The following is a 121,896-nucleotide window of genomic DNA, read 5'->3' as shown; positions in this document are numbered from 1 at the left end:
ACGGTTGGGCTGGGTTACCAAATATATGAATCCACTTTTCATCGGGAAGATAAGTTGTCATCTTCAAACCGATTTAGCATCGATTGGTGGGGTGGGGCTCTACGTTATGATGGATGTTTCCAATTTGAGTTTACTCACGAATTGGTGAGCATCGTTTTAATAAACGATGTACCACGAAGTGGTGAGCTCGTTCCATGCTATTTATTTACATTAATGAAGACACAATACTAATGAAACGGATATGTCATGAATTAATAAAAAAATGTTTTTTTGAACATCTCTTGCTATACATATAGTTTATTATTTTATTGCTTTCATTTATTATTATTTTTAAAACATCATTCCCCGTCAATGGTAACTAAATCGATAGGAGAAATCTTTGAATTTCCTTCAACGACCTAGAATGCCGTTGACTGCAACACAATACCTCAGAAACCATCCCAGCCTACTCAGTTTCCGTGATTATAAGCTGACGACCCGGATGCGAAGTATGAGCCACGGTCCGTGTCGTCACCTCCATCTCCCAGCGTAGACTGTCCACCCTGGCAACTTGGCGAGGAGGAACTACCTTGCTGCTGTTGCTGGTGATGATGATGATGGTGAGCGTGTAGATTGGCAGAATCCAGGGTTGTGCCACAGCCAGCGCCACTAGCTCCGGTTGTTCCGTACGCCATGTTGAACAATGCCTCTGGATCGCACACGAATTTGTAGACGTACCGTTCGCCGGCGACCTTCTGCATGATTCCTTTCTCGTAGTAATACCGCAGACTTCGGGACAGCTTGTCGTAGTTCATGGCAGGGCGGTTCTTCTGGATTCCCCAACGCCGGGCAACTTCTTCCGGTTCTACCAGCTTGAACTCCATGCCTCGTCCGGTCCAGGCTATGCATCCCGCACTGGACGCCGGTTCATCTAGGAGCGCTACCAGGAATTGCCACAACTGAAGAGATCCCCGTCGTTGATGGAGGGGACCGTTGGGTCCCGGAAGAGCGTTCAGAGGTGATGGATTAGTCGTGGTTATACTCGTGAGAGCTGACGATCCACCGGCCGTCGAGCAGTAGTCGGGTTCAGATGAGGTAACAATGTCAGACGATTGGCGATAGGTGTAGCCTTGGTGCAGGAAGCTCTCGGCAGCGTCGTTCGGATGAGCGGCGGTGAGACAGGGCGTATGTTCCAACGCCGAAGCCAGATGGGAGGTCGAATCCGGAAAGATCGAGTGCTGCGCTAGTTGAGGTGAGGAGGATTGCTGACTTTGAAGTTTCAGAGAGGTATACAGCGGATCGGAGAACATCCGCTCGGAGTAGGTGTGCCATGCCGTTACTGAAAAAGAAGAAGTTCTATAATTAGGAAGACTTGCAGTTTGTGTTGGTGTGTTCACAATTAGTATTAAAGCCTTCAAAAAAATCATATTCCATTGCTTACTACCTGAAGTGAAGTATGAGTATGATGTATCAACCGCACAGAGCTATGGAAAATATAGGGAGAGAACGGCGTCCCCAACCAGCTCATAACAGCCTCTTCACAAGGGCGTAGCCAGCTTTTCGGTCAGGGGGGCAAGCACCCTTAGTTAAATGTACCTACTAGCTTTTATAACTAAACGCAACACGATGAAATTGAATATAATAACATTATATTCTAAAAGCTTTATTTAACCCTTAACCCTGTTGTATTTTGTACAATGCGTTAACAAAAACTCGCCTGATCTACACAAATCAACGTGGTACTGATAGCGATGGCCAATTTCTGGAAGAATAAGGATTTTCATTCACTCGTGCAATATTTTGCTCTGATTTTTTTTTGTCAATGTCTACAAAACATTCATCAGAAATTATAGCTGAACTCTTTTGGAAATTACGAACTCTTTTGAGGATAAACCTAGAATATCCTGGTTGCTGTATGCTTCCATTTATCTTCCAATACTATTTGCTGGAGAAATTCCTCCAGAATTTTTCGAATTTTTGAATTCCAGAAGGAATTCCTGTAAGAATTTCAAAAAAAAATAAACCTGTACGAATTCCTGGATAAATTATGGGAGGGATACATAGTGAAATTTCTGAAGATATCTCATGAGGAAATCCTAGATAAATTTCTGGAGGATTCCTTGGAGGAAATTCTGGAGAAATTCCTGGAGGAATTCTGGACGGAATCCCTAGTAAAATTTCATAAGAAATGTCTTTAAAAATTTCTAAATGAAATCTTAGAGAAATTTGGGAAGGAAACCTTGGAGGAATGCCTGCAGAAACTTCTGAGCAAATTCCTGGCGTAATTCCTGGAAGAATTCCTGGAGAATTTCCTTGAGCAATTTTTTTTGTGAATTTTTGGAATCCCTAGGAGAATTCTGGGAGAAATTCCTGAAGAAATCTCCAGAGGAACTCTGGGAGGAATGCTGGAGAAATTTCTGAAAAAAAATCCCTTGAGAAATTCCAGGAGGATTTCCAGAAAGAACCCTTGGAGGAATTTCTGGAGGATTCTCTGGTGGAATCTCTGGAAATATCCCTCGAAAAATTCGTGGAGAAATCCCTGAAGTAATTGCTGGAGGAATCTCTGGAGGAATATCTGGAGGAATCCCTGAAAATTTCCTCAAAGTATTCCTGGAGAATTTCCTGAAAGAATCTCTGAAGAAATCCCAAAAAGATTTCCAGGAGAAATTCCTGGACGAATTGCTGGCATCATTCCTGAAGGATGCCAGGAATATTCCGGAAGAAATTCCTGGGGTATTTCCTGGAGGTATTCCGAAAGAAATTTCCTGGGGAAATTCTTAGATAACATCCCGGAGGAATAAATGGAGGAGTTCCTAGTGGTATTCCTGTGGAAATTTCTGGAGGAATCTCTAGAGGAATTCTTGAAAGAATTACTGGATGAATATCTAGAGGAATCTCCAGAAGAATTTTGAGAGATTTCTGTTTCTATTTCTGTTATTTTTCTATTTCTGAAAGAACCCCTTGAGAGATTCCTGGAGGAATTTCTAGTGGAGTTGCAAGTGGAGTTCCTGGAGAAATTCTCGAAGGAATTCCTGAAGGAATCCCAGGGGGGTTTCCTTGAAGAAATTTGTGAAGAAATCCCTGGAGGAATATCTGGAGGAATCCCTGGTGGAATACCTGGAGGAATCCCTGAAAAATTCCTGAAGGAATTCCTGGAGAATATTCTTGTAGAATTTCTGAAGAAATCTCTAGAGGATTTCCTGGAAGAATCTTTGGAGAAACTTCTGGAGGATTTCCTGAAGGAATCTTCAAAGAATTTCCTGAAAAGATTTTTCATGGAGAAATCTCTGGAGTAGCCGGGGCCCGTGGCGTAGTTGGTCACACGTTCGCTTCATATGCGGATGGTCATGGGTTTGATTCCCAGCCCCGGCACTTGCAACACTTGCAATTTTACGTCAGTTGCTTTTCCCCCGAGAGCAACTGACACTGACCCTCTTCTGAGCCTCATGGCTCAAACGGACCCGGAAACCTGGACATCGGCGAACTGCTACTCATAATGGACCTCCAATCGGACTGGAAAGGAACAACGGCCATCCATCATCATCCTTGTGCTCATCATTCTACTAGGTATAAAGTAGAAAAAGTGAAAGCAGCAGAAAGGCAACCAGTTCGATAAAGTAGAATAGAATCTAGGCGCTGTACAAAATGTAAGTGCAGCTGTCAATTGAAATTGCTCACGTAGTGCCCCAGTGGACAATAGAGCTGTAAATTAGGTTAAGTGATTAAGAATAAAAAAAAATCTCTGGAGGAATCCCTTCAGGAGGGAAATCCCCTGGAGGAATTCTTTGATAAACCCTTGAAAGAATGCCTGGAGAAATCCTAGAAGGAGTTTGTAAAGAAGTCCCTGGGGGAATCCCTGAAAAATTACTGATGGTATTCCTCCAGGAATTTTCTGGAAGAATTTATGAAGAAATCCCTAGAGGATTTCCAGGCAGAATCCTCTGGAGGATTTCTTGGAGGAAACCCTGAAATATTCCTGAGGGTGTTCCTGGAGAATTTCCTGGAAGAATTTCTGAGAAAATCTCCAGAAGAATGTCTGGAGAAATTCCTGGAGAAATTGTTGACAAAATTTCTGAAGGATGTCCAGGAGCAATTCCTGGGTCAATTCCTAGAGAAATTTCTGGAGGAATTCCTGATGAAATTCTTGGGGTAATTCCAGAAGAATTTCCTAGAATAGTTCTTGGAGATATTCCTGGATAACATCTTGGAGGAATTGCTGGAGGTTCTCCTTTGGTAATTGCTGGCGGAATCCGTGAGGGAATCTCTGGACGAATTCCTTTAACAACTTCTGGATGAATTTCTGGGGGAATCTATGGAGAAGCTCTGGGAGAAATTTCTGAAAAAAATCCCCTGAGAAATTCACGGAGGGATTTCAAGAGAAATCTCTGAAGGAGTTCCTGGAGAAATCTCTGGAAAAATCCCTGAAAAAGTTCCTGGACGAGTTTTAGCGGAATTCTTAGAGAAATATCTGTAGCGATTCCTGGAGGGTAAACTGGAAGATTTCTTGGTGGAATTTCTGGGAAAATTCCAGAAGGTATTCCTAGAAAAAAACCCTGGAAAAATTTCTGAAGCATCCCCTAATTTTTGATGGTGTTCCTTGATTAATTCCTGGTGTAATTCCTGGAAGAATCCTTGAAAAATTCTTGAGGGTATTCCTGGAGAATATTCTTGAAGAATTTCTGAAGAAATCCCTAGGGGATTTCCTGGAAGAATCCTTGGAGAAACTTCTGCAGGATTTCCTGGAGGAATCTTCAAAGAATTTCCTGAAGAGATTCCATGGAAAATCTATGGAGGAATCCCTTAAGCAATTCCTGATGGAATCTCATGAGAAATTCCCGGTTAAATACCTAGAGGAATTGTTGACATAATTTCTGCAAGATGTCCAGGAGAAATTCCTAGAGAAATTCCTGGAGAAATTCCTGGGGGAATTCATGTAGAAATTCCTGGGGTAATTCCTAGATAAGTTTCTGGAGAAATTGCTGGATAAAATCCTGGAGAAATTCCTAGAGGTATTCCTTTGGGAATTTCTGAAGGAATCTCAAGAAGAATTTTTGGAAGAATTACTGGATGAAATTTCTATTTTTATTCTATTATTTTTATATTTCTTAAAAAACCCTTGAGAAAACCCCGGAGGAATTTCTAGCGGAATTTCTGGAGGAATTCTAGGATAAATCCTCGAAGGAATTGCTGAAGAAATCCTTGGAGGAATCCTAGAAGCAGTTTGTAAAGAAATTCCTGGGGGAGTCCCTGAAAAAATGCTGATGGTATTCCTCCAGGAATTTCCTGGAAGAATTTATGAAGAAATCTCTAGAGGATTTCCAAAAATAATCTTCAGAGGAACTTCTGGGGGATTTCTGGAGGAATCCCTGAAAAATTCCTGAGGATATTCTTGGAGAATTTACTGGAAGAATGTCTGAAAAAATCTCCAGAAGAATTTCTGGAATAAAATCCTGGAGAAATTGTTGACATAACTTCTGAAGGATGTCCAGGAGCAATTCCTGGATCAATTCCTAGAGAAATTGCTGGAGGTATTCCTGAAGAAATTTTTGGGGTAATTCCTGGAGAATTTCCTGGAATAGTTCTTGGAGAAATTCCTGGAGGAATTGCTGGCGGAATCCTTGAAGGAATTCTAGGAGGAATCTCTGTTGTTATTCCTTCAACAATTTGTGGATGAATTTCTGGGGGTATCTCTAGAGGAGCTCTGGGAGAAATTTCTGAAAAAAATCGCCTGAGAAATTCCCGGAGGAATTTCTGAAGAAATCCCTGGAACAATCACTAGAAAAGTTCCTGGAGGAATTTTAGTGCAAATCCTGGAGGAATGCCTGTAGCAATTCCTGGAGGGAATACTGGAAGATTTCTTGGCGGAATTTCTGGAAAAATCCAGAAGGTATTCCTTGAAAAAATCCTGGAAGAATTTCTGAAGGAATCCCTGAAGGATTTCCTGGAGTAATTCCTGAAGAAATTCGTGGATGAATCACTTAGGGATCTCGTATAGGAATACCAGAAATAATTCCTCAAGAAATCGCAGATGAAGTTCTTGAACAAATTCGGGAGGAATCCTTAGAAGAGTTTCTGAAGAAACTCCAGAAGGAAACCCGGAGGAAATTTCAAGAGGAATTACTAAGGGAATCCCTAAGCAGTTCCTGGAGGAAGTACTGAATCAATTCCTAGAAAAGTTCCTTAAAAATACAATGAGGAATTGCTGGAGGAACCCTAAAAAGAGTTCGTGGGAGAATCTTTGGAGGATGTTTTAAATAAGTTGTTTCAGAAAGAATTACAGAAGGAAGTCCCGAGTTAAGTCCTGCAGAAATTCTTGGAGGAATCCCTGGGGGATATCCTAGAAGAATGCCCGTAGAGATTAACGGAGGAATCTCTAGAAATACTCCTGGAGGAATCTCTATAAGAATTCCTGGAGAGATTTCTGGGGAAATATCTATACACATTTCAATTCCCAGAGGATCCCTGGAATAATTCTTAGAGGAATCTCGGAAGAAATTCATGGAGAATTCCCAGTAAAAATTTCTGAAGAAATTGCAGATGGTTGGAGAAATCCTGAAGGAATACTAATAAGAGTTCGTGGAAGAACGCCCTGTAGCAGTTCCTGAAGAAACCCCAGGAGAAATCCTGGGGAATTCCTAAATAGTTCCTGGAGGAAGTATTGGATTATTTTTTGGAGAACTTCTGAAGGGATTCTAAAAAGTGTTCCTGGGGGAACCCTTGGAGGATTTTTTTTTAATAATTCATGGAGTTGTTTCTCAAATAAACACAGAAGATATTCCCGGTCGAATCCTTGGAGGAATGCTTGAAGGAAAATCTGGAGGAATTTCGGAAGCAATCCCATGATGAATTCCTTAGGAAATCCCAGGAAAGCTTTCTTAACAAATTCCTGGAAGAATTTCTGTAGGAAAAAAAAATGAAGGCATATATTCTGCAATATTTTTTGGACGAATTATTGTTGGAATTTTTGGATGGAGAATGTTTTGTACAATGATTCAAGGAACTCCTGGAAATTTCTGGAGGAATTATCGAAAAAAGCACTGGAACAATCACTGAAGGAACTTCTACAGATATCCTAGGAGAAATTCCCGGAGGAATGCCTGGTGAAACCCATACAGGATTTCTTGGAAAACTCTCTGGAGCAATCCATGCTAGAATCACTGCCATGGAAAATTCCTGAAGGAATTCATCGATGTATCCTTGCAGAAGTATTTGTAAAAAACTGAAGGAATCGTGGGGGAATCCTTAAAGCATTTCTTAGAACAAACCCTAAAAAAAACTATTTGAACTCTTCAAGATGTCCATGGAAGAATTCACGAAAGAGAAACTCCTGGATATGTTCCTTGAGGAATTTCAGAAAGAATCCTTGGAAAAGTTCCTGAATAACTGCCTAAAGGAATTTCTGGAGATGTCCTTGAAAGAATTTGTAAAGAAATCCTAGGTATTATTATCTTAGCATGACGTTTGTTTGAGTTGAATACAAGTGAAAATTCGTGTAGCAATAGCATATAACTGCACTCTGTAGCAGCATATAATTCTACAAAGTCCTTGTTTTTCCCTACCGGAAACTTGCCATGCTGTTTTTGTGTTCCATGAATAAACATCACAAAATTTAACCATCCATCCAAGCTTGTTATTTGGTTAAATTTTATGATAAGATTGAAGTAGATCTCTTGGAGAAATACTTGGCGAAATTTCCTGTGATTCTCAAGAAAAAAAAGGTTGGTTAATTGTGGATAAAAACCTCAATTATTAGAATAGTCTAGAGAATAGTTTTTTATATATTTTTTCTGGAACACTTGAATTATTGACAATCTTTGAGTCGGCTTGAATTTTAAAAAATCTGTCGGCCGGGGGGGAGGGGGGCATGCCCCCCCCCCCTGCCCCCCTCTGGCTACGCCCTTGCCTCTTCAGTTACTGATATGACATATGACGAGAAGGATGAGATAATGCTTGCACGAGAAATGTCTAAAAGTATGCTCTTTGATTGCATAATTAATGTCGCTAATTTACAGGTGTATTATTTATTCGCATGCCAAAACCTGTACCGAAATCACAGTCTCTGAATCCTCCCACGGCTCTGTAATATGTAGGCACGTAATCGGATTTTGCGTTTCCCCTGAATTCCAAGAGTAGGCGCAGAAAGCAGACGTTCAAGCCCATTATTGTTTGGCATTTACTGTGAGTGGTGGTGAAGAATGGCTAAGTTGGCCATGAACAGAACAGCAAGCGGGGAAGAGGAGGAGACAGAGAGCAAGCGGGGATTCCTCAGGGAATTTTCCGCGAAAAGACCAAAGCAGCGGAACAACACGTACCTATGAAAATTTAATCAACCATTTCACCACCCGGATTTGTAAGCAAACCCTTCGATGATGACGGAATCCCATCGTACCGGCATGGTTTTAAAAGCTACACTTTTTAGGTTCTACACACACATTTTGCATAATTGCATTTGAAAGCCTGTGTAGGAAATAGGGTGCAAACTACCTGCAAAGTCATAATTAAAAGCATCATTTCATTTATATCAATTATTAAATGCGAATAATTAGTTTCTCATTTCACGGTCGAATTGGACGACCGCCAACCCGGCACCCTCCCAGCAGGCCATGCATTGTTTTTCTAATCTATGTAGGTGAGGATTGAAATACCCTTAATCCGTCACTCCGTTCGGTGTTTCTTCAGTCGCGAGAACGCAGTAGGCGGGGGTGATATTTAACCCCTTCTGATCTGACTGATACGCTGACCTGCTAATGCTCTGCTCTGTGTGTTTACGTAGTTCATCATTTATGATGTGGCGATTATCATTAGGGCGATGAAGGGGATTCTTTGAGAATCGCGGTTATGCTCTTCATTTGTTTGCTTGCCATATAAACGAGGGAAGAAGGGTGCTAATGCTAATGATAATCGTATTGCTTGGGTTTTGGAGTTTTAGTCTGTTTTGTGAAAAAGGGTTAACCATTTCGTTACATGTTGGCAAATTTAAATTGTGATGGTTCACTTGTAAAATCAATTAAAAATTTCGACATTATACATTCTTATTCTCCTTCGTATTTAATGTTTATTACTGTAGCTCATCTTTAAGCACTGCACTATGGCCGGTTTCTGCACACTTTCGGCGGAAAAATTATTTTTGGGTTTCTTCGTATTATTTATGCTTGATGTTTTCACTTAAAACAAGTTTTCAAGACAAATTTCTGAAAATGGCGTATAGTCCATTACTGTGACTTTTATGAAAATGTGTATTTAAGCCACATTTACGATTACCGTTATGTTTATCATATTAAAAGCCGAAGTTCGAATATTTACAGCAATATAAAGCAGTTTGACGTTTGGAACTCTCCAAAAGGATGATTAGTAGCCAATAAATGGCCAAAATTTATAGAAAAACCACTGAAAAAATAGAATATGCCCTATATAAAAAAACGTGCAAATATGTGGAGCTAAACTCTTCACGAACTATTAGCAGACCTATGTAAGAATGCTTCAATACCAACTTTTGCCTAGGATAACTTGGGAAAAACAGTTTCCTTGCAAATCACAACTTGAACAAAATATACCTCCAAAACCATTGCATATAATGCACCGATGTTTTGGAATAATCTAAGTAGGAGTGTTTGCTGTCGAATGACTTGAGCTTGAGCTTGATTGACCACCCGTAGATGCTACTCCAGTATCGCCAGACCCCAAGCAACCAAAAGTTCGGATTTCACTTGAAGCGCGGGCTCAGAAGTAGAGCTGCATAATATCAGTCATGTCAGTTGACTACTGATGTTGCACTACGGTCACTATCACTGCAGGCCGATCAATATCAGGACGACAATGACAGGCAACGACTTGATACTGACCCGCACTCCAGATCACTATCATTGCAACTGAACTGTTTTTTAGCGATTCTAGCCAAATCTCAAAATTTTCAATGACCAACATGTAAACCTTGTTATTCTATACTATATAATAAAGCAGCATCACTGTAGGTGTTCATTTTAATTTTGAAACAAATTTTAAAGATGACCTATCAGTGATATCTACACGCCATCACAGTCAGTTCAGTTGTGATGGATGAAGCAAAATGACAGTGACTCAACAGAGTAAGTCTGACTTCCCAAGTAACATTTTAAGTTTTGTTCGGCTCTACAAGAGATCTTCATGACCAATTTTATAAAACTCGAAATAAAACTGATTTATACATCAAAACCTCTTGATAACTTCTTTAAGAGCATCTTCCGGCTAAGTGGACCACTCTCGGAGAGGTTTTGCAAACCGCATTAAGAGTAACAATAAAACCGTTTTAAAACCTAGTAGAAAAATTTCTCATTCTCGATTGTTTTTGTTTTTTTTTCAACAAAAACTATGACAGCTCAAGATGCAGAGAAGCTTCTTCGATGGCACGTAAAGTTCAGGACGATACATCATTCGTAAGTAGAAGCGGTCATTTCAAAGTAATATTTTAGTTGTTATTGTGTTGGTAGGCTTATGCGCATTCAATTTCACCGTGAATATTGGGGTGGCAGAATCATAAAATTAATGCGCTTCAAAAATAGTGAATATTATCATCTTGGAATGAAATAAATCAATTTGTTTATTTAGTAAAACTATCTCGAATCACAAGAAAACTCAGCAGAGAGAGTTTATTTATGTGAGCACGTTATGGAAATGGTGGCAAACTATCAATTCATTGCTAATTTGAGTAAAATTAACTATTTTCCATTCACGTTAGCTAATTCTTCAATATGGCGACAACCATAATCAGCGAAAATAAAACGAAAGCAAGTTTATTTTTATGATGACCGCAATAAACCCAGAAATGTCGTACAGTCATGACCCGCTGGTTGGGGGCTTAATAGTTGGGTGGCTTTTTAGTTGGGGCTCCGTTAGTTGAGCTGTCAGCCAACTAAAAAGCACCTGGATGTCATAATTCAATGTCAAACTGAAAATGACAACCAATCTGTAATTCCGAGGGGCGAGCTAATGAGTTTTTGGTTTCTTAAACTTTACTGATAATCGAGAAGAATTTCTATTTAATATTTCTTAAAAAAAAAAAACAAAATGTACAGTTACTTCGGAACAAATGCAAAACATCGGCAATCTTTATTTTGTCGATCATTAAAAGCGTTTTGTGCTTGCATTTTGGTCCGGGTGGTTTCATAAACATCTATATTTTCACTTCACCGACTAAAATGGGTAAAAATTATAATTTCTCGTATTGGTCATATATGTATCTTGCAAAACGTATCAGTTTTGCTCTAAATGTAAAACAAATTGAAATTTTTTACTTTTTACTTCCAGCCTAAACATGATTTAAAAAAAAACAATGCGCACGCCCCTTGTGCTGCTATCATTTCACCCAACTAGCGAATCGAATTCGTTGGTTGGGTGGAGGTTGTGGCTCAACGAGCGGGTTCCGACTGTAGTTCTGCTTTTCCACCAACAGATGTCGTTACTAATCGAACGGATCGCCATCTGTTGAGAGTTTTAACAGTTTTATTGTGGTAATAATGATTACCACAAGGTTTACAAATCGGAAAGTTTTGTTTACTCCTAAAATCTGTCTTTATGGATATCTTCAAGTATACTATAAAACATTTTATCAATGGTTTTCATAAAAGCAGTCATAAAACTGCGAGTTTTAATTATTGCTGTAATAAAACCCTAATAAAAATCAAACAAAACTTATCAGCAATGAAATTGTTACTTGGGTTGGATCGCAGTTTGCCTATCAATATCAGCAATATGCCTACTTCTTGGCCTACCTTAGATAGTGACAGAAAGCAACTCTCTCAGAAGTTTGAATTTGGTTCAATTCTGGCTTCGTCGAACTTGATTCTCCAAAAAATTACTCATGTATTGTTTATAAACTTGAAAGTACATGTACAAGCACTACAATGATGGTGCAATATATGATCATGGTGCAAAATAGAATTATGGTGTTACACGCAATATGAATTCCCAAGAAGGGGATTCAACATGCTGTGGTGCTTTGGAAGGTGATGATTTCATGGCAATGTGAAACTTTGAAAAAGTAATAATCTCGACTCTTTAAACATTTTATACAATGGAAAATATTGAGAAAATTATCATTTATAAAAAAAAATGTCGCTGTGAAAGAATATCAATCTTGGACAATAAGTGATGCTAGAATTGGAGAAGACTAGATTAAGTTAGAATTCCCAGATAGAAAATTTCGATCGGAATCCTTGTTGCTATCTTCAAAGATTCCTCCAAGGATTCGTGCATGAATTCCTCCAGGAATTCCTCCAAAATGTTTTCCAGGAATTCCTCCAGAAATTCCTCTAAGATGCCTCCAGGGATTTCTGCCAGGAATTCCTCAACGAATTCTTCCACAAAATCCAGAGGGAATTTCTCCCGGAACTCTTCCTGGAATTCCTCCAGAAATTCGTCGAGGAATTTAGCGCGGAATTCCTTCAAGAAATCCTCCACGGATTCCTCCAGGAATTTCTCCAGGAATTCTTTTCAGGAATTTCTACAGGAATTCTTCTAGGGATTCATCAATAAAATTCTTCAGAAATTTTTTGAGGAATTTTATGAGGAAATTCCTCAAAAAATTCCCCCAGAAATAGCTTTAGAAATTCTTCGGGAAGTTCCTCCAGAAATTTCTCCAGGAAGCCTCACATATTTCTCCAGAAATTCCTCAAATAATTCCTCCGGTAAATAATCCAGGAATTGCCCCAGAATTACCTCCAAGAAATTTCTTTTCGGAAAAATCCTCTAGGAATGTCCGCCAGAATTCCCCCAATATTTCCTCTAGGAATTTCTATACGGATTCCTTCAGAAAATATTAAAGCTATTTCTCACGGTTGTCTCCTGAAAAATATCCAGAAAATTCTCAAGGAATTTCTTCAGGAATTCGTCTAGAAATTCGTCCATGAATTTCTTCAGAAAATCCTTCTAAAAGTCCTCCACAAATTCTTTCAGAAATTTCTCGAGGAAGTACGCCAGAAATTCTATCAGGAATTCCTCCAGAAAAACTTAAAGCAATGTCTCCCGGAACTCTTCCAGGAATTCCGCGAGGAATCCGTGGAGAATTCGCAGGAGTTTTTTCCAGGAATATCCAGGAATTCCTCCAGGGATTCATATATGAATTTCTTCAGAAATTCCTCAAAAAAAATCCTACAGAAATTCCTTGAGTAGTTCCTTCAGACATTCCTCCAAAAGTTTCTCCAGAAGGCCTCACATATTTCTCCAGAAGTTCCTCAAATAATTGCTCCAATATTTCCTCCAGGGATTCCTCCATGGATTCCTCCAGGAAATTCTCAAGAATTTTTTTCCAGAAATTCCTCCTGTGATTTATCCATGAACTTCTTCAGAAATTCCTCGAAAATTCCCCCAGAAATTCCTCCAGGATTTTTTTTCAGAAATTTGTCGCAAAAGAACTCCAGAAATTCCTTCAGATACTCCTTCAGCAATACCTCCAGGGATTCCTCCAGAAAATCCTCTAGGTATTTCTGCCAGAATTTCTCGGGAATGTCTCCCGGAACTCATCCAGGAATTCCTCGAAGCATTTCGTGAGAAATTCCTTAGGGTAATTCTCCAAGGATTTCTCCAGGAATTTCTTCAGGTTTTTTTTCAGAAATTTCTTCAAGAATTCTTCCAGGGATTTAATAATGAATTTCTGCAGAAATTCGTCAAAGAATTCCTCCAGAAATTCTTCCAAAATTTTTTCCAGGAAGCCTCATATATTTCTCCAGAAGTTCCATGAGATTCCACCAATAAATATTTCTAGAATTCCTCCAGAGATTCCTCCTGAAATTTATTCTAGGAAAAATCTTTTTGGAATTTCGGCCAGATCTCCTCCAAAATTTCCTCTAGGGATTTCTCCAGGAATTGCTCCACGGATTCCTACATATAATCCTAAAGGAATTTTTCACGAAACTTTTCCAGGAACTCCTCCTAGAATTCCTCGGGAAATTCCTCCATGAATTTCTTCAGAAATTCCTCAAAAATTCCACCAGAAGCTCCTCCAGGAATTCTTTCCGAAATTTGTCGAGGAACAACTCCAGAAATTGCTCCAGGGATTCCTCTAAGAATTTCTTCCAGAAAATCTTCTGGGAATTTCTGGCAGAATTTCTCCAGAGAGTCCTAAAGGAATGTCTCCCGGAATTCTTCCAAGAATTCCTCCAGGAATTCCTCGAGAAATTTCTCCAGGGAATCCTCCACGGATTCCTCAAGGAATTTCTCCAGATTTTTTTCCAAGAATTTATTAAGAAATTCCTCCAGGAATTCTTTCATAAATACATTTCTTCCGAAATTCATTGAACAAATCCTCTAGAAATTCCTCCAGGAAACCTCATATATTTCTCCAGAACTTCCTCAAATAATTCCTCCAGAGATTTCTCCTGAAATTTCGACTAGGAAAAATCCTCTAGGAATGTCTGCTAGATTTTTTTCCAATATTTACTCCAGAGATTCCTTCAGGAATCACTCCATAGATTCCTTCAGAAAATTCTAACGGAATTTCTCTCGGAAGTCTTCCAGGAAATCCTCTTGAAATTTCTCGAGAAATTCCTCCAGGGAATCCCCCACGGATTTCTTAAGGAATTTCTCCAGATTTTTTCCCTGGAATTTATTTACAGGAATTCCTTTAGAAATAAATTTCTTCAGAAATTCTTCAAAAAGTACCCCCAGAATCACCTCCAGGAATTCCTCCAGGGATTCCTCCAGAAAATCCTCTAGGAAATTCTTCGACGGATTCCTCCAGAAAATCTTAGAGGAATTTCTCCCGGAATACTTCCGGGAATTCCTCTAGAAAATCCTGCAGGGATTCCTCCATGCATTCCTCCAGGAATTTCTTGGGGAATTCTTCCAGGGACTCATTCATGGGTTTCTTCAGAAGTTTCTAAAAAAAATCCTTCACATATTCCTCGGGCAGTTCCTCCAGACATTTCTCCAGGAATTCCTCCAGGAAGCCTTAAATATTTGTTCAGAAATTCTCTCAAGAATTCCTCCAGGAATTTCTGTAGTTGTTCTCCCAAGAATTCATCAATGAATTTCTTCATGAATGCCTCCAAAAATTTCTTCAGGAATTTCGCTGGAAATACCTCCCGGAATGCAAACAGGGATTCCTCAAGGAATTCTTCAGGTGTTCCTACATAAAATCCCCAGGGAATTTCTCCAGGAAGCTTAAAATATTTCTCAAAAAATAACTCAAAGAATTCCTACGAGAATTCCTCCAAAAATTCCTTCCGAAATTCCTTCTTGAAGGTATTCTACTGGGAATCCTCTAAAAATTTCTGCAGGGTATTTCTCCTGATTCTCCAGATAATCCTAAAGAAATTTCTTCCGGAACTCTTCCAGGAATTCCCAGAGAAAATTCTCTAGGGATTCCTCCATAGATTTCTACAGGATTTTTTGCAGGATTATTTTTCTGGAATTTCTGCATGAATTTCTCCAGAAATTTCTCTAGTTATTCCTCTAGAAAATCCTCTAATAATTTCTCCAGGTATTCCTTCAGGAATTCCGATGGTTATTCGTCCAAGAATTCCTCCACGGTTTCTCCAGAAAAAAAAAGAATTCTTCCAGAACTTTCTCCAGAGCTTCCTCCATGGATTTCGCCAGGAATTTCTCCAAGAACATCTTTAGTAATTCTTCCAGAGATTCGTCAATTAATTTCTTCAGATATTTCTCAAACATCACTCTAGGAATTCTTTCAGAAATTCCTCGAGGAGTTCCTTCAACCTTCCCTCCAGGAAGCCGCTAATATTTTTTCCAGAAATGTTCCGCCCAGGAATTCCTCCAGAAAAACCTCTAGGAAATTCAAGTCAAAAGGGATTCTTCTAGGGATTTCTCCTGAAATTCCTCCAGGAATTCCTCCATGGACTTATTCTGGGGATATTCCAGAGATTGCTCCAGCCATTAATTCTGGTCTGCAAAACGGTTAGCCGATAAGGAGAGTGTTCCTCCAGGGATTTCTCCAGGGATTCTTCCAGAAATTTCTCCAGGAATTCATGCTGGAATTCCTCTTAAAATAACAGCAGGGACTTCTCCGGGAATTTTCCAAAGCTATCTTCCAAGGATTCCTTTACGAATGCCTCCAGGGATTCCTTCAAGTATTCCTACTGAAAACCCTCCAGGAATTCCTTCTGGAATGCATTCGCGGGTTTTTCAAAAATTTTCCAAGAAGTAGTTCAGAAATTTATCCAGAAATTCGTCCCGGAATTATTCCACAAACTCTTCCAGGAATTTCTCCAGAAATTTTTCCAGGAATTTCTCCACGGACTACCCTAGAAATTCTTCCAATGATTCTTTCAAGAATTCCTCCAGAAATTATTTTATGGATTCCTCCATGGATTCCTTCTGTTATTTCTCCTGGGATTCATCTTGTAATTCCTTCACGGATTCCTTCGGGAATTCCTCATTAGGGATTTCTCCAGGAATTTTCCAGACCTTCAGCATTTCTTTCAAGAATTTCTTTATGAAAACCTCCGGGGATTTCTCCAGGAATTTCTCCTGAAATTTCTCCACGAATTCTACCAGGAGTTCTTATACGAAATTTCTGCAAGATTTTTCCTTATAATTCCACCAAGGATTCCTCCAGAGATTTCTCCAGGAATTCTTGCAGGGATTCGTCAATGAACTCCTCCAGGAATTCTTGTAGAAACTTCTCCAAATGTTCCTCCAGAAAATTTCTGCAGAGATTCCTCAAGGCATTCTTCCAGAAGTTCCTCCAGGAATTCCTGCACGGAAACCCCCAGGCATTCTTCCAAGGATTCCTGCAGGAATGCCTTCAGGGATTCCTCCAGAAATTCTTCCAGGGATTCCGCCAGTGATTCTTCCAGGAATTTCTCGAGGGTTTATTCCAGGCATACCTCGAGAGTTTACTCTAGAAATTCCTCCAGGGGTTCATCAATGAATTTCTGCTGGAATTTTTCCAAAAAGTTGTCGAAATATTTCTCCAGAAATTCCTCCATGAATTCTTCCAGGAATTCCTCTACGGATGCCTCCAAGAATCCCTCACACTTATGAAAGAATGCCGGGATCAGCTGTGCAAATCTTGGTTAAAGTTCATTCGCTGAAATCTCGGCTAAACGCTTGACGTTTAATGTTTATTGCCAGCGGTACCTATGGGTGCTGCTATGAATAAATTTGACTTTTTTGCTGATATCTCAGTTAAATTGCGATTGCTGAGCACTCGGCTGTGCGAATCTCGGCAAAAGAATGGAATGTAGACTGGCTTCCGCCGTCTACAAGGGGCAGACAACCGTTCATCCATTGGAGGATTTGGCGTTAGCCTTAAGCATAGGCGGAGCCAGCATTTTCTTTTTTCTTACTCACTCACCTAAATATGCAAAAGAAATAGCGAGATGAAAGAGGAGGTAAGCTGTGTCCTCTTCCATCTTTATCTATCTCATGTATGTTTAAGAGGGGTCTCCAGGGTTCTCCAATCCGGAGACGGCGGGTTCGTCCCCAGGCCAAGTCCCAAAGGGGACGAAGAGCCATAAAGAAGAAGAAGAAGTATGTTTAGGAGAATGAGTAAGAAAATAGAAAATGCTGGCTGCGCCAATGGCCCTAAGGAATGACAGCTTCTATGTACATTGGTGAGATCGTTTCAGAATACGTTTACTCTTTTTCCAGGTCTGTTTCCCTAGCTGGCTATAAAACTGCGAGGGGTGATTTGAATCTGACATTTCTTGCTTTCTGATTTTGTAGTTTGGTATTGATAGGCAAGAATTTGTGTTTGTCGATCGAATTGTCACAAATTTTCACTTCACTTGTTTGAAACGTTCTGAAGCTAAGTATTATTTGTAGTCATATTTAACATTTTTTATGTCCTAAACTCCATTTGTTTGTTATTCTACGGACTCGAAGAAGGCAGTAATCCAATGTGGAAGAATAACAAAACTAATTTCATAAGAAAAATCCTTAAATTCTAAGAAATTACTAGGTGAAAACCATTTTTGGTCCGTATTTTCAAACTACAGCGACCAGTGACGATTGAATTCAATAAAAGTCAAGCAAATTATATTTTACAAATGTATTTTTTAAAAATTTTGTATAATAAGCACTCTAAAAGAGAAGAGGACTCAAGATTTGGTGTGTTGTGCCTGGAAATGGCTGTATGTTTTTTCGTATTTATCACTGTAAATATCTTCAATGGTATTGCGTTTCGATTATCTTTTTTTCGTTTACACTGTATAATGATGTTTTCTGAATGTTCGATTTTTTTTTTGGAAAAGGGGTCATCCAATGTTAACGGTTGAAAAATATAAAAGGGGATTCATTACAGTATGAACCTGTATGAATAGCTAATTAAATATTATCCTGATCGAATGGTATTATATTCAGCTTTTAATTTATGGAAAAAGATTTCAAATTGATTGAACAAAACGCAGGATGTTTGAATTATATTAAATTCCATATTTTGAAAGGTTGTAAAACTTGATATTGAGCTAATACTCAAAAACTGCTCTACTTTAAATTTTTTGAAGCACGGTTTCGAAATCAGTGCTAAATTGTGCTTGAAAAAATTTGGTCGTTGACAGAATTTCACGACTTTCGTTTTATTTTGTTAACTAGTGTTATTTCATTCGTAATTTCATGAAATATTTCAAATAGCAGAAAATCATGGCTTACGCAACAATTTAATGGGTAGTACGCAGATCTCGAAAATTTCTTGGCCTATCTCGATGCGTGGAAAATTCAGGCAAGGAATCGCTCAAGAAATGATAAAGCGTCGCTTTATTCCGGATCCTATAGTACGGAGCTAAAACGAAACGTCAAATCAAAAGGGGCTTGCTGTGTTAAATTTCTTGACCATTCCGGTCACGGAAAAATAATGCACTGAACGAAAATTACTTGAGCGATTCCGTTTGAAGTGCATACCTCGCAAAGCTGTTTAGTTAATCTCTTGAATATTTAACGATCGCAAAATTCTACAAGGGATAATATAACATATTAAAAGTTCTATCACACGAGTACTACATACAAAGATAAACGTAGGTTATGTAAACAACGGTCGCCATATGATAAATAGGTGACCGACATATGTTAGATTATTTAGAAGTTATTTGAATCAATATTATCAATTCAATACATTTTAGGTTATTCCTTAAGTTTTTTTTAAATGTTGAATGAAGCGTTTTTTTGCCATAACTCTGAACCATCTATCTATCCGAATAAGTATCAATGCATCTTATCAGATTCCTCCACTGAACTGAACAATATAGCCAAGTGCTAGAAAAATTCAACTCCCTAAATATTCAATTGTTGTCTTTCAATACCCGCTAATCCACTGGCAATCAGATCAAGTTATTGATATTGTAAAAAAAACCGCGACTTTCGCGGATGGAATATGTAAAACTGCTCAAATGTACGGTAGATGAATATTAAATCGTCCACCACAAAATCCACTCCTGAAAGGTGACGCAGCGAACCGTGTGACAAGATCATGACTTTCCACAGCGAAGCGGATACCGCACTCCAAGAATGAGGACGATGTCGATGACGATGACGACAACAGTGGCAATTTTATTTTCATTAATCGAAATTGAATTTGTCATTTTCGGGTGGGCTTCTGCTTGGGTCGGGTGGTGGGGGTAAACATTTTTCCTCGCAACAACGCAAAAAATAAACAAGGGGACGAGTGTATTGGATTTCACCACAAAAGACGACAAATGCGGGAGTGACAAGTATATCGTGTGGTAGTAGGCTTTGAGAGCTCCGTACGGAGGAAGGTACAACAAGTGGTAGGAGGCTATGCTTCGATTGTGCAAACGAAGAAAAGAATCATATTTTCAACATATTTCTTTGGCAAGGACGGATCCGACGGATGGCAGGTACCGTCGGTCGAAGCAGGATGTTTCTTGAGTTGCCACATTTTCCCAGAGGGTGTAAAATTAAATTATGCGGCAATTTTGATTTGAGATTATTCAATAGCTGCAGCGTGAGTGGCGAGTGTGGGAATTTCTGACTTCACAATTTGGCAGTCAATTTTGTGGCACGTTTCCGCAGGAAGAGCGATAAAAAAGAGGGAAAATCGCGCTATGTTTACTTTTCTTATGAAGCACTTACCGTCGCTTGGCTCGCGTTTCACCAGCTGGGGTGGCGTCGACAGGCGATAGCAGTAGGCGGCGGCGGCGGCTGCCGGGTGCGTCGAAGGGGTTGTCGCGAAATCGAAGAATGCCGAGCGTTCGTTTCGGAGGGTTTTACCTGGAAATGAGAAATTGTTGTGAAAAGATGATAGTGATGGAATCAAATGTTCGAATGATGGCTAGATTAAACTTCCTTCTTTGGATTGGGGTGCCGTTGGTACTTCATCAGATGAGAGATACGTTTTGCGCAATTTCTTTCGAGGAATAAAACAGAAGAACACCACCCACAGTGTTTGCTCACCGTGCATAAGCACATGTATTGGAAAATCTGATTGAAATTTACTCTTCCAACATAGGAATCCCATAACGTTGAAACCAGAATTCCAACTTGTGGCGTTTAAAATCAGTTCAATTTATCATTATTAAGCCCGCAGGGCACCAACAACATGCTGAAAATGTTTTATATCAATATTGGTCTTTTGTATTAGCGGTACTATAACATAGCAGTCGCTCGTTCGTAATATGTACAGATAGTCTGCCTCGTTTGGTTTCTCAGCATTACAGGGTATCTACATCCAGTACATCAGGAGTGTGATCAAATATTGGCTTTTTCCGGGAATGCTAGTAGAATAAATGGCTTTGGTAAATATTTTACCTCTGTGTTGATAACCATTTTATTAACTTTTTTTGTTGGTGTTTTCTTGTGCAGTTCAATCAAATACAATAGATATTCCCTAAGCTAAATTGTTGTACATTTTTAATCCAGCGAGTCCCTTAGGATCACAATGCGCAGGATTGCTTCTACTATTGTTCATTTCAAAGTCTATACTCAGAGCCGTAGCGTGGTCCCATGGCGCCCTTGGCAAGCATCCAGATTGGCGCCCCACGACAATTGAACATTGTTAATTTGCAAAAAAAAGAACGTGGTCATTTATTTTCTTTTTTCAAAGTTTCTTTAGTCGATTATTGTGTTTCGTTTATTCTCTTAGAGTATTTTCCACTTAATGAAAACTCCAACATCCACAAACAATCTTTTTTTCAGAAATTTGCTACGATTAATTCAATTGGTTTTACCAGAATTTACCATTAACTTTAGGAATGGTTTCTTTTAAAGTTTAATCAAAATGTTTCCCAGAAAATCTGTAAAAAAAAAAAATGTACAGCAAATATAATACAAATCATGGACGTTAAGAAATACCAGGAGGAAATCCTGAAGAAATTTCTGTATGAGTTTTTGCTGAAATCTCTGGAAAACATCCTGCTGGAATCACTAAAGGAATTCCTGCAGGAATATCCGGAGGAATACCTGATGAAAACCCAGCAGACATTTCAGCAAAAAATTCCAATGATATTCATGGATAAAATTATGCAGAATTCCTGGAGCAGTTCCATGCCTGTAAAAAATGTGGAGAACCATTGGAAGAGTGTCTGAATTCTCGAAGGAATCACTGAAAAAGTTTCCCTAAAAGATTTTATGAAAAAATCCTGGTGGAATCCATGGAAGGATGGCAAAAGAAACTTTTGGAGAAGTTTTGAATAAAATCAATAGCAGATTTTCTTACGGAATACCTGGGAAAAATTCTGAAAGAAATCCAAATTTATGATTTTTTGGAAAAATCTATGGGGATGAAAAGTTTTCTAGAGGAATTCTAGCAGAAATTTATGGAGCAATCTCTAATGAACAATGAACAATTTTGGAAGGATCAAATGGCAGATTTTCTAAGTGATGTGAGGGATTTCTTCTTTTCAAAGGAATCTGTAGAAGATTTTCTGAAGGAAACTGGTTGAATTTCTAAAATTATCTATGGATGACTTTCTTAAAAAAACCTGGAAGAATTCCTGGAGGAATTCTCATAGGAATTTATGAAGGAATAGCTGGAGGAGTTTCCATGGCAGATAAATAATCATAATCCGTAACCCTTACGAATATTTTTGCAGGAATCTTAAAAAAACTGAGGGAAATTTTGGAAAGTTTCTAAAGAAATTCGTTGATGATTTTCCAGGATTAACCCTGGAAAAAAATAGCGAAATAAATATTGAGAAATAGAAATCGAGAATCCAGGAGAAATTCTTTGCGTTGAGGAAATATAAAAAAAATCGCGCTGATAGTTTTTTGAGCGAATACGACTTGCAAGGTTTGTGCTAGATTTACAAGAGTTTTAAGCCCAAAGAAACATAAACAATTGTATGAAGTGAAAGAGCATCATCTAAAAATTTTACATTTAAAATACTTTTTGTCAACGCTGTAAAATGTTTGAATGAATGCGACGAATGACCCGAAGTAACCTCAAAACCATTAGAAGGAAACTTTCACTAGAATTTCAAAAACATATTGATTTTGCTTTGTCATTGAAAAAAAAAAATAAAAAAAATAGTTTCTTAACATCGGAGTATTCCAAATAATTTAGAAAAATCTAAATTGTTGAGAAATCGGAAGAACGTAAGAAAATGATCAGTCTTAGGGTTCGTATCTCACTGTAGCCCAACAATAAGGTTATTAGGTATAAAACTGACTTAGTAATCACGGAAAGTGCCCAAAATAGATACATCTGCCCAAATGGTACAAGATCATACGCCTTAACTTATTTCAGGTTAACTTCCATTACTTTGATTGTGGATTTCAGTTTTTTGAATGTTTACCATTCAGCTAAATAGTCGTGTGCGTGTCAGACAAAATACCCATGTTTCAATGCCGTTGGAAACAAAATTAGGTAAAATCGAGTTTCTTCTCTACCAATATAAGTGATTTCAAAGAAGATTATAGAAGGAAGAGGATAACTGACTCTAATTTTTACCCCGGCGACACACTGCTCATGCAACACTACCTCCATCTGTTAAGCGAGAGGCGCGAAAAACACCCTTACGGCTTGACGTACGATAAAATGGCAGACTTTTGTAGTATTGATACTTTTCGAATAAGTGTAATCAGTTTTGTACCTTCTATTTCCACCCTGTTATGCTTATCCTTTCACGCGTATTTCGACTATTACTGGTACCTCAGTGTCAGTTTATAGAGTGAGTGGATAGCTGAGTTTGAGGATGATTACAAGTGGTAGCCGAAATACGGTGTCTGTCAAGGGATAAGCATAACAGGGCGGCATTAAAAGGTACAGAACTGATTACACTCATTCGAAGAGGGTATTCTGCTTAGAGGGTTCGAAAAGTCGGTACAATGATGTTGATACTTTGTTATCATCGCCGACGTTTTGAACCTCGGATCGGATCTTCTTCAGGGCTCGGTTACGAAATTTTTAAACATTGTATGATTTTTTACCAATTGTACATAATTATATCAATACCATGAGAACAATTTATGAAAAATAATGTTCATAATGTGTTCTTACGACATGCCTTAAGAATAACTTATGGATATGCATTTTTATAAGGTATTTTTATGACATTTACAGGGTTGCTGTCATCGAGATTTACGGCGATTTTTTTAAATTTTTATTCGAAGTCGGAGGTGGTTCAAATAACTGAGGGGTATAGCATAATGATTTTTTTTGAAAATTGAAAAAGGTGGGTGACCTTAGTTGAATGTTCTTTTTCCCAAAAGATGAAGAGTAAAGAATAACGTACAGTGATTCTATTATCCATGAACTTAAACTTTGCTGAACAAAGTTATTACAAATGTCTTTTCAATTGTTAGTTATATCACTTTTTGCAGGTGTGCGACAAATTCAATCTCTTCAACTCTAGGGTTTGCTCAATTTCCCAAATTGTATTTTAATATTTTAATACTTATGTGTTCGAAATTCTTGGAACCAGCAGACATTTGAGGGTTCCAGATGCAAAGGGGTGGAAAACACTTTAAAGTTTGATCTCGATTTTGCCCAATTTAGAACCATAAGCATAAAGTTAATTTAGTAGTTTTTCGCAATATTCAGGTAAAACATTTATAATATTTAGCGATAATATGTACATTTTGAACAGTTTCAGGTTTTTACCTGAAGTTGTTACATGGCTCGAACTCTTGCTCCACTATGTGTAAAATATAATTTCTAAATCTATTTTGCATATTCTAGCAAATAGTGTGCAGAATTTGATGGACATTTAGCCGATGCATGAAAATGGATGTGGGCACCTACAGTTGCGTTGTGGTCGGTTCCGGTAGAAACTAGCAGAGGACACGTGAATTTCCTGGTAAATTCTTGATGATGCAGTTTTAACGGGTGTTATTGAGTGTTCTTAGCTAAACCCTGGCTTTTTTTGGAAGTCTTATAAAAAAAATCTTGGTAATACTGCTTGTTGCGGGTGTAGTGTAGGACACCTAGTTAAAGTGTAATACTGCCTTAACATAAAATGTAACAATACGGTCTGGCAACACGGGACGGGAAAAAGGGGAAGAGAACGAAAGCGTGTAGCGAACGGGTGTGTCAGGAGCGGGTTACAAAACGGAAAATATAAACCTGTATGTAAAGCCGATAATTTGTGATTTTAATACTGTTCCGAACTCTACAATTGGCGACGAGTTTGAGGATTCAAGGTAAGAAGTGCGTTTTTTGTGAAATCATATGAAAAACTGCGAGAAAGTTTGGTAAAAATTCGTACTAGCTTTCCTAAAAAAACGAAGAAGAAGAAGTGGCCGATGGCATAAAAGTTACTGCTTCAATGGAATCCCAGCAAGCGTGGTGGTGTTGTATGATCGTGTGTGTGAACTGTTTTTTTTTGCAGTCATTGATGATGGTGATGATTATAAACAAATCGGGAATGTTTACGCACTGTGTTGGGGAAATGAAAAGAAAAAGTGAAACAGGCAAGAAGTGTTGGAATGGTGAATGAGCATTAGCATAGAGTTTGTTCGTTTTCGGGCGGTAGGATCACAAACGAAGATAAATCCGTATGTGGTAGGATGACGATGCCGGATGTATGTACCTGTTGGGGTAACAGGAGGGAAGAAAGCAGGGGTTTCTTCCGGGTGCTGATTTAGTGCGTACCTGTCGGTAGACAGGAGGGGTGAAAGTTTTTTTTTCACCCGGGTGCTTAGGACATCGTTCGTACCTGTGGGAACAGGAGGTGAATAATGATTGATTCACGGGCACGGGTTCACAGTTAGAATTTGTCGAATTAAAACGTACGTACCTGTTAATTCAACAGGAGGGGAGCTAGTCTAGCTCCCGGGCGCTTGGACTTGTACTTGTTAATTGACAGGTGGTGAATCCTATTTCACGGGCTAGGCAGTGGGACAATGAAATTGTATATTGCTTATATGGAGAAATCAAAAATAAAGATTTTTAAGAAAAAAAATATGGTTGGATGTTTTTTTCTGTTAGTTTGCAATTGCGTTTACTATTGATTTCAGATGGAAGACTCTCGTCCACTACCGCAGTTTCGCTGCGACGAGATAGAAAAGCAGAGGCTGTTCAAAGAATGGAAGACGTGGAAGTGTGCCTTGGAGTGTTACTTCGACGCATACGGGATTTACGATCAACAACAAAGAAGAGCAAAGCTTCTGCACTTGGGTGGCCCACAGCTGCAGCGTGTCTTCCAAAATCTACCGGACCGTGAGAACTTCCCGTTAGTGTCGCTCGAAAAACAGTGGTACGATGTGGCGATCAATGCTCTGGATGCATTCTTTCAGCCGTATCGCCAAGATTGCCTCGAGCGGTACAAACTGCGCCAAATCAAACAAAAGGAAGAAGAGCGTTTTGCAGACTTCATTCTTCGATTGCGCCAACAGGTATCGGACTGCGGTTTCGATAAATATCCCGAAGATGTTAAAGAGGTTCTGACGGAAGTCTTCTTGATCGATGCAATCATTGAAGGGTGCCAATCCCAGGAGCTTCGCCGCCGAATACTGCAGCAGGATAGGACGTTGGCTGAAATCGAGGCTTTGGGTGTCACACTGGAAGGGATTGACAATCAGGTTAAAGGGTTTGGTGGAAGATGTAAGCAAACTGATGCAGATCAGAGGGTATTCAGGATCGGCGCTACACAGAATACGATTCATAAGAGGAGTTATCCGCAACCGGGTGGATCGAAGCGCAAATTCGCCACAAGGGATGGAATCAAATGCTTCAACTGTGCGCGACGTGATCATATTTCGACGTCTGAAACATGCCCAGCCAGAGGTAAAGTATGCCAAACTTGCAAGATTGTCGGACATTTCGAATCATGTTGTCGGTCGCGCAAGTTTGGTAAGGCTCCCGCGGAAGCTAAGAAGGTACGAGCCGTACAAGAGTCAGATGCTGTGGCTGCTCCGGGAGATGTTCCAACTGAGTCTGTTTCCAAAACTTATTACACCTTCCATGCCGGAAACGAGAGCAACGTGATTGCCTGTAACGTCGGTGGTGTCCGGTTGGATTTGCTTGTGGACTCTGGTTCAGATGTCAATTTGATTCCTGATAATGTGTGGGAGCACCTTAAACAGGAAAAGGTAATTGTTCACCAGTGCGTAAAGGGAAGCGATAAGGTACTGAAAGGGTACGCCAACGACAAGCCGCTGTCGATTCTAGGATCATTCAAGGCAAATGTGGAGGTGGGTCAGAAAACCGTGCAGGCTGAATTCTTCGTGATTGCTGGCGGCCAACGAAGCATCCTAGGCGATAAGACTGCAAAAGAATTGGGAATCCTTTATGTGGGTCTGCATATCAACCAAGTCGGATCAGCAGGTGTACCGTTCCCGAAGATCAAGGATGTACAAGTGCAAATCCACACCGATCCGGATATCAAACCCGTCTTCCAACCGGTCAGGCGTATACCTATTCCGCTTGAGGCAGCTGTGGATAGAAAATTGGACGCACTTCTGGCGACGGACATAATTGAAGTGAAAAACGGCCCTGCCACGTGGGTCTCACCCTTGGTCGTTGTTGGGAAGAAAAATGGTGAGCCAAGAATTTGCCTCGACCTTCGGCGAGTAAACCAAGCCGTACTACGTGAACGGCACCCTATGCCTGTCGTAGAAGAATACCTTGCAAGGCTGGGAAACGGCAAGATCTGGAGCAAGCTCGATATTAAGGATGCGTTTTTGCAGGTGAGTCGTTGAGCCACATGATTATTAATAAATAATACAACAGTTTTAAAACAATGTGTTTTGTTAGGTTGAATTAGCTCCAGAATCGAGAGATGTCACCACGTTCATTACGAACAAAGGCCTTTTTCGTTTTAAACGACTTCCATTTGGCTTGGTGGTTGCGCCGGAGCTATTTCAGAAGGTCATGGACCAGATTCTAGCAGGGTGCGAAGGTACTCATTGGTACCTTGACGATGTTATAGTAGAAGGGAAAGATAAGCAGGAACATGATGAGCGATTGAATGAAGTATTGAAGCGTTTTAGGGATAGGTCTGTTCTACTAAACTGGGATAAATGTGTATTTCGAGCTGGGGAAGTTGACTTTATTGGTCACCATATTTCTGCAGAAGGCATTCTTCCATCGAATTCGAAGATCGAAGCTATTCTTTCTTTTCGTCGTCCGGAAAATGCATCAGAGGTTCAAAGTTTTTTGGGTCTTGCGAACTATTTAAATAGGTTTATTCCCAACTTGGCAACTCTTGACGAACCGTTGCGGAAACTTATTCGATTTGACTCTAACTTTAGTTGGGATGATGAGCACGAACAAGCATTCGAACAAATTAAAGCGGCAATGGCAAACGCGCAATCATTGGGATTTTTCAAAACGGAAGACCGTACTGCAGTTATGGCTGACGCAAGCCCAACAGGACTGGGGGCTTTGCTTCTTCAAACAGATGTGTCTGGCAGCAGTAGAATCGTTAGTTGTGCTTCTAAATCTCTAACAGAAACTGAGAAGAAGTATTGTCAGACTGAGAAAGAAGCGTTGGCAATTGTCTGGAGTGTTGAACGATTTTACACTTATTTATACGGAAGAGAATTTGACATCCTTACAGACTGCAAGGCTCTTCAGTATCTGTTCACTGCTCGTTCAAGACCTTGTGCCAGAATTGAGCGGTGGGTTTTAAGACTGCAAGCGTTCGATTATAAGGTAATCTACATACCAGGCGAGAAGAATACTGCCGATGTTTTGTCGCGACTCGGAACACTTACTGCAGCTCCATTTGATCCTTCTGAGGAACTCGCTATTCGTCAAATTGCTCTGCATTCGGCAACAACAGCTGCTTTGGACTGGAGAGAGATTGTAAAAGCTTCGCAAGAGGATCCAGAAATTCGTGACGTTCTTGAGCACCTCGAACATGACAGACCAGACGAATTACCGCTATCTTTCCGCATAGTGGCAAACGAGCTTTGCAGGTGCGAAGATGTGCTTTTGCGATGCGATAGGATAGTCATACCATCAGCCCTACGTGATCGTGTACTATGTGTTGCTCATGAGGGTCACATAGGAATGCGGATGATGAAATCTCATCTCCGTAGCGCGGTGTGGTGGCCTAAAATGGACATTGCAGTGGAAAATTTTGTTAAGAACTGTCGTTCATGCACTCTGGTGTCAGCACCCGATCCTCCAGTACCGATGATTCGAAAAGATTTGCCGTATGGACCCTGGGAGGATATAGCTGTAGACTTTCTAGGTCCCCTGCCAGAAGGCCAAACGCTCTTCGTCGTTGTGGATTACTACAGCCGTTTCATAGAGGTATGCGAAATGATACAGACCACCGCTAAGGATACCATTTTGCAACTTTCCAAGATGTTCTGTCGGTACGGTGTGCCCATAACACTGCGCGCTGACAATGGACCGCAATTGAACTGTGAAGAGCTCCGAAATTTCTGTGATGAAATAGGTGTACGCTTGGTGAACACAATACCGTATTGGCCACAGCAGAATGGGGAAATCGAGCGACAGAACCGATCAATCTTGAAAAGATTGAAAATAGCACAGGAGCTTGGCCAAGAGTGGAGGAGAGTTCTTGATCAATACATTCTGTCGTATCATTCCACCCCACATCCCACAACAGGACGATCTCCTTTTGATTTGATGTTTGGAAGGCGAATGCGTAGCAAACTTCCACAAGTACCTCGGGAGGTGCATCTTGATGAAGAAACGAGCGATCATGATCGTTTACAAAAGGAGAAAGGTAGGGTATATGCAGACAAGAAGCGACGAGCCAAAGAAAGCGACATTCAAGTAGGAGCAAAGGTAGTGATTAAAAGGTTCCGGAAAGAAAACAAGCTAAGCACAGACTATTCGGCGGAGGAACACACAGTCATTCGACTAAACGGTGCTGATGTTACGCTTCGATCATTGGAAACCGGAAAGGAATGCCGCCGTAATATTGTGCATCTGAAGAAACTGCCAGAGAATTCTCCAGCCAACTACAATGAGCCACGGCCAGAAACATCAACGGAATAAGAGTCTCCCAAAGGCCAAGAAACAGAAAATCCCTCAGGACAAGATTCGGGTGCGGCCGAACCCGCTGCGGAAGACCAAGATGATACAAACCATCCGAGACAGCTGCTGCGTCGCGAACGTAGGGAACCTTTGAAATTCCAGGATTATCTGTCATACTAAAATAAAGTTAAAGGGGGATTGTAGTGTAGGACACCTAGTTAAAGTGTAATACTGCCTTAACATAAAATGTAACAATACGGTCTGGCAACACGGGACGGGAAAAAGGGGAAGAGAACGAAAGCGTGTAGCGAACGGATGTGTCAGGAGCGGGTTACAAAACGGAAAATATAAACCTGTATGTAAAGCCGATAATTTGTGATTTTAATACTGTTCCGAACTCTACAGCGGGAGCATTTTTTTCCTTATCTGTAGAGCTTTTTAACCAGTGCGTCCATTGAATATTTAGAAATATTATGGTATAACTCATATTTAATCTGGTGCTAGTCAAATATCCTATCACAATTGCGCTGTGATGGACAATGATTGATGTAACACCTGATCCCAACAAGCCACAACTCATTTTATTAAGCCTTAGCGTCTTAGAGTCTTAGCGCATTAAGAGCTGCTTAACAGTCCGAAAAAAATACAGATCTTGGCAAACCTACCTATAATTTCTTTTCAGACAAATGTTGGCATACTCTAGAATGGCTCGAACTTTCGCTTGAAATACAGTGGGACTGCATCCCATTGGTATAGCCTTACTGATACCAGGACCAAAAACACCAGCTCCAGTATTTTCTCCTATCTTGGACCCATCAGTATAAAATACAATAGAACCTGGACGTAAACTTGGCCCACCAGCATTCCAAACATAACGACATGGTTTCACCACTTTGAAGGGAACATCATAGTTGGTCTTCGTTATCATTCAATCTTCTACTGTTTTTATGTCCATGTTTAATTGAAATCTTTGGCGATCCTCAAATGCCCAACAAGATCCCTGTCTTGGACTTTATTGAAACGTATAAACTGCAGGGCACTTTTTGCCGCTTGTAGTTTAACAAGCGGAGGAGTGCTTTTTATTGCTCCTGTCATAGATATACAAGCAAGTCTTTGTAGCTCACTTACTTGGCTTCTATTGAGAACTTACCCCAATTTTTTTTGGGCCGGACTATTGCAGCATAGATCCAGTGAATCTAAGATTCCAGGTTTTTCCTAAGGCTTTGCTGCAGACCAAAAGGGCATTCGTACCCTTGGTTAAGTCCAAAGTTACTCCAAGATGTTTAACTTCTTCCGAGAACTAAATTTGAACTCCATCTAAAGAAGGTTCAGTAAGATTTATTTGTAACCTTCTAGTAAAAGGTACAATTACAATTTTTGAAGGGTTTACGTTTATCCCTCCTCTCGGCACCATTTGAGGGTAACATTCAACGTAGATTATAGCCGGCTGAATATCGTGTCGTCATATTTTCCACGTATCAGAATAGCTACATCATCTGGGTATCCAATAACCTCAAAGCCTTGATTGATGAGCTTTTTAATGAGTTCGTCCATTACCAAAGATTGCAATAAGAGCGATAGTAGTCCTCCTTGAGGACACACAATGGTCCAATTTTGAGAAAAGCTGGCAGAAACTCAATTTTTGAACATCTCTTAAATGGGTTTCAGTATATCGATCATTCATCTACAATATCAGAAGCGTTGACTGTCTTTTAAATAAATTGGAAATAATGATTTTGTATCTTTTTACAGCGCTAAATAGCTGCTGATTCAAAAATTACTGATTTTTTGATAAAGAATACAAGCAAGTGCAACCACAATAAAAGTCCAATAATATAAGTAATTCAATGGCTTTCAGAGGTTTATTCGTAAGTTCTTGTGTATATTATGCACCTGCAATGGAAAAAGAGATCAAAATAACGCTTTTGGCTTCAAAATTAACATAACATATTATAAGTACGAAAAAATCTTATTCTTGAACTTCAAAGTGTCTTACAAATCGCTCTCAGCTACTCCCCGCGCAGACATTCGGTTCAAACGCTCGTCTAAGTATGCAGAATTGATTAAGGAAAATTGCAGCTGCCAAGAGCTGCCAAAACATTAGCGCCATAATGATATGTGTATAGCCAAATTGTATGAAAAACAGCAATTTTTTTCGGAATTCGTTCGAAGAAAATGACAAATAATGAAAATGCCATTAATATGAAATTCAATTCATTAGAATCAATAATGTTTCAGTATATTCATTCAGGCAAAAACTAGCAGCCTACTATGATTTGACAATTTTTGCCACGTATTTTTCAATCTGGACCACTGTGGAACTTTTTGCCCTTCATTGATTTTACTGATAGTTGCGCACCTTCAAGTACGGAAGAGATGATCCCCCTTTTTATGGTGTGTACTAAAATAATAATTATGTAACGCATTTTATCATTGAATATGATATAATTCCAAGCAAATAGAGGCTTCCGAATGTAATTTTATTTTTCATGCATGTAATGTGTGTATAATCCTTGTGGAATCAAGTCTCCCCATGTCCCAGTTGAGTATACTTAGCTACATTATTCAAAATATGTTAATAACAACCTTGGAATAAAATGTTTAATAGTATTTTGTTTAAACTATGTGCTGTGAAATTTTGACACGATTTGATTCAATTTTCACAAAGTTATTAAGATTTTCCGAAATCGCTTAAAAGAATTCTGAAGGACTAAAAACCGACCATCAGCCATTATAAAAAAATGCAATGCACAAACGAAATTACTTGCAGCTTAAACATAGCCTTTTTCCTGAAGTAGTTTTGAAAAAATATGCTAGAAGAAATCTGGTTTTGATTCCGAGATAACATGGCGGGAATAAGTCTCCCCAGGGATCAAGTCTCCTCAGTCTCCCCTATAGATCATCGGATCTACAAGCGCAACCAGTTGGAACGTGTTGAATCCCTTCTAAAACTGCCTTTTACTTTTATGTAACGCTTTAAAACGTCCCCGAAATCTCCCTGAAGCTGACCAAAAAGCAGCTTTCCAAAATGTATTAAAAAAAAACTCAGATTAATCCACCTAGTGGTGATAGTGCCTTTCTCGCCGAATAATTACTCAAGATTTTTCCGTCGACGTAAGCCAAAGTGTTCCTGAATCCTGAGGATACTCTAGAACGGACCAATTTCTTTCTCTTTCTCTTGTCACAGTGCTCGTTGGCTCTCCAATGGGGACGTGATAAATAATAAATGTAGTAATAAAATAGTAAATGTATTTGATGAAAAAATAACCCAATCAGTTAAGCAAAATCTGCAATTTAATGAGAAATTTTCTGGAGGACTCTTATTTCACCTTGAAATTTGAAAATTTCTTGATTTATTTATTTGTGCCCTTCCTCAAAATGTTGAATTCTGACCGAAATGTTTCAAGAGGGGGAAGGGGTTGACATAGGAGAAAATTGAAATTTGTGTCAGCCTTATTCAGAAAAGCAAGATTTTCATCAAAGCCATAATCAAATTTGAAAACTTATTCTGGCTGATATTCCGACGTTATGTTAAACGATAGACAGAGCTGAAAAATATCGAAACTCTCAGTTGACTGCTTGACCGCCTTCACTAGCACTGGATGCCGATCATTATCAAGACAATTCAATATTTTTTTTTTCTGCACACTTCAGTCTATATTATCATTGGGTACTTATAAGATTAATATAAAATTTGTTAAAAAAATTCAAACAAGTGAAGTGAGTTTTTTGTACACATACACACACATAGACATCACCTCAATTCTCCAAGCTGAGTTGATTGGTATATAAGCACCAGGGTGCGATGACGTCACGATTTCGATTCCCGCATCTTGTACCAATGTTTAGGGAACCCAAATGCATTGTCAATGGGGGAACTCAATTGATGTTGGCTGCAAACAATCCTATTGGGTGGGAATAGGGATGTCATATACGTGTATATAAGACTTGACCCCTCCGGAGGCTCTATCAAATTTTCATATTTGGAGTGAACATATAGCTTTTCGGTACACCTTGGTGTACGAGAAAGGCAAAAACTGTTGGCTACCTCAACTTCCGAAAAGACAATTTCGACATTATTCTTTATTACACCAACGAACCTAAGGGCTGATACACAAATTATGTCACGCAAAAATCGACCTTTTTCAACCCCCCTCCCCCCTATGTCACACTTTTTGTATGGGACCTCAGTAATTTTTGTAAGGGTCGTCACGCTCTACAAAATCTCCCCTCCCCCTAAAAGCGTGACGTAATTTGTGTACGACCCCTAACCTCAAACTGACTGACAATTCTCAGGTCATTTTGACAAGTGTAACACGAGCATGAAAAGGATGACAACAAGGTCGATAAGGCAGTAGATGTTTTTTGTCATCTTCGAGCATCTGTGTTATCTGCCAAAATGACCTGAGGATTGTCAATCATTTTGAGGTTAGGTTTGATGGCGTAATAAAGAATTAGGACAATTAAGGGGTATAGTTTGAGCATTTTTGATTTTTTTTTTCTGTTCAATCAAAGCTTTTATATTTTTTTGTTCATAGGCCGCGAGAGTGCGGGAGATTGGCAACTAAGAGCCGAAAGAGAGATAAAGTTGTAAAAGACTGACCCGGTTAGGGTGGTGCTTCGAATCCAGTTTGACTTTCTATTCTGCAGAATCGTAACTTGTTCTGTAGCTTAGATGGTTAAAGCGCCGGACTAGCGATAACGGAGTCGTGGGTTCGAATCCCACCAATACAAGTGGTTATTTTTTCACAAATTTATCTCTCAATTTGCCAGTTAAACGTAGTTTGTCTAAAAATACTTCAAGTTTTTACGTCTCTTAGCAAAAATAGCAAAAGGCAGCCTATTTGTTGCACCCATAAAAATCTAGTACCACTCCATAAAAAATGCGCATATGTTCCATGAAAATGGTCAATGTTACCCATAAATAACTGAAAATGTTCCATACTTTTTAGAAAATGCAACATACAATTGTCTCTTTAAAATTGAAACTTTGCACCAATAAATAATACTGAAATGATCCATAATGAAATACAAATGTTTCATAATAAAACGCAAATGATCCATAAAAAAATAAATATTAATAGAAAAATTAAAGTGCAGCCATAAAAAAAAATAAAATGGCACCATAGAAAAACGACGAGTGCATCATAACTGTGAAACTGCACCATATAAAATAAAAATGAAACTCCTCCATAGATTAGCATATTATTATAATTTAAATTCGGTTATTAAGCACTGTTTTACATTGCAATACTGCAGATGTTGAAAGTTATGGAGAATTTTATATGGAGCAATTCATATTTTATATGGTGCAATTGGGTAAAACCTATGGGGCATTTATCTATTTTCTATGGTGCAATTTCAATTTTTTATGGTGCTATTTATTTTTCTACGGAGTAATATTCAATTTGATATGGGTAAAATTTAAGGAGTATTTACATTTTATTATGGAGCATTTTAGTATTATTAATTGGTACAAAATTTCACTGTTAATGAGAAAATTTTATGTTTTACCGGTACATTTTCTATAATGTATAGAACGCATGATGGAACGTTTTCAATTATTAATGGATAACATTGCACATTTTAATGGAAAATGTGTTTATTCGGTAGGTAGCGCTTTTTGATTTTCTATGGACCATTTGCAATTTGTTATGGCCGCCATAACCTTTTGCATTGCAAAATGGTAACACTAATGACAAAGTTTATTATCTATGTGATAATATTTTGTTTTCCGCCTTTTCTGGGGAATTGACCTTCAATTTTTCTAGTAAGAGCTTGAAAGTAGTGTTATTGTTTGATTATATCCTGAAATCTCATATTTCTAAAATGTTCTAAAAACTTAGCCCAACACTTGAACACAAATGCGCACATGTGAAACCTTAGAAATCCTAAATACTTTCACAATTATTTTAACTCACCTGAATGCCTCAAGCCGTAACTGTCACAGGTCTCATCTAGGATGCTTTCATGTGTGGCAACAGCTGCTGCAGCCGTCCACAAGTCCCGCGGGTGGGGATGCGGGTGGTGCGAGTTCAGCCGGTATTCGGTCCCCAGACGGTACTCGGAATAGTAATCTGCGAAGAGAAGCCGAATCCAATTCAATTCAATTCGATTAGTGATAATGGGCGAAGCCGTTGCGTTGGTTGTTGCTGTTACTGACCATTGTGCAGTGCCGAGGAAGCACTGTGGTGAAACGGATTCACGTGGGACAGCGTAGTGACCGACGCCGACGTCGACGAGGACGAGGTCGAAGACGACGTGGTGATGCTAGTTCCGGATACCGACGGAGGCGGGGATGCTATACTTCGTTTACTATTGGTGGTAGTGCCGGCCGTGCTGTTGCCGCTGGTATTTCCGTTCCCATGGTGATGAGGATGACCATTGGTACTGAGATGATTGTGGACGAGGTCCTGCTGCTGCTGTTGTTGCAATTGCTGTTGGTGCTGTTGTATTAGCTGTTGCTGGTGCTGACCGTGATGAGGATGGTGATGGTGGTGGAGGTGGTGGTGGTGATGCTGCAAGAGATAGGCCGCCGATGCCGGGGACGACAGTGAGGTGGAGAGAAAGTCATTTGCTTGGGCCTCGTCGGCACTACCGTTCCCTGTGACTATCAGCGTGCTGCCGTTTGTTCGATTGTCACCCCCGCTGGCTGACGACAGTACAACAGTCGTGGGGGATGATTTCGACGAGCTCGGGGAGTCTAGGACTAAAGATGATGCGGTTGTGCTGTCCTGCTGCGAGACAGATTTTTACAGGGGATGAAGAAGAAAGAAAATGCCTGTGAGTTCAATCAAGTTCATCATTTATCAAAATCTGATTTCTTTTGCTTAACATGAATAACGCGGCTTCTAAGGAGCAGGTATGTAGGCTGCACGCTTTTCTTTGACTTAGTTGAAGGGGAGCGTTCATGATAGCAAGAAATTGGTTTTGATATTTACTGGTTAATGCAGCAACAAGTCTATTAATCATGGTTTGTTCATCTTAAACGGTGCATTAGTTTAGCTATTGATCTAGCACGGTAATTATGAGTTTGTTATGGATATTCTAATTAACGCTGCATGGTGTCTTTCTGTAGCGGAGCAATGGAGAAATTTTTGAACTGCGTAAAACTTTCACAGTTACATACATTTAATGAGATAGGGTGTGGGTTGGAACATTCAAATAAGGGATTCTATATTTTGAGCATTTCTTCCGTTGAGTTATGTCAACTGAGCCCCCCCCCCATACCTCCTTCGTTAGTGCACGGGCCTGCGTGTTTCTATTTTTTTTTAATTGGAACATTTAGCTTCCTTTGAGGTTTCTATATCGTGGAACAGGTTGTTTTTATAAAAAAAAACTTTAATTCTGTGGTTTATGAAATACTTATGATTCACTTTTTTATACTTATTCGATTATTTAGAAGGCTCGGTCGCCACATGGGCATAACTGAGCCGAAATCATTTGTTCATTTTATTACATTGATTATACATTCAACATTTTTACCATTTTTTACTGCCTTAAATACTATGTTAGTTTAAGAAGTCGAATTACTCATTTCGAGGCTGTTTCGAGGTTAGGGATTAAAAAAAAAATGGGAGGGAGGGAGTTAGGGTACTTAACTAAATTATTTGTTAACTTATACTAAAACATTGATGGGACAAATGTCCTGATCTGTGACGGAATCAAAAAGAAAGGGACTAAATCGATAGACAACGACAAAAAGAGAGCAAATGGAAGGAGACGGTGACAAACAGGGGCGAACAACAAAAGCAAATGGCTGAGAACGAGAACAAGCAACGTATTACATCATACTCTGAGATCAACTCGTTTTAAGCTTGGGCTACACTCACACAAGGAATCAATGAAAGTTTCTCCCGGGGGCTAGCAGGCATCTTCAGTATGTGAGCGTTGGTGGTCTTGTATATTTAGGCGACAATGGCGCCTGCTATGTCAGGTTGCAGGTCAGTGTGGGGAAGGGGAAGGAAGTGATGATTGCAATCGTTTGTATCCACATAAGACCGAATATACCTCTGCGTCTGCACAAACTCATGTGGATGTTGGAGTGTTGGTGGGATATGGTTGGCAGAGGGTTCACACATTGGTGTGTGGATGCCAGGCGTTAGGTGATAGAATTTTGTGTTTATTTTTCTGAATTTAAGCAGCACAGTTCGCTTGATTGCATAATTCGTAGGCATTATCTTATGATTTGACACTGTGTTGTGAAAGTTGGAAGGAAGGGAAACGGTTTTTCAACCGTTTCTGGTTCTAGCGATGGATATGAATATATGAATATACATGAGTTGTATGTATAGAGAGGAGAGTATAGAGAAAGTGGATAGAAAGACACAAAGTAGAAAGAAAGGGACAGGCCAGGGATTGAACCCAGGACCTTCTGCATATCAATCAGAAGCGGTAGCCACTAGACCACCAAGCCCATCTACTTACATCAAACTCTGAGTTGATCTAAGAAAAAAAGCTTTGAAAACTGATAAATCAGATTCATGTATTCCAAATCAAGTCCTGCCAACACTTCTCTAACGTTGTTTCTGTTGTTTTCCTCGGACCCGGAGAATTTCATGAAGCTCGGATCTGACCTCACGATACTCATCGCATCCCCATACGACATGTTAGATATCCTGGTAAGCCACGCCGTAGACACAGAGATTGCTTTTCAAGAGCCCAATACGGAAGGTATGTGCGTTCAGAAAATAGTTGTTAGACAACGGCCCAATGCAAAAAACTCGTCGAAGGCGATTTGACGCTCGTAAATATCGCCTTCGCTAGCGCCCATTTAAGTTAGAGAGTCCACTTTCTCATTGCCCGAAATCGAGCAATGTGAAGGGACCCAAGCTATGGTAATGATGTATGAGCGTTTGGACAAAATGCTCCAGACTTGGCGTATTCCATTCAGGAAGTACGCTGAGTGCTTCATCAGTTTCATTGACCGAAGGAATTCTTAGAAAATTTTGTTGAGCATTTCCTAGAGAAATCCCGGAAGGGAACTCTGAGAGAATTCCGAAGGAGTTTTCCCTGGACGAATTCCTTAAGGATTCCCTGGAGAAATAGCTGAAAGTACTTCTAGCGTGTAAGTATTTGTTTGTTTGAAATAGGTCACAGTGACTTCTGCGCAATCAAAACCTGCACTACCATGACTCTTTTTTGATATGTGTGTTTCTTGGAAGAATCCCAGGTGGACTTCTCGATGGAATACATGAGAAAACTCCAGAAGAAGCTACTGAAAGGATCCCTGAAAGAATCACGGGGAAATTTTTGGGCAACTTCTTGGAGAAATTCTAAAAACAATTTCTGGAAAAATATCTTCACAAAATTCAGGGACACTCCAACGTCATGTATGGACGGTGATTTGACAATGTTTTGTAAGAATTCCTGCAGAACTTTCTTAAGGAACACACTCAAAACATCCTGGAAAACCCCTACAATAATATTTGAAGGAGTTTCTAAAAAAAAAATCAATGGGAATTCCTCGAGAAATGCCTGGAGCTATACCTAGAGGAATGTTCAAATCTGTAGTGCAAACCCTTGAGGGATTCCTGAAGAAATGTTTGGGGAAACCTCTGCAGGAACACCTGGAGAAATTTCTGGAGGAATCTTTAGAGGAATCCCTGCATAAATCCCCGAAGAAATCCCAGGAGGAATTCTTGGAGAAATTTTTAGAGGAGTTTCTTGAAGAATCACTGGGACAATTCCAGAATGAATCTCTGGAGGAATTCCTAAGTGATTTTCTTGGAGGAATCCCTACAGGAATTCCTGAGGAATCTGTGGAGATATTTGTAGAGGAATTCCTGCAAAAATTCTCAGAGGAGTCCCTGGAAGAATCTCCGGAGGCATCCCTGGAGGAATTTTTGGAAGAATCCTTTGAGGAATTCCTGGAGAAATCCCTGGAAGCATCCCAGGAAGAAATACCAGGAGGAATTCCGGAGCGAATCCCAGGAGGAGTTTCTGAAGAAATCTCAGAAGGAAGTGCTGAAGAAAGCGCAGAAGGAACTCTTCGAGAAATCCTGGAAGAACACTAAGAAGAGTTCGTGTAGGAACTCCTGGAGAATTCCTATTGCAGTTTCTGAAGGATTCCCTGGAGGAATTCCTGAAGAAACCCCAGGAGAAATCCCGGAAGCAATCCCAAGAGAAATTAGAAATTCCTTGAGGAAGTTCTTGATTAATAGGAGACAGTCGGTGAAATACTAGATTTGAAGTAATAATAAGCCTTGCCTAATTTAATGCTGTTTGAGAAAAACTTTGCTCAATGTTGGTATTGTGCTTAGCATGCCGATAACGCTTCCAAATTATCCAGTGATTCATTTATTGAATTCGTACCACAAATGCAAGCTCGACATCGAGGTCAAGATCATGTTGTCATCGGACTCAAATGGAAAGCCGCTGCTGGATTATTCACAGTGATATAAAATAAACAACTGATGTTAAACTGGGCAAAGTAGTGGAGTTTCTCTATCCCCTGAAGCGTTACGTAATTAGGGAACGGTGCATAATGAAAGTATACACCAAAATTGAAGATAGCTTTCATGCGCAATGTTGGGAAATTTCAACATTTATACAACGGGTTGCACAAGGCATTCCGAAGAACTAAAAAAGCACTAATTTTGAAATCATATCACGATGAGATATTGACCAGATATTTGGCAACTATTCAATATCTCACTTATATCATATTAAGATATAACATCAAAATTTGATCGTTTTGAGATATGATTATGATATTCACGTCTACCCCGGGTTGGCTTATTTGTGATTCATCGGAAGGCTGGTTCAAGGCTTGATATGCGCTTATTCAGTTATCAGTAAAATTAATTAATTTCATAAAAACTAAGAAAAAAAAAACACTCTCGTATGCCTAGTTTTACCATTTGCTTTCTATTCTAAGAAGAGCATTACTTTCTTTGTCTAAATAATCAAGAATGTAAGTTGAACAAAGCCTGTGTTGAGGCTGAAGAAGCGATTAGGACTCTACGAAAACTTGTTAAAAATTATCTGATTGAAGGTTGAACAACAGATGATTAGTTCTTCATGTTGGTGTATATTTAAGAGCTGACTACACAAATGATCAATAATCTATACAACTTGATATTCAGCCATCTATGTATTATTGAATAAAGGAGATTGATCAAGCCATACATTCAGCTGTCATTTTGTTCAGCTTCTGACACCAATAACCAGCCAATGTACAGCTAATACTTTCACTGTGCAGCATTCATTGTTACTTGGGAAGTTCCTTGGTAAATTCATGAAAGAATTCCCGGAGAAGTTTCTGAAGAAATACCTGAGAAATTCGTAAAGCAATCCCTTTTTTTGCTCTCACAGTATGGCGTTTGTTTGAGTTAAAGAAAAATTATGGCGGCCAGATTTTTTTCTTCTTATGCAGGTTGTACGAAATTGAAAGCTTCACGTAATTTTCTCCGAGTTATAGTTAGTTGTCGTTAAGTCAGAGTGAACTAGGCGATTTTTTTTGACAAGTAAAGATAAGCAAAGTAATTCGAAAACCCTGAACTTTTCAACGTTATGTTGATGCAGGTGCTTCATGTTATAGTAGAATTCTAGTATTCCAGAAAGCAACACGCGTGATTTCATATCTCTGATGCAAGGCATTTTCACAAAATCATTCAAAATGACAGCTGAAAAGTTATAAATCTATATTTATTTTTTTCATGTTTATCTCACTTACTGCTCAGGATCAACAGCGAATATCCAAGTAACCAGCAGTTCGGATTCCACTTGAAGAACGAACTCAGAAGTTCAAGTTTGGTTCAATTCCGGTTTCGTTGAACTTATTTCTCCAAAAAGTTACACATGTATTGTTTATGAACTTGGAAGTCATGTACAAGCTTTTGACTTCTCTTCAAAACGACATTAAAGTCGAAAATATGTTCAGAAAAAACTTACTTTGAACTTTAGTGCAAAGTTCAATCAAAATTTAACCGAACTTATGTTGAACTTTTGCGTGCCTCTAAAGCTCAAATAAAGTCCAGTTGGACATATTCCAATAACTTGAAAAGTTCCGTTTCGAACTTGTTCCGTACTTGTTTTGAACTTACTTCTCAAAGTGCAGATAAATATTAACCGTACCAAAACTGAACTTTACTTGAACTTCGGCGACAGCGGAGCCCGGGAGAAGTTCTCATTCATTTAAATCACTTGGAAATCGAGTTCAGGTGACTTGGTGCATCACAGAATTTTCATAGGAATCATTTACTTTTCAATTTTCAATGATTGTTTGCCTCGCGTTTTTGAAGTGATAAAAAACGGGCAATTCTGCAGCCACGCAGCAGAAAAAGTATCATCACACCAACCACGAGTGAGCATATGGGATGATACATTTTCATACAAATATGCGCTTTGGTGACTGAGTTTTATCACTTTGAAATTTCGAGCGAGATTTCAATGATGCTGATGACGCACTACGCGTCCTTCAGCAGCCACAGCTTGTGTTAATTTCACAAGTACACTTTGTTTCACTATAATATTTCAACGTACTTACTTGTAATCAACGCAAAACATCCGTATTGTTTGGCTCAAAGGCTGCCCCCGCAGCGGACAACTGTTCCACCCAGGATTCCGCCGGAGTTTTTTTCGGCTGCACACAAAAATTTTCCAGCTTTGCTGTATGTTTTCAGCCCCGTCTCACTTGTCGCACCAATGCGCCGGTAATCGACGCGATCGTAGCCACTACAAACCGAGCTGGAAACTTATACAGTAGACGTTCGCTCGGTGCAAACGCTTTAACTGCAATGCTTTTTAAGTGCAAGTCCGCTAAGTGCAACAATTTTGCAGTTATCGCACCGCTATCCGTCTAAACGAAATGTCAACAGCGATGCGATGTTTTTCGCATGCACTTTTGTTGCAATGCGATGTTTTCCGTATGCACATTGGCTGCATTCTGCAGCAACTGACAGTTCTTTGACGTCTGTCAGTTGTTGCAGTTATCGAATTTCATTCGCTAAGTGAAACGTAAACATCTTGCACTTATCGAACGTCTACTGTAATCTTTTCTAAAAGTTGATACACTGGCACTAATTTATTGCTTTGCACTACGAATCACAACAAATTGAAAAATGTCAAACTGTGTAAGTTCACAAGAAGTTCCTCGTAAACCTCTTTCGAACTTTCGACTTCAAAAAGTAGTCCAAGTTCAGATAAAGTTCACACGCGAACCTGCTTGAGTTCTAATGATATCAGCACATTGAGTAAAATCCCTCAGTGCTTAACAAAGCAAACATGAAGTACAGTAGACGTTCGATAAGTGCAAGATGTTTACGTTTCACTTAGCGAATGAAATTCGATAACTGCAACAACTGACAGACGTCAAAGAACTGTCAGTTGCTGCAGAATGCAGCCAATGTGCATACGGAAAACATCGCATTGCAACAAAAGTGCATGCGAAAAACATCGCATCGCTGTTGACATTTCGTTTAGACGGACAGCGGTGCGATAACTGCAAAATTGTTGCACTTAGCGGACTTGCACTTAAAAAGCATTGCAGTTAAAGCGTTTGCACCGAGCGAACGTCTACTGTAGTAGTTAGGTGCCGGCTTTCAACGAAGAGAACCCGAGTTCAAGTCTCAGTAAGTAAAAAACATCAAAAATGTATTTCAAGACATTAGACAATTTGGATTCCATGTCTCTTAAAAATAAATTACTTTTGAGGACTAAGCGCCTTTTTACCCTTCTTACACCCATAAGAAGGGTATAAATATCGCTCGAAAAACCGACTTTCGATACGAGGCCCGGAGGGCCGAGTCGCATATACCAATGAACTCAGCTCGACGAACTGAGCAAGTGTCTGTATGTGTGTGTGTGTGTGTGTATGTGTGTATATGTGTGTGTGTATGTGCGTTACAAAAAAAAGTCACGCACGTTTCTCAGCCGTCTGTCAACCGATTTGAGTTCTCTTGGAAGCAAATGAAAGCTACTACATCCTAGTAGAACGCTATTGAATTTTTTTTCGATTGGACGTTTGGTTACCGAGATATCTCTCGAAGAGTACTTATGAGTCATACTTCTAAAATTTTTAAGATTTTTGACCAAGTGTATCACAATAAATATTTCAACCGTTTGTCAATCGATTTGGGTTCTCTTGGCACCAAATGAAAGCTACAGCATCCTAGTAGATCGCCCAGAATTTTTATTTCGATTGGACATTTGGTTACAGAGATATCTTTCGAAGAGTACTTCGGATTTATACAACTAAACATTTTGAGATTTTTGACTAAAAGTATCATAATAAATATCTTAGCCGTCTGACAATCGATTTCGGTTATCCTGGCACCAAATGATAGCTACAACATTCTAGTAGAACCCTATACAATTTCATTAGGAATGGACATTTGGTTACCGAGATATCTTTCAAAGACTACTTGGGAGTAATACAGGTTAACTTTTTTAGAGATTTTTGACCAAGGGTACCATAATAAATATCTCAGCCGTTTGTCAACCGATTTGGGTTCTCTAAGCACCAAATGAAAGCTACAATATCCTTGTATAAGGCCCTGAAATTTTATTTCGATTCGACATTTGATTACTTAGATATCTTACGAAGAGTATTTCAATAAATTCTTTTTTTATTATTATATTCACTTGTTATCTTGCATTTGTTTTTGACCAGTCTATGGGAAATTATTGTTCAATAAGTAATGCTGACCTCATACAAAGTGTATACTAGCAGGTTATTGTTTTCAACAAAATTGTAAATAACAAATTACAAATACACAGGAGTTTTATGAAAACTAACAATATGGTAAATGAAAGCTTTGAATTTATATATTGTGGGAAAAATGCAAGAACCAGACAGCCAAAATAACTAGCTAATGCCAAAATTGATTAACTTTGTCGTTTTTACACCATAACCATGAATACCAAGTACTTCGGAGCTAATTTATTCGATTGATTAAGAGATATTAGACAAAGTGTATCTCGCTGATTTTCTTATCCATTTGTTAATCGATTCAAGATCTTTTGGCAGTTAACAAAAGATACAATATTCCAGAATATGTAAGCTATTTTTTAAAAATTTCACACAAGATTCTAGAAGGTGTCTGACATTTCTGGTAGTTAAGTCCATGGTACATGATGCTATTTTGGAAACCAATCCACTAGATGCCAAATCCACAATATTTTCTAGAACTTTTGGTCAATTACACAAAGTAAATATGTTAAATAAAAATAATACAACAATAATTTTAATAAGTGTAAGAAGGGCTCTGTTCACCATAGGTGGATTAAATCGGGGTTTTTTCATTTTATGGAAGCTTAATTTTAAGCTGAATAGCGTTCTTTTCAGCGGCACAAGTAACTTTTTGTGAACTTAAGTTCGGTTAATTACTTAAAAAGTGAGCTGTATAAATAGAACGCTATTTATCTTCCTTCGAATAGCCGATTAAGCCCAAACATGCTGTTTTATCCGAACTTTTGGTTGCTTGGGTATGCAACGACAACAACTACAAGATGAACTAGCGCTTCACATGGCCACAACAGTCATGAAGTTCCGTGGGACAGACCCCATGCCCCGACGACCAAAGCTGCAGAATTCCTAACGGTTCACGAGTGCAGTAGGTAGCCTACACCAGGATATTTTTCCACTGTACTTGGAAGAAGTACAGACCCTAGAAGATCTAAAATTTGCTGCGGAATCAGTTGCAGTGACTGTTGTAAAGACACCGGGATTTCAAACGCGCCGGAAAGGAGACAGAAACGGTTGGAGAAGCGGATCGCCACATTCCGTATCAAGGCTGGTCAAGTATAAGTAGGGGAATCGATTTACGAGGCTAGTTCGTTATGTTGCTGAAATTGTGAAGCTCGCACAACTTTGAGATCTCACAGAAGTGAACATTACTGAGATCCTCGACACCCATGTGCAGCGGTTGAGTGCTCTTGCGAAACGATTGCGGCGTTATGGTGAATGTTCGAAGCAGAAGGAACAAAACCGGTTGCTCAATATTAATGAAAGGGTGTTCTACATCTGCATCCAAAACGACAAGTCTGATTTTGGAGAAGGCCTGCCGGAGATTGGTGATGTCACATATTTCTGGGCGATTGAATCCTTGGGTGAACCCATAGACGAAGAGACATGTCCGCAGTCGTAGAAACCGCTCAGGATATACGTAAAGCTACCTGATGCACCAGAAGTGCCTCAGGGGCTGTTCACTAGTATGGGACAAACATCAAATTCTCGCTCCAGTTGACTTTTTCGATCCCATTTAGGTCCCATATGAACAGTACAAAATTTCAGCGCAATCGGTGAAACTATAATTCAGCGCAAGCGGTTCAAAGTTTACATAGGATTTACTATGGGAAAAGTTACACTTTCTAACAAAAAATCCCCTAGGTCGCCTCTTGTCTCCTTAATTCAAATCGATCAATGTTTCTTGTAGAAAAATCATTTATGAAACTTTCCTTCGAAGACCGCAAAACAATTGGATGCTTGTGGAAAAAGTTATTGATTTATTACCGATTAGTGATCGAACGAACGGCTTTTCGTTTTGTTTTATCAGCAGCAGGCCTTGGCTGCTGCCGTTTCTGGGGGTGGTGATGCCTCCCGCCACCCCATGCAGCAACGGCAGCAGCAGTGCTGCTGATAAAACAAAACAAAAAGCCGTTCGTTCGATCACTAATCGGTAGTAAATCAATAACTTTTTCCACAAGCATTCAATTGTTTTGCGGTCTTTGAAGAAAAGTTTCATAAATGATTTTTCTACAAGAAACGTTGATCGATTTGAATTAAGGAGACAAGGGGTGACCTCTGGGATTTTTTGTTTGAAAGTGTAACTTTTCCCATAGTAAATCCTATGTGAACTTTGAACCGCTTGCGCTAAATTATAGTTTGACTAATTGCGCTGAAATTTTGTACAGTTCATATGGGACCTAAATGGGATCTAAAAAGTCGACTGGAGCGAGGATCTATTTTTTTCCATACAAGCGTGTCCCATATTACTGTTCACAAACCATGAAGACCAAATTTTGGCCATCTCCGGTCAAACCAAGCCCCCCATCCCCTCGCGAAATTTCGTCCATACAACAATTTTGAATTTTGTATGGAGCGTAGACTTTTACCAGACCCCCCCTACCATTAAAAAGTCTACGTGGTTTATGAATGGTCCCTAATATTTATAAGTCAAAAATTGTTAGACAAACTATTACATTATATTGAAATTGATGAGGCCATGTTTTAAAGCTGTTCAGCAGCAATAGAGAAAAATCTCGCCGCAGCATTGCTCGAGCTTCAGAATCAATCCCACGGAGGAAATCACCGTGCTACCACCTCCGGCGGAAATTATATTTAAGTTTCGTTACACTTCCATTTTGATACCGACTACAGTCTATCCATTGGGCAAAGTGTGATCGATAACTACTGCCGATATAGTTTCCTATCCACTACATGAAAGCAACAGCCTTTTTCGTCCCTCGGCGGTTCAATATTAAAGGTGACAAAAATTAAGACATCACATTTCCCCAATGGCTTTGACACTCCAAATGGCGAGGAGCATCAGCAGGTCAATTATCTAATGAATTTGTGTCAACACCAATATGAGAAGGGACAGAGGATACAAAGCATGCCTCACCATCACCACATATTGTTTTACACATTGTCATGTTTGTCATTCCGCCACAGACTGGCGACGAGGGCAGGACAAAACATACAAGGATACCTGTTGGCGCTAGTAGCTCATCAGCTTGCCTACCGTGGCCAATTTTGTTTATCGGAACAATTACGAAATTCTGGGCGGGAATGTAGGAGAGACGATGAAACTTGCCGGAGGTAATGTGTATTGTGCGTAGGTGTGAACATGATTTCCTTTGTCCTTCCTTCTGGGGTTCACACTTGAAGTTAGTGTGTCTTCTAACAATGACCCCCTACTGATTTTGCGGTATATGTAGTCTGAAGGTTTGCTCATAAGAAGTCGATACAATTGAATGTGTGCATGACCCAGAGGAATACTTGACTTGCGGTTGATGGTCGAGGTTTTTTGTGGTATATGATTCATTATTCATATTCATTAGTTTAAATAGTGAAGCAGGCATCTTTCATAACTGATGTTTTCATAACTTTGTATACCGTCGATGGGGGTGACAATGGGTCTGGGGGGTGAGATTGGGTCAAAACGGAGAAACATAAAATTTGAAATAGCTCATCAACTATGGCTAATTTATATTGAAAACTTTACATTATTTTAAAGAGGAGATGGTTTTACACGTCGTGATGCAGGAAAAGATGTTTAGCAATAATCGTTTTTTGTTCAAATTGTGGCTAAACTTATATGATGAAACTACTAGTAAATCACTCTGTAAAAATTTCTCCTTCTCAATGTTTCACACAAGCACCTAACCATAAATTTTCTAATAAGTAATTAGCTGTAGGTATTACCTGGTTGATGCAACGAAAAAAGTGGGCTGTCAATGAACTTTTTATATAAAAATTCAATATTCTCGACCCTAAGTCTAAATATTAAAAATGGGGGTGAGATTGGGTCAAGCAAATTATCGAGTGCACATAACTTTAACTAAAAATTCAACTTGTTATCCAGTCCTCATTTGATGTTAGAGTGGTGCCATGTTTACCGTATCTTCATAAAAGTACTTTTTTTGTCGAAAATATGTCGCAGAAGTGTCAAGCGAGTGTGTTCATACGTTTAGTGCCTAAAATCATTTATAACAATAAACATGGACATGGACAGCTCCTTTAACACTGCTTATACCAACAGGGCTTTTGTAACGTAAAGTACCGACAGCCAAAAAAACGTGGAACTAATTTTTTTGCACATCCATATCTCAGCAGTTAGTGAACCAATTTTCAATCTTTTTGCGTTAACGGAATCCTACACTATCCTAGAGAGGTGTAGTGAAAGCCGATTGGAATTTCATGCAGCTTCCGGTGAGAACCAGGCGAAAACATTAGTTCCACATTTTTAACTTCTTCCGGTTCCGTTTTGTTCCCGGATTGGTTGTGAGTACCATATCTTTGTAGCGAGTTCTTTCGGAACCTCGACAAGATAGCAACATTCTGTCTTCGACAAAGCTGTTCAGAACAACAACCACTTCCTAGTGATGTATTTCATAGTTCCGAATTTCCCCACCACGTGGCGCTAGTGTACATAGTGACTTCCGGTACGACTTTGGTGGGATATAGCACGAGATTGAAGCCAGATAGTAAGATGCGATCTTCGGCATAGTTGTTCAGGACTACGAGTACTTCCAGTTCATGAAGTGCACAGTTCGGCATTTCACCACCACGTGGCGCTAGTGTACATAGCTACTTCCGGTATGACTTTGGAGGGATATAGCACGAGATTGAAGCCAGATAGGAAGGTGCGATCTTCGGCAAAGTTGTTCAGTACTACAAGTACTTCCAGGTCATGAAGACCATAGTTCAAAATTTCACCACTACGTAGCGCTAGTGTGCATAGTGACTTCCGGTAGGACTTTGGAGGGATATAGCACGAGATTGAAGCCAGATAGGAAGATGCGATCTTCGGCAGAGTTGTTCAGGACTACGAGTACTTCCAGGTCATGAAGTGCATAGTTCGGAATTTCACCACCACGTGGTGCTAGTGTACATGGCTACTTATGGTATGACTTTGGAGGGATACAGCACGAGATTGAAGCAAGATAGGAAGATGCGATCTTCGGCAAAGTTGTTCAGGACTACGGGTACTTCTAGGTCATGAAGAACATAGTTCAAAATTTCACCACCACGTGGCGCTAGTGTACATAGTGATTTCCGGTACGACATTGGTGGGATATAGCACGAGATTGAAGCCAGATAGAAAGATGCGATCTTCGGCAAAGTTGTTCAGGACTACGAGTACTTCCAGGTCATGAAGAACATAGTTAAAAATTTCACCACCACGTGGCGCTAGTGTACATAGTGACTTCCGGTACGACTTGAAGTCAGATAGGGAGATGCGATCTTCGGCAGAGTTGTTCAGTACTACGAGTACTTCCAGGTCATTAAGAGCATAGTTCAAAATTTCACCACTACGTGTCGCTAGTGTACATAGTGACTTCCGGTACGAATTTGGTGGGATATAGCACGAGATTGAAGACAGATAGGAAGATGCGATCTTCGGCAAAGTTGTTCAAGACTACGAGTACTTCTAGGTCATGAAGAGCATATTTCAAAATTTCACCACCACGTGGCGCTAGTGTACATAGTGACTTCCGGTATGACTTTGGTGGGATATAGCACGAGATAGAAGCCAGATAGGGAGATGCGATCTTCGGCAAAGTTGTTCAGGACAACGAGTACTTCCAGGTCATGAAGAGCATAGTTCGGAATTTTCCCACCACGTGGCACTAGTGTACATAGCTAGTACCGGTATGACTTTGGTGGGATATAGCACGAGATTAAGGCCAGATAGGAAGATGCGATCTTCGGCAAAGTTGTTCAGGTCTACGAGTACTATTAGGTGGTGAAAATTATATTTCGTAATTTCACCACCATGTGACGCTAGTGTACATAGATACTTCTGGTACGACTTTAGTGAGATAAATCACAAGATTGAAGCCAGATAGGAAAGTACGATATTCGGCAAAGTTGTTCAGGACTACGAGAACTTCCAGGTCTTGAAGAGCATAGTTCAAAATTTCACCACCACGTAGCGCTAGCGTGCATAGCTACTTCCGGTACGACCTTGGTGGGATATAGCACGAGATTGAAGCCAGATAGAAAGATGCGATCTTCGGCAAAGTTGTTCAGAACAACGAGTACTTCCAGGTCATGAAGAGCACAGTTCAGAATTTCACCACAACGTGGCGCTAGTGTACATAGTTACTTCCGGTACGATTTTGGTGGGATGTAGCACGAGATTTAAGCTAGACAGAAAGATGCGATCTTCGGCAAAGTTGTTCGGAGTACTTCCAGGTAATGAAGAGCATAGTTCCGACACCAGCACGTGGCGCCATATCATTAGAATGAAGCCAGATAGGAAGGTGTGATCTACGGAAATGTTGTTCATGACTACGAGTACTTCCAGGTCATGAAGAACATAGTTCCGAATTCCACCACCACGTGATGCTAGTGTACATAGTGACTTCCGATACGTCTTTAGTGAGATGTATCACAAGATTGAAGCCAGATAGAAAGGTACGAGTCTAGCCCCCACGTTCAAGGATCAAGGATCAAGGATCAAGGATCATTTCAGGATCACTTGGGGAGTATTCCCTAAGAATATCTACAAAAATACTTTCCGCGAATGCCCAAGGCGTTTTTCTAAGAGATTCGGTTCTAGTAGAATTAAGGTTTTAGTATTATTATTGCAAAAGCTTTGATCTCATGGCAGATTTTTGTTTTCGTGAAAAATGTAAACTTCAGAAAGATATTCTCATAATGATGATTCACACAAGTTTTAGCAAAGATATTCAAATAAATTTTTGGCTCCAACTTCCAAATTTATTATCCATAATAATATATCAAACCCATGACCATCCGCAAATAGAGGGGGACATGCGATCAACTGCGCCACGGGCTCGGGCATTCTGGAGAAGAACTTCCGAATAAATCACTGCATAAATTTCTGAAGGAATCTTTCGAGGACTTCGCGAACGAACTCTAGGAAAAAAAATGACGTAGTAATCCCTGCAAAACATATTCCGAAAGCATCACTAAAAAACTTTCCTAAATACGGGAGTATCATGAATCTCTGAAAGAATTACTAAAATTTATCGTAAATAAATCGCAGAAAGAAGCTCCAGAGTGATTTGAAATGAAATCGCTGATGTTTTCAAGCTCCGGAGGAATTTCTGAAGAAATCCTTGAGGGAAAGAAAGCGTTAGAAGATGGGTTCATGAAGGAAAATACAAACGAGCATCAAGAGGAACTCCAGAATCCCTGTTTAAAATTCCCTGTAGAAAATATAAAGGTATGCTAGGGTGAATTTTTGAAGATATCACTGGAAAATCTCCTGAATCCCTGGAAAGATTTGCAAAACAATACTCAAGGATCCCAAATGGAATCACCCAGATGATTTCCTGAAAGAAATCTTGGAAATAATCCAGAAAGGACCGCTGAAGGAATTTCCAAAAAATCACTAGAGGAATTGCGATAGAATCCCTGGAAGAATTTAACAAAGAAATCGCAGGAGAATGGATATTCGAAGGAATCTTGGGAGGCATTCCCGAAGCAATCTCTAAAAATGCCCAAAGAATTCTTGGTGAAATTTCGGAGAATTTTTCGAATAGCTGGAAAAATCTTTGTATGAATTACTTAACTATTTCTTGAAGAATTCCTGGAAGAATATTCCAAAAAAAAATCCAGCAGTAATTCCTTTACTGGAAGAAATTCAGCTGGAATCTCTGGAGGGATACCTGAAGGGTGTCCGTGAGGAATTTTAGTAATAACGACTGCATAAATTACTTTGGGAATTCCACGAATGAATATTCACAGGAATCCTTGGAGGAGGAATTTCTTGAACAATATTTTGAGGAATTCCTGGAGGAATGCTTTGAAAAATATCCGGAGGAATTCCTGAAGACATAATGAATAGGTGAGTTTATTCCAGAAGAATCACTGGAGAAATGCTTGGATAAAATTCTAAAGAAATTCCAGTAGGAATCTGTGGAACAAAAATCCCTAATATAATTCTCAAATACATCATTTCGGAATTTCCTTGAGGAATTCCCATACAAATAGCTAGATAAATTGTTAGAACAACCCTTCGAGTGAGTCAGAGAAGTCCCAATCTGAACTAAATTTCTGTTACATAGCTCTTAATAATCGTTTATTTTGTATACTATCAAAACGTGGTGGCGAAATTCCATACCCGGTAGTGCTCGAAGTCCTGAACAATTTTGCCTTCCTATCGAACTAGATCGTGCAATACCTTATCAAATTCGTACCGGTACAAATGCGTAGTATGTACGCTAGCGCCACGTGGTGGTGACGTTCGGAACTGGAAGTACTTGTAGTCCTGAACAACTTTGCCGAAGATCGCATCTCCCTATCTGGCTCCAATCTCGTGCTATATCCCACCAAAATCGTACCGGAAGTCACTATGTACACTAGCGCTACGTAGTGGTGAAATTTTAAACTATGCTCTTCATGACCTGGAAGTACTCGTAGTACTGAACAACTTTGCCGAAGATCGCATCTTCCTATCTGGCTTCAATCCCGTGCTATATCCCTCCAAAGTCATACCGGAAGTAGCCACGTACACTAGCGCCACGTGGTGGTGAAATTCCGAACTATGCACTTCATGAACTGTAAGTACTCGTAGTCCTGAACAACTTTGCCGAAGATCGCATCTTCCTATCTGGCTTCAATCTCGTGCTATATCCCTCCAAAGTCGTACCGGAAGTCACTATGTACACTAGCGCCACGTGGTGGTGAAATTCCGAACTGTGCACTTCATGAACTGGAAGTACTCGTAGTCCTGAACAACTTTGCCGAAGATCGCATCTTCCTATATGGCTTCAATCTCGTGCTATGTCCCTCCAAAGTCGTACCGGAAGTCACTATGTACACTAGCGCCACGCAGTGGTGAAATTCCGAACTATGCACCTCATGAACTGTAAGTACTCGTAGTCCTGAACAACTTTGCCGAAGACCGCATCTTCCTATATGGCTTCAATCTCGTGCTATGTCCCTCCAAAGTCGTACCGGAAGTCACTATGTACACTAGCGCCACGCAGTGGTGAAATTTTGAACTATGGTCTTCATGACCTGAAAGTACTCGTAGTCCTGAACAACTTTGCCGAAGATCGCATCTTCCTATCTGGCTTCAATCCCGTGCTATATCCCTCCAAAGTCATACCGGAAGTAGCCACGTACACTAGCACCACGTGGTGGTGAAATTCCGAACTATGCACTTCATGAACTGTAAGTACTCGTAGTCCTGAACAACTTTGCCGAAGATCGCATCTTCCTATCTGGCTTCAATCTCGTGCTATATCCCTCCAAAGTCGTACCGGAAGTCACTATGTACACTAGCGCCACGTGGTGGTGAAATTCCGAACTGTGCACTTCATGAACTGGAAGTACTCGTAGTCCTGAACAACCTTGCCGAAGATCGCATCTTCCTATCTGGCTTCAATCTCGTGCTGTATCCCTCCAAAGTCATACCGGAAGTCACTATGTACACTAGCGCCACGCAGTGGTGAAATTTTGAACTATGCTCTTCATGACCTGAAAGTACTCGTAGTCCTGAACAACTTTGCCGAAGATCGCATCTTCCTATCTGGCTTCAATCTCATGCTATGTCCCTCCAAAGTCATACCGGAAGTCACTATGTACACTAGCGCCACGTGGTGGTGAAATTCCGAACTGTGCACTTCATGAACTGGAAGTACTCGTAGTCCTGAACAACTTTGCCGAAGATCGCATCTTCCTATATGGCTTCAATCTCGTGCTATGTCCCTCCAAAGTCGTACCGAAAGTCACTATGTACACTAGCGCCACGCAGTGGTGAAATTTTGAACTATGCTCTTCATGACCTGAAAGTACTCGTAGTCCTGAACAACTTTGCCGAAGATCGCATCTTCCTATCTGGCTTCAATCTCGTGCTATATCCCTCCAAAGTCATACCGGAAGTCACTATGTACACTAGCGCCACGTGGTGGTGAAATTCCGAATTGTGCACTTCATGAACTGGAAGTACTCGTAGTCCTGAACAACTTTGCCGAAGATCGCATCTTCCTATCTGGTCTCAATCTCGTGCTATATCCCTCCAAAGTCGTACCGGAAGTCACTATGTACACTAGCGCCACGTAGTGGTGAAATTTGAAACTATGCTCTTCATGACCTGGAAGTACTCGAAGTACTGAACAACTTTGCCGAAGATTGCATCTTCCTATCTGGCTTCAATCTCGTGCTATATCCCTCCAAAGTCATACCGGAAGTCACTATGTACACTAGCGCCACGTGGTGGGGAAATTCGGAACTATGAAATACATCACCAGGAAGTGATTGTTGTTCTGAACAACTTTGCCGAAGACAGAATGTTGCTATCTTGTCGAGTTTCCGAAAGAACTCGCTACAAAGACATGGTACTCACAACCAATCCGGAAACAAAACGAAACCGGAAGAAGTTAAAAATGTGGAACTAATGTTTTCGCCTGGTTCTCACCGGAAGCTGCATGAAATTCCAATCGGCTTTCACTACACCTCTCTAGGATAGTGTAGGATTCCGTTAACGCAAAAAGATTGAAATTTGGTTCACTAACTGCTGAGATATGGATGTGCAAAAAAACAGTTCCACGTTTTTTTGCCTGTCGGTACTTAGCGTGTTAATCATCATCTAACGTTTAGTGTACTGCAATATCGTAAGCTCTTCTTCTCCACTCATTTTTGAATTTTTAAGGAAATATCCTGAAACTACCAGACAGTAGTGGGATTTAGGAAATACAGGGGCTATAAAACCGGTGACATAGTACAATGTCGGAAAGTGAATGAACGTCGAATTTTGGTTTGGTTAAACATTTCTCATGCAATCTTTCAATGCGTCCCTCGCTCATTGTAATCCCCCTCCTCTCATGGAGGTTGAAACTTTAAATGAGGATGATTATGGTGGCTAAAAATGGCGATACAACATATAAACGTTATTTTATCAAATTTCAACATTTTTTTCGGTTGTATTAGCCCTTTTAGGTGGGTTAATCATCTTTTAAAATTACAAAAGTTATTTTTAGTCATGGTTATATTGTTTTTTAAGTAGGCTTACTGGATATGATCAATAAAATTAACTTATATTCATAAATAGGCGATTTCAAATACTTTGACCCATTCTCACCCCCTCTAAGGGGTGAGATTGGGTCAATTTTCAAACATTTGTAGTTTAGTAAGAAATTCATATAATATAATACTTTCTTGCTAAACTATCAATACCACATAGAAGAGTATACATACCAAATAAAAAGTTATTCCGACTTCAATTGCATTTGTTATTTAACAAACAATCTTTGAGTATCCATTTTTGACCCATTCTCACCCCCAACGACGGTAATACAGTAGAAGCCCAAAGACCAACTGATGTCCACCGTACGCTCACTACAGTGTGGATATGTAACATCCAATGGAGTACGTTCGATAAAGTACGTGATTTGTATTAAAGCCTGTATCTACAATAATCGGGACATCGAAATACGACTGTAACTCTGCAATAAATACCAGTGCTGAAAATGTCATTTCGACATATCTAAACTCAACAACTTTCAGCTAATTTTAGAAGCTGGACCTGAGAATATAATATATAAAAAACTTGTGCGGCTAGACCAGTTCTACAAGAAAGTCACGGAAAAACTTTTCTTTTTTTTTGAATATTTAACCTTCACGTACCCGACCGCCGACAACTAATTTTCAAAATTCTGTCATTTCAACAATTTTCATTCGATTTTTTTCAAGTCGCTCTCAATCGATCATAAAATGGTGGTAGTTTATTATACTCAAGTGGCCATGTAATATCCGGAACCGTTCCGGAGATAGTCCGGATTGTACTGGGGTCAGCGGGTGGGGGAGGGGTCTGTTGTGCCAAATGGCTAAAAGTAATTATTGCATGTGTTATTATGTTTGAGAGGCCCCCGTGGAACCTGCTCTAGGTGTTCCGTGGTGGCCATATTAGTTGATACATACTTCAGTCTATCGTTTCTGACTTAGTCATTCTAAATCATGAAGATTAATATGTCACACGCATGTTTAGGTTGAAAAACAGAAGTGTCCCCAATAAGGCCCCGCGGAACCTATCACGGTTATCCGGATGGGTCAACTTATTCAAATCTAGTTATCGCAGTTGCGTTTCACTGTTCGCAGTAAAAAAAAAATCCAGAAAATCTCCGGAATGGTTCCGAATATTGTATGGCCACTCCAGTATAATAAACAAGCACCAATTTATGATCGATTGATGGTGACATTAAAAAATCGAATGAAAATTGACGAAATGCCAGTATTTTGAAAATTAGTTGTCGGAGTTCGGGTACGTGAAGGTTAAGGTAAATGTTACGGACTACCATCGAAAAATGTCAATTGATATTCATGATGAGGTAGCCCGTGACATTTACCCTAAATATTCGAAAAAGAGTGGTTTTCCGTGACTTTCTTGTAGAACTGGTCTAGCCGCACAAGTTTTTCATATACCATATTCTCAGGTTCAGCTTCTAAAATTTGCTGTAGAGGGTTGAATTTAAATATGTCGAAATTAAATTACCAGCACTGATGAATACCATAAAATTCCTAAAATTTGATCTGAAAAAAAAAACTTAAAATGTGTTCATTTCACCTGCAAAATTTCATGTAAATTGGTACAGTACTTTTTATTGTAGTAATGAAACAGTAGAACGTGCTCAAATAAATTTTGTACAGCACCTAATTTAGCTAGTCAACACTGTATCTTTTAAAATTGGTAGAGAAAATTGATGAAGTTTACAACACAAATCTTTGAATATAAGTAAGTTGTTTGCAACGGCAAATTTTCAAAAAATCAATTCAGTATCAACAAATTTTATAGTCAAATATGCATTGGAACAAACCATAATTTTAAGTCTTTAGGCAGCAATTAGTGAGCACCCTTCACTTTTTCGATAGAACAGGTGAAAGTTGCAGGCATAATATATACATAATTAACTATTTTTGGTAAAAACATATGCAAATCAGCAAATAGATTTAAACGTTGTGAATATGCAAACATCGCAAACGAAAAATATCATATCAACACTGATAGTTTCCAAACGATACCCTATTTATTGCACCCATAAACAAATAGAAACGTTCCATAGAAAATCAAAAAGCGCTTCATTAAGAAGGAGCATATGTTCCATGAAAATGTGCAATGTTACCCATAAATAATTGAAAACGTTCCATACTTTACAAAAAATGTACCAGTAAAACATTACATTTTCTCATGCAAAATGCAATTTTCCACCAATAAATAATACTGAAATACTCCATAATGAAATACAAATTTGAATTTTATATAGAGCAACATTCAATTTTCTATGGGTACAATTTTAATTTTTTATGGAGCTTTTGCATTTTTCTTTGGAGAATTTGTATTTTATTATGGAGCATTGGAGCATTATTATTTATTGGTGCAAAATTTCACTTTTAATGAGAAAATTTAATGTTTAACCGGTACATTTTTTTTTATAAAGTATGGAACGTTTTCAATTATTTATGGGTAACATTGCACATTTCCATGTTACATATGTTCATTCTTTATGGAGCGCTTTTTGATTTTTGTGGAGCATTTGCAATGTGTTATGGTTGCAATAACCTTTTGCCGTTTTCAAACCAGTTCATCAAAATGGACGAAGTTTTGCAAGCAACTGTTTGCGCGTGTATCATCTACTTACGAAGTTTCATCATTATCTATAGTACTGTTCGTCGAATCGTCGGACTGTAGCGAAAAGAACCATCTGTCATGCAAATGAAAATTAGTCATAATATATTTTTAGAGGTTCCTCCAGACAGTGATTGTTCCGATGCTGTTTTCGCGGTCTCCTTCTGGAATTTCTCCAGAAATCCTTTTACCCTTTGGAGCCGGAGGGGTCAATATGTCTCCGGCGATGAAACCGCTCATACCAAACGTATTTGAGGCCAGCGAGGTTGCGGCAGCAGTGGTGAAATTATCCGGGTCCAAAGCGTAAAGGTATTTCTACAGGTATTCCTTCAGAGATTTCTTCAGGGATTCTCCATATATTTCTTCCAGAATTCCACTGAAGGTTGTTCCAATAACTCCATCTGGATTTATGCAAAGTATTATTCTTACACAAATTCTTTTGGAAAATTTTAGTACAGCTCATTAAAAAAATTATTTTTGTACAAAAATTTTGTACAAAAAATCCATTAGGAGTCCATCTAATTGTTTCTTCAATAATTCGTCTAGAAATTACTGCAGACATGGATTTTTTACTCAGGGATTCCTACAGAAATTCATCCAGGAAAACGCTAAGAAAACTCTACTGTGAATTCCTATGGATTTCCTCATGATATTGCTTCCGGGATTCCTCGAAGGGTTTCTTCAGGAATTCCTCCAAAAATTTATCCAATTTCTCCTTCTTTCAGGAACAACTTCCGGGATTATTTTGAAAATACCTCTAAAAAGCCTCTTTTTGAGATTCCTTCAAGAATTCCTCCTGGAATTCTTTCAAAAACTCCTTCAGGAACTGTTTTGAGAATCTCTTATGAATTCCTCTTGGTATTGCTTCCGAGATTCCTCCTGGGGTTAATTCAGGAAATCCTCTAGTGATTCCATAGTTCCTGTCCGTATTTTTTAGGATTTCTCAAGATTTCCTCAAGAATTTCAGCGATTTATTTAATACTTCCTCCTGGGATTTCTCAGCAACTCCTTCTGGAATTCCATCAGAAGTTGATCCTTGGATTTCTTCCTGGGATTCCTACAGGAATTCCTCAAGGGATTCCTTCAGAAATTCCTTCAGAAATTCGTCCACAAATTCCTACAGGCACTCGTCCAGGAATTCCTTTAGAAATTCCGCTAGAGATTCCTCTAGGAATCCCTCTAGAGATTCTTCCAGGTAATCCTCTAGAGATACCTCAAGGAATTCCTTGAGAGATTCCTCCAGGAATTCTTCCAGAAATTCAGGAATCCTTTCAGGGATTTCTCCAGGAATTCCTTCAGGGATTTTTCCTGATAATTCTCCAGTAATTCTTCCGAAGAATTCTCCAGAAATTCCTCCAGGGATTTCTCTAAGGATACATCCAGATTTCTCAAGGAATTTCTATAGAGATTCCTTCAGGAATTCATCAAGGCATTCCTCCAGGATTTCAGTCAGGAACTCCCCCAAGAATACTTTTAGGAATTTCCCCAGGAATTCCTGCAGAAATTCCTTCAGGATTCCTCCAGGAATTCTTTCAGAAATAACTACGGCGATATCTCCAGAAAATCATTCTCCCGAAGTTTGTACATGCATTATTCTAAAAATTCCTCCAGGGATTCCTACAGGAATTCTTCCTGAGATTCCTCTAAGAATTTCGTGCTGGGTGAGTACGACTGGAATATATTGATTCCGGAATGCTGGCTTTCTCAGTCTTGGGTAAATCAAAACGGCAAGTTTTGCTTTTCCCGACGTGTCGGCTTTTTATTAAGCCTTTTTCAAGGGGTAAGCTGTCAACCGTTGAAAAAGGCTTAATAAAATGCCGAAACGTCGGGAAAAGCAAAACTTGCCGTTTTGATTTACCCAAGACTGAGAAAGCCAGCATTCCGGAATCTAAGAATTTCTTCAGGATAGCTCCAATTTAATCGGGAGTTATACCAGGTATTCCTCAAGGCATTCCTCCAGGATTTCATCTGGGCGGTTCCTGGAGGGACTCCTGCAAGAATTCCACCAATAATACCTCCAGGAATTACCACAAGCATTTCTGCAGAAATTGGTCTAGGAATTCGGTCAGAAATTCCTCTAGGAATTTCTCCGGGAAATCCTTCCTTCAGAAATTACTTCAAGAACTTCTTCAGTATTTCTTCCAAGTATTTTTACTGGAATTCCTCCGGAAATTTTTCCAGGGTTCCGCAGGAATCTCTCCTCCAGGAATTCCTCCAAAGATTACTCCAGAGATTCCTCCAGGAATTGTTTCTCGGATGTACCCCAAGAATTCCTTCAGGAAGGAACTTACCAAGAATTTCTTCAGGGATTCCTCTAAAGATTCTTCCAGAGATTCCTCTAGATATTCCTGAAGAATTTCATTCAGGGATTCCACCAGGAATTCTTCCAGAAATAGTTCTTCGGAAGTACCCCTAGAATTCCTCTAGGCATTTGGCGCCGTCCACAAATTATGTAATGCTATAGGGGGAGGGGGGCAGTGCGGCCGAGCGTTACCTCCCATACAAACATTTTGGAGTTTTCATACAAAACAGCGTTACGGAGGGCGGAGGGGGTTCAAAAATAGTTGATTTTAGCGTTACGTAATAAATCGTTGCTGCCTTATCAAAAAATTCCTCCAGAAATTCATACAGAAGTTCCTACATGTATTCTTCCTGAGGTTCCTCCAGAAATTGCTTCAGGGTTTTCTCCAGGGATTTCTCTGATTGATTGATTTGTCTTTATTAGAGAGACTTTCAGCCCTTGGCTAGTTCGTCTCTTTGGGATTTCTCTAAGAGGTCTCCTGAGATTCTTCCAAGATTTTTTCCAGAAATTTCTTTAAGGATTCCTCCCGGAATTTCTCAAGATGTTTCTTTAGACATCCCTCCAGGGATTCTTCCTAGAATTTCTCCAGGGAATTCTCCAGGAATTCATCCAGGGATTCCTTCAGGATTTCTCCCAGAGTTTGCTCCAGGAATTCATAAAGGAATTTCTGCAGTCAGTCCTCAGGGAATTTCTTCTGGAATTCCTCCAGGGTTTCCTCCAGGTTTTCTTGCAGGAATTTCTCCACGGATTCATACAGGGATTTCTCCAGAAGTTTATTCAGGAAATGCTCTTGGTCTAGGCAATCGTCTAAGAAGTTCTCCAGGGATGCCTCCAGTGAATACTCCAACTATTCTTTCAGGGATTACTACACGAATTCCTCTAGGTATTTTTTTTTCAGAAATACCTACAGGAAATTTTCCAGGGAAATTCGCCAGGAATTCGTCCAGCAGTTCGTTCTGGATTTCCTCCAGAGATTTTTCTAGGAATTGCTTCAGAGATTTTCTAGGAATTTCTCCAGGCATTCTTAAAATGATTTTTTTGATATTTGAAATTATTTAAGCAGTCATCCTGGACTTCTTTCACAATTTTCTCCGATGAATCTTTAAGTAGTTCATCCGCAGATTTATTCAGGAACCCATCTCTGAATACCTTCAAGAATATCTTCTGCAGTTCTTGCAAAAGGGTTTCTACAGAAATTTGTCACTCAATTCTTTAAGGAATATATCCTGTTATTCTGTGTGACTTACTTTTGACATATAAGTACTTACATGCTAGAAGCGCTTTCAGGAAATTTTTCAGGAATATATCCAGAGAAGGCTCTTTCGGAATTCTCCCAGGATTTCCATTCCAGTTTTTTTTAAATACATTCCAGCTATTTGTCCAGGAATTCCTTCAGGAGAATTCCAGGATTTTTCCAAGAATTCCATTGTTTGAGAGCTCTCTTAGAATACTCCTCTTTTGTTCAAGAATTTCTCCAGGCATTACCTTCAAAGATTTTTATAAGGACACCTCAAGGGTTTCCTCCAGTTATCTCTCCGTGAAAGACGTAAGCTCCTACAGATGTTGTTCGCATTCGATATTTTGAAAGAAATCATAGAAAGAAATTTTTAGTGACCGAAATCACCTACGGCATGATTTTGATGAAAGCACTCGTGTTTACGCTTCAGCTATATCGGTCCTTTCTTATTTTCTCTAGGGATTAAAAAAAAAAAAACTTTTGCTGCTATTCCATTGCAAATTCTACAGATTTGCAGATTCTACAAGATACTTAAATTTCACTAGGAAGCACCTAACAATTTGTTGCAGTAATGCTGCTTGAAAATTCAGAGGTTCTTGAAGATACCCATCAAAGAATTCCATGGAAAACTATCATTAAGATTTCATTTATCGGCGATTCAAAAAAGATTTAAATAAGTTTTACAAAGAATTGCTGCTTATATAATTCTGGTAATATAATATTTCTAAACGAAACTAACTAATAACATAGACCATTACGAAAAATGATCTAAGAATAGTCTCCAATAACTATAAATTTAAACACAAATCATGCCAAATAAATGTCCATTTTAGATTCATGTTTGCCATCAAGGCAGTAGTTTTCAGATTTTTTTTTCCTATTTATATATAAAGTCATGAAAAAAATCTTGGAGGGGGGGGGGGGGGTCTGGCCGATTCTGGAGGGAGAGGCATGCCTCCCTAGGCCTCCCCTCTAACTACGCCAATGGATGCCATTGTGGTATTCATGTGAGTTTTTGCTTTTCTCGTACACCAAAGTGTACCGAAAGGCTATATGTTCACTCTTAAAACGAAAATTTGATAGAGCCCTCGGAGGGGTCAAGTGTTATATACCAATCGACGAGTTGAGATGATGTCTGTGTGTATGTATGTGTGTGTGTGTATGTGTACAAAAAGGTCACCTCTTTTTTAGATAGTAAATATGAACCGATTTCAATGACCGATGGTTCATTCGACGGAGTTGTCCCATTGTTTCCTATTGAAAATGGTTCAGATCGGTAAAGCCGTTTCGGAGTTATGGCCATTTAGGTGTTCCGTACCGGTACCCCAGAAAGGGGCCAGATATGAAAATGCAACAAACCCATGCATGCGACCCATCAAACCACGGCATTTTCGATTATCTGATGAACGGGAAGTAGGAAAATAGTCTCAGACTATATCTGGACTGGTAGGGTTCCAGAACCGATTCCGGGTGTCCCGCCGGAAGTGGTCAATTTTGAAAGTGATCGTAACCCATGCATGCGAAACATCAAATCGCCGCTTTTACTGTAACTTGATGAACGGAAAGCAGGATATTAGTCTTAGACCATGTCTGAACTGGTAGTGTTCCGGAACCGGTTCCGGGTGTCCCGCCGGAAGTGGCCGAATATTAAAGTGAACCAAACCCATGCATGCGACACATTAAATCGCGTCTTTTTCTATAACCTGATAAACGTTGAGCAGGAAAATAGTCTTAGACCATATCTGAACCGCTAGTGTTCCGGAACCGGTTCGTGGTGTCCCGCTGGGAGTGGCCAAATTGAAAAGCGAGATAAACCTATGCATGCGATACATCAAATCGCCACTTTTACTATAACTTGATGAACGGAAACCAGGAAATTAGTCTCAGACCATTTATGAACCGGTTCCAGGGGTCCCGCTGAAAGAGAACCAAACCAATACTTATGACACATAGGGCCCATATAGCCGAGGCGGTAAACGCACGGGTATTCAGCATGACCATGCTGAGGGTGACGGGTTCGATTCCCGGTCGGTCCAGGATCTTTTCGTAAAGGAAATTTCCTTGACTTCCTTGGGCATAGAGTATCCTTCGTGCCTGCCACACGATATACACATGCAAAATGGTCATTTGCAGAGGAAGCTCTCAGTTAATAACTGTGGAAGTGCTCATTGAACACTTAGCTGAGAAGCAGGCTTTGTCCCAGTGAGGATGTTACGCCAAGAAGAGAGAGAGATTTATGACACATCAAATGGCATTTTAGGTAACCTGATGAACGATTAACAATAAAAAAATCTCAGATCATATTTGGCAGTAGTATCCCGCAATCGGTTCCGGGTGTCTCACTGGAAGTGGTCAAATGTTGAAGGGAACCAAACCTATACATGTGACACATCAAATCGCGGATTTTTCGATAACCTTGTGAACGGTTTTCAATGCAAGTAATAGATGTGTAAGAGATAAACCTAAAAAAAATAAAGCAATCTCATCGAACCACACCATTTTAGATCCCTGAGGTGTAAATATACAGTAGGATGGGTCAACATTGTATGGGGAAGGTCAAATTTAATCGCATCAGCCCCAAACAAAGTTTTTTCAAGCTGCTTTTACATCTAAAATTATTGCGCAATATGTTGATGCGACTGGAGGGCGTGCTCTGTAATGCGGTTAAAATTTGGGATTTAGTATAGGCAATTCAAATTACTTGCATTTTTGGCAAATTTTAAATGAATTTTGTTACAAATGACAATATAATATATCCAAAAAGCGTGCAGATTTTTTCTCGTCGAAGACCGTAAAGTGATCTACAAAAAAAAAAAATATATATCCAAGCTTGTAATTGTCGTCTTGATATGGATCGGCTTCCATTGAGGTGGTCAAGCAGTCAACTAAGAGCCTTGATATTTTCAGCTGTGCCCTATACGTTGAACATAACCTCGGAATAAGTGCCATTAATAAGTTTCTCAATTCGATGATGACGTTGATAACATTCTTGCTTTTCTAAATCAAGTAAATATTCTCAGGATTCAAAAACTTTTCGACTTGGGTCGACGAAAAGATCATTAGCATTTAACAAGTCGCACAAATTCGTAGGTGGTACAGTCCCAGACCGCTGTTATGATAATTGCATCCTTCCCGTTCGTAACCAAAGCACAGAGATTTGGGGATGATCACTGATTCTAAGGCAATTTATGGGAGAAATGCAAAAAAAAGTACGTTTTCCCATTCTAAACTCCATACAAATTTCAATCACAATGCTGTATACGGGGATGCAACCAATCGCTCCCAAATTATGCACAGTTATTTTGGACGCTAAAAAGAAACGAAAAGTTTTGTTTCCAAAAACCGACCCGGTCTAATGAGTATTCGACGAGTGTCTTTTTGCCTTTCTCGTACACCAAGGTATACCGAAAGGCTATATGTTCATTCCAAAAACGAAAATTTGACAGAGCCCTCGGAGGGGTCAAGTCTAATATATCAATCGACTCAGCTCGTCGACCGATAGTTCTTTCGACGGAGCATTTTGTCCCATTGTTTCCTATTGAAAATGGTTTGGATCGGTCAAGCCGTTCCGGAGGTATAGCCATTTCGGTGTTCCCCAGGGTCAGATATGAAGTCGCAGCAAAAACCCATACATGCGACACATAAAATCACGCTTGTTTTCGGTAATCTGATGAACGGTTAGTAAGAAAATATACTCAGACCATGTTGAAAACTGGCGGTTGTGTTCCGGAACCGGTTCCAGGTGTCCCGCCGGATGTAGCCAAGCATAAAAATGAGTCAAACCTATGGTTGTGACGCATCAAATTGCGGCTTTTTCGATAACTTGCTGATCGGTTAGTAAAAAGTTAGGTTCGGACTATATTTGAAACTATCGGTTGTGTACCGAAACTGTTTCCAGGTGTCCCACTACCTGAAACTATCTGTGCACCGGAACCGGTTCCAGGGGTCCCGCCGGAAGTGGCCAAGCATGAACGTAAGCCAAACTCATGCTTGTGTCGCATCAAATCGTGGCTTTTTCGATAACCTGATGATCGGTTAGCAAGAAATTAGATTCTGACCATATTTGAAACTACTGGTAGTGTTCCGGAACCGGTTCCGGATCTCCCGCCGAAAGTGGTTAAAAATGCTAACGAATTATCAAATCGTGGCTTTTTCGATACTCTGATGATCGGGGTCTCCAGTTAAGGCTTTGGATCGCCAATCCGGAGACGGCACGTTTGATTCCCGTTCTGGTCGAGAAAATTTTCTCGACTCCCCGGGTATAGAGTATCATTGTACTTGCCTCAATATATACAAATTCATGCAATGGCAGGCAAAGAAAGCCCTTCAATTAATGACTGTGGAAGTGCTTAAAGAACACTAAGTTGAAGTGAGGCCCAGTGCGGACGTAGGGCCACAAAGAAGAAGATGATGGGTTAGCTAGAAAATAGGCTCATATTACATTTTTGACTACCACTTGTGTTCCAAACCCGATTTTTCCCGCTGAGAATGAGACTGGCCCAAATGCAAAAATGACGAAAAGTTCTATGAGGCACCCCCTATAATTGTGCCTTCGGATTAGGGGAGCAATCTGTGATCAGCTCAATTTGTGAAGACTAAGCTGGCACAAATGAGTTGAATTTTGTGTATGGGATTTTCAAGTCAAATACATGGGACAATAGATTACCTCCAGTCCATCGCTCAGCACGCTGAATGTAAATTTTAAACTTAGGAAATCGTATTTTTTACCCGCAGGCTACTATGATATGAGTTGGAGCTTACGTGCATACTGCATATAAAGAAAATCAAGACATTATGTGTGATACTATTAGAAATACACTAGAACTCCAATGGCGCTGTCAATTTTGCTAATCAATTAAATTGATGATTTCAATTGTAATAAATTTATTGTTTGAAGTCTCATCTTGTCGAGGATCTTTTGTTTTGGTAAACAACGCTGTAAGGGCGTGGCAAACTAGATGTTAGTCACACGAACAGTCGCGACATTGAACTTCTGTGGCTAGTTATTCTAATGTGATACTAGAACATTATTTTTACGATTATCACGCATACGGTATATAAATTATCTAAATTTGAGCAGATTATATGTGAAATGGTCTAAGAAAGGGGATGCAAAATTTTCAAATTCTTTAAATGAGTGGGCTAAAAATATCTTTAATCCATCAAGTCCTTAAAGTTTCTTTTAGCTATTCTAATACTGAAGTTTCTTTAATTTATTCTAATAACTAGACTATATTTTCGGATCTGCAGCTTAACAATCCTTAAATTTGAATGTTTTCCCAATAAAATACACATTTTGTATTCTAAATACACTTTGCTCAGCAAAAAACAAGCTGGAATTTGTTTCACTTGATGTTCCGTTTCAGCAACTGCTGCCATGATATCCGCCGAAGACCCGCAGGTAGATCGTCCTTGAAATCATCGTCACTTCCTGCTCCCCGGTGGAAGAAATTAAATCATCGCACTCAACTATCACACCCAGATGATAGGAAAATTCGATCCGCATACCGACCGGAGGTATTTGTGCATGGGAAAAGTTGAAAATCGATATGTACACAACTGCAACAATTTGTTTATTTCCGCCATGATGACGACGCTGATCTATCTATCGTACACATATGTATGCATTGCACAACGTATCGGCTCACACTGGGACAGGATGAAAAAAAAATCGGTGGCTCGCATAGATAGCAAAATCTATACAGAAAAAAATTTTTTTTTGGTGCAGGCCAATATTTTAAGCAATTTCAATATAAAGTTCTGAAAGCCCATGTGAAAGCATGCAAAAGGTTTTTTCCTTCTATTTTTCATCGTGCTCCCAATGTGCGGCTTTTGATTCATGCATGGTGGCGTCCAACTATCACGAAACACTTCCAACTCTATCAGGTTCACACTTTGTCTTATCACATTTACATATAACTGTAGAAAATATTACTCTTGTTACGTAATTCATGGCCGATTTTTTTCATACACCTATAAAAACTGTCACTGTGTGCACATATTGTTTTTCCTCTTTTCACTGCCCCTGCACTTTTTTGAGCCGTTTGATTGAGTTAAAATTTAATAACTATCGATTTCGTTTCCCTGCTTTCCTGTGCACTTACCAATCGTACCAGATTGGAATGTATTGGGCTGATGTTCTGCGTTAAGGTGTTCATGCTGCGCTGTGTTAATCCGTTTTATCCTGTTTTTACACTAAAATGCACTGCAAGAGATCACAATCCTCATGTCATGACACAGTTTAAATTCCTTCACATGATCTCACACTTCCAGCATCACTTCCCAAAACTACCATACAAGTTCTTCAACCGTCGGGCACCTTTTCCAGGATATCGCACCGTGTTTCGTCCGGATCGGCCAAATTCCCGCAATCAACTGTGATTGATTCCGGACGCCGATGTAAAAGCATGCAAATTTTCCCAGCAGCCAACCAACTGCGCGCGGTATGCAAAGGAAAATTGGTTTTCCATCGCAGCAACCGGTGAGTGCCGTCCGTCACTATCGGCCGCAGTGAGCCAGAGCGAGCCAACAGTAGCTCCAGTAGGCGGAGCAAACGCGCAATCAGCAGCACGCGGCCATGGCACTCTTTGTTGTTTTGCGCAACTATGTCTGTTATCATCACCGTCGCGTCGTCAGAAGTTACCGCAGCAGGTCTTTGTTCGCTTACGCGATGATGGTTACCACCCACTGTGAGACGATGAGTGATTTTGTACGGGTGAGGAATTGTTTTTCTTTCGTTTGGAAATTCTGGGAGCTTGCTTTTGTTATCTCGTCAGCTTGTTGGGGATGGTGTCCTCCATGACAAGATTCTGATGAAAATTTTATCAAGCCAGCGAGAGTTGCTCTACTTCTTCAGGTGGATGGAGCGTGAGGTCAATCTTGTGGTGTGTGGGAGTGAGTTTCCATACAGCATCCATTGCATTATAATTGATGATTCAAAACATGTGTTTCTCGACTGAAAATGGTGGCAAGGTACGTTATATTCAACGCTAAAGGGTTCAAAATGCACAGGTTGTCATCGTTACTGCATTGGTGGTTGGCAGAACCGCTCCGGATTGCTTGGATGGTCAGTTAATTATAATTATTTGATGAAGCCAGCAAAATTATTTCAATTTGATACTTTAATAATTGATTGATAAACCGTTAATTACTATTTTATTTACCGAGTACCTAACGTCCGTTTGCTTGGTTTCATGACCGATTGAGTGGAACATATTATAATTTCATTGTTGTGTGCTTAGAGCCCGTGTGTTGAGGAGATGAAAATGGAGGCCATGGTTGGCTATGCCGGTGTAGCAATTTTCTGCGATGATGAATTTTTAATGGCGATGATCATTATGGCGTGCGTGTTTATTTTGTGCCCTGCTCCACGCTGGAGCTGGCGAAGAGTTTCTTCCTGTTTTGTTTTCCTTTTCATGACAGAATGCTTCCTCTGATACTTGGGCCTGTTTCCAGCATTAGATTTTAAAGATATGTATTCATATTTTTTGTTCTATTGTTTTTAAAATACTATAATAAGTACAATAAAGTTAACCTTTTAAGTGAGTGAACTTCCTTATCTCACCAACTATGTGTAGATTTGAAGCCCCCACTAATATGCCTACTAAGAGTCCTGTTGGACTCAGTTTCTACTTATGGCTGCCGTGCAATGCAATGAATTAGAATAATGGTTTTCCGGTCGGTTAATGATAATGCGATATTTTTGAAATGCTGCTCATATGTCGTTCTATAAAATTAAACGTATGCATTATTGACAAACTAATTTGATATTGTACTGCGTTTGTGTATGTGTGGTATATTAACTTAATTTCAGATTACTAGTAATGTTGGATTATTCACAGCTTTATGCATGTCGATAATGGAATTTAAATGAACTATTGCAATTAAGAATAAAGGCCTCAAGGCATGACATTTATATATTCTTAATAATTCTTGTTTGCAAGCGTGGTGTTGAGCATTGTGTTAGTGACTGTTGATAGCAATCATGGGGTTTGAATTTAAATTTGCATGCATAATAATTGATCCAATTTCATCTCTTTGGGATAGGGTATCGCGCCACTTGGGCGGTGGCTTCTATTTTCGTCTGTTTTCCACTATAACTCAGTCAATTTTGAACCAATTGACTTGAAATGTTGTACACGGGTAGATACTATACCTGTCTCACCACATTCCAAAAGTTGTGTCAATTGGTTCAAATTTGACTGAGTTATAGTGGAAAACAGACGAATATAGAAGCCACCACCCAAGTGGCGCGATTCCCTACATGCCACTTTGAGATAATAAATTTTCATTTTTAGCCAGTTCTTGGTGGATTTTTGTTATTCCATCTCGGATAAAATTGCAGATAGAATAAATGGAGTAATTCTTTGAAATACTAGACGAAGACTTCCAGGAATCGTTTGGGTGATTTCCGCTGAATTTCTGCTAGAATTCCTCGTGGACAGATTCTTAGGGAAATCCCTACGGACATTTCTGAAGCGGTCTCTGTTGAATTTTAGAAGTATGTGCAATGTCATTTGTTTTCAAAACGATACGAAACGAAACGTGTCTATTTTTTCATACGGTGTCATATGATACGGAATTAGGATCAATAAGAAACGAAATTTTCGATAATGTTTTGCGGAATTTTGTGGATAAAACCTTTCTGTGCAAATTTGTACTGGCGAGTTAGCATTTCTACTGCATCCTGAGCAGAGGGGAATATCAAACAAATAACTAACAAAACACATAATCTGTTCTTATATCTTGTTTTGTTATTATTAACTTATCAAGGCATTAGTTTTCCATAACATGTTTTGTTTGACAATCTTATTTTGTTATGGTCAAGCTATTGGTATACACCCATAGAATAATATATTAATCATATGTTTTGTTATGGAACAAGTTTAGTTATTATTATACTATGGAGAGTGTACAAATATTTAATAAACAATAGCACAACAATAACAACTTTTAAAATTGAAACTACATCATTCGAGATTTTATTTACAGCACACCGAGTATATGATCTAATTAGTTCCTCTAATCGGGACGTATCAGACGTAACACTAATAATTCCAATCGTACACCCATTTAGCGGTCTATTTAGAAATTTAATAGTTGGCCAAGTGCCCCACACGTGGCACTCGTATCGTTTTTGTGGGTGGGGCACAGTGAGCAAGCCATATCTTGTACATCTTGTAATATTAGAAATTTTCTCATCTTGTATTTTGCGTTGTGTATCTTTCAATTGATTTTATATAATAACTAGCAATGATTATTGATATGCTCTAAACGCTTGTTTTATTATTCATACTAGCTGTCCCGGCAAACTTTGTCTTGCCATCTTGTGGTGGTTTGACAACTGTTGGCTTAAAACAGCACCGCACTCTAGATTGATTTCAATTTGGTCGTGTTGATTTCCTTCCCAGCTCATGGAAAATCAATACTTTTTTCATTTTGTTACTTTTCTAGCTGATTTTCGTAACTTTTTGTACATATAAACACAGCCACCCCGAATACGAACCGAACCGTGCAAGAATCATCCTGATCGGTTCAGCCGTTCTTGAGTTTTGTTGCCTCAAAGGGACTTCAAACTCATTTTTATATATATAGATAGGTTATAGGGCCTTGTACCATTTGGACAGGTGTACCTATTTTGGGCACTTGATGTCAATTTCAAACCAATTGATTTGAATTTTTGTATAGGGTTAGATACTGTATGTAACTCATCGTGCACAGCTAATCGCGTTCGGTAATTTTTACCGAAATCTCAACCGCTGAGCGTTCGGTAATGGATTTTTACCGAAATTCTGTAAAAAATTACAAAATTTCGGTGAAATATTATCGTTTATCTGTCAAACTCTAACGAAGTTCGGTAGAAGTTGCAAGCTTTACCGAATTTTTCCTGTAAAACAAACTTAACGGTTGAGATTTCGGTAAAACATTACCGAAGTCGGTGATTTTTTTTAAGTGTGTGTGCCATTTAGGTATAAAATTTATTTAGTTACAGCGGCAAGTGCCAAAAATAGGTACACCTACCCAAATGGTACAAGACCCTAGCATTATTACTGATATTGTTATTAGTTTAATATCATAACTAATTTTGCTTTTGGATTGTTATCAATAACTTTAAAATAACAACATTTGTTATTGGCATATTTCCCAAATGTTACTATGTTGTTATCAAACTTACAAAATATGTTATTAAATTTGTCTTCCAGGAACATTTTTTTGTTATGATTTTTGTTATTTTGCCGCTTATGACAGCCAAGTTTATAATATAATTTGTTATGTTAATAACATGAAAAATACTTATTTCATTGCTCAGTTATTTTGCCAAAATAACACATTTTCTTATGCTGTCCCTTCTGCTCGGGATGGATTCATTTCTTGTTTTAACTTGTCCGTTGATGGATTACAACTGTTCTTGGTGTGTTCTTTGGAGAATTTCTTGGCTTTTCAGTCCGATTGTGAGATCAAAAACACCTTATGTTCGATTACTCCGACTTTTCGATCCGTATCGGATCTTTATCAAGGAATCGAGTTTTTGGTCGTTTTTTCGTCATGTAGATTTTTCAATTTTTCAACCGTCATTCGATATTCTAGTTTTCCGTCCGTTTTCATCCGGAAAACCGTGACTTAAAACACTAGTGATCGGGATTCGGAACTCTTTCGCTACTGTATGTCTACGTTTTCCTGACTGAAAAGCCAAGAAATTTTAACTTGTCTGAATAAATCCTGGCTTTCAAATGGATCAAAGTCTACTTTCACGGGCAGACATTTTCCCAAGAAACAGCATAAAAAGTCGTTGATCACACAGCGACGTCAGCGTTCGTCAAGATAATTGTGATTTGTATGATATTTTCACATAGAATTCGTAAAATACAGCTAACATTTTCCAAAAAAGTCGATAGAGTTTGTTCTAGAAATTTTGCTTGAGCTGACTGTTAGAAGCATATTTAAAAGACTTTCAAAGAATTTCGTCAATTTTTTTTCTAGGGATTTTCCTATTTTTTACGTTTTCGACTTTTTCTTTGTTTCTCCAAGAACTCTATTACGAAATCTTTCAATGATGTCTTCATAGTTCGAATTGTTCAAGGAAATTTACAAGAAAGTTCAACCGTTATTATGGATTTTCTTCATACATTGTTTTTTTTTTAATTTTTTATTCAATTGTATTAAAACTTAAAACTATATAAATCTACACTCATTCATGAACCAGTCCGAAATTTTCCGAAATTTACCAAACATTCTGGTCGAGCAGGTTCGAAATGAGTGCCAGCTGAGTACCAATATGTTCCACATTCGCCGTACTGATGGTCATTCTTTTCTATCGCACGTTGTGGCTTGGCCCGTTTCACTCTATACAACGATCGGGTCGGCAGGTAGTAAATTCTGCATGTATTCGGTACGATCGCCTCTCGATCACCGCCGCCGATCAGCTGAAAATTGTAAATAGTAATTAGAAGTAAATATACCGTCGCGAAACCAACATCTCGTTGGTCGTCGTTCTTTTACTGTTCGCGTAATAAAGTGTTGTCATTTGCCAAGTCCGCCGCGAATTTGTATACAGTGTCCGAAAACCGTAGTGATTAACGCGCGAACACATTCTTTGTGGAGTGTATGTTACCGTCAAATCTTATATTATAAGATTATACACACTCCGAGGACAAAGGGAGTGGCGAGGACCACTCGGGAAACTGGCTAAGCGCCAGCATGCTACCGTGATGGACTCTCCAAAGCGAGTCATCGATGTTCGTTGCTGCAGGCTACGCAGCTAACCTTGTGGGTGCGATGTGCACTAGCCCCTCTCTGAAGCAATACCTTCTTGGTGGTTCCGGAGAGACGTAGGGTTTGGCGACCATAGGAATGGTTTAGTGGGTACGAGGAGAGAGTAGTCCTGGATTTTACTTTTGTTGTAGAAGACCTACACTACCCTAACCTTCTGTTAGGGTGTCTGTTGAGCAGATTATCCCCCTATGGTTTAGAAGGAAAAAAAAAAAAAAAAAAAAAAAGATTATACACACACACTAGAACTCAAGCTTACACAGCTAATCGCGTTCGGTCATTTTTACCGAAATTTCAACTGCTGAGCGTTCGGTAATGGGTTTTTAACGAAATTCTGTAAAAAAATAACAAATTTCGGTAAAGTGTTATCGTTTATCTGTCAAACTCTAACGAACTTCGGTAAAAGTTGCTACCTTTACCGATTTTTTCCTGTAAAACAAACTTAACGGTTGAGATTTCGGTAAAACATTACCGAAGTCGGCGACTGTGTAAACTAGAGAGCACATAACGTTTCGGCCTACTCAACTTCAGCCATCATCAGATTTTTTATGCATCATTCGATTACCACCAACAAGAAGGCTTAAGGACAGACTTGTTAGAATCCCAAGATGGCCACCACCATGGCCGACTTTTGTACCTACTCATGATTTTGAGCGCACAAATCTCATTGAAAACCAAACCAGCACGCCGGATTTTCTTATTTTAAGCTTGTTACAAGTGAGCAAGAACAAAATAAAAATCACACTATCCTTAGAAGTTCACTTCTAAGAGATTAGTGCATCTGGAGATCTGGTGCAATATTTTGTTGTGAACTCGGTAGAACGGGGCAAAGTGGTGTAAGAGTTTCACATTCAGCGTTGCACTTTTTACTAATAAGCTACCATAAAAACTAATTACAATTTACAATCATTTATTGGTGACGTCAAAAGGGGTCTATACTTGTATGCTCTTTCGATACTCGACGTGGATACGGATCCTGGCTGATGAGGTAGCTGGGGGTAGCCGGTCGAAGACCAGCGGCATCACTGGTGGCTGCTCGTCCAGGTGTGCGGACTCAAATTTTGAGAAAAGCTGGCTGTTACGACCCCTCGGTCGGCGCGTCGCTGCAAAAGGATAGACAATAGATGCACCGGACTCTCGGACGAGACGATCTGCCATTCGCATGCGGGTTGTTTACAACAGATGCTGGGATAAATGATATTGCGAAAATGATGTGCACATATAGCAAATTTTTCTAAGTAGAATCGGTGAAATATTGCTTTGTCTAATAAAAAATAGATTGAATTGTTGGATTATAGAATTTAGTTGATTTTGAAATTTAATAGGGTAAGATAAAGATATTTACAAGTGGATTGTTGCTTAAACTATTGAATTCATTAACAATAATCAGGTGTAACCTCGAATGAACAATTTGCCCTCGATAGTACGCGATGTATCTCATAATCAGTTAATAATCAGCGGTAAGCCTAATTGAAATCCTAAATGTAATACCTTAAATAATATGGCCATTGATAGGTAAAAGCGGAGGAAGTTTTGCTAAATATTACGTAATAAAGCCTGTATCCGCAATAATCGGGATACAGAAATACAGATGTAACTCTGCAATAGATACATTAAAATTGCTCAAATTTTGTCTAATAACATCTTAAGATGTGTTTATTTCACCCACAAAATTTCATGTGAATCGGTGCAGTACTTTTTGTTGTAGCAACGAAAGAGTAATATGTCCGCCATTGAATTTTGTACAACCCCTAGTTTTGCTGGTCAGCGCTGTAACTTTTGAATTTGGCAAAGGAAATGGCTGAAACTTTGAACACAAACCTCTCAATCTACATTTGTTGCTTAGGCAAAATTTCAAAAAAATCGATGCACTATCAACAATTTTATAGTCGAAACATGTATTGGGACTGAACGTGATTTTAGCCCCTCAGACAGCACTTAGTGAGCACTCTTCATTGTTTCGACTGTATTATTAAAAGTACTATACCAATAATCATCAAATTTTGCAGGCATATTATACACATAATCAACTACCTTCTGTGAAAATTTTATGAAAATTGGCAGAGAAATTTAAAAGTTATGAATAAGCAAACATTGCACATAAAAAACTCGAAAAATTTTCACTAACACTCACCCCTATCAACACCAGTAGCTGTCAAACCAATTGATCAAAGTTGATGAAATTTTGCAAGAAAGTGTCTCTATAAGTATCCTAACTGCTAACGAAATTTCATAATTATCATCACAGAACTTTGAACTGTAGCGTGAAAGAACCATTTATTATGCGAATGAAAATTGGTCATGATTGTACAAAATGCTTAAAACCACGTCTGTTTGTTTTTCATCCACAGTTAAAAGTAATGCATCGATTTTTATGAAATTTTGCACAAATAATAAACATACAGCAAAGAAGTCTCAGTCAATTATTTGGCCAATTTCACCGATTCATTACAGAGCTACTGACGTACGTCTGTGTCCCGATTATTGCGGATACAGGCTTTACGTGGATAAAATTCAGTAGCGAGAAAAGAGACGGTAAATCCAATTAGAATTCATATGTTTTGTTTCGCAATGTGATCGTAATCGAGATCTTTTTGTAGGTGAGAATCTCACGATAATTAAAGTGAATTTTGAGGAATATAAGGAGTAAGAGTGCTAAACGTAAGTTTAAGTTAAAATTATCACTAATGTTTCTTACCTAATTTCGATGTATTCCTTCTCAGAAAGTTTTTAATACAGTTGACTCTCTACATCTCGATATTGAAGGGACCATCGAGATAGGGAGAGATCGAATTCAAGATCCAATTTATAATGCACACTAGATTGAAAACCCGTCCGTAACTAGGAAAAACCGTCAACAAACAGATGTCACTTTACCTTCCCAGAATGTTTTGCACCTAAGAAACGAGATCTCACCCAAAACAAAGCGCGCATATTCCGTGCATAAACGCTCACGCTGTAAGCGCAAAAGTAGCTTGTCGGCGGTAGAAGCACTTTTCCGCGCTTATTTGATGGTGCGCCTGCGTGCACAAAAATTCGAGTAGTATTTTTGACCACACATTGACAAGCTGCAATGTGTGGGTGTCATCGGTTGCTACGTTGCTGTGAATGTATTGGTGTTCACATGCTTTCGCGTCACCAATACATGCAAAACGTGCATCTGTATTGGTTGGGAAAAATGTTGAGAATGTGTGGGTGTCCTACCGTGATCGGTGGTTTGTTTTCGTTCCGATCGAACGATGGACACGGGTGCGATTATCGGTCCTCGTAGGCGAACGGCATTGCGGATTCTTTGCCGTTTATGAGACATTTGGGAAAGTTCGTCTCCCCATTTCGCTCCCATTATCCCATTCAGTTCAAACCTGTGACAGCAAGATGAGCGAACCAAACAATGATACGACAGAAGGGGTGGCGGGTGGGCGCCTGTAGCAGTCGGATGCGATGCAGAAAGGTACCGGCGTAACGGGCTCAGACGCACCGCTATGACAGCAGCAGGAAACAGCGGTGTTGGCTTACCCGGGTTTTGTACTTTTCGTCGTCTGCAACTACTTATTAGTACTATAATAAATATGAATATGGTAGACGTTTAGAAGCAAAACTCCTTCGGCAACTCGGACAATATTTTATTTAAAATTTATCGGCAAACTTATTTCTGGATTCTTTAAGAAGTTTATTAAAAAATTCTCGAAATCTTTTTTTTTTGGTTTTTACTTTATGTTAGGTATTTTAACTAAATGCTCATTCTACGCTCAAATCTATTTTTGGGAAATTTCTTTGGCATAACTTTGAGCATTTCTTTGTCAATTTTTAAGGAAATGTCTGCGATAGTGTTTTGAGGAATTATTCTTAGTTCCTTATATAAGTTTCTTTGGCAAATAATTAAATTATTGCTACAGCAATATACTGGCAGTTTAGTCAGCGTTTCTCAAGGGTTCCTTCAGGAATTTCTCCAGGGCTACTTCCAGGGTTTCCTCCAGAAATTTCTCCAGGAATTCCTCCAGGAATTTCCTCAGGGATTCCGCCAGAAATTTCTACAGGGATTCCTCCAGAAATTTCTACAGGGATTCCTCCAGAAATTTCTCCAGGGATGCCTACAGTATTTCTCCAGGAATTCCTCCAGGAATTTCTTCAGGGATTCCGCCAGGAATTTCTCCAGTGGTTCCTCCAGTAATTTCTCCAGGGATTCCTCCAGGAATTTGTCCAGGGATTCCTCCGGTATTTCTCCAGGAATTCCTCCAGGAATGTCCCTCAGGGATTCCGCCAGGAATTTCTCCAGGGATTCCTACAGAAATTTCTCCAGGGATTACTCCAGAAATTTCTACAGGGATTCCTCCAAGAATTTCTAAAGGGATTCGTCCAGTATTTCTCCAGGAATTTCCTCAGGCATTTCACCAGAAATTTCTACAGGGATTCCTCCAGAAATTTCTACAGGGATTCCTCCAGAAATTTCTCCAGGATTGCCTCCAGTATTTCGCCAGGAATCCCTCCAGGAATTTCTTCAGGGATTCCGCCAGGAATTTCTCCAGAAGTTCCTCCAGCAATTTCTCCAGAAATTCCTCCAGAAATTTCTACAGGGATTCCTCCAAGAATTTCTCCAGGGATTCGTCCAGTATTTCTCCAGAAATTTCCTCAGGGATTCCGCCAGAAATTTCTACAGGGAGTCCTCCAGAAATTTCTAATGGGATTCCTCCAGAAATTTCTCCAGGGATGCCTCCAGTATTTCTCCAGGAATTCCTCCAGGAATTTCTTCAGGGATTCCGCCAGGAATTTCTTCAGTGGTTCCTCCAGTAATTTCTCCAGGGGTTCCTCCATTATTTCTCCAGGGATTACTCCAGGAATTTCTCCAGAAATTCCTCCAGGAATTTCTCCAGGGATTCCTCCATTATTTCTCCAGGAGTTCCTCCAGAAATTTCTTCAGGGATTTCTCCAGGAATTTCTCCAGGGATTCCTCCAGTATTTCTCCAGTGGTTCCTCCAGTAATTTCTCCGGGGATTCCTTCAGGAATTTGTCCAGGGATTCCCCCAGTATTTCTCCAGGAATTCCTCCAGGAATGTCCCTCAGGGATTCCGCCAGGAATTTCTCCAGGGATTCCTCCAAGAATTTCTAAAGGGATTCGTCCAGTATTTCTCCAGGAATTTCCTCAGGGATTCCGTCAGAAATTTCTACAGGGATTCCTCCAGAAATTTCTACAGGGATTCCTCCAAGAATTTCTCCAGGGATTCGTCCAGTATTTCTCCAGGAATTTCCTCAGAGATTCCGCTAGAAATTTCTACAGAGATTCCTCCAGAAATTTCTCCAGGGATGCCTCCAGTATTTCTCCTGGAGTTCCTCCAGAAATTTCTTCAGGGATTTTCTCCAGAAGTTCCTCCAGTAATTCTCCAGGGATTCATCTAGTAATTTCTCCAGGAATTTCTCCAGTGATTCCTCCAGGAATTTCTCCAGGGATTCCTCCAGGAATTTCTCCAGGGATTCCTCCAGGAATTTCTCCAGGGATTCCTCCAGGAATTTCACCAGGGATTCCTCCAGTATTTCTCCAGGAATTCCTCCAGGAATTTCCCTCAGGGATTCCGCCAAGAATTTCTCCAGAAGTTCCTCCAGTAAATTCTCCATGGATTCATCTAGTAATTTCTACAGGGATTTCTCCAGGGATTCCTCCAGGAATTTCTACAGGGATTCCTCCAGAAATTTCTACAGGGATTCCTCCAGTAATTTCTGCAGGGATTCCTCCAGTATTTCTCCAGGAAATCCTCAAGGAACTTCTTCAGGGATTCCGTCAGGAATTTATCCAGGGGTTCCTCCAGTAATTGCTCCAGAAATTCCTCCAGAAATTTCTACAGGGATTTCTCCAAGAATTTCTCCAGGGATTCCTCCAGTATTTCTCCAGGAATTCCTCCAGTATTACTCCAGGAATTCCTCCAGGAATTTCTCCAGGGATTCCGCCAGGAATTTCTCCAGTGGTTCCTCCAGTAATTTCTCCAGGGATTCCTCTAGTATTTCTCCGGGAATTCCTCCAGGAATATCTTCAGGGATTCCGCCAGGAATTTCTCCAGGGATTCCTCCAGAAATTTCTCCAGGGGTTCCTCCAGGGATTCCTCCAGGAATTTCTCCAGGGATTCCTCCAGTATTTCTCCAGAAATTCCTCCAAAAGTTTCCTCAGGGATTCCGCCATGAATTTCTCCAGGGGTTCCTCCAGTAATTTCTCCAGGGATTCCTCCAGAAATTTTTGCAGGGATTCCTCCAGTATTTCTCCGGGAATTCCTCCAGGAATTTCTCCAGGGGCTCCTCCAGTAATTTCTCCAGGGGCTCCTCCAGTAATTTCTCCAGTGGTTCCTCCAGTAATTTCTCCCAGAATTCCTCCAGTGTTTCTCCAGGGATTCCTCCAGGAATTTATCCAGGGATTCCTCCAGTATTTCTCCAGGAATTTCTCCAGTAGTTCCTCCAGTATTTCTCCGGGAATTCCTCCACGATTTGTTTCAGGGATGTAGCCAGGAATTTCTCCAGGATTCCTCCAGGGATTCCTCCAGGAATTTCTCCAGGGATTCCTCCAGTCTTTCTCCAAGAATTTCCCCAGGAATTTCCTCAGGGATTCCGCCAGGAATTTCTCCAGGGGTTCCTCCATTAATTTCTCCAGGGATTCCTCCAGAAATTTATCCAGGGGTTCCTCCAGGAATTTCTCCAGTAATTCCTCCAGGAATTCCTCCAGGGATTCCGCCAGGAATTTCTCCAGGGATTCCTCCAGTATTTCTCCAGGGATTCCTTAAGTATTTCTCCAGAAATTCCTCCAGGAATTTCTCCAGGGATTCCTCCAGGAATTTCTCCAGGGATTCCTCCAGAATATTCTCCAGGGATTCCTCCAGGAATTTCTCCAGGGATTCCTCCAGTATTTCTCCAGGAATTCCTACTAGAATTTCTCCAGGGATTCCGCCAGGAATTTCTCCAGTGGTTCCTCCAGTAATTTCTCCAGGGATTCCTCCAGTCTTTCTCCAGGAATTTCCCCAGGAATTCCCTCAGGGATTCCGCCAGGAATTTCTCCAGGGGTTCCTCCATTAATTTCTCCATGGATGCCTCCAGAAATTTATCCAGGGATTCCTCCAGGAATTTCTCCAGGGATTCCTCCAGTATTTCTCCAGGAATTTCCTCGGAAATTCCGCCAGGAATTTCTCCAGGGGTTCCTCCAGTAATTTCTCCAGGGATTCCTCCAGAAATTTCTCCAGGGATTCCTCCAGAAATTTCTCCAGGGATTCCTCTAGTGATTTCTCCAGGGATTCCTCCAGTATTTCTCCAGGAATTTCTCCAGGAATTTCCTCAGGGATTCCGCCAGGAATTTCTCCAGTGGTTCCTCTAGTAATTTCTCCAGGGGTTCCTCCAGTAATTTCTCCAGGGATTCCTCCAGGAATTTCTCTAGGGATTCCTCCATGAATTTCTCCAGGGATTCCTCCAGTTTTTCTCCAGGAATTCCTCCAGGAATTTCGTCAGGGATTCCAAAAGGAATTTCTTCAGTGGTTCCTCCAGTAATTTCTCCAGGGATTCCACCAGTATTTCTCCGGGAATTCCTCCAGGAATTTCTTCAGGGATTCCGCCATGAATTTCTCCAGGGGTTCCTCCTGTAATTTCTCCAGGGATTCCTCCAGAAATTTCTGCAGGGATTCCTCCAGTATTTCTCCAGGGGTTTCTCCAGTAATTTCTCCAGGGATTCCTTCTGAAATTTCTCCAGGGATTCCTCCAGGAATTTCTCCAGGAATTCATCCAGGAATTCCTCCAGGGATTCCGCCAGGAATTTATCCAGTGGTTCCTTCAGTAATTTCTCCAAGGGTTCCTCCAGTGTTTCTCCAGGGATTCCTCCAGGAATTTCTGCAGGGATTTCTCCAGGAATTTCTCCAGGGATTCCTCCAGTATTTCTCCAGGAATTCCTCCTAGAATTTCTTCAGGAATTCCTCCAGTATTTCTCCGGGGATTCCTCCAGGATTTTTTTCAGGGATGTAGCCAGGAATTTCTCCAGTATTTCTCCAGGGATTCCTCCAGTCTTTCTCCAGGAATTTCTCCAGGAATTTTCTCAGGGATTCCGCCAGGAATTTCTCCAGGGGTTTCTCCTGTAATTTCTCCAGGGATTCCTCCAGAAATTTCTCCAGGGATTCCTCCAGGAATTCCTCCAGGGATTCCGCCAGGAATTTCTCCAGTGGTTCCTTCAGTAATTTCTCCAAGGGTTCCTCCAGTATTTCTCCAGGGATTCCTCCAGGAATTTCTCCTGGGAATCCTCCAGGAATTTCTCCAGGGATTCCTCCAGTATTTCTCCAGGAATTTCCTTAGGGATTCCGCCAGGAATTTCTCCAAGGGTTCCTCTAGTAATTTCTCCAGGGGTTCCTCCAGAAATTTCTCCAGGGATTACTCCAGGAATTTCTCCAGGGATTCCTCCAGTATTTCTTCAGGAATTCCTCCTGGAATTTCCTCCAGTAATTTCTCCAAGGATTCCTCCAGGAATTTCTCTAGGGATTCCTCCATGAATTTCTCCAGGGATTCCTATAGTTTTTCTCCAGGAATTTCCCCAGGAATTACGTCAGGGATTCCAAAAGGAATTTCTCCAGTGGTTCCTCCAGTAATTTCTCCAGAGTTCCTCCAGTATTTCTCCAGGGGTTCCTCTAGTAATTTCTCCAGGGATTCCTTCAGTATTTCTCCAGGAATTCCTCCAGGAATTTCCTCAGGGATTTCGTAAGGAATTTCTCCAGAGGTTCCTCCAGGAATTTCTCCAGGAATTCCTCCAGAAATTTTGACAGGGATTCCTCCAGGAATTTCTCCAAGAATTCCTCCAAGAATTTCTCCAGGGATTCGTCCAGGAATTTGTCCAGGGATTCCTGCAGTAATTTCTCCAGGAATTCCTCCAGGAATTTCCTCAGGGATTCCGCCAGGAATTTCTCCAGGGATTCCTCCAGTAATTTCTCCAAGGATTCCTCCCGAAATTTCTACAAGGATTCCTCCTGAAATTTCTTCAGGGATTCCTCCAGGAATTTCTCCAGGGATCCTCATGGAATTTTTAAATAAATAATAATAATCCTCCAGGAATTTCTCCAGGGATTCCTTCAGCCTTTCTCCAGGAATTCCTCCAGGAATTTCTTCAGGGATTCCGCCAGGAATTTCTCCAGGGGTTCCTCTAGTAATTTCTCCAGGGATTTTTCCAGAAATTTCTCCAGGGATTCCTCCAGGAATTTCTCCAGGGATTCCTCTAGGAATTTCTCCAGGGATTCCTCCAGTATTTCTCCAGGAATCCCTCCTGGAATTTCTCCAGGGATTCCGCCAGGAAATTCTCCAGTGGTTCCTCTAGTAATTTCTCCAGGGATTCCTCCAGTATTTCTCCAGGGGTTCCTCCAGGAATTTCTTCAGGGATTCCGCCAGGAATTTCTCCAGGGGTTCCTCCAGTAATTTCTCCAGGGATTCCTCCAGAAATTTCTACAGGGATTCCTCCAGGAATTTCTGCAGGGATTCCTCCAGGAATTTCTCCAGGGATCCTCCAGGAATTTTAAGATAAATAATAATAATCCTCCAGGAATTTCTCCTGGGATTCCTCCAGTATTCCTCCAGGAATTCCTCCATGAATTTCCTCAGGGATTTCGTCAGGGATTCCGCTAGGAATTTTATCTGTGGTTTCTCCAGTAATTTCTCCAGGGGTTCCTCCAGTAATTTACCCAGAGTTTTCTCCTGAAATTCCTCCAGGGATTCCTTCAGGAATTCCTCTAGGGATTCCTACAAGAATTCCTCAAGGTCTGCCCCCAGAGATTCCCCCAAGAATTCCTCCAGGGATTTCTCCAAAAAGTCCTCTAAGTATCCCTCCAGGGATTCCGCCAGGAGTTCATCTAGATTCATCCAAGTAGAATTTCTCCAGCGATTCCTCCAAGAATTTCTCCATTGATTCCTCCAGGAATTTCTCCAGGAGTTCCTCCAGGAATTTCCCCAGGGCTTTCCCCCAGAATTCCTCCAGGGACTGCTTCAGAGGAATCCTGGATTTTTTCCAGTTTTTCCACTAGGAATTTCTCCAGGGATTCTACCAGGGCTTCCCCCATGAATTCCTCCTGGAATTTTCTAAGGGATTCCCTCAGGAATATCTCCAGGGATTCCTCCAAGAATTTCTCATGGGATTCCTCCAGAGCTACTTCCAGGGATATCTTCGGGAATTCCTTAAGGAAATTTTATAGCATTTCCACAAGGAATTTCTCCAAGGATTCCACCAGGGCTTCCCCCATAAATTCATTCAGGGATTCCTCCAAGAATTTTTCCAGGGATTCCTCCGGAAATTCCTTAAGGGATTCCCCCAGGAATTTCTTAAGGAATTCCTCCAGGAATTCCTCCAGTGAATCCTTCAGGAATTCTTCCAGGAATTCCTCTAGAGATTCCCCGAAGTATTCTTACAAGAATTCCTCTAGATATCCCCCAGGGATTCCTCCAAGAATTCTTCTAGAATTCCTCCAGGAATTCTTCTAAGTATTCCTCTAGGGATTCCTCCAGAAATTCACCTAGACATGCCTCCAGGTATTACCCAAGGGAATCCTTCAGAAATTTCGCCAGGGATTTCTCCAAGAATCCCTCCAGGGATTCCTCCAGAAATTTCTCCAGGGATACCTCCAGGAATTCCTCCAGGGAATCCTCCAGGGATTCCTCCAGCGATTTTTCGAGGGATTCCTCTAGGTATTGCTTCTGGGATTCCTCCAGGAATTTTTCCAGGAATTTCTCCAGGACTTTCTCCAGGGATTCCTCCAGTATTATCTTCAGGGATTCCTCCAACAGTTTTTCCTGGGATTTCTCCAAGGATTCCTCCACGCATCCGTTAGGATTTTCTCCAGGGTTCCTCCAGGATTTTTTCCAAGGATTTCTACAGGAATTCTTCCAGGCATTCCTCCAGGATTACCTCAAAGAAATTCTGCAATTTCTCCAGGGATTTCTCAAGAAATTCCTCCAAGGATTCCTCCAGGAATTCCTCCAGAAATTTCTGAAGGGTATGAATTTCTCCAAGAAATTCGTCAGGGATTCCTTCAGGAACTTCTTCAGGAATTCCTCCAGGAATTTCTCCAGAGATTCCTCCAGGAATCTCTCCAGGGATTTCTCAAGGGATATCTTCAGAAGGACTCCTTCAGGAATTTAGCCAGGGGTTTCTCCAAGCATCCCTCCAGAGATTCCTCCAGCAATTCTTCGAGAGATTCCTCTAGGCATTCCTTCAGGGCGTCCCCCAATAATTCCTCCAGGGATTACTCCAAGAATATCTCCAGGAAATCCTCCAGGAATATCTCCTGGGATTTCTTCAGGAATTTTTCCAGGGATTCCTCCAAGGTTTCTCCCAAGAATTCTCCCAGGGATAACTCCACGAATTCTTCCACGGATTCCCCCAAGAATTCCTCCAGGGATTCCTCCAGGAATTTCTCAAGGATTATACATTTACATACATATCCTATATGTTGGCACCAGAAATCCTTTAGAAATATTCCGACGATCATTGCTGCAAGGATTCTAAAAATAATCTGTGATTTCTCAGTGGCACTAGAAATCCTATAAATATATTTCCAGAATCAGCCGTTGCCGCAAGGATTATAAAAATAATCTGTAAATTTCCAGTTGGCACCAAAAATCCTTAAGAAAACCAGCTAGTACCAAAAAGCTTTTTGAACAATCAGGAAATTCCCACTTTGAATCAGAAATCCTTTAAATATATTCCGACTATCCACCATTGCCGCAAGGATTCTAAAAACAATCTGTGATTTCTCAGTTGCCACTTGAAATCATTAAAATATATCCCCAGAATCAGCCATTGCCGCAAGGATTCTAAAATTGCAAGGATTCTGTGAATTACCAGTTGGCACTACAAATCCTTAAAATATTTCCCGAACATGAGCTATAACCAAAAAGATTTTTAAAAAATCAGTGAATTCTTAGTTTTAACCAGAAATCCTTAAAATGTATTCCGAGGATCAGCTATTACCACAAAGATTTACAAAAAGAGTTGGCACCAGAAATCCTTAAAATATATTCCGAGGATCATCCAGAGAGTTCCATAAGAACTGTGATCCCACTATAACAGTTCTTCCCACAAGCAAAATTACAAAAATAATTTCAATAAATTAATCAGAGTTCCTCCAAAGAATTCCACAAGAACTGTGTTCTCACTACGACAATTCTTCCCACAAACAAAATTCCAAAAATAATTTCAAAAAACTAATCAGAGTTCTTCTAAAGAATTCAATAAGAGCTGCAAACTCCAAAAACAATTTCCATAAAATAATCAGAGTTCATCCAACGAGTTCCATAAGAACTGTTATCTCACTACAACAACTCTTTCCACAAACAAAATTCCAAAAACAATTTCAATAAAATAATCAGAGTTCCTCCAAAGAGTTTCATAAGAACTGTGATCTCACTACAACAATTCTTAACACAATTACAATTTCAAAAATAATTTCAATAAAATAATCAGAATTCTTCTAATGAATTCAATAAGAACTGTGATCTCACTACAACAATTCTTTCACCAAACAAAACTCCAAAAACAATTTCCATAAAATAATCAGAGTTCCTCCAAAGAGTGCCATGAGAACTGTGATCTCACTACAACAATTCTTAACACAATTACAATTTCAAAAATAATTTCAAAAAACTAATCAGAGCTCTTCTAAAGAATTCAATAAGAGCTGTGATCTCACTACAACAATTCTTTCCCCAAACAAAACTCCAAAAACAATTTTCATAAAATAAACAGAATTCCTCCAAAGAATTCCATAAGAACTGTTATCTCACTACAACAATTCTTTCTACAAACAAAATTCCAAAAACAATTTCAATAAAATAATCAGAGTTCCTCCAAAGAGTTTCATAAGATCTGTGATCTCACTACAACAATTCATAACACAATTACAATTTCAAAAATAATTTCCATAAACTAATCAGAGTTCTTCTAAAGAGTTCAATGAGAACTGTGATCTCACTACAACAATTCTTTCCCCAAACAAAACTCCAAAAACAATTTCCATAAAATAATCAGAGTTCATCCAAAAAGTCCATAAGAACTGTGATCACACGATAACAATTATTAACACAAAGAAAATTCCAAAAACAATTTCAATAAATTAATCAGACTTCCTCCAAAGAGTTCGATAAGAACTGTGATCGCACGTCAACAATTCTTAACACAAAAACAGTTTCAATAAATTAATCAGAAATCTTCCAAAGAGTTCCATAAGAACTATGATCTCACGATAACAATTCTTAACACAACTATTATTCCGACTATATATAGAGATTCCTTCAGATATTTCTCCAGGAATTTCCCTTGGATTCATCCAGAGCTACCTTCACGAATTCCTCCAGGGATTCCTTCAGGGATTCCTCCAGGAATTTAGGGATTTCTCCAGGAATATCCCCAGGGATTCCTCGAGTAATATCTTCAGGGATTTCCCAGAGTTTCTCTAGGGATTCCTCTAGGAATTCCTCCAGGTGTTTTCCAAGGGACTCCTTAAGGAATTTCTCAAAGGATTCCTCCAGGGATTGCTCCAGCAATTTCTCCACGCATTTCTTTAGAAATTTCTCCAGGGTTCCTCCAGGAATTTTTCCAAGAATTCCTCCAAGGATTCGTTCAGGAATAACTCCAGGGATCCCTCCTGGAATTTCTCCAGGGCTTCCTCCAGAAACTCCTCAAAGCATTTCTACAGGATTTTTTTCAAAAATACCTCCAGAGATTTCCCTAGCAATTCCTCTAGAAATTCCTCCAGATATTCCTCCAGGAATTCCTACAACAATTTTTCCAGGGATTCCGATAGAAGTTCCTCCGAAAATTACTCCAGGAATTCCGCCAGGAATTTCTCAAGGGTTCTTCCAGCAATTTCTCCAGTAATTTCTCACGAGATTCCTCAAGAAATTTCTCCAGGGATTTCTCCAGGGATTCCTCCAGGAGTTTCTCCAGGGATTCCTCCAGGAATTTCTCCAGGGAGTCCTACAGGAATTTCTCCAGAGATTCCTCAAGGAATTTCTCCATGGATTCCTCCAGGAATTTCTCCAGGAATACCTCAAGGAATTTCTCACGGGATGCATCCAGGAATTTCTCCAGGAATTCCTCCAGGAATTTCTCCAGGGATTCCTCCAGGAATTTCTCCAGGGATTCCTCCAGGAATTTCTCCAGGGATTCCTCCAGGAATTTCTCCAGGGATTCCTCCAGGAATTTCTCCAGGGATTCCTCCAGGAATTTCTCCAGGGATTCCTCCAGGAATTTCTCCAGGAATTCCTCCATGAATTTCTCCAGGGATTCTTCCAGGAATTTCTGCAGGGATTCTTCCAGGAATTTCTCCAGGGATTCCTCCAGGGATTCCTCCAGGAATTTCTGCAGGGATTTCTCCAGGAATTTCTCCAGGGATTCCTCCAGGAATTTCTCCAGGGCTTCAACCAGGAATTTCTCCAGAGATTCCTTCAGAAATTTCTCCACGCATTCCTTTGGAATTTTCTCCCGGATTCCTCCAGGAATTTCTCCAGGGATTCCTCCAGGAATTTCTCCAGAGATTCTTTCAGGAATTGCTCCAGGGAGTCCTCCAGGAATATCTTCAGGTATTTATCCAGGATGTTTTTTTGCAGGGATTCCTCCAGGAATTTCTCCAGGGATTCCTCCGTTAATTTCTCAAGGAATTTCTCTCGAGATTCCTTCAGGGCTTCCCCAAGAATTCTACTAGGAATTTCTCCAGGGATTCCTCCAGGGATTTTCCCAGGGATTCTCCCAGGGATTCCTCCAGGAATTCATTCAGGAATTTCTCTAGAATTTTCAAAAAGACTCCTGCAGCAATATCTTCAGGGATTCTTCAAAAAGTTTCCTCTGGGATTCCTCCAGGGATTCCTCTAGGAATTCCTCCAGGTATTTTGCAAGGGACTCCTTACGGAATTTCTCCAGGGATGCCTCCAGGAATTTCTCCACGCATTCTTTTAGAATTTTTTCCATGGTTCCTCCAGGAATTTTTCCAGGAATAATTTCAGGAACACCTCTAGGGATTCCTGCAGGAATAACTCCAGGGAAACCTCCTGGAATTCCTCCAGGGCTTCCTCCAGGAATTTCTCCAAGGATTTTTACAGCAATTTCTCCAACAATACCTCCAGGGATTTCCCTAGAAATTCCTCCAGGCAATCCTACAGTAATTTTTCCAGGGATTCCTAAAGAAGATCCTCCGAGAATAGCGCCAGGAATTACGCCAGGAATTTCTCCAGGAATTTCTTCAGAGATTCCTTCAGGAATTTCTCCAGGAATTTCTCTAGGGATTCCCCGAGAGATTCCTCCTAGAATTTCTCCAGGGATTTCTCCAGAAATACCTCTAAGTACTCCTCCAGGGATTCCGCCAAGAATTCATCTGAATTCCTCCAGGTATTCCTCAAGGGACTACTTAAGGAATTTCTCCAGGGTTTCCTCCAAAAATTTCTCCAGCAATGTCTCCAGGGATACCTCCTGGAATTCTTCAAGGGCTTCCTCCAGGAAATTCTCCAGGGATTCCTCCAGAAATATTTCCTGGATTCATGCAGGGCTACCTCCAGGAATTCCGCTAGGGAATCCTCCAGGAATTCTTTCAGGGATTCCAGATTTTTTTTTCCAGGATTTCTCCAGCAATTTCACCAGGGATTCCTCCAGTAATATCTTCAAGGATTCCTCCAAAAATTTCTCCTGCAATTTTTCCAGGGTTTCCTTCAGGGATTTCCTCAGGAATTTCTCCTGGGGTTCCCCCAGGGCTACTTCCAGGGATTCCTCCAGAAATTTCATCAGGAAATTCTCCAGGGATACCACCAGAATTTACTCCAAGCATTCCTACAGGGATTTCTCCAGGAATTTATTCAGGAGTTCGTTTAGGAATTCCTCGAGGGATTGCTACAACAATTCCTCCAGGTATCCTCCCAGGGGTTCCTCCAAGAATTCCTCCAGGGATTCCTTTAGAGATTCCTCCAGAAATTTTTCCAGGGATATCTCCAGGAAGTCCTCCAGGGATTCTTCCAGGAAATTCTCCAGGGATTCCTCCAGGAATTTTCCCTGGATTCATCCAGGGCTTCCTTCAGGAATTCCTCTAGGAAATCCTCCATGAGTTCCTTCATAGATTCCTCCAGGAATTCCTCCAGGGATTCCTTCAGAAATTCTTCCGGGCATTTCTTTAGGAATTCCTACGGGAATTCCTTCAGAAATTTTCTCGAAGACTCCTTAAAGAATTCCTCCAAGGCATTCCTCCAAAGAATCCTTCAGGAATTCTTATAGGGATTTTTCCAGGAGTGCCTTCACGATTTTTTTTCAAGAATTACTCTAGGGATTCCTCCAGTAATTCATTCAGGGTTTCCTCCAGAAAGTGATACAGAGATTCCCCCAGGAATTAATCCAGGAATTTCTTCACGAATTCCTCCAGGGACATCTATGGGCATTTCTCCAGGAAGTCCTCCAGGGAATCATTCAGGGATTCCTCCAGGGATGCCTTCAGTTATTCATCCAGGGCATTGTTTCCCAGTGTTCCTCAAATTCCAGTAATTCCTCTAGAGACTCCTTCAGAAATTTACCCAGGGATTCCTTCAGAAATTGCTACACGGATTCCTTTAGCGATTCTTACAGGAATTCTTTAAGGAATTCTTACAGGAATTCTTTCAGGAATTCTTACAGGAATTCTTTCAGGAATTTCACCGTGGGTTCCTTCAAGAATTCTTCCGAAAACTCCTCCAGGGATTCCTCCAAGAATTACTTCAGGGGTTTTTCCAGGCATTCTTAGGGAACCCTCCACAGATTTCTCCAAGGATTCCTTCATGATTTTTTCCAGGACTCCAGATCAAGGAAATCCTACTGGAATACCTTTACAAGTTCCTCCAGGAATTCCTACACCGATTCCCCCAGAGATCCCTTCGGAAATCCCTCCATGGATTCCTTAAGGTATTACTCAAGGACCTCTTCCAGGGACTCCTCGAAAATTTCCACTAGAAATTCCTCTAGGAATTCATAGAGGGATTCCTTCGGGAATTCCCCCAGACATCCTCCGAGGATTTCTGTAGGATGTCTTGCAAGGATTCTTCCTGGAATTCCTGCAGGAATCTCTCCAGGGGTTTTCAACGAATTCTTCCAGGGATTCCTCAAAGAATTCCATCTGTGATTCCTCAGTGAATTCCTACAGGAATTCCTCTAGCAATTCCTTCTAGGAATTGTACAGGGGTTCCTCAAGGAACTCCACCAGGGATTTCTTAAGTTAATTCCTTCAGAAATTCTTCAGGGAATTTCTTTAGGAATTCCTCCAGGAATTCCTTCAGATATTTCTTCGGCGATTCCTTATGGAATTCTTTCAGGGATTCCTCCAGGGAATCCTTCAGGAATTCTTACAGGGATATTTCCAGGAGCTCCTCCACGAATTCAATCATGAATTACACCTGGGATTACTCCAAAAATTCTTCCAAGAATTCCTTAAGAGATTCCTCGATTAATTCCTTCAGGAATTTCCACAGCGATTCCTTTAAAAATTTTACCACGGATTTCTTCAAGAATTCCTCCAGGAATTGCAGATCCAAGAATTTCTGCAGGAATTCCTCCTCGGATTCCTCCATTAATTCCTCCAAGGATGCCTCCATTAATTCCTACAGGGTTTCCTCCAGGAAGTGATCCAGGAATTCCTTCAGGAATTATTCCAGGAATTTCTACAGGAATTCCCCCAGGATTTCCTCCAGGGATTCCTTCATGAAATCCTCCTCGGATTGCTCCAGAAATTTCTCCAGAATTTCCTCCAGGAATTCCTCTAGGGATTCCTTCAAGAATAATTTCAGTGATTTCTCCAGGAATTCTACCAGAGATTTCTCCAGGAAATTCCCTAGGAATTTTTCAGGAATTCCTCCACGGATTCCATTCACGAATTCCTCCACTATTTAATTCAGGAATTCCTTCGGGACACCAGATCCAGGGATTCTTCCTCGAATTGTTCCGCAAATTCCTTCCGAATTCCTCCATAAACTCTTCCAGGGATTCCTTCAGGATGTCTTGCACGGATTCCTCCAGGATTCCCTCCAGGGATTACCCAAAGAATTCTTCCAGGGATTCCTCAAATATTTCCTCCTAGGATTCCTCAGGAGATTCCTACAGGGATTCTTTCAGGAATTCCTAAAGGAATTTCTCTAGGGATTCCTCCAGAAATGCTTTCAGAGATTCCTTAAAGAATTTCTCCAGGGATTCCTCCAGGAATTCTTTCATGTGTTCCTCCAGAAACCCCTCCAGGGTTTCCTTCAGAAATTTCTCCAGAGATTAATACAGGAATTCCTCCAGGGATTAATAAAGGAATTTTCCCAGGGATTTCTTCAGCAATTCTCCCAGGGATTCCTTTAGGAATTCCTCCAGAAATTCCTTCAAAAATTATTGAGGAATTTCTCCAGGAATGCCTGCAAGGCTTCGGCCAGGACTTTCTTCAGGTATTTCTCCATGACTTGCTCCAGGGATTCCTCCAAAAATAGCAGATCCAGCTATTGCTCCAGGAACTCCTGCAAGAATTTTTCCACGGATTCCTCCAGGGTCTCTTCCAGGAATACTTTCAGAGATACCTTCAGGAAATTTCCCAGGGATTCCGTCAGGAATACCTCCACGGATTTCTTGAGGAATTCCTCCCGGGAATCCTGAAGGAGTTCCTCCAAGAATTGCGGCAGAAACTCCTCCCGGGATTCCTCAAGGCATTCCTCCAGGGACTTCTCAAGGACTTCCACCTGGGATTCTTCCGGGAATTGCTCTAGGTATCTCTACAGAGATTCATTCAGAAATTTGTCCACGTAACACTCCAGGGATTCCTTCAGAAATTCTACAGGAGATTCCCTTATTATTTTTTCCTGGAATTCCTTCAGAAATTTCTTCGAAAATTCCTTCAGGAATTCTTTTAGGGAATCCTTTAGGAATTCTTATAGGGATATTTCCAGGAGGTCCTTCAAGAGTTCTCTCATGAATTACTCCAGGAAATTCTCCAGTAATTCATCCTAGAATTCCAAAAGTTATTCCTCCTAGACCTGTGCGCCGACTTTATTTTGCTCGGCGGCGGCGTGAGGGCCATTTTTGGCCGGCGGCAGCGGCGTCATCGGCGTCACGCCGGTGGCAGCTCTCGGCGGCGGCGGCGGCGGCGCAAATCGGAGTAACCGGAATTTGACCATAATGTCAACATTGACAAAGCAAAGAAGCTGCCATTACGCTTTACAATTTGTAGTGTTAGCTTTTTCATTACCATTGATGACATAAAATATTGCGTTTTAATGAATATCTGAATATCTACCCGAACAGAAATAAGGTCGTTCACTGCGACCAGTGATTAGATCTATTGTGACATTAACCATAACCCATCTCCATTGCAAATTTACACTATTTACACTAAGGAATCCCCGAATAATTTCAGGGAGGAATCTCAGAAAGAATTTCAGGAGGAATCCATAAAGAAGCTTCTGGACTAATCTCTGCAGGAACTGCAGTATGAAACCCTGAAAGCACTTCTGCAGGAATCTCTGGTGGTTCGAGAATTTCTCTTAGAGAGATCCCTGCAGAAAACTTCTAAAGAAACCCCTGAGTGGAGTTTTCGAGGAATTTCAGAAAAATCCAAGAAGAATCCCTGAAGAAATTTCAGGAGGATTTTACATACCAATTCAAGAAGGAATCCTAAGGGAATTCCTGCAGGAATTCTCAAGGGAATGCTAAAAAGAATCTTCAAAGTATTTCTAGGGGGAATAAACGAAAACTGTCCACGAGGAATTTATGAAGGAATTCCTTGAGAAATCCCTGAGAGAATTCTATGAGGAATTAACGGAAGAATTCCATGGAGAATCATCGAAGGAATTCCAAGAAGAATTCCCGAAAGTATTCCAGGAGGAAATTCCGAAGCAATTCTAGAAAGAATACCCGACGGAATATCAGAAGATATGCCCGAGAGAATTTTAGGGAGAATCACAAAAAGCAATTCCAGGAGGAAACTCTGAAGCAATCCCAAGAGGAATCCTCGATAGAATTCTAGTCTAGTCTAGTCTAGTCTAGTCTAGTCTAGTCTTACACAGCCATTCATTGAGAGAATCCTGGAAAATGATATAATCGACTACTTCTATCATTTTTCTTGTCATTACCAATGCTTGCAGCACATCGGGGATGTAATACAAGAATTGTAGGGGCCAGGCCTACTGTGCAGAGTTTTGCTGTGGATATTGATTCCACAATAAAGCTATAGAACGGGGACATATCATACCAACCGCTCAGCATAGTATGTAGTATAAATGTGAAGTAAATACGTTGGGAATGACTTTGTTAAGAAAATTAATGTTACTCCGTCGATGATCTTCCTACTGAGATGGGACATAGGAATTTAACCCTCATGTCCAGGCTCGAAAGCCTAGGCTTGAGCGCCATTACTCGCTCACTGAAACGAGATAAAGGCAGAGTAACCCCTTCCCCATGTACATATAATAAACTTTAAATAGTATTGTAAATACCCCAAAGGGAATGCATCTAATAATATGTGATTAAGATATGGACAACAACACAATTCAAATCCGAACGAACTCACCAAATTTGTCAATTAGAATGCGCCATTCATCAGGTACAGAAACGGATTTCATTTCCTTCTGATCAGCCGCTGTTTTTCTTTAAATGAAGCTGGGATAATGTTGTATTCATCCACTACCAACAGCATCTTCGACAGGACATGTCAGGTTCCAAAACATTTTGAGCGATCTTCTGTACTGTCCTTACTTGAATTTTCTTATTCATCTATTATACAAACATTTTCATACAAATCATTTCCACACATTGACGCAGACACACGCTTGTTTTAACGCAAATGCAACTTTCGCGTCTTAATGCACATCACAACTTCTACAACAATAACCATCTTCACTTAAATTCTCTTCATTCCCTTCTAATCAAAATATTCCGTTGACAGATTCATCCGCGAAACATTTCATCAATGAGTCTTCTTCCAACAACCTAGGTCATCCCTTGCTGACCACTTGCTAGAATCTTCTCATATAATTTCCGTCAGAATTCCATTTCAATCACTTCATCAAATAGCTTTCCTGGAGCGATCTAAAGACGCCATACCCGCCGCATCACCACCATGTCGGACGAGTGTAAAATCCTGCGGGTGATAATTTGTTCCAGCTTTTGATTTTTCCTGACCCACTGGTAACACTTAAAGGACACCACAACAGGAGTAGTAGTTGAAAAAACACAAAACTATCCTTCGAATTGATCCAAAAAATGACAGGCAGCACGACAAAAACACGACACACGAAAATTTTGCTTCCGTCCTCGCGCGCGGCACACTGCGATCCAAGAGGAACCCTTGATAGAATTCCAAGCAAAATTCGCGAAGGAATTTTGGGGAAAATAATCAAAGGAATTCCAGGAGAAATTTCATGAAAAATCCCTGGAAGAATTCCAGGAGAGATCCCCGTAGAAGCCTAGTTTGGTGTTTGAAAGGAATCGCTCGAGAAACTTCTTGACTGATTCCTGGCAGAAACTTTTCACGGTGACTACCATTTGAACTGTCATTTCTTCGCAACTGCGTACTGTGATCGAAGAAAAACGGTTTCTTGGGCGATTCAGGCAAGGAATTTCCCATGCATCAAGATAGGCCGAAAAATTCCTTCTGAACTGCAAACAGCGCTTATTGAAGGAATTTCCGAAGAAAGTCGAAGATGAATCACCAGAGGAATTTCAAGAGGAAATCCCGAAGGATTTTTAGGAGGAATCCTGGAAGCAATACCAGAAAGAATACCGGACGGAATATCAGAAGAAATCCTCCCAAGGAACTACAGGAAGAATCCCCAAAGGAATTTTAGGTGGAATCCTCGAAATAATTACAGGAGCAATCCCCGAAGGAATCACGAAAGCATTCTAGGAGGAACCTCCGAAGGAAATCCAGGAGGAATTCCAGGAGTCACCCCCGAAGAAATTGCAGGAGAAATCTCTGCAGGAATGCCAGGGGGACCCACCGAAGGGGTTCCGGGAGGAATCCCCAAAGGATTTCCAAGAGGAATCCCTATAAAAATCCAGGAAGAATCCCCATAGAATTTCCATAAGGAATTCCTGAGGGAATTCTAAGAGGAATCCCTACACGAATTCAAGGAAGAATCTCCGAAGGAAGTCTAGGAGAAATCACCGAAGAAACTCGCGAAGGAATTCCAGAAAGCATTCTGGAGGAATTCCATGAGGAATTTCTGAACGAATTTCAGGAGGAATCCCGAAGAAATTCGAAGAGGAATCACCAAAGGAATTCCAGGGGTAAACCCCGAAGAAATTTCACGAGGAATTCACGATGGAATATCAAAAGGAATCCCCGAAAGAATTTCAGAAAAAGGAATCCTTTCCCCAAAGAATTGCTAGAAGGAACCATTGGAAAATATTCGGGAGTAATCCTTGCAGGAATTCCATGAGGAATCCCTGGATGAACTTCAGGAGGAATTTCCGAAGGAGTTTAAGGAGGAATCCTCGTAGGAATTCCATAAGGAACCTCTGAAATATTTTTTGAAGAAATCTCCGCAGAAATTCCAAGAGGAAAAGTCGAAAGAATTCTAGCATGAATCCCAAAGAAATTCCAGCAGTAATCCCCAAAAGAATGCCTGTGGGAATTTTCAAGGGAATTCGGGAAAGCATCCCCAAAGGATTTCTAGGAGGAATCAACGAGAACTATCCAGAAAGAATATCTGAAGGAGTTCCAGGAGAACTTCCTGATGGAATTCTAGGAAAAATCACCGAAGGAATTTGAGAAGGAAACCCAAAGAAGTTCCAGAAGGAATCTTTGAAGAAATTCCAGGGGGAATTTCTGCAGAAAGTCCAGAAGGAATCCCCGACGGAATATCAGGAGGAATCCCAGAAGAAACTTCAGGAGGGATCTTCGAAGAAAGTCCAGGAGGAGTACCCACAGAAATTACAGGAGAAATACACAAAAATTACAGGGGAATCCGTGAAGGAATTCTGGGAGGAATTTCCGAAGAGTTTCCAAACGGAATACTTGAATTATTTCAAGAGGAAATCTCGAAGGAATTTCAAGAGGAATCTCCATAGGAAGTCAAGTAGAAATCCCTGCAATATTTTCAGGAGGAATCCCCGAGAGAATTCTAGGAAGAATATTCCAAGAAAAATCATCGAAGGAATTACAGAAGGAAACCCCGGAGGAATTCCCGAAGTAATTCCAAGAGGAATCTCCAAAGGAATTCCAGAAGGGATCGGCAATGGAATTCAGAAGGATTCACTGAAAAAAATTCAGGAAGAATCCTCGAAGAAAGCCTATGAGGAAATCCTGAAAGAAAATCTAGGAAGAATCCCTGAAGGAATTCCAGGGGGGAAACAAATTCCGCGAGGCAACTATTGTCAAAAAAATAAAAAAAAAATCTGTGAATTCCCAGTTCACACCAGACCAGAAATTCCAAAAACTAAATTTCAATATAACGAAAAGATTCTAAAAAAAACTGTGAATTCCTAGATCGCACTAGAAATTACAAAAACACATTCCGAGAACCAGCTATTGTCCCAAGCATTCTAAGAAATCAGTGAATTCTCAGTTGGCACGGGAAATCTCAGAAATCTATTCCGAGAATCAGGTGTTGCCACAAAAAATCTTAATAAAAATCAGTGAATTCCACGTTGGCATCTGAAATCCTTTTAATATATTCCGAAAATCAGCTATTGTCAAAGATTCTGAAAAAAAAAACTGTAAATAACCTGTCAGCATCAGAAATGCACAATATACCAAGAAGCTGCGTTGCCACAAAGATTAAAAAAAAATGCTAATTCCCAGTTGGCAACAGAAATCCCAAAATATATTCCGAGAATCAGCTATTGACACCAAAATTCTTAAAAAATCAGTGAATTCCACGTTAGCATCAGAAATCCTTATAATTTATTCCAAAAATCTGCAACTTTCACAAAGATTCTAAAAAATATCTGTGAATTCCAAGATCGCGCTAGAAATCACAAATTATTCCAAGAGCCAAATTTAGTCACAAAGATTCTAAAAAATTGAGATCAGAAAAAAATCAAAATATACTTAACCATGATCGCATAACTGTCCCATATGAAAAGGAAACCCAGCAAATATGGGACTGATATGCGATCATAGGCAGTTAACAACTCTACACTACACTACATAGTAATACAAGAAAAATCAGAATTTCTACTTGAAATCAAAAATTATTCAGAAAAATATTCTTCAGGGTTTCTTATCTTTATTTTTGAGATTTTCAGCCCCTAGGCTTAGTCTGGTTATCTGGTTCATCTGGGTAATACTTCAGTGTTTTCCTCTTGGCACAAGAGTTCTCCAAAAAATCAGAAAATTCCTAATCCAGACCAGGAATTCACAAAACACTCTTGCAAATTTGTTCTTGGCAATAAAGTTCTGCCTACAAAAAAATCATAGGATTTTAAATTGAGTTCAGAAAAACTTACCAATCAAACTTCAGCGTCGAGGTCCTTTTACGAGGATGTTTTCACTAGGACATCCGCTTTTTCTCGGAATAATTGCAACATACCTTTCCTTGTCATATTTTTACCATTTATCGCACCAGAAATTCCAGCTCGTACAGATTTCTCACCATTTTATTCATTTATCTTTGTTTTCACTAGCCGCTATGCAATCCATTTTCCGCGCAAATGAACCACAATTGAACATTTTTCGGCACTAAGAATCTTTCCGACGTACTTCTGCCTTTTGGCAGCTGGAACGGACCGCACTTATCGGCTACTGCAGCTTCTTAATAATCTTCCAGCACCGCGAGGCGAGCTCCTCAGCAGTAGCAGTCACCGCTTGTGTGGCAGACCCAGATTGACTGAATTATTTTCAACACATCATTGCTGAGGGGCAAAAAAATATCGCGGTGCCGAGAAATCAAAACTTCCCAAGTAACACAGAAAACATCTTCAGAAATAAAAAATACAGAAAATGTTTTATAACAGTACTATAAGCGCACCTGACAACTTCTTATGTTATAATCAAGGTGAAATCAAGTTGACCAATAACAAACATCAATAAAAATAACTTTGATTCAACAAAGTATAAAATATGTTACATTTACAATTATATAGCACTACAAAATCAAAAAAAATCATGTATGATTAGTTTCGTAATTTTTATGGTCTGCTGTCACTGATATGTAATCCCTTTTTTAATATATGTTACATGATTTACATACATGATACATGATTTCGGTAAACAGACCAGTTCTATAAAGAACAAAGCACCCACCAAGTTTACTTCTCATAAGTATTGCCACTTGCCATATTCTAATCAGTATGGTAAATCAGTGTGGCCACATCAACCTTATTCCTTAAAATGATGCACCCTCTGCGGCCGTTTTTGCGTCAGTTTTGTTGGCCAAACGTTGCTACTGCAGTATTTGCGATCCAGATACAATGTCCACAGTAATACTGTACAGCTTGTACTCCGGCCACCGTGAAAGTGCAAGTATAGCCGTAGCTATTCGGACGTCACCGTAAATGCCGGAACTGCTGCTAGTGGCCGATTGTCAGCGAAATGTAGGTCTTGCCGGTGTGTTCCCGGGCCACTGTCTCCAAAATTGAAACACTGGATGGTCGGATAAATCATCGACCATCTGGAATCCCTTGGAAACGAAATAAAAACGACAAAACAAGCACCGTGATTACTCATAACAATGTTTTGACGTTTGATAAATACAGCTAAGCCGCGTTTAAAGATAAGCTGTATATAAGTTTTTTTGGTGTCAAAAAATTCTTTCCATAACAAAATTTAAAATAAATGCATGAACACGCTATAAAGATGCTATAGCGCTATACATGCTATACATGCTATACATTTAATTATTACTGTTATTATAAGTTCTTCTAAAATCTATTGCAACGTAGTTATCAAGAACTTGTTTTAACGTAATTTCAGCTTCATTACAACCAAAACATTTGATTTTAATTACGGTCTGAGTCCCACCAGAAATAAATATTCAGATCACAGTACCGACTCAAAATATATACACAAATAAAAATGCGTTTTGAATTGACATTATTTTCTTTTCCATTTTTTATTATTCAGCCTAAAAATAGTTCCTAAACATTGTAACATTTGAATAGCCATTGGAGAATGATCAGCATATATAACTATAAGTATGGTTGAAAATTTTCACCATTCTCAATACTTTCAACCGGTACTGCATTTCTCATGGAAAGCTGCCATATTGATTTCCAGGAGAATTTTAAAGAAATATCACAATTTTAATGTACATTTTTTAATTCAACGCAGTGGCGCTTCAATTCTGATGGAGTAAAACCAAAAGTTTCACCATGAATCTAGCAGCGCATGTAAAAAAGCATCGACTATATTGATTTTAGTCATTTGACAAATTATATTGTCAGCATAGTTTATTAACGATCATGATCCCTGCCTTCATATTATGTTGTTGGTTATCAATGTAATTCGTTTGTGTCTGTTGATACGACACGTGTACGTATTCGATGTACATAGTTCACTTTCCAGTAAGTATTGTATTATGGGATGCCACAAGTTATATTACCTTCAAATAACTTAATTCCAACGAATGCTTATGATAACATACCATAGTACGGCATTCTATAAGCTGTATTGCTGGTAAATAACCTTATTCCAACTTATGAAAGTGATTGCATTATATCGGTATTTTGATAGTTGGCAATTATGACAAATAGCTAATTTACAACCAAGGGCTTGGGTGGAAAGTACTTGGAACGAAATTATTAGTACTGTAAGTGTATTGGCATACACCTTGTATAACTTATAAGATGTTTTATAAGCCGCCATTTTTTGCGCTGTTTTGATTATATAAGTGTTCCATATTGTGTCAATAATGCAAGAAAAATACATCAGAGCTAGTATGAAATGTGTTATTTGAACTGCTATATAACAAGTTGTGTTACTTGGGTTCGAGACTTCCTTTGGTTTGGTTTGGCCTTAAATAATTTCTATAAAAAAATCCTACACCAATCACGTTGACACTTCTTTCAGCAATTTCTTTGAACATTGACTCGTTTTATGGAATGTTTTGCGCATTTTATTGAAAAGTTTCTCCAACAATTGCTTTGGTGATGGATTCCATTCGGTAAAAACCATTTGTAATTCTCATGGTAATACTTTTTATACTGTTTTGAAAATTTCTTTGTATTTTTATTACAGAATTCATTAAATCAACTCTCTGCTAATTCATTCGTAGAACACTTCCTACAAATTCGTAGGAAAAAAATTGAACAATTTCTCTAGGAAAACCTTTGGGAATTTAGTTATGTGGTTAGTTATAAATATTTGGCCGAAAGAGACGAACCAGCCATGGTCTGAAAGTCTCTTTAATAAAGACAAATCAATCAATCAATCAAATATTTGGCCGAAAAATGATTTGGGAAATACCAACGGCCATTAATTCCAACGTTAATTTAGCAACTCCTTTAGAAATTCCTCTAACAATTTTTTTCGAAATATCTTTGGCAATTTTTAATAGAATTCATTCAACAATTAGTTATATTTGGCTTAGGATTAGAATATTTGGCTATTCCATCTTTAGTTTTATAAACTAAATATTTATAAATTCTAAAAATTACGTATAAATTTCGGGTGGAATTACAAAATAAGGTACACCGGAGCAAGTTGAAATGGGTGGGGCAAGATGAAACACGAAGTTTTAAAATAGATTTCAATACAATTTGGAAATTTTTCCTTCACCATAAGATTGTTTGAATCAAAAACTTTGTGTTATGGCATTCAAGCTGTTTACCATAATTGAATAACATCATGTTAACCCGCTGTTTCATCTTGCCCCATCCGTTTCAACTTGTCCCGGTGTACCTTAAGTTAAGGGTTAAAATCTTTTTTTAAGAAACGAGGAGTTGCTTCATGAACATCTAAAGAAATTCCTGCAGGGATTCCTCCAGGAAGCCTTCTGGAATTCCACTAGGGATTCTTTCAGAAATTACAGGAGTTCTTTCAGGAATCCAGTTCCAGGAATTCCTCCACAAATTCCCAGAGGAACTCCTGCAGGGATTTCTCCAAGAATTCATGTAGGGAATCCTTAAGCAATTTCTCCAGAAAATCATCCAGGGATTTCTTCAGGAATTTCCCCAGGGATTTCATCAGAAATATCTCCATAGATTTCTTGAGGAATTCCTCCAGTAAATTCCTAAAGGAATTCATCAAGGAAATCTTCAGGTATTCCTTCAGAAATTCCTTTAGGGATTCCTTCAGGAATTCATACAGGGATTCCTTCGAATCACTCCCGGAATTTCACCGTGAATTTATCCACAAATTTCTCCAGGAATTTTACAGGAAACTTTTCAGATATTCCTTCGCGAATTCCTCAACGGATTCCAGATTCAGAAAATTCTTCAGGAATAAATACTATTCGGGAATTCCTCCAGGGATTCCAGATGAAGGAAAATCTTCAATTCATCCAGGCATTCATCTGGGATTCCTTCAGTAACTTCTCCCTGGATTTTTTCAGGAATTAGTCCAGGGATTCCTCTAGGAATTAGTCCATGGTTTCCTATAGGAATTCCTCCAGGAATTGCTCCGGGAATTCTTTCAGGAATTCCGCTATTGTCACAAAGATTCTAAAAAAAATAATTTCCTGGTAGCACCAGAAATCCTCAAAATATATTCCAAGAATCAGCTATTGTCACGAAGATTCCAAAAAAAATATTTGTGTTAACCCAGTTGGCATCAGAAATCCTTATAATATATTTGAAAAGTCAGCTATTATCACAAATAGTCTAAAAAAAATCTGTAAATGTCCAGTTGCCATCAGAAATCCTTATTATATTTAAAAAACCTTTTTTTTATTTTTTTTGTATTTGTGAATTTTAACTTCTAATTCTTCACACATTAAAAAAAATAAAAAAAATAGCTTTTGCCACAAATATTCTAAAAAAAATCTGTGAATACCCAGTTGGCATCAGAAATCCTTATAATATATTTAAAAACTCACCTATTATCACAAAAATTCTAAAACAATCTGTCAATGTCCAGTTGCCATCGGAAATCCAGAAGAAATACACAGAATAAATCTGTGAAAGTTGACAGCAATCCTTTTTGTTTCCCAAAAATCAACTATTGTCACAAAGATTCTAAAAAAATCTGTGAATTCCATGTCAGCACCAGAAATCCTCAAAATATGTTCCGGGAATCAGTTATTGTCACAAAGATTCTAAAAAAAGTCTGTAAATTTCCTGGCGGCACCAGAAATCCTCAAAATATATCCCAAGAATCCGCTATTGTCACAAAAATTCTAAAATAAAATTGTTGGCCTCAGAAATTTTTATTATATATTTATTAAGTGTGCTATTATCACAAATATTATAAAAACATCTGTGAATATTCGGTTGCCATCAGGAATCTTTATTATTTATATATAAGGAATCAGCTATTATCACAGAGATTCTAAAAAATCTGTGAATGCCCAGTTGGCATCAGAAATCCTTATTATTTTTTCCAACAATCAGCGATTGTCACAAATATTCTGAAAAAAATCTGTGATTTCCATGTCAGCACCAGAAATCCTCAAAATATATTCTAAGAATCAGCTATTGTCACAAATATTCTGAGTGTAGAATTAGCAACTAGTTAAAATACACAAAAATACACAAAAATAAAAACAAAAAAAAAACAAATATTCTAAAAAAGTATGTGAATTTTCAGTTGCCATCAGAAATTCTTATAATATATATAAGGAATCAGCTATTGTCACAAAGATTCTAAAAAAAATCACTGAATGCCCAGTTGGCATCAGAAATCCTTTTATTGTATTTTCCAAAAATCAGCTATTGTCACAAAGATTCTATAAAAAAAATCAGAAATCCTTATAATGTGTTCAAAAATATCAGCGTTGTCACAAAGATTCTAAAAATCTGTGTTTACCCAGTTGGCATCAGAAAAAAATCTGTGAATGTCCATTTGCCATCAGAAATCCTTATAATATATTTAAAAAAAAATCAGTTATTGTCACAAAGATTCAAAAAGAAATCTGTGAAACCACGGATGGCATCAAAAATCCCCATAATATATTGAAAAATCAGCTATTGTCACAAAGATTCTAAGAAAATCTGTGAATGCCCAGTTGGCATCAGAAATCCCTATAATTTATTTAAGGAATCAGCTATTGTCACAAACATTCAAAAAAAAATCTGTGAATTTCCTGTCAGCACCAGAAATTCTCAAAATATATTCCAAGAATCAGCTATTGTCACAAAGATTCTAAAAAAAAATCTGTGAATTTCTTGGCAGCACCAGAAATCCTCAAAATATAATCCAAGAATCAGCAATTGTCACAAAGAATCTAGAATAAATCTGTGAAAGTTTTCATCAGAAATCCTTTCATTTTTCCAAAAATCAACTAATGTCACAAAGATTCTAAAAAAATCTGTGAATTCCATGTGAGCACCAGAAATCTTCAAAATATATTGCAAGAATCAGCTATTGTCACAAATATTCTAAAAAAAATCTGTGAATGTCCAGTTTGCATCAGAAATCCTTATTCTATTTTCCAAAAATCAGCGATTGTCACAAAGATTCTGAAAAAATCTGTGAATTCCATATCAGCACCAGAAATCCTCAAAATATATTCCGAGAGTCAGTTGTTGTCACAAAGATTCTAAAAAAATCTGTGAATTTCCTGGCAGCACCAGAAATCCTCAAAATATAATCCAAGAATCAGCTATTACCACAAAAAATCTAGAATAAATCTGTGAAAGTTCACATCAGAAATCCTTTTATTTTCCCAAAAATCAACTAATGTCACAAAGATTCTAAAAAAATCTGTGAATTCCATGTGAGTACCAGAAATCCTCAAAAAATATTCCGGGATTCTGCAATTGTCACAAATATTCTTAAAAAATCTGTGAATGTCCAGTTGGCATCACAAATCCTTATAATATATTTAAGGAATCAGCTATTGTCACAAACATTCAAAAAAAATTGTGGATTTCCTGTCAGCACCAGAAATTCTCAAAATATATTCAACTATTGTCACAAAGATTCTAAAAAAATCTGTGAATGCCCATTTGGCATCAGAAATCCTTATTATATATTCAAAAAATCAGCTTTTGTCACAAAGATTCTAAAAAAAAATCTGTGAATCCCCGGTTGGCATCAGAAATCCCCATAATATTCTCAAAAAAATCAGCTATTGTCTCCAAGATTCTAAGAAAATCTGTGAATGTCCAGTTGGCATCAGAAATCCTTATAATATATTTATATTATATAATATAAATCCTTATAATATATTTATAAATTGAATTTCCTGTCAGCACCAGAAATTTTCAAAATATATTACGAAAATCAGCTATTGTCACAAAGATTCTTATATGAATCTGTGAATGTCCATTTGGCATCAGAAATCCTTATTATATGTTCAAAAAATCAGCCATTGTCACAAAGATTCTAAAAAAAATCTGTGAATTTCCTGGCAGTACCAGAAATCCTCAAAATATATTTCAAGAATCAGCTATTGTCACAAAGAATCTAGGATAAATCTGAGAAAGTTGGCATCAGAAATCCTTTTATTTTCCCAAAAATCAACTATTGTCACAAAGATTCTAAAAAAATCTGTGAATGACCAGTTGCCATCAGAAATCCTTATAATAGATTAAAAATAAATCAGCTATTGTCACAAACATTCAAAAAAAATCTGTGAATTCCCTGTCAGCACCAGAAATTCTCAAAATATATTCCAAGAATCAGCTACTGTCACAAAGATTCTAAAAAAAATCTGTGGATGCCCCGATGGCATCAGAAATCAGAAATCAAAAAATCAGCTGTTGTCACAAAAATTCTAAAAAAAATTGTTGGCATCAGAAATCCTTATGATATATTTAAAAAGTCAGCTATTATCACAAATATTCTAAAAAAAATCTGTGAATGTCCGGTTGCCATCCGAAATCCTTATAATATATATAAGGAATCAGCTATTGTCACGAAGATTTTGAAAAAATCTGTGAATGTCCAGTTGGCATCAGAAATCCATTTATTATATTTTCCAAAAACCAGCTATTGTCACAAAGATTGTAAAACAAATTCTGTAAATTCCCTGTCAGCAGAAATCAGCAAGTCTTCATACCCACAAACTTCCGTTGGATGCTGAGGAAATGCTGCCAATCCCAAATGACGAGTTAGCGTGAAATTCGTCTATAGTAAATCTATACTTAAACTATCGTCTTTCATTTTATTAATAAAATAAAGTTCACATAGAAGAACGGAAAAAAAACAAGGTAAAACTCACCGTATATTTCGATTCAGCTTGCTCTCCGTGTTCGCTACTGACAGCGACACTCAAGAAGCCCCCACGCTTAGGGCCGGATGGTATGCTGTGACCGGAAATGTCATGCTCAACAGAACTATGCCGGATGGGGGACGATGGGGTCGCCGAAAGGGATTTACGTGCTCCGCCCCCAGGACCAGCGCCGGGCGATGTACAGAGAAGCGAGCTCAAGCCCCTCACCACTAGATAGCTCGCCGGAACGAACACCTGTTTGTGTACTCTGCTGGACTGAACATTTAACTTCCACTCGCGTTTCACTTACTAGCGTGCGCAACTTTTTCTTTCTTCTCGCTTTCAATTTCTCTACCATTTTGCGTTTCACTTCTATACTTCTGTATACTCTGCTGACGACAGATTTCACTTGCACTTCTTGCACAATAATCAAGCGGATGACTCGCCGAAGTTAAAAGCAGATTTGAAACACTTTTCTGCTTCGGAAATACCGACAATCCAACACCGTCCAATTCGGAGGACATTTTCGACGAATTCAACTTACAAGACACGACACTACTGAGCCCGAATATCACAGAAACTACATTTTCCCCGACGATTTCCATTTTTTCCCGACGACCGACGACCGAACGGCAACCAAACGTAAACAGAACTAAACATTTCGAACCGCGAACAGGGGATGCTTTTGCTCACACACACATAAGCGCTGCTCTTACTGTAAGAAAACTGTTTTACCTTTCCATACAGTATTCGTATGCGTGCATCATCAACCACGGGATATTCGAGTTCGGCGATCGAGTAGTTCACACGTATCGCGATACTGTTTTTGCGACTTATGTATGGGTTTTCCGGCCATGAGCGTTTGTGCGCCAACGGATAGGCACGTTTTGCGCTTATTGCATGCGCATTTCGTGCACAGATCGTCATGAGCTAAACGTGCACGGATCCTAGTTTTGGGTGTAGTAACCTGTAAAAACGGGCATATCGACATATGGAGAGAAAATCCAGAACAAAAACCAACGAGATCGCATCGAGATAGAGAGATATCGAGATAAGGAGATATCGACATGTAGAAAGGTATAATGTATGCAGATTGAAGGGACCGACCAAACCATCGAGATAGGGAGAGATATCGAGATGTAGAACATCGACATGTGGAGAGTCGACTGTACACTCTTTATTCAAAACCTTGGACAATCTTATTCCTAGTTGGTCGCACGTCAACACTGGCAGAAACTCAATTTTTGAACATCTCTTAAATGGTTTCAGTATATCGACCATTCATCTACAATATCAGAAGCATTGACTGTCTTTTGAATAAATTGGAAATAATGATTTTATATCTTTTTACAGCGCTAAATAGCTGCTGGTGGAAAAATTGCTGATTATTTTTATAAAGAACACAAGCAAGTTCAACCACTACGAAAGTCTAATAATATAAGTAATTCAATGGCTTCCAGAAGTTTATTCGTAAGTTCTTGTGTATATTAAGCACCTGCAATGGAAAAAGAGATAAAATAACACTTTTGGCTTCAAAATTAACATTACATATTATTAGTACGAGAAATTCTTATACTTCAACTTCAAAGTGTCTTACAAATCGCTCCCAGTTACTCCTCGCGTAGATATTCGGTTCAAACGCTCATCGAAGCGTACAGAATTGATTAAGGAAAATTGCAGTAGCCAAGAGCTGCCAAAACATTAGCGCCATAATGATATGTGTATAGCCAAATTGTATGAAAAACAGCAGTTTTGTTCGAAATTCGTTCGAAGAAATCGACAAATGATGAAAATGACAATAATATGAAATTGAGAGCTCAATAATGTTTCAGTATATTCATTTAGGCTAACACTAGCAGACTACTATGATTTGGTAATTTTTGCCACGTATTTTCAAATCGGGGCCACGGTGGGACGGGTTGCCAGACATTGGCCGAGAGTTGTTACGGCGTGTTTCGCAGATATCTTCCCGATGAACTTTTAGAAGATAGCGGTCGAATAGTGCACTACCGATGACTGACATATACTCGGGGTTGACACAATGGCGGTTTCTGGATAGCCTGCCGAACGTCTACAAACAACGTTCACTTTGTTCCCATAGCCTCATCACAACTTCATGCGGGTTCTTCCGTGAACTTCTCCGCCGCGGTAGAGAACTGCCTGTTTGAGAAAAAAGGCACAAAAGAAAATGTCCCTTTGCATGGACCTGACCACCAAATATTAATGCCCTGCGATTTCACTGTAACTAACATCACAATTTTGTTCTAGTTTAATAGTTACCTTTTTCTTATCTTTTTAATTAGTTTGTCTTCGTTGGTATTTTTTTTCGTGGAATTACATACTTTTAGCTACAATTTTAATTCAAATTAGGTTTTTAGGTTACGATTTTTACCAATTACACAGTAACACACTAACCATACTTACATAGGTTTTTTTTACTAAGCTTTCACTAATTTTTCTAACACATTTTGTTGTACAGATACTTGTTTTGTAACGATCCTTTGTAAATACTCGACTCTAAACAAAGATACAACACAAAAAAATATCAAACTTCACACCACAAAAGATGTTTTCTTTTCTAACCTCGACTAATTTCAATAACCGCGCGTACTACAATTCCGTTCGAGGATCAAAATCACAAAGAGAGTTCTTTTGTAGATCATTGCTGCTTTTATAACATCTACACATTAAGATGAGGTCGGCAAACGCCGGCACCGCCATGGCTCAACAAATATTTATACTGAATCTCGGTAAAAAATGACGTTTGTTAGCTGAATTTTGGCAAAACATTTCATGAGCCTCAGCAAACAAACAACACGATTGTTGAGATCTCGTTGAAAAACAAGTTTGCTGAGTGCTCGGCGGTGCCAATCTCGGTAAAAAGCAAGAAAAATTGCCGAGATTCAGCCAGAAAAATTAAGTGTGTATTACACATAAATTTAATGTTAAGGGCCATGTTTGTCCACCCTTTACGTTGTGGATCTGTGGATTGGACACTAAACAAATAGGCCTGTGAGCTATTATGTTTTTCCATGTTCAAACGGCTCGAATCAGTCGATTTGTCATAGCTTGGTAAATCTCAAGAAAGGGGGACGCTCACTCACCCTACGTCTCCACTAGACAGAAATGTCTTGCCATTTTGCTGCCAGAAAGAGAAAACGTAACAGAAATGATCAACACCGCTGCTCTCCATGCAAACAGCGAGAGAACATTTCTGTCATGACACATCTGTTCAGCAAAATGGCAAGACATTTCTGTCTAGTGGAGACGTCGGGTCACTTGCTGCTGGTGTTGTAAACCCGTGACTGTTTCTCTCCCAGTGTGTACGTTTCTGTAGCGGAGAATTGGGCAAAAGGATTGATGGTGGAGCCAACAAGTAAATATTGGAACCGAACGGTTACAATAGGGAGCATCCATTAAGTACGTCACGCTAAAATTGAGAATTTTTGAACCCCCCTCCCCCCTTCGTACGGTTTTTCCTATACCTAATACATTTCTTGTCACACTTTCACACCCCACCCCCCTCCCCCCATAGGACCGAGACGTACATGATGGATGGCCACATAGCGCATTATACAGCGATTGACCAGCTTTATCGATGTCTTTCCTTGAGCCTTCGTTTGAATGTGCTAGCAGAAGTGTTGGAGTCGAACTGATTGTACTCACGGTTGAATATCTTCGACATGAACCAGATAGGTGCATGCGATTCATAACCTGTGCTTCTCGACTCGAGTATCAAAAAGCCACGTTTACGAAGCACTCACCACGAAAACAGCTTGAGCGTCCCTTCTTCTCTGCTCAAGAGTTTCAATCCCGAGCAATCTGCAGCTGCAGCTACTCGGTAGATTGGCGGTCCCGCTATGATTGAAAATACATGGAAGAAACCATGGGGTCTCCAGTTAGCCTAGTGGTTAAGGCTAGGGATCGCCAATCCGGAGACGTTGGGTTCGATTCCCGTTCTGGTCGTGAAAATTTCTCGACTCCCTGGGCATAGTATATCTCTGTACTTGCCACACAATTTACAAATTCATGCAATGGTAGGCAAAGAAAGTCCTTCAATTAATAACTGTAGAAGTGCTCTAAAAACACTAAGTTGGAGAGAGGCAGGCCACGATCACAATTCGAACGTCGAGGCACAAAGAAGAAGAAGAAGAAGAAGAAGAAGAAGAAGAAAACCATTTTTTCGAGTTATTCATTCCGCCCTTCTTAGAGGTATTACTCCCAAAAATAATTTAGTAATTCATCCTGCATATGCTCAGGGATTCCTGCAATGACTTTTTTCCGGAATTTCTCATGTGATTCTTTTTAGGATTCCTCTCCCGATTTCTCTCGAGATTCTTCTATAGTTTTTTCGGCATTTTTCCGAATTCATTCATGCATCCTTCTCGGGGTTTCTTTATGGATTTCTTCTACAAGGGATTGCCCCAGGATTCTGTCAATGAGTCTTCTAGGATTTCTTTCTGGAATTCCGTCTTGAATTCCATCATTGATCCGTCCCAATACACCCGATTCTTTTTTTTTTTGCTATAACCCAGTCAATTTTGAATGAATGGACTTGATTTTTTGTATACGGATAGTACTGACACATGTAGACAGTGTACAAAATATCATGAGAATCAGTTCAAAATTGACTGAGTTATAGCAAAAACTAGACCCGTGCAAAAAAAAAAAAACAAAAATCGGGTGTATTCCTTTAGGGCTTTTTTCAGGATTCGTTCTGGGATTCTTTCACAGATTATTTCCAGGACTGCATCAGAGATTGCTCCAAAATTATTTCTGGGCTTGCTCCTGGGATTCCTTCAGGGATTTTTTGCCTGCTTACTTTCTCTTAAAACTCCTTTAGGTATAACCTCAGGATTCCGTTCTCAACAATTTATTTCTGGAACTCCTTTACCAACTCCTTTCGGGATTTCTTCATAAATCCCTCCCTGGATTGTTTTAAGAATTTCTTCTGGGATTCTTTCACAGATTATACAGGGGTTGCTCCAGATTTGTTTCTGGGGTTTATCCCGGGATCCTTTTAGGATGAATATTTCGTGGGTAGCCTGCAAGGTCTCCTTCAGAAATTTCTCCCGCGATTCCTTCATTTATTTTTTAAATGTGTGGTTTAGAGCAGTATTTCCCAAACTTTTTAGTGGTATCGCCCCCTTGGAGCTAAAGAAAACTTTTTTCGCCACCTAGATATTTTTTTTATTAGGTAAATGCTGAATATAATAAGTTCAACTATAGCCTTGAAAAACATATTAATCTACATTATGGCCCATCTCTCGAAATCATGAAGGTTAAAACGTTGCATAACATGTTTTGAATGAGAACCTGAAGTGTCCACAATGAGGCCTTGTGGAAACTCTCTTGGGTGTAATTTATGATGGATTGAGGGCGTTTAAAAAAAAATCTGATGAAAATTGAAAAAAAAAACCAATGCTAACATTTTTAAAGTGAGCTGCGACCCTCAAGCAGCCGTAAAAGTAAAAAATACATTCAGAAAGTTCCTCTGAAATATCCTCACTCATTGACCTATGATAAATAATACTAGAAAATTAAATAAAAAAGAAAATCGCGTTAAGTACTGTTCCTTTGAATTCCACTAAGAATTTGCATCCTTTAACAGATACGTACTTGTACTTGACTCGATTCGAGACACTGAAGACGACCTTACAGTTGAGGTCGAAATACGTATCTGTCAAAGGATGCAAATTCTTAGTGGAATTCAAAGGAACAGTACTTAACGCAAGGGGGAGGACAGCCCGATCTGGTATCAATATTATGATAAATATCAAAAATATTAAACCTTTTATCAAAAATATCATCAGGTGGGCATTGATTTTTCGCATCCTTTGTAATTGACACTTTCACGTTAGCTAGATTAGGAATTCAGTGTTTTGGAAACATAAAAAGTTGGGGATAATTATTATTACATTGTTTGGAATTGTAATTCGTTTAAATATTGGGTAGCTGTAGATCGGTACAATGGCATACGATGTCTATAATTTTGGAAGGGACATGCTAATAGTAAATGTATAATCCATTTTAATGAGAATATTATCTATTTTACGATAATTAATGGAGGCATATCAAGAGGCATATCGATTATTGCGCTCGATGTGTTATCTGTACCTATATTGTTTACTATATTGTTCGATGGGTAAACGAACTACCTAATGAGATATGATATGATCCCCCTCGGAAAACTAAACATATGGAGCTAATTATCTTGACCACACGTACGAATTTAACGTTCTTCGGTCATTAGCTTGCGCGCACTTCGCTGACCTAGTGTACGTTTAGGGGTCATAATTACCCCAACGCGCGACTAGGGCTTAGTCTAAACCACAGACAAACAGACACACTACTCAAATCACAATCATCGCACAATTTAACAGTCATTTTGAAAATAAAGTGTGGCTCGGACTGTGCTCGCGTCTGTCATGGTGGCGCTGCTGTGCCTCAATTTTGCTGAGAAATGAACGCGACGCCGATCAATGTTTACATAAAATGACTCAATCATGAACCTTCATTCATGTTTTATGAATGGATCGGCACGGGGGAGTCGTCACCTGCAAAATTGTTACATCGAGCCGAGGGAAACAACACCTGCAAATGAATGCTTCGGATTGAGCATTATAGAGGGTGCTAGTGAGATGCCAAACGATGTTTTTGAAGCAATTTTCTTCTAAGTAGTATGTGTGTTTGTCTGTGTCTAAACTACCACGTTGTAAGCAAGGTATATTCCTATTTTCAATCAGAGCTACGCCATGCGCACAAGAAAAACTCAACTCTGGCCTTTTCAATAAAGTGGAGCGAATGACCACCACTGAGACAGGACTTCAGTGAAAAAAAACAGCACCAGATAACTATGTATTGCTGGAAGTTGCATTCCTAGTTTCTTCTACAAATACAAGTCAGCCTCGAGTTGCATTTAACTGGTGATAATTAGAATAGTAATCCTTTAGTTTACTCGCTCGGTTCCGAAGTAAATCAATCTTAAGCCAAACAAGTATTTCGAATAAGACACATGTTATTAATTAAACAAATCAATGATTTTTATTAAATTCAATGGCTCCGTTCTCGCTAAGCAAATCTTCTAATTCTATCGGAAGATAAACGATATTGCCCATCCGTCATCATCCAAATAAGTGTTGACTGTTTGATGTTTTTGATTGCTCCAGATGAATCGGCTATTTTGAAGGTATGTTTTTTAGAATGGATATCCTAAAATAAAGAAAAAAAATGACAATGTTACGTGCTACTTGAAAAAAAAAAAAAAGAAAAGAAGACTTACTTTATCTGATTCCATGACCGTTGTTTACCATGAAACTTCAAATTTGTTCGTACATCAAAAGCCACGGCTTGCTTGATGACTACAACTAATATTAACAAATTAATATTTTATCATTTCATATCAACCCGTATTAATCCCAATATTACTGATGTGACCTCCCCCTTGACTTAACGCGATTTTCTTTTTATTTACAGATATTCCCCTAACAAGCCCACGTTAATCATCATCATCATGACTAGAAAATTGTTTGTGACTTCCTTTAAAGTTCGAGATTCTCATCCAAATCGTGTACAGGACTTTGCTTTCAGAAAATTAAAAATTAAATTCGTCTGAAACTTTTCCGAAGAATTCAGTCCTTGGAAAAATTCCTTCCGAATCCTTTCAATATTCCTTCGGGATTCCTCCCCAGAGATTCGGATTTTTTCGTAGATCTCTCCCGGGATTATTTCAGGGATTCCTTTCGATTATTCTAAAGGGTTTATTTTGAGATTCTTCCAGTCTCAGATATTTAGAGATATCTTCAGGAAAGTCTCCACTATTAAATAAGGGATTTTTCCCGGACACCCTTCAAGGAATACTTCCGGGTGTCCTTTATTAAGTCCTTCCGGGATTCCTTGAGAAATTTCTCCCAAGATTCCTTCTTTAGTACCTTCACTGAATTCATTTAGGGAATTCTTATGAGATTCCTTCTGGCATTCAGGTATTCCTTACGATTATTTGGAGATTTCGCCACGGATTTTTTCAGGGATAACTCCTGAGATAATTTCAGGGAATCCTCCTGAGATTGCTTTATTTATTTTTCAGGAACCCTTTTATACACTCTTCTCGGGATTCCGTCCTAGGGTTCTCCTGGGATTCCTTAGGAGATTTTAAGGGATTCTTTCGGGGTTCTCTCAGAGACTCCTCTTGAGTGATCCCTTTTTCAGGGATCATTGCAGCATTCTTTGATCGTTTACTGCTTGGGAGGTGGTTCTTCGATACTCTAACGAGCCTTGTATCAAGTATGGGAAAAAATGCTGCACGCTTAATTTGGAATGCCAAAGCTTGATTTAATTCTGCTGAGATTTGTACACTACCGTTCTACACATAGCTGTCCCATGTTATATGGGATTCCCATATTCCTTTCGAGACGGAGCGCAACATAGTGCAATTTCCATACAAATGGCTCAACTTTAGCTCTCTAGTACTTTTAAATTTTCCAACAAAACATAAATGCTTGTTCCACATTTGGAATTACTACTCTTTAACTTTAGATTTCTTGCTTTGACTATCTAGGTACATCTGAAATGAAAAATATGTGACAGATAAAACATTTTCATGTTTCACGGCTTTTGTCCACTTTTTGGTCATCTTGTTGTTGTAAATCTCATATGAAACGTAATAATTGTGCATACATACAAGTATAAGCAACCACTCAATTATTAAAATAGTTTACATCACACAGAACAAAAACTTAACAGATGATAAAAATATGCAAACCTGTTATTGCTCAACAACACAATTGTGCTGGTTCGTCACGAAAGGGATATAACATGGGACAATCGGGCGTAGAACGGCAGTAGAGTAATGCGGGGCAAAAGTTCGCATGGGGCAAAAGTTCGCAGTGGGTCTTTTTCTGAGCACGAGTTAAGAACCCAAACAAATTTGTATGGGTTCGACACATAATCGAGCCAGTTACTCATCAATATAAATTGGAACGATTTCGTTATGGTTTGGCAGAGTTATGCAAAAAAATGTGTTTCTAGGTGTTTTGATAGAATTTTTGGACCGTTTGGAATAAGAATTTGTGGTAACAGGAAAAAGAAGAATCTCATAACCACTTGATGTCGGAGAATCGTTATTCCATAGTAGTTCGCGAGGTGCACTCGAATAAACAATAAACTACTAGTGCTTCTTGTAGAAAGGGACTTTGCTAACACCTCGATAGTGGGGCAAAAGTTCGCACTAGATTTCTGAATCTAGTACATCAATATAATTACAAAATCTGTGGAGCAATGATGATTTCGTATAGAAACTACTATATATGTATAGTATGTGTAGTATGCACCCTGAAATCGTTGCGGCAGAGGGTTTGAACTTAGTTTTGTAAGAAGATTGATTATAAGGCATACAATGTGTTCACCCATTTAAATCAAGAAATGAAGAATGGCTAAACACATTTTAAAACATTCTCTTCGTCATCCTCGTCGTGTCTTTTCGTATGTTTCTGAAGGTCTTTTGTTCATCTACTTTGCCGGGGTCTTTCATAGCTTAGTGTGTAAATTCACAGTTATAATTGGTGATAAATATATACTGACGGGTATAAGATTTGATTACGGTCCCGTTCAATAGTTTTGCTGTATATTTGATTTTTTTTTCCATGTATTTTGTGCAACACGTATTTCTATGATTACCCCACAATGTATTTTGACAACTTCAGTAACGCTGGAAAGGACAGCTTTTAGTTAATAGTTGTAGAAGTTTTCATAAAACACATTCTATACAAAAGCTGAACATCAGGTCGTATTCCAATTGGGCCGTAATGCAAAAAACAGAAAGAAACAAATTTCATGGCTAGAGTGGAAAGACGAACATGAATTAACATGAAATAAATGAACATCACACCAATAAACTACCCTGTACAAGGTGCGAACTTTTGCTCCGCATAATGCGAACTTTTGCCCCCACTATGGGGCAAAAGTTCGCATTGGAGTACTTGTTTTAGAAATTGTATTACTAAAACTACAAAAGGAACGCGAAAAAATCTTGTACTACGTTTTGAAGGCAACATGATAGGGACCCGTTTAACGAAGAAAAACGATATTATTTTCTTTTCGTTCAATAGTTATTTTGTGAAGTCTATTAGGTGCGAACTTTTGCCCCGCATTACTCTAAATATCCATGCAATCCCCAGGAATTTTCCCGTGAAGGCTTGTCGCAGTATTTCTTCTAGAACACCACTAGGTTACGTCAATGGATTGTAGCAGGCTGTGCGCGCGAGCGGCTGTGTTTCCTTTGATCCGCGTTATTTTGATTATAGTCGGCCAAATCGAGAAACGGTTGATGTTGCAAAATTTGCCTCGGAAAGTGCTTGTAAATTGATCTCTGTGATTCGTTTGTTGATTTCGGTGATATTGCTGCTGGATTACCGGGACACGCAAATGGAAGTCAACTATTTCGTCTTGAGAGTACTGGAATTCGTATGTCTTGGTGAGTCTGTTCATGTACATCGTAGTGTGCGTAAACGTTGATCAAACGTAATTTTTGGACTTAACCATTCTTTTAACAATACCCAAATTCCCGTGATGTGGAGCGGACCTGGTGTGGTGGTTAGAACACAAGACTATCACGCCGAGGACCTGGGATCGAATCCCACTCCCGACATACTCACAAAATGTGGGTTCTTCCTTCGGAAGGGAAGTAAAGCGTGGGTCCCGAGATGAACTAGCCTAGGGTTAAAAATCTCGTTAATACAGACAAAAAAAAAAAAAAAAAAAAATTCCCGTGACACCTACACGGATAAAAATAATGAGATTTACACGTCATTAAAACTTCATTTTAGTTATGTAAACTAAATGTTATGATGGTTTACATGATATATCATGTAAATTTGTGTTATGTAAATGTCATGTAAACACTCAGAGTCATGCTGAATTACATGACATAAATGGAAGTTTACATGATACTCAATGAACTTTGCATGATATGTCATTTTAACTTCTGTGATATCCCACTCTCCAATTATGTGCATCAATAGTCACAGAATTTTACCGTTTTTTCGATCTATGTAGGCTGAGAGAACGTAGAGGCCTCTAGATACCTTTCTGAGGTGTCCAACTAACCCTCAGCTGTCGGAAGGACGTGGCCAGGACAGCTCTCGGAAGTTGTATGGTTGCGAAAATTTTGTCTTGGAGTCAGAGATTAGTCTCAGATCTCTGTGCTTTGGTAACGGACGAGAAGGAGGCATTTCTCTTAATAGCATCTGAGACTGTACCACAGACTAATTGCAAGACCTCGATGTACCAAAGAAAGCCATTTAATTTTGTGTGACCAGTTTGGTGCCAAATAATATTCATTACAGTGTATTTTTTCCGTGTAATGGGTAGTACGCAGATCGTGACCCACCATGTTCGTAACTGCCTTACTTTTAGCAAGCCAAAAAATGCGATAGCATTCTGTCCGATTCTACCGTTTGAGGTTGATAGGAAATTCCTAAGCAATCCGTAGCACAAACCTTTCATTCAAAATTGTTTACAAACAAATCGGAAAAACCCGCCATCGGAAAACACGTGTTGCTCTTTTTCCCCTCCAAAATTCAGCGCATGCTTGCGAGATAACGTTCCAGCTGATTTCGTGCCTCGCTTCGTTGTGGATGCTGCGTGAGAGAAGAGAGCCTGTTGTCCACGTGTGAGCACCGACTTTTGGCGGGAAATGCACTCCATTCGTAATTAATAAAACAAATAGCAATGTGATGGGACATGGTCGGTTTGAGGATGGGATTGTTTGGATTTCCCGCTTGTTTTTCCAGATTTGTCCCACGTTCGTTCATGGGAGAGCGTTGAGAGTGGGAAAATCCTCGATGGGAGAGGTTTTTGGGATGGAATTTCTTGTCCGTTCGTCTTGGAGATTCTCCAACTTAGTTGCATTAGGGACTTGGAGTTATTCGGTTGACACAAAAGCGCGCTCGTGGTGATTTACTAGGGCCAGGGGAAGTGGAAGGGTTGCGATAGAAGGCCTTTCACCCAGTGAAGTGGACAAGTTGTTCTACTTTAAAGCTTCAATTTAATGGCTATTTGAGTTGGAGAAGTGAATCTCAAGCACACTCGTGGGGGTTGGAGCCAATTTGAACGGTGGTGGTGGTCTACGTTGTGCCCGAAGATAAAGCAGACTGATGCAAAGGATGAAAATTTAAGTGTCTTTACCAGCACTTTTCGGATATTTCGAAATATCCTGTCCCACCGGAGGGAATTGTTTGTACAGATGTACTGCTGTGTTTGTGGATTTGCGAGAGGAATATCTACGGGAAAGCCGAATGTGTTGTGCATGGGGAGTGACAGATCAAGATAGAAGCATTAAAGGCTATAAATAAATCAAATCGTCCTTTGGTCGTGGTACAAGCTTTAATGGAAAATCCGGAATATGCAGTGGGAAAGTGGAGCAGTGCAATTGCCGGAGGCTGTTCGAGAGAATATCTGTTCCATCTAACGACCGATGATATGTTATTGCATTGGATTGGCTGTATGTAGGGATAGCAGCAGGAAAGGCGGAAAAGTAGGACAGATTCTAATTCAAGTGCTTTGGCTTGTGCCACGATGGATGCGATGGGTGCAAGTGGATAGAGTTTAACGAGCTGCATTGGAGAGCCCTTGTGGGGTAAATGCAATAAATTAAAATTCAATTGCAATGACACTGACTGACTGGAGGGCGCCCAGCGCAGTCTAGCATCATCTGGGTTCCGTCGTTTCGGACGGGAGGGTAAATTGATGAACGTTTGGGTAGCATAGTTTGATCAAAATTTCGCATATTAACGGGCAAGGCTAACCACGGAGATGGAGACATGCTAATGTGATTACCAATTTTTGCGACAAATGTGATATAGAATGTGGCGGTTAACAGGAAACCACTTCGTGAAATTACTGATGACCATGCGACTCCACCTAGCATTATGCGCCGTATAAGCAAATGTGGTCGCACATTTCAAGTTATGATGATTTCATGAGTGTTTTTTCTGCCTATGGGATTATCAGAAGGAAAGCTCAATCACGCTATCCTCCATGTGAGACATTTGTGCTGTAAAAATCAGCTTTTCCATCATCTCCTTTCAGGAGAAGGAAGGAAATCACTGCCGAAGGTTCACTGGCATTTTCACTCGGAATTCTCGAGATGCGCCACCAGGTGTAGGTCCTACCATTAATAGCTGAAGAGCACTTTGTATCCGGTAGACAAGGATGCTAATGCACATGCCATCCCATTAGTAGGAACACCACCATTACTGAGTTGACTCATTGCGTATCTGCTACGAGATTCTACAAAAGCGATTATAAGACTCCCCATTAGAGGCATCCACAATTAAACTCAATTTCCTAATTGTTGTTGCTGGATGCATTGTTGAGATCATGTCGGGTTTTTGAGCATTTGGTGAATCCTAATAGAAATCATTGGAGATAATATCATGACTCCACGCGTCATATACAAGGAAACACTCAATCAAAATAGCTTTTTAGTGAGTGCTTTCTCAATATTTCTAACCAATTTGAACCTCTTTTTATGCACATGGCTGGGACTGCATAAATTAAAAATGTACATAAATTAAAAAAGGCATAAACAGAAGGAAATTTATGCATAAATTAAGTTTGGGCATTAATTAGAGAATCTAGTTCGCGGGAACAGGTCTTGCTCCTGGGCAGTTGAGGTGGGGCTACGGGGGTGTCCAGAAAGTTCCCAGAGAGCCCAAAAAAGGGGTTCCAAGGGGCTTCAGGGGCGTTTTAAGGGGTTGTTTCGGGGGATTCGAGGAGCCTTTCAAGGGTGTTCTGTCAAGATTTTTTGGTGTTTTCATGGGATTACGGGGAATTCTGGGGTATTTCAATAGTATTAAGTGGGTTTCAGGGGCGTTCCAAGGGGCTTTAGGTGCAATCAAAGGGATTTCAGGAGCCTTTAAAGGGCGTTTAAGGGCGTTTAAGGTATTTCAAAATCTGCTCTGAAACTTCTTGAAATGCCTCAAAAATCCCCCTTAAACACCGAGGACCCCATGTAACGCACCTGAGAGGCTTCGAAGCCCCTGAGAACTCCTCCGTAATGCTTCCGTAACAGCTCTGAATCCCCCGAAAATGCTCTGAAACGTCTTGAAATGCCTCCAATATCCTCAATAGACCCCCCTCGGACCCCATGTAACGCACCTGAGAGGCCCCAAACCCCTCGAAAACTACTCCGTAACGCTTTCGTAACGCCTTTTAATCACGCCGAAAATGGTCTGAAACATTCTGAAATGCCTCCAAAATCCCCCTTAAACCTCCTCGAACGCCATGTAACGCACCTGAGGGGCTCCGAACCCCACGAAAACTCATCCGTAACGCTGCCGTAACGCCTCTGAATCACGCCGAAAATGGTCGAAATATCCTGAAATGCTTAAAAAAACCTCCTAAACCAAAACCCCTAAAAACGCCTCTGAAACCAGCCTAAAATGCTCTAAGACTTCCAGAAATGACTCCGAACCCCCCTTAAGACTTACTCGGACCCCATGTAACGTACATGAGACCTTCGAAAACACTCAAAAACGAACCTGTAACCTTCCCTTGCTCTCCCCTGTAAACAACCCTTGGCCGCCGTTGCAATAGTTCCCGTCATTATTAAATATTCTTATGCACAAGATTGGTTCTGAGTAGCTTTCCCTCTTTTTATGCAGGGCATAAAAATGGTGCATATATAAAAAGTGCATAACAATAACATGCATAAAAAGAGGTTTTAGTGTACCAGAAAAAAAAAATCTAAAATAAACGAAGCGTTAACTGAAATAACCCGAAAAGTTTCACAGCACAATCACATTTGTATTGCCGATTCCTGATAAATATCATGCACATGAATTTGCTGGTACATTTGGTACAAGTTTGCATGTTGTTTCCTAAATTTCAGTCAATGCACATTGGGCAAAATCAAGCCCAAAGGTGGAAAAAATTAATAACTTTCTTAATACAAGACACTATGTGACCATCAATGGCTTATTCGAAAGCAAATTTTCTCAAGAATTGGTTGGTGGATGATTCATGTACGGGCAACTTCTCTGAAGCGAGTTATAGAGCCCGTTTTGCCCCAGTGCCCCCTAAAATTTGTGAATTTCTGTTATTTTACGGCACTTGTTATGATTTTAATGATTATTTCGCTGGGATACCATCGCCCCACTCCCATTGAATAACGTTACATACAAAAAGTTATTAAAATGTTGGAATTTTAGGGTGTTGTGGGGTCAATTAGGCAATGGTATATTTTCAAGGTAGAAATTCATTTTTTATTTTTATTTATGATTTTTTACGTGACAATAACTAAATAAATGATCAAACACACATGGTTTATTCCTAAAGAAACCATTTTTGGCGAGTTTGATCTCAAATTATTGGTTATATTTAAGTTTTCCCGCATACAAATATGAGTAGTTCCCATCCTTATACCACCGATTCCAAACATTTCCAAACGATGAGCCATTGCTTATATACTCCAAAAATATCCTAAATGTTGTTTGCGCATAGCCCCATAGACGGGAGGTGACGGCAGCATATAGTTTTAGAGCTTAGCTTACCCAAACTCCCCTATAAACTTATTTTTTATTGTTTTTAAATTATAACAACTTTAACTTGAAGCTTCTATGCATGATATGAGTTAATATTGATGAAGAGCTAACCAGTAATATCACTGCATCCTATGAAATTTGGAAATTTAGGGTACAATGGGGTAAATGAAAAAAAAACACAATCAAAAAGCTTAAATGACCATATAAGTTGACAAATAACTTGTTTGAAAGATAATATCCATATGAGTTCATTAATGACTGATTGATGCACAGGTAGAACACATATAGCCGAAGCGCTAAACGCGCGAGTATTCAGCAAAACCATGCTGAGAGTGTTGGGTTAGATTTTTGTCGGTCCGGGGTTTGGCATTATTGAAATTCCCTTGACATAATGTCAAATGAACGACAGCATTTCCTCAGAATTGATTTGTGTATCAACATATTGACTTGATTTTTCGTATACGGATAGTACTGACCGTCAATTTTAGTGTGGATTGATTAAAAATTGATTGAGTTATGTCGAAAAACAACCCGTGCAAAGGAAGAATTGAGTGTACACTCCCGATCAAAACTTTGGGGTCACCCCCTCAAAAACATGTAATTTTTTAGGCCCATATCTCCACCAATTTGCATCCGATTTCAAAACTCTAGGTCTCATTCAAAAGATAATAAGTTAAAGAAACATGAGCATTTGAACATGATTCAAATGGAACTTTTACAAAATTATTTGTATATTTTCCAAATTTTCCAAAAAATGATGAAGGTGACATCGATTATGATCAGATGTGCAAAGAGATGTGCTTAGGAAATCTAGTATCTATTACTAAAAGACATACACTAGGGTAACGGTTGAATTTTGGACCGCTAGAGGACATTAATTTGAATTTTAGTCAAAATCAAACAGATTCAGAGGGTATTTACACATAATCATGATGTTCGTATGTTCATAAAAGCCGCCACAGTCCATTAAAAATACCCACAAGGTCAGTTTTGGCTGAAAATTTGATGCAAATAATTGATTTTTGAAGCATCAGTTTTCACTGTTTTGGACACCCCAATATATTTTGGACCCTCTTCAGTATATATTTTGGACACCCGGTATTTCAACTCGTTTGAAACTATTTTGGAAGAATTTGCCGCTTGAATATGCTGGATTATATCCTAATTAGTTGATTGACAAAGGCTGATTAGACGAACTTTGCTAATTTAATGCGCTAGAATGATAAAAGTTTTTGTTTACATCTGCAAGTTTCTTCAGCACCGCAATCTCTTTTTGTAAACATGATGCGACACTCGCACGG

General features: G+C 39.5%; 1 protein-coding gene across 1 annotated transcript; it reads right to left on the bottom strand.

Annotated features, from left to right (window-relative positions):
• Positions 1-313: 313 nt before the first annotated feature.
• Positions 314-67,421, bottom strand: LOC134288818 (ETV5-related protein Ets96B-like). Its single transcript, XM_062854703.1, has 5 exons — positions 67,175-67,421; positions 35,427-36,000; positions 35,185-35,340; positions 20,002-20,139; positions 314-1,318 (listed from the first exon to the last, which is right to left on the bottom strand). The coding sequence occupies exons 1-5, from the start codon at positions 67,226-67,228 to the stop codon at positions 450-452; spliced, it is 1,791 nt and encodes a 596-aa protein (XP_062710687.1). The 5' UTR covers positions 67,229-67,421; the 3' UTR covers positions 314-449.
• Between the last annotated feature and the right edge of the window lie 54,475 nt (positions 67,422-121,896).

The sequence above is a fragment of the Aedes albopictus genome, chromosome 2 (genome assembly GCF_035046485.1).
Source record: "Aedes albopictus strain Foshan chromosome 2, AalbF5, whole genome shotgun sequence".
Taxonomy (NCBI): domain Eukaryota; kingdom Metazoa; phylum Arthropoda; class Insecta; order Diptera; family Culicidae; genus Aedes; species Aedes albopictus.
The sequence above is the reverse complement of the archived record's forward strand: the minus strand, read 5'-3'. Positions and strand labels throughout refer to the sequence as shown.

Excerpts from the sequence above, each read along its gene's own strand:
- LOC134288818 (XM_062854703.1), bottom strand. The coding sequence starts at position 67,228 with ATGAACACCTTAACGCAGAACATCAGCCCAATACATTCCAATCTGGTA. Across the intron at positions 36,001-67,174 it reads ATTCCAATCTGGTACGATTG|CAGGACAGCACAACCGCATC; the intron begins GTAAGTGCACAG and ends TCTGTCTCGCAG. Across the intron at positions 35,341-35,426 it reads TTCCTCGGCACTGCACAATG|ATTACTATTCCGAGTACCGT; the intron begins GTCAGTAACAGC and ends TTCTCTTCGCAG.